At 39.4% G+C, this 123,480-nt stretch overlaps 4 protein-coding genes across 4 annotated transcripts; 1 reads left to right on the top strand and 3 right to left on the bottom strand.

The window, feature by feature from the left end:
- Positions 1 to 6,523: 6,523 nt before the first annotated feature.
- LOC115262431 (monocarboxylate transporter 10) lies at positions 6,524 to 63,638 on the bottom strand (the record flags this gene model as incomplete). The annotated part of the gene is given in 3 exon segments (XM_062851386.1): positions 6,524 to 7,657; positions 41,789 to 42,852; positions 62,593 to 63,638. Coding segments are annotated over 2 exon segments (1,423 nt in total), but the record flags the coding sequence as incomplete, so codon positions are not given.
- A 13,021-nt stretch (positions 63,639 to 76,659) lies between these two features.
- On the bottom strand, positions 76,660 to 87,207 carry LOC109407882 (E3 UFM1-protein ligase 1 homolog). Its single transcript, XM_062851385.1, has 5 exons — positions 86,979 to 87,207; positions 85,444 to 86,907; positions 77,878 to 78,339; positions 77,535 to 77,746; positions 76,660 to 76,915 (listed from the first exon to the last, which is right to left on the bottom strand). Exons 1-5 carry the CDS (start codon positions 87,053 to 87,055, stop codon positions 76,764 to 76,766), a joined length of 2,367 nt encoding a protein of 788 aa, XP_062707369.1. The 5' UTR covers positions 87,056 to 87,207; the 3' UTR covers positions 76,660 to 76,763.
- A 4,641-nt stretch (positions 87,208 to 91,848) lies between these two features.
- On the top strand, positions 91,849 to 92,972 carry LOC109412008 (ribonuclease H2 subunit A). Its single transcript, XM_019685653.3, has 2 exons — positions 91,849 to 92,086; positions 92,146 to 92,972. Exons 1-2 carry the CDS (start codon positions 91,867 to 91,869, stop codon positions 92,931 to 92,933), a joined length of 1,008 nt encoding a protein of 335 aa, XP_019541198.3. The 5' UTR covers positions 91,849 to 91,866; the 3' UTR covers positions 92,934 to 92,972.
- A 27,737-nt stretch (positions 92,973 to 120,709) lies between these two features.
- Positions 120,710 to 121,720, bottom strand: LOC109407908 (large ribosomal subunit protein P1). The gene is made up of 3 exons (XM_019681093.3): positions 121,480 to 121,720; positions 120,928 to 121,177; positions 120,710 to 120,856 (listed from the first exon to the last, which is right to left on the bottom strand). Exons 1-3 carry the CDS (start codon positions 121,552 to 121,554, stop codon positions 120,843 to 120,845), a joined length of 339 nt encoding a protein of 112 aa, XP_019536638.1. The 5' UTR covers positions 121,555 to 121,720; the 3' UTR covers positions 120,710 to 120,842.
- Between the last annotated feature and the right edge of the window lie 1,760 nt (positions 121,721 to 123,480).

Genomic DNA, 123,480 nt, shown 5'->3' with positions numbered 1-123,480 from the left:
GGTTAAAAATACAATGCTCATTTGTTAAATTAAGATTATTTTTAGTAATGTTAACTGCACTACTAGTTAAGATGACAGTGTTTTAGTAGAATTAACTTTTTTCAGGAATTCATCAGTGGAATACTCAAAAAAATTTCTTCAATGGAATTACTTCAGGTTTTTTTTTCTAGGGACGCATCAAGAGATTTCTTTGGAGATTGCAACACTCAAGGTATTTATTCGGAAACTGCTCTAGAACTTTCTACAGCAATTACTTACGAGATTTCTTTAGGAATCCTTGTAGGGCTTCGTCTTGTAAATCATCATCGGACAATCGGTTTATCTCACACTAATGACTCATATCTTATCCAAAAGGTCTTGGCGAAACAAGAAAAAGTATATATGCTGTGAAAATTCTATATACTGGGAATTAAAAGTTACAGTAAAAACGTTCTAGGATTTTCAGTGGTATTATCTATTTTCGAAAACTGTTCACATTAATAGTCCAATCATATAGGTATACGGAAAACGTGTTTTTTTTTCTCTCCCAGTATATGGAACTTTCATACCATATAGACTTTTTCTTGATCCACCGAGCCCTTTCAGATAATGTGAGTCATTTGTGTACATACATGGACCACGCTCCATACTTGCTCGCTCATTCTCTTTTCTTCAGGAATTCTTCCAGGGATTCCTCTAAAAACTTCACCTGAAATTTCACCACAGATTTCTGCAGTGACTTTTGAGAGGTTTCTCTAGAGATCCTTCCTCAGAGATACCTCCAAAGATTTTTCCAGGGATTTCTATAAGAATATATCCATTTCTTCGTAATGCTTATTCTTGTGATAAGTGAACAAGCGGCAGGAAATTTTTGAGGGCTGTTCGGGCACGTTTGGAAGTTGACCATCAATGTAAACTTATTTTCCAGATCAGCCTAGATAGCTGTTTAGTGCCGGTAATGGTTGTCTCACATGGCTAAGAATAACACTACGGATCGTCTGATCCAGTGGTAAGAGTCCACTAAACCGGTGACCCCTAATTCATGGTGTTATGCGGCTTTATGCTTACCGTGTCAAGGAATGAATGGTTAGGGGGGGGGTCTAACAAAAACCTAACCACAAACGGAGCCTGTGGAGAATTAGGGCGTCCTCTACAGTATTACGCCCTTACTGCGCAAACCGGAGCAATGGTGCAGTGGACCTTGCGCTTCTTCGAGATAATCAGTTTTTTTTTTTTATTCTTCTTCAACCACTTACTTAGCCTAATTTACAGCTCTTACACGTTGTACAGCGCCCAGAGTTGATGTACACGTGCTGTAGTCCCATGTACGGGAGCCACATTGCAAGTAAGCTCCCAGGAGCACAGTACATTTTGAGACTGTAAGTTGTGCGCCTCATTTTTCTCAAGATGTGTCTCATGAGCTTTGTCTCATGCGCTGATTAACCTTCATCCAGCCAACGTACATTTTCCACCTTCGGAAAAGCACAAAAATGGTCATAACTTTTTTGTTTTTCGATGGGTTTTGATGAAATTTTCACAACTTCCCGAAAAACTCTTCTAGTTTATTATGCCGGGGACATGGGTGCGTGGTCCACATGGTTCCGGAGTTATTCCGGATTGTCTTGGGGTACCAAAATTGGCCACATACTTTGCGCAACGTATATCTCAAGATCCCGATGAGGTAGAAGTATAGTGTCTTCGGCGAATTTGTTCAGCAGGTTAAGAACTAACTAGCAACGGCGACTTTGGTTCGCGATTCAGCCGCTAGGCGGCGCCAGTGTCAAAAATGTTCAAACCCTCATATCTCAGAAACCTGATAAGATAGAATGATGCTGTCTTCGGCTAAATTATTCAGCAAGCTCAGAACTATCTGATAGTAAAGTCTTTGGTTTGGGATTTATCCGCTAGGTGGCGCACTGTGTCTGAAAAATTCAAACACGTTTATCTCGATACCCTAACGAGGTACAAGCATGCCGTTTTCAGCAAAGTTGTTCAGCAGGCTAAGAACTATCTGGCAATGGCGTCTTTGGTTCGAGAATCGTCCGCTAGGTGGCGCCAGGGTAAAAAATCTTCAAACTTCTATATCTCAGAATTCTGATAAGATAGAATGATGCCGTCTTCATCAAAGTTCTTCAGCAAGCTAAAAACTGTCTGAAAGTTGAGTCTTTGATTCGTGATTTATTCGCTAGGTGGCAACTTGTATATAATATTTAAACACGTATATCTCGTTACTGTCATAAGCTAAAAGCATGGCGTTTTCTGTAAAATTGTTCGGCAGGTTGAGATCAATCCGCAATGGCGACGCTAGATGACACTAGCAATCAAAACATTCAAACAATTTTATCTCAAAAATCGGAAAACGTCCAGAAAATTGTTCCGAAAGTTAAAAGGAAGTTAAACGTATCTGGTGTCGATGGTTCTAATATTATTCGATAGATTCCGTCTAGTATTAGGAAAATATTTGTATGAAAACCCTAATGAACATGAAATATTCCATTTTCAGCATAGTTGTTCAGCAAGCTAAGAGCTATTTGGCAGGATAGTAGACGGTCGAGTACGGTGGTACAGTAAGAGGCAATACTTTAACACCGTCTTTGACCCCCGGCAGACAAATTTTTTCGCCCTTCAATATTGCTTCTTTTACTCCGTTTTTTCTTTCGGGTATGTCTCCGGGAAATTCTACAGGAACTCTTCCGGGAATTATTTTAATTTGTAATTTATTATTGAACGTTAACCTGTTAGTTACAAAACTTTTAACCAAGTCAAGTACTCCGGGTTTTCCACCGGGTATTTATCCATGAATTCCACTGGGAATTCCTCAAGAACTTCCTTCAGAAATTCTTCCTGGAATTCTTCTTTCTAGAACATCCTCCAGAAGTTCCTCCAGGAAATCCTCCGGGGATTTCTCCGGAAATTTCCCCAGGATTTCATTTAGGACTCCCATCAGGAACTCCTTCGGGAATTCCTTCAGCAATTTCTACGGAAGTTCTTCTGGGAATTTTTCCAGAAATTCCACCGGACTTTTTTCCAAGATTTTCTCCGGGAATTTCACTGACAATTTCCCCAGGAATTCGTCCATGAGTGCCTCCGGGAATTCCTCCATGAACTCCTCCGGGAATTTCTTCAGGAATTCTTCCAGGATGTTCTGTAGGAATTCCTCAAAACATTTCTCTAGGAATTTCTCCAGGATTTTTTCCAGGAGTTTCTCCAGGACTATATCCGGGAATTTTATAAGGAACTGTCTTTTTTTTTCAAGAAAATCCTCTGGTAATTTCTCCAGGAATCTCTTCAGGAAGTCTTTCGGGATCTGTTTTTCTCGCAAAACCTCGAGAATTTTTCCCGGAATTCCTCTAGGAATTCCTTTACGAATACCTCCGGGAATTTGTCCAATATTTTCTCCATGAATTCCTCCGAGAATGTCTCCGGGAATATCTCCAGGAAATCCTCCAGGAGTTGTTTTGGGAATTTCTTCTGGAAATCTTCCAAAAAATCCCCCGAAAATTATTTCAGGAATTCCTCCGGGAACTCTTCTGGAATTTCTCCGGGAATTTTTAAATGAAATCTTCGGGATTTGCTCAGGAAATCCTCTGGGAATTCCAACAATTCCTCTTGGACATTCTACAGGGAATCCTCCCTTCCTCAAAGGAAATTCCTGGAAGAATCTCTTGAGAAATGCCCTGAGGGAATGCCTGGAGGAATCCCCGGAAGAATTCCTGGAGAAATACCCGAAAAAATCCTGGAAATAATCCCGGTAAAAGTCCTGGAGAAATTACTGAAGGAATCACCGGAGGAATTGCTGATAGGAATCATAGATGAATTTCCGGAGAAATTCCTGGAGGGAATCGTAAAGAAATTCCTAGTAGAATTCCAGGAAAAAGTTTGGAAGTTTCCATAAGAAATTCTTAGTGGAATTTCTGGAGAAATTCCACGGAGAATTTCCAGACATTCCCGTAGGAATTCCCGGCGGAAATTCCTGGAGAAAACAAAGGAGGAATTCTTAGAGAAATTCCCAGAGGAATTCCTGGAGAAACTCTCAGAGGGTTTTCTGAAATAAAAAAGTCACGGAAGACTTCCTGGAGAAATTCCCAGTGGATTTTTTTTTTGAAAGAAAAACCAGAAATTCGTCTGAAGAAATTCCCGGCGGAATTTCTGGGGGAGTTCCCGGAGGAATACCAGGAAGAATTTCTGGAGGATTTCCCGGACAATTTCTTACAGATATTTCCGAAGCAATTCCTGGCGGATTTCCTGAAGAAATTCCCGAGGGAATCCCCGGAGACATTCCCGGAGATGTTCCTCGAGGAACTCCTAGATAAAATCTCGGAGAAATTCATCCTGGAGAAATTCTTGAACGAATTCCTGAGGAAAATCCCGGAGCAATTCATGGAGTAATTCACGGAGGAACTCATGGAAGTATTCCTGGGAAAATTCTCTGAGGAAACCCGGAGGAATTTTTGGAGAACTCATGGAGAAATTCACAGAAGAATTCCTGGGCAAATTACCGAAGGAATCTCCGCAGGTGTTCCGGATGTGGGTCTTAGAGGAAATTCTGGAAAAAAATCCGGAAGAATTCCCGGAAACATTTTCAGAGGAATTCCTATAGAAAGACGCCATTGCCAGATAGTTCTTAGCCTGCTGAACAACTTTGCTGAAAACGGCATGCTTGTACCTCATTAGGGTATCGAGATAAACATGTTTAAATTTTTCAGACACAGTGCGCCACCTAGCGGATAAATCCCAAACCAAAGACTTTACTATCAGATAGTTCTGAGCTTGCTGAATAATTTAGCCGAAGACAGCATCATTCTATCTTATCAGGTTTCTGAGATATGAGGGTTTGAACATTTTTGACACTGGCGCCGCCTAGCGGCCGAATCGCGAACCAAAGTCGCCGTTGCTAGTTAGTTCTTAACCTGTTGAACAAATTCGCCGAAGACACTATACTTCTACCTCATCGGGATCTTGAGATATACGTTGCGCAAAGTATGTGGCCAATTTTGGTACCCCAAGACAATCCGGAATAACTCCGGAACCATGTGGACCACGCACCCATGTTCTCGACATAATAAACTTGAAGAGTTTTTTGTAAAAATTTCATCAAAATCCATCGAAAAACAAAAAAGTTATGACCATTTTTGTGCTTTTCCGAAGGTGGAAAATGTACGTTGGCTGGATGAAGGTTAAATTAGAAAATTTCACGACAAAAACTTCCTAAACGAACGAGATTTGAAATCTTGACCTTTGCATTGAGAGTCCCTAGTCATAACGCATAGACCAACCAGACACTTGTGTTGTGTACGGAAAAAAGATGTTGAGGTTCTTCGTTACCAAGATGTTGTTTTTCACCTTAGATACCAACAGCTCACGCAGCGCATGAGACGAGCTCCCCGGGAGCTTTGCGCTACGCTCGCACCCACCAGATTTCCGTGAGCCTCCTAGCAGCGCAGCACACTGCGATTTTGAAGAGCTAGGAGACAATTTGGTGGGAGGCTCGCTGTCACACTTATGGTCCACTGCACGAATTTATGCTGGCCTGCTTACTCTCACACGAAATTTGACGTTTGAGAGGTGTCGGCACCGCTCAAACGTCAAATTTCGTGCGAGAGTAAGCAGGCCAGCATAAATTCGTGCAGTGGACCATGTACACATGAGCAATCGGAAACTCTGACAGCGCCTAAATGTATTCTATTGTAATTCCACTAATTCTAATTCGAATTTCGAACTGGTAGCCTTTGCGCTGCTGTCACTGTTCTACCCTGTTCTACCCTGTCTTGAGGCGCAGAATCGTTTCTGCAATGAAATGGATAAAAAAGCGTGGGTATTATGATTCCTTGCTTAATTTGATGATGTTTGAGCAAAACTTTGGGTAACTGTTTTGTTTACGTTGCAAGAAATGGAGAAAACAACAACAGGGTTTCCCAAAGTTTTGCTCAAACATCATCAAATTAAGCAAGGAATCATAATACCCACGCTTTTTAATCCATTTCATTGCAGAAACGGAGAATTAGCCTTTTCACCATACAAAAATTCAGCTCATTACTTCAATTCTAGTACTTCACCGATTGTATCCTATTACGGCGGCGGTCGTTTTCAGTTCCTCGAAAAACTACAGCTCTTCCTCTGAGGTTTACAACACCACTATATTGTAATAAGTGCTCCTTGGGACGCAGAATCCTAAAAACATTCAGACCGGACGTTTCAGACCCCCTCCCTCTATGTAAAGTTTTGTAAACGATTGCAAGCAGTACATATTACATATTGATATGCGATTTCTCGTTTATTTTCCCACGCATGATAAGCTGGAAATTTTCTTCTGAACTGCAAATGGCTCTAATGAGAAACACGAATTTAATGGCAAAAAATGCAAGAAACTTTTAAGTTTCTTGGGTTAATTCTTATCTGAATTGTAAAACACTTTGAACCGAGCTTCTAAATTTTATTCGAGAAACATTCAATATTTTAAGTGAGTCTTCCGAAAAAAAGAAACTTCCATAACATTATGCCTTGTAAAACAAATCCATTCTAGCAATGTTGCTCTCCAACTTACCGCAATCCCAAGCAGTCTGCGCCAGTGGTTGATGGGTCGAATCCTTCATCACTGCATCCGAACATGCTGTATCATCCTTCACACACCGGATGAGGAACATGGTGGAAGCACCAAACAATGGTGGAATGCCGGCAAGTATCAAAGGCAGTTTATACGATCCAGTGTGATCGTAGAGCATTCCAGCTACGGGTGGCCCAACGGTCAACGGCACAGAACACAAGCCCAACAGGAACCCGATGGCTTGCGTTGCACCCCGTGGTCCGCAGATGTCGTACGCGATCGGTCCCAGAAGAGAGATGAAGCATCCGTCGAAAAGACCCATAGCCAAGGCGATCACCAGCAACAAGGTGAAGGAACCCGTCGCAGGAAGACACATTGTCATCGTTCCGATGAAAACGAAGGCAATCTGCTGCAGTAGTACTCGATTCACTCGAGGAATATCCGCAATGAATCCAAAAAGAAGGCGACCCAGTCCGGATGTAATTCCTATACACATAACCGGAAGATTTTCACCCTCTCCAGGGAACGAATCCAACACGAACTTGCCCATGTGAACGTACGGAACAAAGTATCCGAACAGAGCAATCGGAATTGAAAGTGCCCAGATGATGTACTTCTTTTTCTTCCAGTTGTCGAAATTGATGAACGACCGCATCAAAGTGTTGAACTTCGACCTGCCCGGTTTCACACGTGGTGGCGGTGGCGGTGGCTGCAACGGTTTGTACAGAAGTGCACAGAATATCACAAAGCTAGATATCACAGATAGAACACGGAACGATGTCGCGAGACCCGTTTCCTGCACCAATTTGTTCAGCAGAATCGGCATGATGGCAGTGAATACACTGGACCCTGCCGTAACGATTCCGTTCACCAGACCGAGATATTTCTTAAAGTAGTGTCCCAGGATTGCCAGGGAGGGTGTGTACGCCAGCGCAGCACCCAGCCCGAACATGATACCGTAGGTGAAGTACAGGGCGGAAACATTGTGGGTGAAGAACGACGACAGGAACATGCCTCCGCATGTTAGAACCCCACCGATAAGGGTCGTTAACCGGAGACCGATTTTATCCGTCAGGATGCCGGATACTGGCGATAGCAGGAAAGTTGTGCCAATGGTGAGCGATCCCACGAGGGCTGAAAATGAATAAGAAAAAATGGAAAATTCTCAGTTACGGTTACAAAGTAAAACAGGTTAAATTGCGACTTCTGGACTTCTGCAGTAGTCCTTAACCAGTTAGTGAATTGCTATGCGCTACGTGTGAAGAAACGCCACTGATCTTCATGCAAAAAAGTATACCACAACTATGTACAATTTCTGGCCCTATTATTCACCTTGCGAGCTAACACAGTGCTTTTGTAGAACTGATGCACTCTATATTGATCAAGTAAGGATCCAATATCTTGACATTCTGCCTAATTTTTACTCAATAAAAATTATTGTGAAAAATTACACTCACAAACTTTTGCCGTTTTAGGTAAATAAAATAATGATATGGGTATCATCAAGTTGTAAATATATTAGTTTTGCAACATTTTACTAGAGAAACTGTGAACTATGTTTCACAGAAGTCGCACCGGAGTTAATGGCTTGTATTGCACTTTATCAAGAAGCTATTGAATTTGAAATGAATCATTTTTTGAAAATGTGTAGCTCCTGTACAATCAAGAACCTGCGAAGACACTGTTTTGTGACTTGTATGACGCATATGACTTACTTAAAAGTCGTATAATAAACATATCATTTTTCATTGAAATAAAAATCTAATCGTTAGAAGTGTTCACTTAGTTCTACAGACTTGAATGATAATCTTGTCATTCCATAGGGTTTTGTTCTATTTTGGTGCATCAAATACCATCCAACAAAGAAGTTGTTTACTGCTCTCGTTCACATTAGGTTAATGAGTGATATGCCAATCATTCCAGTGCACTTGGTTGATAAGCAGATGGCTATCTCAACGCCTCTCAAGTCTCTTCGAGTAATTCTTCAAACCTAAGCCCCATCACATCGACAGTGCAATCCACCCCGGTAACAGTTATCAGAACCAGACATGCATTCTTCCATCATGACCGGACAATAATAACAACTAACCGTCGTCGCCGAAAGCCGCCCCCAACGAGATAGATTAGGCAAACATCGTTAGAGTTCGAGTGTGTGAATAATCCGCTATCATCTAGGCTTTAGTGCATATTCAAATAGATCCCCGCCAACTGCATACCTGGATTAGGAATTATAATTATTTGCATGTCATTAAAATGATATCTTGTATTTGCATTGATGGAATAATGAAAACAGGTTAAAACTGTTTACGACGCCACTTTTGTTGCGTTGTCTGGTTGGCACGCTCGCTGAGAGAAGGTGTGAACGCAGCCTGGCTGGTAACAACGTTTACCACCTGAACTTACCGTCTTGGTGTCAGGGTGCAAACGAGCGTATCAAATTGCAAAACTAACCTTGGAAATCGTTCAAGGATATTAACAAGATTGCTTCTTCAGAGGGGGTTTGTGCTGTTTTCCTCGCCACTCAAGATAAGGTTGACAGTTTGGAAAGCTGGTCTTAGTGATGCAAAATCCCAGCCATTGTCATAGTCATTGAAAACAAAGGCTTATGGACCTGATGCCTTTGGAATGCACTTTACGATGAGAGAAAGCAGATCAAGATCGCTAGAAGAGACAACGATATCTCGAGAGAAACTTAAAACAACAAAGATAAAGTCATGTGATGTACGGAAAAGTACTCCAACACTCTTATATTTTGATTTCCCAGCTCTTCAATTTAACTTTTTAGTGTAATTTATTCCACTATTATTTAACAAAAACGATTTATGGATTATTACTGCCATTTATTTTTTTTAAAACACATTTTTCTCTTGTAACCAGTCTTGAACATCGGATTTGTAATATGCATGTCAATAAAAGATGTATTCTAAGGTAGCTACAAAAAAGAGGCTAGATGAACGTTTCAACAATCGATTCAAGTAATCAACATCCGAATAAACAGAACCCAGATAGGGGAATGCAACCCATCTTAGCATAGCGCTCCCTTTTTCATTCTCTCCAAAGCAGGGATGCCAGATGATTTTTCCAAAAATCTGTATCAGGATTTTAGAAAATCTGTATTTGTCTGTATTTTGAAACTGTGACTGAAAGTCAAAAACACTAAGTTTCCGTAAATCCAGTCAGACCCCGTATGAAATCTGTTTGTTGCACATGTAAATTTTTGTGTCCCGAATATTGCACGAACATTTCTATTTGCAGTAAGTTTTCTCTAAATGGTGTAAATAGCAGAACGTTATGATTTTGCATAGTAAAATAAATATGTATATTCTTAATAATTCTGAACTTTTACGTCGCCGATTTTTTGTGAAAATTTCTCCAGGGATTCTTCCAGGATTTTTCCCTAGGACTTTCCTGAGAGTTTTTCAAAAAATATCCTGAAACTGGTTCACGGGTTTCCACAGAAATTCCTTTCGAAAATCCTCATGGGGTTCTTTAAAGGATCAAAGAGAAAATTCCTTCAGGGATAGCTACATAAGTTATGCTTGTATTTCTTAAGGCCGGACGGGACGGTGGTTGAATCGTCCGCCATTGCTCAGTTGCTAGTAAGATGCAAATCTCAACTTCTACTTCGTATTATTGACTAGAAATTTGATCGTTCATTTGCTCACTTGTGGTGCACAATCGACTAAAGTTTCAGCTACGTCAGTGCAGTGGAAATTGATACATACATTTATTTGTTCAACATCATTAAGACAAGACATAATCAACAATAGTACGCCACAATACTCGGTTTGTGGCTGCCGCTCTCCATCCTCGGTCGCGTCCAATGCTCGCCAAGTCACGCTCCACCTGGTCCGCCCATCGTGCTCTCTGCGCTCCACGCCTTCTTGTGCCAACCGGATCCGTTGCAAACACCAGCTTTGCAGGGTTGTTGTCCGGCATTCTTGCAACATGCCCTGCCCACCGTATCCTTCCGGCTTTGGCCACCTTCTGGATGCTGGGTTCGCCGTAAAGTGGAAATTGATATTTGCTTCTTCAAAATCGCGAGGCAAATTGTTAGAAAGAGAGGGAAGATAGGAAAAAATACACGTCGTCCCGTGCGGCCTTAATATACTTTTTTTTTTCAATATTATTGGAGAAATTCCTACAAAGTTTTTTTTTTGGAAATCCCGCTAGAAATTCTCAAAAGATTTTTCTGGAAAGTTCCTACAGGAGTTTATCCAATTGCTGCAGAATTTCAACTAAGGCGGATACAAATTTAATTTTGACTTATTGTCTCCCCCCCCCCCTTTCAAAAATTTTTGGCAGGATTTTCATTTTGAGGGGGCAGATAAAAACATTTATCAATATATCGGGTCTAGCTAAAAAATTCGATGAGTTTTTATTATTTTTCAGATTAAATGCTTTATTATTTTTATTCCCCCCTTCGACCAGCCTAAGAGTGGTGGGACAAAAAGTGAAATAAATATTTGTAACGGCCTAATAAGCATTTTTCAAAGATTTTTTCTAGAAATGTTTCAAAGAGTATTTGTAGAGGGTTCTCCATTTTTTTAAATTTCTTTATTTGTTCTCTTAAGAGTTTTTCCAGGAAATCTCTTCGTAAACTGCACGAGATTTTTTTTTCGATCAATCTTTCAGAGGTACCTCCAGCAGTTCTTCCAAAGATCCCTTCAGAAAATCCTCCAGGGAATCATTAGAAATTCAATGAAAGATTTCTTTAAAAAATCCACAAGCACCTTTGTCTGCAATGTCTCCAATGTCTGCATTTTCAAGAGATTTCTCCAGAAAATCCTCCACGGACTTTCCAGGAATCACTGCAGAAATTTCTCAAGAATTCTTTCATTAATTTAGTTACTCCAGAAGTTTATCAAGATTTTTTTTCATTTTTTTCTAAAAAAACATGAAGAAGTTTCTGCAGGAATCACTGAATGAATTTCTCACAAAAATCTTGGAGAGCCCTGGGAAGAGTTCCCGAATAAATCCCTTTAGGATTTGTAAATAATTTTCTTGAAGAATTTCAGAATTTTTATTTTTTCAGGAAAACTCCATGAAGTAACTTCTCAATTTTGAAATTTTGAAGAAATCTCTGGAAATAAATATATCTTCACATACAAATTTCTGAAGAAATCTAAGCAGGAAATTCTGAAAGAAAAATTTAGAGGAAGTAAAGTTAGTGGTAAGTAAAAAGGAAATCGGGTTATGTACTGTTCCTTTTAATTCCACGAAGAATTTGCATCCTTTGACAGATACGTATTTCGACCTCAACTGTAAGGTCGTCCTCGGTATCTCGTACTTGACCCGACTACAGTCAAGTCCAGTCGAGTCAAGTACGAGACACTGAAGACGACCTTACAGTTGAGGTCGAAATACGTATCTGTCAAGGGATGCAAATTCTTAGTGGAATTGAAAGGAACAGTATTTAACCCGAATTCCTCTTTTTACATCCTAGAAGAAGTTTCTTAAGAACTTCCTGGGGAATATCTGGAGAAACATTTCGGGAAATTCTTGGTCGAACGCATTACAAAACATTTGCAAAGATCCCAGAAATAAATTCTTCAGATATTTCTTAAGGAATTTCCGTAGAAATTCTTTGGAAATATTTCTGAATGAATTTCTCAAAGAATCCGTAGAGAGAAGCTATCCGTCGACAAGAAATTTTCAATAATTTTTTGAACAAATCTCCAAAAAAGTATGTAAAGTTTTTTTTTGCTGGAGTATAAAAAGGAACCCATAGAAATCTATTCAAAAGAATTCAAATCATTCAAGGAATATCTTAAGAATGCCCTCTAGAAATTTCTTAAAAAATCTCTGCAAGAATTTCTTCAAAAAAAACCCTTCCCATTACCGGTGTTACATATACTAGGCGCCGCTCTACCTTTTACCTTCTCTGTGCTTCAACAAGCTAAGATGGCCGAAGTGATATTCACACCCAAAGGACCTGAGTTCAATTCGCGTTCGCAATTCTTTTTTTTATATGCAAGGTAACGCTGACAGTGCTCAAAAATTTCCATCCCATATGACGTGTTCCTTTTGCTACATTCGATGCATCATATTTTTGCAAGCTGTTTTGTACTCTGTAGTTTCCAAAAGCTCTATCGATTTTTAATCTTTAACACAATTTTATAGTTAGTAACTCAGTTGTTTGAAAGGGTGTGGCCAGTACACATTTCTTCTCAGGTTCGATTTGATATTATTATTTAAAAAAACTGCCATTATTTTCAATTTTTTAACGAAAACATTATTCGTAAGTTTTCTCATTATTTTCATTCTACATATAAGAATGAAAAACATAAAGAAAATCAGATCTTTTGCTTAGAAAAGTTTTCAACTTTTTTTTATATTTTTCATGTTTAGTACTTCAAGCTTAAATTTTCCTTACAACTTAATATTTCACTGGAAATTCGCGACTTTTGCAAATTGTCAAGCAAACAGCAATACACATGAAAAAAGCAGCAAAGATATAGTTTATTCGATTTTTTCATACTTATAACAACATAATCATTGAAAACTTGCTGAAAAACTTAATCTTGGGCGAAGGTTGAAAAGTTATATTTTACAAGATTAGAATTCAACATGATAAAAACGTAAAGAAGCCCTCCCTTAACGTATGCTTATTGCATATCTAGGACGTTTTATGTTTCGTTATATTATTTTTTTTATTAAATTCAATTCGAAAAAATGATTGAAAATTGCGTTCAAATGTGAAAAATATGAATAATTAAACGGGTTTGTACTCTCAATATTTTTTATTGCTTTTTTTCCATCTGGCGTGAATGTATGAGGAAAAAATATGTGGAGGAAAAATCTGTATCATGATCATGAAATCTGTATTTTTTCTGTACTCTGTATCCTGTCTGTATCAACTTCTAAAAATCTGTATAATACAGTAAAATCTGTATATCTGGCATCTTTGCTCCAAAGCGAAGCTAGTTAGCGCTATTTGTTTAAGTTTTTTTCTTTTGTATTTTTTGTTAGGAATGAACAAGCATGATAACAATAGGATCGAAAACCTTAGGTGTCCAAATCGTCTGTTTTTGAAGTAGGATGAACATAGGGACATATGATGAAGAAGGGTACTCATACAGTAGGACCTATTAAAAAGTTTAGCCAGTTTGAATTCATTGTTCAAAAATGACTATATGAAGAACAAATAGGGGAACTTACTTATTTTCGGCCGTTTTGTTCTCTTCGTCATGGGGAGCTTTTGAAACTTATTAAACTCAAAATTGCCCACAAATATATCCCAATTAAGATGAATTGTATGATCAAGTTTCAGGCAATTCGGCCGACAAAAACCCCTCATGACGCAAAGAACAAACCTGCCGATGATACTCTTTGTCACCCTACATACTATCATGCGTCTCCATAAGTTTTTTCCACAGTAAAGCTACTAATACGCGCTTTGCCAAGTGTGTAATTTGTTACATAAACCAATAGCCAAACACCTGCTTGAATTTCAACTGTTTTGTGAATGTTATGAATGATCGATGTTGGCGTGGTGGTTCATGTGCGTGGAAAAATTGGCACACTTTATAAAGCGTGTACTGATAGCTTAAGCAAACGTCTTTCATGGTAGGTATTTTTGAAATATTCATTGCACATGAAAATTAGAGAACTTTTTTGAAAACCTGCTCACCAGCAGGAAGAAAATTTCTTCTCTTTAAAGAGGTTATGCGCCGGAATTTGCCCCACTGGATAGGCCTGCTATATAGGGTTACGGTGGTGTCACTCGTAACTAATCCTGTGCTTCAAAATTCATCCTATACAAAAACAAACCGAGTAAGGCCGCACCGATTGATTCCGTTATTTTTGTAATCATCCGTCATCACATCCAATAAAAAAACATGAAAAAAGCATAACAACAAGCACTTCAATATTTCGTTATGATATGTTATGATAACAAACACTTAGTTGAAGAGAAGCAGGCCAAATTCCAATGCGCACGTAGAGCCAAAAAGAAGAAGAATAGTCACATCTAGGAAATTAATGAAAATACCAATAATGGTCAGCAAAAAACAGCATTTGAATTAAAAGGCAAATTAGATAGGGAACCGCGCCACTTGGGCGTTGGCTTCTATTTTCGTCTGTTTTCCGCTATAACTCAGTCAAATTTGAACCAATTGGTATAGTATTTGTATAGTATCTACCCGTGTACAACATTTCAAGTCAACTGGTTCAAAATTGACTGAGTTATATTGGAAAACAGACGAATATAGAAGCCACCGCCCCCAAGTGGCGCGATACCCTACCTATCCTCCATTATGCCAGTCGTCCAATAAGCCTAACGTACAGATCAGAAGGGCATAAGAAACACATTAGATACTCCTGATCTCCTGATCTCCATATCCATTGGTCCCGATGATGTCCTCGTTGCCACACTACTATATATATATATAGCATAGAAAACAACAAGTTTTGTTTTACTCTAGACAAGGCTTCATAATGTTTACATTGAATTAGTTGTGTAGTTGCGCCAACAGGTTCATCGTCACAGCTTCTAGCTGAAAGAGGGTTCTTTAAACACATACAACCAAGCGCTGCTGTTTTGTGTATTTGGCAACATTACAAAACGTACTGTGTAAAAGCAGCTGTTTTATTGGCTGGGGCTCTTATTCGATTTGCACATCTTCCGGCAAATCTTCCGGAGTTGGATTAAGGTGCAATAAAAGCAACCCAAAAAATTTCACAGCACAGAGATGGATAGCTGTAAAGTATTTGTGTACTAGCCATATATTCCGCTAAAAGTTTGTTTTGACAATAATGTTTACATCCCACAAGCCGTGTTGGTATACCAACAGTTTCTCTAACACAGCTTCTAGTTGTAATGATATCGCATAACGGCCTTCAAAGCGCTGCTGGTTTGTGGATTTGTCAGTATTACGAATTATACTATATCGTAGCAGCTGTTTTGTTAGTGGTGCCTCCTGTACGATTTGTTCAAGTTCTCACATCTTCCGGGAAATCTCCTGGAGCTGGAATAGAGTGCAGTGAAGGCAGCCCCTGTGACAAGTGATTGATTTCTGAAAACCAAATTTGGTTAGCGTATGGTTTATATTTAACTAGCTTCCTTTTTATTCAGCGTTGACTGCTGCAATTCGATGGTTACACAACAGAAAGCAAATGACTGAATCTTATAGCGCTGAAAATGGTAATATTTTATATCAAATACGATTTTTGAACCCATTTGTTTTGTTAAACTGCTTTGTTTTCTGGAGTGAAGAATCTCAGAAGTAGTGTCTTTTAGCTTGTTTTTTTTTTCAATTATCTTTGGAAAATGGCACGCTATGTCTGAACCAGCAGATTATGAAAATTGAATGTACATCGGGTTTCTTTCCATAAAACATCCGTATTCAAGCTATATTTTCATTTGCAGAAGGTTTCAAAATATTCTATCGGGGAAATTTTGATTTTTCCATCTTTTTGACCGTTTTTCATACAAATTTGCTTGAAATCCTCATTTTCGGTCAATTTCTCTCCCATACAAAATGTATGGAAAAATTTTCACCGATAGAATATTTTAAAACCATCTGCAAATGAAAATATAGCTTGAATACTGATGTTTTATGGAAAGAAATCCGATGTACATTCAATTTTTATAATCTGCTGGTTCAGACATAGCGTGTGGATGGTAAAGTTATTTTTTTGTTGGGTAAAGGTGGGGTTAGGTGTTCCCTGTTCCGCACTACAATTTGTTCTTTGACATCAAACTTCTAGTTTTTGTCGTTTTCTTGCAATCGCGCTTCTCATAATAAATTAACAATCGCAAATGTCGCAGAACGCTCGTTTTTACGAGCAGAACAATTTTGTGTTATGCAGAACTCCGTTTTCACCATTTATGAAGTTCGCACTCACGAACCTGACACCCAGTATTTGATGAAAAGAAGTTAGTATTATATCATAATTATAACAAAGTTAGTTACAATAAATTAAAATGCAGCCCGTATTATGCATTTGAGATGCTTGCTGCCCTACATATACAGTTCGAATGCATAACTGCCTTGAAATAACATAAGAATGTCTTTTTGAAAACAAGTTTTGGGTGTTCGACCTGAAGCACGGCATCGGCACAGCTGTGGCATCGTGGAGCAGTAGCAGCAGATTGAGAAGTAATTATATTTCAGTATCTTCGGATCCTTAGTTTGAACCTAGATCACTACTAAAACAAGCAAAAAGTACCTCCTATCACCACCTGGAGTGTGGAAGGATGAGGAAGCGGAGAAGCGGGCTGAGAGACCGAGAAGCAGACGTAAATCTATTTTGGTTTTGTTTTGTTCGTCTAGGCGTTACTGGCGTTACGCTTCTTTGACATTTTGTCACGACGTTCCTGAAGGGGTAGCCTTACACAGCCCGTTATTTTGCCAAAACCAGCTGTGAGCACTAAAGGCGTATATACGGCTAATTAGCATTAAACACCTTGTCGTAAAGACAACTTCGATTCCGTTGAATACTCCCCTCAGGGAACTTCAGGAACTCTTCCAAGGGTTTGTTCTGAAATAATCTCATATATTCTTCCAAGACTTACTCCAAAGTTTCCTTTAGAAATGCACCCCGTAATCCTCGAAGAAGTTGCCGAACTTCTTTGAGGATTGTTTCAGGAGCTCCTCAAAGGAATTTCTAAGGAATTCCTCCACGAACTCCATTAGGAATTTCTACAAGCATTCCTTTAAGAACTCCTCCAAGAATTCGTTCAGAAATCTCCAAGGGTTTCCTTGGAAATTTTTCCAAGTATTTCTTTGAACATTCCATCAGCAGGATTGCAGTAGCAATTCCTTCAAGTATTCCTTCAAAAACTCTTCAAAGGCTTCTCTCAAGAATTCCTACAAGGAGTTCAAGTTCCTTCTGAGGGTTTTCGCAGTAGCTCCTTTTTATCCTACCAGGAGTTTCTCCGGGAATTCTATAGAAATTCCTTTGGGAAATGCCACAAATAATTGCTACACAAGAATCTCTTGGGATATTTCTATGTAATCACTTGGAATTCCTCCAAAACGGCTGCTATTTGATTTTTTTTTCTGAAATTCCTCAGGAGCTCATTCTATTTCATGAGATTCCATGTTTTTCTGGTATTCCATCGGGAGTTACATTCTTACATTCATCGAAAACTTTCTTCTGAAATTCATCAATGAATTCGTTTTTGAATTCCTTAAAAAGTTTCCGCTGGATTCTCTCCAAAGTCGAATTAGGGTGTTCTTCAGAATTTCCTTCTGGGTATCCCAATTTTTTTTGTCAGGGATTTTTACAGGAATTCCTTCTGGAAACCCTTCGAGGGTTTCTTCTGGGAATCTTCCAGGAGTTCACTATGAAACCCCTCCAGGATGTCCCTGTGAAAATCCTCGAGAAGTTCCTTTTAAAAGTGCTCCGGAAGTTTCCTCTGGTAGTCCTCCAGCTGAGGTTGATTCAGGAAAACTACCGTGAGTTGTCAATAACTAAGTTGGTGATTTGTCTCCATTTTTTATACTGCAGGAATGAATATACTGCTAAATAGAACATCATTTTCATTGATAAACTTCCATCACAAATTTTATTAATTAAGTTTCAAGAGACAGAGCTTAATCAAATTCACAAGCAATATCTACTTATTTTTCTGTTCAGGTGACATCATTCCATATATTTTTTTGGGAATTATGAACATTTTAGATTCACTTTCACGATTTTTGAGAACATGGCCAATCAAATTCACCATATTTGAATCGTTATGTCTATTTCATTATTTCTATAGTGTCCACATTACCGCTAAACATAACATCGTTTCCAAGTTCCGAATAAGCGTCGCGCGAATCGTTATTTTGTTTTTCAAAGCTTTTTTTGCGTGAGCCTTTTGCTATGCATTGTAAAAATATTTTGAAGTACAGTAGGCGTTCGATAACTGCAACATGTTTGCGTTTCACTGAACGAATGAAATTCGATAACTGCAAAAACTGGCAGATGTCATAGAACTGTAAGTTGCTGCAGAATGCAGTCAATATGCATTTGAAAAACATTACATTGCAGCAAAAGTGCATGAGAAAAACATCGCATCGCTGTTGACATTTCATTATGACGGATAGCGGTGCGATAACTGCAAAATTGTTGTACTTAGCGGACTTGCAGTTAAAGCTTTTGCACTGAGCGAACGTCTACTGTAGTCGTTCTTCTTTAGCAAGATCAAAATTATATTTTGCCTTGATATAGTCAATTACTTTTGTTGCATTGACTATTTGAGATTTTTTTAGATTTAAAATAACACCACAGATAAACAGACGTCTTACTCTACGCAGTTCCCATCGTTTCTTTTTTTTAACGCGATTAGCATTGGACGATTATGTTTTCGTGATGATGATTTTTATCGCATTTTGTCCCAAGTGATATGTCTGTTTCTCTGTGGTAACACGATGCTCCTATGTTCCATCTTACCACAAACAATTATTTTCAGATTTGTTTGCGTTGAATTTACTACTGTGCTATATTCACGTGCTAGCGTTGAGGTTGAAAACGAACTTATAAATTGAAAATATTATTCTAATCTTTTAAGTACAAGTAGGTAGTTTTTAGTAAAATTAATATATAAGATGTGGCGTTTCTTTCCCTGTTGCTAAATATGTAATGAAAATATAAACAAAATTTTCGTGAACAAAGGAATTATTTCAGTCCAGATGGGTCGATACAGTTTATGTATGGAACGATAATTTTCGATCAGTTTTTACCCATTTTTAACATAAAAGTAATTAAGTGTGTAACATTTTTAAGACTTAATTTTACAATTAACAGTACCACCTTTGAAGCACTGTTTAATTTGTACGATTTTTTTTTGTATGTGCTCGTATAATCAATAATCATAGTTAACAAAAAATAATTAAAAAAATCAATTTTTCGGGCTTGGGCCAAAATGACGCTCATCCGCAGCTATCCGCAGCTGGATTCACGTTCCGCAGATACTATAGACCTCAAACTAAACTGTGGAGGCGGTCTCTTGAGACTGCTCGACCCTGCTTGTTAGATATAGACCAACTTAGGCAAAAAATGTTGTTTTTGTCAATAATTACTCATTTTTAACCAATTTCAATTAACCGTGTAACCCCAACAACACACCCATTTTAAAGTTCAGACAATAACATTTCCATCGGTGGATTCAAATCCAAAATTGAACCGTTTTTTCACTGAGAAAACTGCATTTGTTTAAAATCCATTTTTTCTACAATTTTCACTATTTTTCTAAGTCTGGTATCTGTGGCGCAATGAGTTTCCATCACAGAGGGCTGAAATTTTGGGAATCTAGGTTTGAACTATCTGGCTCTCAAATGGTATATAAGAACCGTCATTCAAAGCAAGTCAATTTTTCGATTTTTGGCCACCACTTTCCCCATAGTGATATGGAACGGTTGGAGACATCACAGAAGGGACATTAGTAGTAAAGCTACCCTAACACGAGAAACCTAGAAGAAAACGGAAAAATACATATAGCCCGTTTGTTCGGATGATTTGATTATCCAGTGAGAAGTTGATAATCGGATAATCGAGTCCAACCTGCTCTTGACTAGTTGCATAGCTTAATATGATAGATTAAGACTGGGCTATGATGTTGGATTTCAGGATTTCACCAACTGATAAAGCATAATACTCAATATATTTTTCTGCTGCTTTGAGATTAAAAAGCCTTAGATTTCATATAATACATCTAACCCGACTCAACTCAACATTGACTCGATAATATTTTGATCTCTAACCCGTCGTTGGTCCAACATTCGCCTCAATTTTACCCTACTCTGATCCTACAGCTGAAAGACATAACAGTTCGGGGTAATTTGCATAAACACTTTAGTAACATTTGTGTCGATTAACAAGACAAGAAAAAATTATTGATGAGTATTCAAATGAATAAGATGAGCTTTTATAACAATCAATCAAGAAATGTAAAAAAAAGTACGAAACAAGACCAAAACAACAGCAAGAAAGGAAAAAAGAAGAAGTGTTAAATATGTACAATAAATTAATAAAATTGACAAAAATGTCAAATTTCATTAGGAATCAAGAAAAAAATCAACAAGTAAACGCATTGTCAAGCAAGCAGCATTATATATGGCTTCACGTTACACTTATTCCGTCCGGCTTAACCGTGCCATTCCACGCACTGTTCCAGTCTTAATTGAATTCTCTTGAAAAGAAAACTCGAATGGTTACATGCAAAAAAACGCATGAAGCATAAAACCACATTCATATTCGTACACATGTCGTATCAGTGCGAAACAGATATCATGCAGCATGGACAAATGTCATAACGTTTTCTGGTCAATACTGTTTCATTTGAAGAAGTACATGCTTCGCACCACGAAGGGTTTCACCGTCTAGACCAGATCGCCAAAGAAGTCAGTTGGTAACAAAAATCCAAAAAATTAACGGCCAGTCTCGGTTGTCCACGAAGGCAACACCTCCTAACCGGCCGCCCGGCGGTCAATGGCTTGGGCATGGTTGGCCACACCAAGAGCTAGGTATGTATATTATGTTTCATCCAATTAGTACTGCAATCAATCTATCGATGATGGGATAGACCGCTCAGCACGATTCGGTAGAAATTGATCTCGGCTTGAACCCAGGACACCACCCCCGAAGGCAGCCAACCAACCAACCAGCGGTGGTGCTGTCCTATGCTGGTGGGATTGTGGAGTAATTAAGCTGCAATTGCGGTCGGAGTAAGCTTTCCGGCATCAGTCGGTGGCTAAATAATCAACACCATGTTCGCTGGCTGACGAACAACGGCGAGTCAGGCACGAAATTGTCACAACGCTTTTAGGATTAATGATTTATGTGAAAATGGGGAGCAGAGGTCTTCAGTATTTCTCCTTTGGATGCTTCTATCACTTTTTAATGTGACGTCCAAATCTGTATAAAGTCTACATTTGGAACGGAAAACCATTTTGAGATATACAGAACAGTCGTGAATATCAGCCAAAAATATAATAGTTTTGATTGCCCAGGCTAGAAAAAATACAAAAATGCTCAAACTATACTCCGTCTAAAGGCGGGGTCGGGTATTAGAGGGTTAACTCTATATTTCTTTTGTAATTTATCTCATTATATAACTTTTGAATTACTCGACGTAGAACATTTCAAAAGTTACATACACACTTAGGGTACGGCCAGAGTACGCGCGTCACGCGATGCGACGCGGTGCGGCGCGATTTTGACGCGATTTCCAACGCGACTTGATAGCCACAGTGAATGCGATGCAACGCGTCTGTGCGCAAAATGTTTCAATTTAGTTTCCATCACATTTTCAATATTGAATGATTTTCGGTACGGGACACAGAGTGAAATGCTTTCAGATAGTTTTGTGATGAAAATCAATCACAACAAACCCGCAAAGCAAGCAAAACACCGTTTATTAACTATGTCGATTCGAATTTAAAAACGGGATAATTTTCATTCAGAATAATGCAGGAAAATCATTCAGCTATGTAAACTCTGTACGGCCGGAGTTTTTGTTTAGTGTATGGCGAACCATTTTGATGTCTGGCGGTGCGATAATCGCAGATTTGTTGCATTTACCGGACTTGCAGTTGAAAACCATTAAGTTAAAACGTTTGCACCGACCAAACGTCTACTGTACTTTTAAACGTCTGATTTCTTTCCCCACATGTTTTGCATAACATGTTTAGTATTGTTATGTTTTCTTTCTGTCATAGATTAAATACCAAACCACAGAGAAACAGACGTAACACTTAGAACAAAGTAGGAAGTAAAGCGTGGTTCCCGAGATGAACTAGCCTAGGACTAAAAATCTTGTTAATACAGATAAAAAAAAGTGTTGAGTAACAGCACAGAGTCCTAACATTTTTAATTGTTGTAAGTTTTCTGATTGAGAGCAACACTTACTTCTTCGCTCGCCAGATTTGAGTCTCTGGAGTATGTGTTTAAATTGAAAAGTGACTTCTAATACTATTTAACCTAATAAAATAAGTTTGTTTTATATGCAATGTTCAAAATAGTTTCCTGTTGCCTTGTAATAATTTTCTAAAAGTAGATCAAGCATTTTTTTCTGAATTTAGAGCTATGTTAATCTTTATAAATCAGATTAAAGCTTTTAATATGTTTATTATTATTATAGTCAGTTTATTAAAGACACTTTAATTTAGAGTGGCATTCGTGTCGAAATATATTTATGAAAGAGAATTTTAAATTGTGCAGCACAATTTGTACTGCATATTTTTGATTATTTATTCCACTTTACTTATATCTGGAATATGAAATTATTACATTTATTTGGTTCCAAATTGCATTTATATTTGAATACTTTCGAAAAGCATATTTGTAAAATCAGTGCCTTCAATGGTAAAAACGGACAAAATCCACAAAAACAAAAAATCTGTAAAAAATATACACGCGAACCGCGCGATTATCGCATCAAAAACTGTGCATTAGGGTGGCCCACACTTATGAAAAACAAAAATTTTGAAAAATACCAAGTCTTACCTCCCAAATTAGTTGTTTTGGACTCCCAGAAGCTACGTTCAAAATTTGAGCAAGATCGGTTGAGCCTAAGGGGGCGCTCAAAACGCTTGAAGTTTGTATGGGAAAATTTAGCCAAATGTATGCAGAAAATTTAAGTTTTCGAATTTTGCCGCTAGGTGGCGCTGTAAGCGTTCAATAATCAAACCCTTTGGTATTATTGTAGGTGTCTATATGCCAAACAACTTTGTCGAAGACCGCGAAGTGATCTAACGTCTGTGAAAAAAGTTATACCCTAGGAAAAGTGTGGATAAGCTTTATTATTATTTTTCCAATACATGTAAAGGAATAATATCAATAATGAAATCTCAATACTTTGCCTCACTTTGCCTAGGGTATAACTTTTTTCACAGCCGCCGGATCACTTCGAGGTCTTCGACAAAGTTCTCTGGCATATAGTCACCTACAATAATACCAAAGGGTTTGATTATTGAACGCTTACAGCGCCACCTAGCGGCAAAATTCGAAAACTTAAATTTTCTGCATACATTTGGCCAAGTTTTCCCATACAAACTTCAAGCGTTTTGAGCGCCCCCTTAGGCTCAACCGATTTTGCTCAAATTTTGAACGTAGCTTCTGGGAGTCCAAAACAACTGATTTAGGAGGTAAGACTTGGCATTTTTCGAAATTTTTGTTTTTCATATAAGTGTGGGCCACCTTACTGTGCATGCACTGTTTTTTCGCACGTCGCGCGTCAAAATTCGCATCACATCGCGTCGCGCCGCGTTACGCGTCCACTCTGGCCGGCACCTTAAGGACAGACTTGTTAGAATCCCATAATGGCGGCCACAATGGCCGACTTTGGCACCTACTCACGATTTCGAAAGCACAAATCTCTTCGTAAACAAAACCAGCGCACCTGATCTTCTTATTTTAAGCTTATTACAAGTGAGTAAGAACAGAATAGTAAAATGCACTGTTGTTTGAAACTTGCTTCTTGAGATTTGTGTGTTTGAAATTCTGATGCACTGCTGAAGCGGGATTTCAAGACGTTTGTCCTTAATTTGGAATACCGTGCTCGGTAATTTTTTGACGAAAATAGAACTGCTGTATACACGGAGAAAACAAAGTACTCAAATATGAGTTTATTTCACCCAACTTCGGGGTTGCGTGCGGGAACCCACATTTGAGTTCGTAGAAGCGATGTTGAAGTAGGTTTTTTTTCATTTGATCCCGTGTGACAAAGTACCTACCGGCTAAGTTTTTTTCACCCACCTGCTAGTTCAAAATACTCAAATTTGAGTTCAATGCTGTTTACTTAATTTTGGTTTCCCGCACCGAACTGTCAAAGTTGGGTTGGTTTGCTCTTCGCTCTCTGACAACAACAAAGAGAGTGGATGAGAGAGGAGACAAAAAAGAACTCAAAAGTGAGTTTAAAAATACTCAAATTTAGGTACTTGAGTTTCTCCGTGTATTGTTTACCTTTTGCACCAGATTTTGACAGTTGGTGTACTGAGCCTCAGTAAAATCGAATACCGAAGCTACCGAAATAGTTCTGCTGTTCTATTTTCGTCAAAAAAGTGCTGAACAGGCAATTCAGGATTGAGTGTGTAATAGGATAAATTACAAGAGGAATCTAGAGTTAAACGGAATGATACTCAAGAAGATGCCAAGAAAATTTATGGTCTTCGACAAAGTCCTTCAAAACATCCTTGGCTATTATTTTACATCTTCGGTTGAAAAGTACCAGACAAACTTTTTCAACTTATGACAAAAATGCGAAAATGTAAGTTTTTTTTAAACAAAATCTCATACAAATTACAATTGCAATGCGCAAAGTGTAGATGCAACCGATCGTGCTCAAATTTTGCACAAATACTCAGGATCCGAAATGAAACCAAAGCTTTGATCTGAGAAATCGGTTCCGATGGCCCAAGCCTGTATCCGCAATAATCGGAACACAGAAAAACAGCTGTAACTCTGCAATATATACAATGAAATTCTTCAAATTTGGACTAATAGCACCTTAAGTTGTATTCATTTCACCTACAAAATTTCATATGCATCGGTGCAGTATTTTTTGCAAAATTTGGGCACGATCGGTTATGTCTACGTTTTGCGCATCGCGTTTGAAGTTTGTATGGGGTTTTACATGGGAAAACACACTTTTTTGCATTTCTCTCACAACAAGCTCGATTTTTTCTAAAACCGTGTAACCGATAAAGTAAAAACATAGCCTAGAGTGTCCTGAAAAACTTTGTCGAAGACCACGAAGTGATCGGATGCTTATGAAAAAAGTTATAGCGTTGGCATTGCTTGGCGAAACAGCATGATTTTGTTGCTATTGTTATTCCTTTACATGTTAAAATATTTACACATGCAAGCGGTTCGTTGGTTATAACTATTTTCACAAGCATCGGATCGCTTTGCGGTCTTCAACAAAGTTTCACCCAAAGAACACCCTAGAACACCCTATGCGCAAAGTGTAGACGCAACCGACCGTGCTCAAATTTTGCACAGACACTCAGGACCCGAAACGGAACCAAAAAAGCTTTGATCTAAGAAAACGGTTCCGATGACCCACACTAGTACATATATTTAAATGTTGTTGTGGAATATTTCGATTTTCCTAAAAATCAACAAGTTCCGCCATTTTTTTAAATTTTAGGGTCATGCTTAGGTTTGACTTTTGGATTGGTTGTCATTCGATGTTCTATTGAAACGCAGCTGTCAAAACTAAATTAATGTTTATGTTTTGATAAAAGAAATTCTGAGATGAAGCAGCATTCGTCTTGATGAAGCGGCACAAGATAAGCTATCATAAATGCTTTATTACCTTATTTGGGGGGCATTGATGTACTCTTCATAACCTTAACTAGAATGGGCAAACTAGGCATATTCTAATCTATAAGAGGTTGTGGTAGATGTTTTGAAGATGAAAATGCTTTGACTATGGTTTTATTTATATTGGCTTATAGCACTCTTGAAGCAATTCATAAAACTTGAAATGTTACTTGGGATGGGCGACTCATAGTTCGATAAAATAGCCTACCCTACTAACAAAATTTACTTCCTGAGACAATCGTTGAGATGCAAAGGTTCTCGGTCTCTATAACAACGTTGGTTTCTATAACCAACCCAGACAACCAGGAGTCGCATGAGGATGCACACAGACCATCGTATAAAGCTGTATAAAGTACTATTTCAAGGCCATATTGCAAATATGTAGGGCGGAGCCGGAGGGACAATTGTTATCGCATATGATAGTACCCAAGTAACCAGTAAGCATTTAAAATAGCATTCCTTCAGCATTATAGTAGCCTTTACGACAAGGCGTTTAATGCTAATTAGCTGTATATGCGCCCATAGTGCTACCTCACAGCAGGTTTTGGCAAAATAACGGGCTGTCTTAGTGCTATCCCTTCAGGAACGTCCTGACGAAATGTCAAAGAAGCGTAACGCCTCGTCGAGCAAAAAAAAAAAACAAAAATAGATTGACGTCTGCTTCTCGTTCTCTCAGCCTGCTTCCCCGCTTCATCGTCCTTCCATATTCCAGCCGGTGCTAGGTGGTACTTTTTTGCTGATTTTTGTAGTGATGTAGGTTTGAACTTACGATCCGGAGATTGATTAATCATATCTGCTTCGGATTCTGCTGCTCCTGATCCACGATGCTAAAGCTGTCCCGGTGGCGTGCGTTGATTTAATCGCCAATATAAAGAATGATTCGATAACAGCTTCAGATTCAACATCCAAAACTTCTTTTCATTGAGATATTTCATTGTGGTAGAGCATTACGATCCCTTCTTTTAAATATCTGTGGAATAAGATTGTTTCTTCCCTCTTTCAAACAATCCTATGATCCACCAAAGCATCCACCTATTTGGCCCATATTTTCCGACGAAATGATAAATAATTGGTGATTTTTTATGGACAAGTTCCCAATCCAATCCATCTGCAGTAATGTTTTCTTTGGTGCTTTTGGATGAGTAGGGAAAAATGAAGAAACTAATAAGATGCACAAATTTGTAAACAGAATCATAGGCTCTGTAAGAGAGAGACAAAATGTGTTGCCAAATGCGTAACATGTCTCCTTTTTGCTCTTAGCATTTAAAGAGCAGTTGAAAAGCATTCTGTATGCTCCCAAGTGAAATCACTTCAAGCAGTTGAAATGCTAATTAACAGCCGAAAGCTTTTGAGCAGCACAGCTTATGCTAACTCAAGGCAGCTATGCATTAGAACTGCTTATGTAGGGCAGCAAGCAGTTTAAATGCGTAATACGGGCTGATACACGGCTTATTCAAATGCTTAGTGGTTACCTGGGTATGTTTTGAACTTATTGCGATGTATTTGGTAAAGTCATCCAACAATGCAATTAAACTTTTATAAGGTATGACAGGTGGTTGCCATTTGTTAACGTGAATCACTGTGTAACTGCTCTTCCGAGCATATCTGTGCATATCATAAATCATATATTAATGGACTTTGTTTACATAATGAGTGAGGAGCGACCCTAAAAGTTGTGTGTCTCACTTCGTTCACACTCCACCAAACATCCACAAAATTCTCACACTATCTCCGGGGCGTCTCTGCAGTGCCAATTGATGAGCTACTTGACCTACTCCAAAGGTTCAAACTCACGCTGATCATCGCCAGCCGCCTAGATAGAGAGCTAGATGGGAACGTTATCAGTTCATACGCTATCCCATGTGGTTCATCGATCGATGGAATTCTCTTGACGACGATGGCGACGACGGTGACAAGTTGGTTTAAATTTAAGTCAACTTTACGGTTAATTGCTTCAACTGAACATCAGAGCGGCGAAAGGAAAAAAAAGGCACCATGCGTCTCCATTTATGCTCGCAGTGAAGCGTCTACGACTGTCTGGTCCGAACGATGCGCAAAATGGTTCGATTGATTGACACAGAACCAATCAACCCTCCCACTGGTCCAAATGGCGCCTCATCGGCTTACGCTATCTCTAATTCCCCTTAAAACAACAAGATCATATTGTGCCTTGCAAGATAAATCCGCGAAACGCGTTTGTCTTCTTCTTTTCCATCAAGTTGTCAAAATATGAGCGCACCATCAGGTCAGAAATTCGGCATGCGGCGCTCATATCAAATCCACATGAGGCTGCGGCGATATGGCCGCGAGGAGATGCACGCGATACAGACGCTATGTGGAAATGGAAAAGATGCCGCCGCATCCTCCTGCAGCATCACCAAATAACATCCCGAATCCCAATTATTAAACACAAAGCCGATGAGGTGATGCGTATGCGTATATAGTGAAACAATGTCGCGATAAATATTATTACGATTCCTGGCCACCTGAGTTGCCATTGTGCCAACTGTTGTTTTGATATGAACGGCCTGAAGGCTGCTGCGATGCTGCTGGCTGGGTGACAGTATCTGTTCGATTTTGACATTGCGTCTGTATCGCGGGTATCTCTTAGCGGCCATATCGCCGCCGCCCAATGTGGATTTATTATGAGCGCCGCAATACATACTTCTACTAACGCGTCCCACACATATCGCCGTTGACGGATCCGGCGCTGAGTCAAGTAGGAATTCTACGGGGGCAAAAATTTACGTTTTCTTCCCACATGTTTCAAGGAGGCCCGTCCGTCGGTCTAAAAATAAATTGGTTGAAACGCATTCGTTTAAAAATGAAAATACTAGATAAACATTATCGAAAACACGTAAGAAGACATTGTCGGTAAACTTTGTTGTGGGAAGCGTACAACGTGCGGGATGAAAAGTTGGGAAATTTTCTAGCTGTGTTGAACCACCATAATTGTTTGTGGCAGGGTTTCCCAATTTGCACAGGGTTTCCCAATTTTCAGGCGTTCGAGAATGAAAAGTTGTTAAGTATGAAAAGGGTAGCTAATTGGAAGTTGTCAAATGTTTTTCATTAAACGACATTTTTGGTTCGTTGCTTCTATGCAAGCCCTATACCAATGAATCTGGCGAACTTAATCCACATGCATATGCTGTGTGATCAGCTTCTATGCCACCTAGTCATAACTCTTTTCTCGGCTCCTATGTAACCACTAACTGAATAACATCTTGAGAAGGCGCTTTTTCAGCCTTTTCGCAGTTGTTAAATAATAGTTATACGGCATCCCCAAATTAAACGATTAAATATAATAAGGTTATGGATACCGTGACGCAATACATGTAGAACTGGAATTATCACTTTTAAAATTGAATAATTAAAGTACTTGCCGCTACGTGGAATCGAACTCCCGATCTTCGTATCCACTGGTCCCGATGATGTCCTCGCTGCCACACTGCTATATATAAATAACATAGAAAATAGCCCGTTTTGTTTTACTCCAGACAAGGCTTCATAATTGTGCCACAAGAAACCTTACCCAACTTCATCTTGCTGCAAAAGCTTGTGAAACGTCAAACGCAATAATGTTTACATTGAACAAGCTGTGTGGTTGCGCCAACAGATTCTTCTTCACAGCTTCTAGCTGAAAGAGTGTTCTTTAAACGGCAACGAAGCGCTGCTGTTTTGTGTTTTGGCAACATTACAAAACGTACTGTATAAAAGCAGCTGTTGTAGTGGCTGGGACTCTTACTCGATTTGCACATCTTCCGGAGAATCTTCCCGCATTGAATTAAAGTGCAATAAAAGCAACCCAAATAATTTCACAGCACAGAGATGGATAGCTGTAAAGAATTTGTGTAGTAGCTATATATCCCGCTTAAAGTTTGTTTTGACAATAATGTTTACATCCGACAAGCCGTGTTGGTAAACCAACAGTTTATTCATTACAGATTCTAGCCGTAATGAAATCGCATAACGGCCTTTAAAGCGCTGCTGGTTTGGGGATTTGTCAGTATAACGAATTATACTGTATAGTAGCAGCTGTTTTGTTAGTGGGGACTCCTATTCGATGTGTTCAAGTTTTCACATCTTCCGGGAAATCTCCCTGAGTTGGAATAGAGTGGAGTAAAGGCAGCCCCAGTGGCAAGCAATGGATTTCTGAAAACCGAGTTTGGTAGCTGTATGGTGCTTGTTTTGCAGTCGTGTATTAGCTTATGATTTATATTTGACAAGCTTTCCTTTTATTCAGCGTTGACTGCTTTTACTCGATGGTTACACAACAGAAAGCAAATGACTGAAGCTTATAGCGCTGAAAATGTTAGTTGGGAAATAATGGGTATCTTTCAATAGCGTGGTATGTCTGCCACACGATATGCACATGTACAATCGTTATTAGCAAAAGAAACTCTCAGCTAATAACTATGTAACTGCTTTGCTCATAGAACACTACTGAACTGGGAAGAATAATTTGTCCCAGCTAGAGCGATACGCTAAGAAAAATAAGTTAGAATCAATCACGATTTTAACTATCGTTCATTCACATTATGTTCTGGACCAAACAGAAAAGTCTCGCAACTTCTCCACCCACATGTTGAAGAACAACGCATGATCCATTCATGCAACAAGTGAGAGAAAGTTGAAACTACCTATAGGTAGGCATCAACAGTTTCTCAAACGATATGAATGACACAAATTAAGTGGCGTGCAGTGGTTTGTTTCCCGTCGCAATGTCGCATCCCGAAGAGAATGTCGACAGTGTTTGGTCGCAGATTAATCTATTTTTATTACGCATCTCGTTCCTTTGCATATACCTCGCAGCAGACAGTCTGGGTGCACAGTAGTGCTTGGGTTGCCAAGCGGGCGAGTATGAAGCTTCTCAAAGACGGGGACGGAGACACGCACTGCTTCTGTAGATGGCAACTGTAAATTGAACCATTTACGGGTTACCATGACCCTTCGATGGCCTTATGCCAATCAATTGATTTTGTAGCAATTTAGAGTTGTGAATGGACTTTGAAACTGGTTTTGAAACATTTCGAGAACTTTTTTTCAACTTAAAGGAAACACATTTATGCATTGTTTGTAGGGGCTTCATTTATTGAGAGCGACAAGTTGTGACTGTTTGCACAGTGATTCGGCAAATGATTACTCTCTATCTCTAATACCTACGTACGCAAAATAGGCAACAAATGAAACTGCCGACATCATAATACAGGGGATGGCCAAAATGTTTGGGATAGGCAACTTTTTTTCTCCCACAAAAAATTCAACATGCTGTAACTTTTCATAGAGCGCATCAAAAAATCTCAAATTTTGACTGTTTGTCAATCTATTATGTGTGCATCATTGGTACAAATTTGGGCTCGATTGATTCATTTTTCGCGAAGTTAGAACCGTTCGCGTAAAACACTATTTTTTAGACAACTCATTTTTGAGCTGTCATAACTCGGAAACCAGTGAACCAAATTGAATTATTTTTTTAACGTTTATCAACAATATATTGATACTCAATACGACGTTATAAAATGTAATATTTTCTCACGGCGAATTAAGTTATATCGGGTTGAAATTTTTACCCATATAGAGGAAAATAAGTAAAATTAACAATACCACACAAAAATTATTGAATGTGTTTTTCCGTCAATCTAAATAGGCTCTAATATATCTGATTAGAGATAATTTGAGAACAGAAGTGGAAAATCTTTGGATATCAACACTAAAATTTATTCACATTAATGTAAAAAAAAATACATTTTTTCGAGAAAAGTCCAAAAAGTGTCAATCCATGATAACTTTTTTCAACGTTTAAAAAGTATTTATGTTTTAATAGTTTGTGAAGCATTTACATATTGTTAGTGTACGTTCAAAATTTCATTCAATTCGGTTTACTGGTTTCCGAGATATGACAGCTCAAAAATGCGTTGTCTAAAAAAAGGTGTTTTACCCGAACGGTTCTAACTTTGCGAAATATTAATCAATCAAGCCCAAATTTGTACCAATGATGCACATATAATAGGTTGACAAACAGTCAAAATTTGAGATTTTTTGATGCGCTCTATGAAAAGTTATAGCATGCTGAACTTTTTTGTGAGAGAAAAAAAAGTTGCCTATCCCAAACATTTTGGCCATCCCCTGTATTAGCTGACAGTAGCAAACCGTTAGCAAACTGGCAAGACACTTTGCTTACAATGATAATTCAGTAGAATCCCCATGAATCGATGCAGCACATCGAGATTCCCGAAGTTTGACTGAAAGTTAACGATTAACAAATGTCTGTGGGTATTTTCGGCAGTTTTGTTTTCTTCGTCATGAGGATTTTTTATCAGCAAAATTTCCTCAAGCTTGACCAATTTTGAGATCAACGGGTTTTTAAAAATACCCCATGATGAAAAGAACAACACTGGTAAAAAGATCTCCGTATAAATTTCTAAAGAAAATCAAAAATTTGAGTTGCTTAGCAAATAACGCACTGCTACTTCTTCAAGATCAATCAAATAGCAGATTTTTCCTGAGTATAATACAAAACATTTTTTTTCCTATAATAGTCAAATAAAACATTCATTCATTTATTTAGTTAACATCAAATTCATGATAATACTGAATCAACAATTTGCCGCCATAATACTCGATTAACTTAATAAATGTTAACTAAATAAATGAATGAAATGAATGAAGTCAAATAAAACAGTTTTCATTTTAATTTATTTTTTTTAATAGCGAGAATGACGCTCCGAACCGAAGACGGCTAATAACAGACAGACATCTTCCCTCTTGCTCCATATACTTTGGGAGCTACAAGCACACTAGCGCCACGAACGACTTCAGGGAACAACATCATGAATGAGTGTGCATTAGGGTGTCCCAAAATAGAAAAAGTGTCAAAAAGTTAACTTGCTCACCCTTAGAATGATAGATTAGGGTTCTAGCAACAATAGTTCCATACATGAAAACTCAATCAAAAAATATTTAGAGGTTGCACGCATCGATTTTATGAAAAATGGACGATTTTTGGTATTTTTACCAAAAAAATGCTAATATGAGTTGAAAAATAAAAGAAATAAAAATCATCAATCTCAGTAAATCATAGTTCTGGGTCCCGCAACCAAAGTTTGGAGGGAGTTTAGGCCATCAAAGCTGATTTTATATATTTGGCAAAGGTTAAAATACCAATAAATCGCTATTTTTTTCTCCAACATTTTCAAAAATGCTCAATTTATAAGGATTTTGAAATTTTTCCTGCGATTCGCAATTCCCTTATTTTATAGCAAATTTTGTGTAGATTATTTCGGCTGAAGACAGTTTTGAGCTATCTCTTTCATGAGCTGAGATATCGGTATTACACGGTATTATTACGGTTGTCATAGAAACTAATGAACAAAACCAAATAACATAAGAAAATACGATTTTTTCCATCGATTGTGTTATCATTATAATACCGATATCTCAGCTCATGAAAGAGATAGCTCAAAACTGTCTTCAGTCGAAATAATCTACACAAAATTTGCTATAAAATAAGGGAATTGCGAATCGCAGGAAAAATTTCAAAATCCTTATAAATTGAGCATTTTTGAAAATGTTGGAGAAAAAAATCGCGATTTTTTGATATTTTAACCTTGGTCAAATATATAAAATCAGCTTTGATGACCTAAAATCCCTCCAAACTTTGTTTGCGGGACCCAGAACTATGATTCACTTTGATTGATGACTTTTATTTCTTTTATTTTTCAACTCATATTAGCATTTTCTTGGTAAAAATACCAAAAATCGTCCATTTTTCATAAATTCGATACGTGCAACCTCTAAATATTTTTTGATTGAGTTTTCATGTATGGAACTATTGTTGCTAGAACCCTAATCTATCATTCTAAGGGTGAGCAAGTTAACTTTTTGACACTTTTTCTATTTTGGGACACCCTAGTGTGCATGCGATGTTACCATTTCCGTGTACATATTTGCATGCACACGCACACAATCATGGTTTAATGTTCCAGTGAATCGTTGAAGGCGTTTCGACCATGTCGCCTGAAACAGGGTGGGAGCTGTCTGTCTTGTTATTAGCCGTCTTCGCCCGAACAAATATAAATAACTCATACAAATTTAAAAAGCATTTTAAATATAGACTGGTTCAGAAATTATAAATACACTTTGTTTTTCCAATAAAACGATGCGTTTTGATGATTTTAATCAATTGTTTTCACAATACAGTATATTGCATTCCACATTTTTACGCTCCATGTAAACTGTCATGATATTTTGAAAAATAATCGAGTTCTTCAATTATGTACTTCATGCTTGAAAATTTAATTTGCACAAGGGTGTTTTCAATATTATTTCTTACTAAACTTCAAAAATTATCTTACTCTTTATCACATTCGCTACCTCTAAGAAATGCCGTTATCAAAACCCGGAAAAAAAAAATCATGAGGCCATTTTCATAGAATTTTGATGAGATCAACTTTCTTTTTTTTTCAAGGTTTTTCTAAGCAATGTAAAGACTTCAATACAGTTTCTTAGCGTTTATAAACACATTTCATTACAACTATTTTTTTCCAGGTCATTCTATGCTTCAGATGGCAATGCCTGTCATACTATCAAAGCGATTTAAATAAACAGTTGTTGAGGTATTAGTTTGTTTTACGTTTGTTTCAGCTAGTGGTGTTCAAAATTTTGCTACTTTTTTCTTGCATAATGAAGGCTTTTATTTATGGTTCTTGACATTTTTTCCGGCCAAAATAGCTTTGGCTAAAAGAGAAACATCTTTTGTTATCGATACAGTTATTTCCATAATGTTTTTAAAGAAATGTTTCATTTATGAGTTTTTTTTATATTCCACTGTCTTATATTTCATGATCGTTTTGTGCAACTTCCATTTTTGAACCTTTGGTTTACAGATCTCGATTTTCTATCTTTTGCACGAAATGGTAACAAAGTTGGTATTATTTGCATCTTTACAGTGTTTACTACATGAACTATTAGAAAATTTCCTGCATATCACACTGAAATTAAAATGACAGTCAATCGTTAGTGTATTTATAATTTCTGAAACAGTCTATATAGTAAATTATATATAGACGTTTATATAATTTACTAAATTTACGTTTGATGTCTTTCATTTAACGTATTCAACGGTTTTTATACATAAAAATGTTATCTAAAGTTAACACATTTCACCACATTTAAAAAATAAGGCAATTTTACGTTAAGTTTTAGTATGTAAATTTGTGTGTAAATATGTGTGGTTCGAAGTTTATGCAGTTAGTACCATTATGTTTCAAATAAGCCAAGAAGAATTAAAATTGAATGAAAGATGACAAAGATATCAACAAATCACTTTTCCATGTTTTACGATAGTGACCCCAAACTTTTGGTCGTTGGCATCAAGAGTTAATTCACTTAATAACTATTTTTTTAGAATGTTTAGCTAAGTTCGGTAAAAAGCAGTTGAAATCTAATAGAAAATAGGTTATATTACCGCTCTCATCTTAAAATTTGGTCTACCCAATTTCCTGCGACACTACCGTAAGTTTAAATTCATTTTTTAGAAAATTTGGCAACTTTAGCTTAAGCTTACATACAAATGTTTTTGTAAAATTTTCATTTAAATCATGTTCTAATTTTCTTCAACTTATTTTCTTTTGAATGAGGTTTTGAAATCGGACGCAAATTGACGGAGATATGGGGCTAAAAATATGACATATTTTTGAAGGGGTGACCCCAAACTTTTGATCGGGAGTGTATGTAAACTCTCAGATGTTAACCCTCTAATAGCCATTTTTTTCATTTTTCGTCATCTGAAATCCATTTCAGCATGTTTTGGAAGATGATTATTTTTAAATAACGTTTTGTGAATTTTGGTTTTTGATTATTCTAATTTACATTTATGAACATTCCTACACTTTTCTATTTTTTCTGAAAGATTCTTGATATTTTATGATTATTGTTGAAATGTTTTTATTTTAAACTTGCTGTCCCGGCAAACGTCTGTGCTTTTTTCGGCATCTAGTTCCAAGAAGAATCTCCCTCACACGTCGGAGCTACGGCAGGCTGTGCGCGCGATCGGCTCCGTTTTCTAAATTGTTACGCGGTTTCTTTGCTCCGCGTTGTTTTGATCATAGCCGGTCGAAATGAGAAACGGCTGGTGTTGCAAATTTTGCCTAGGAAAGTGATTGTAAATTGATCTCTGGATAATTTGCGATTGTTATTAGAGTCTGCCTTATTCCCATTGGGTTGCCGAAATTCGTCTTCATTTTCACGTGATACGCCTGTATTTTTGGCGCAGCAGCAATATCTTTTTGCTATCCGGGAGACTCAAATGGAAGTCAACTATTTCGTCTAGAGGATTCGTATAATTAAGTGAATCTGTTCTTGTACATCATTGTGGTGCCGAAACGTTGACCAAACGTATCCTTCGGACTTAACCCTTTCACTAACAATACAATACCAAAAGTACCGCGACACCTCGGCCAGAGAGGACGTAGAGATCTCTGCATACCTTTCTTAGGTGTCCAACTAATCTTCTTTTCCATCAATCAGCTGTCGTAAGGACGTGGCCAGCACAGCTATCGGCTGTTGAAGGATTGCGTCAATTTTGTCTTAGAGTTAGTGAGTAGCCCCCAATCTATGTGCTTTGATAACGGACGGGAAGGAGGCAATTCTACCAAGTATTTGAGATTTTTGAAGCCCTAGACGCCAAATATGCATCCATAATTCTTCTTGAATTGGGGATTGGAAAAAAACTAATATCTTTTACCAGTCTGTTTTTTCCAGAATAGCTATTCAACTTTATACAGTATCAAAGTACCTGAATTTTTTGAAACTTGAAGCATAATTTTATTTGATCGCGTAAAGGGGTTTTATCTAATTATCATCTTGCTAAGCACTGACCAATAAAAGGATCGCGTATATTCTTGCACCTCACTCAATGCCTCATGGCTAGTTTGGTTTCAAAGATTAATTCATAAATTAGCTTTCATATAATCTAAAACATTTTGTAAAAAAACACTACCATTTCCTTTAAATAATAAGATTGAATAATTATCCCTCGGATTCTATTTTCATCTAGTCCACGTCTATTTTAGACACAACATGAATTTAATTCCCGTTACATCTCCTACGTGACACTACGGTACATAAGGATGGCCGAAAATTACGATTTGACCGTAGTCGGCTATCCAAAAATGCGGTCGAATTCTTCGTAATCCAAATCAAATCATGTGTTCAAAGTACTATTGATCAGATATTTTTAAAATTGAGAAAGATGTAGCTTTGCAAAAACGACCAAAATATTTCAGTTAATATGTTTGCTCACCAGATCATAAAACGCCCTCACAGTGCAAAGAATAAATCTTTCTCTATTGTTGTAAAATACGATGTTTCGTATGCAGAAAATTCACACACACATTTGCCTGCATCTTCCCTGAGATGAAAATAACTGTTTGTTTAAAAAGCAATTTATTTCAATAATTGAGCAACTTTTCATGCATTCTACAGCAGTGCAATCTGACATTGAAGTGCCAAAGAGGTTTGGTGGGGTGTGAATCGAAGGTCAGTTCAATAAGTGAATCTGGCGAAGTGAACATTTAACGGTGATGAAGAACAATTTGGCAAACTGCTGCTTTGGTGCGGTTGCCTTCGGCATACGCAAACTGAGAATAGTTATTTATGCAACAAGTTGCAAAATGATGATTTTTTCAGCACGAGTTGTACATTTATCCAACGAGGCTTGCCGAGTTGGATAAATACGACGAGTGCTGAAAAAATCGAGTTTTGAAACGCGTTGCATACACAATTTTTTGCAATTACGAAAAATACTCGCTCCGGATAATCTATATAGCTGCACATACATGAAATCAAGAGGTACCACGTGGGAGCATCCATGCGCACCGGCGCAGTTTTTTGTTCGATCAGGTAGGCTATGGTGTTGATGTTGTCACACATTTTCAAGCTCCGTCGTCGTAGTCAATCAGCAACATAAGAAGGAGCAAAAGTTGCTTCAGCTGCTGCTTCTGCACCTGATCGGCGATCCGATTCGAATCGTTAATAGTCCTGATTTGGATTCGAGCTGCTGATTGGATGTAGGAGCAACAGGTTTATCTACGGAAATCGCGGTAGTGAGCAAAATGTATGTGCTGACAAAAGTGCCGAAAAGTGCTACTTTTCAGCACTCTTAAGAGTGCCGAAAAGTAGTACTTTTCGGCACCTTTGTTTAAGTGGAGAAAAGTAGGCCGTTTTATCGTTGCAACCGTGAGTGAAAAGTAGGGTAATAAGCAACGTAATTGCAAAAAATAATTATACGACTTCAGTGAAGTGCAATTGAAACTGATGTAACCAACAAAATGGTTAAAATGGAAAGCAACACGGAAGACGGCAGTGATAATAAAACACGTCTTGTTCTGTTTACAGACACAACATTTCTCATCTATATTTCTCCTATTCGTATACAACACTACTCGAGAGGTAGCTCAGCTCTTGCCTTCGACAGTATCTCATTCTCTGGGATAACATATTCTTAAGATATTAGTACACAGCCACAACACCTCTTCCCTTAAGAGTAAAAATATAATTTGTTCTGAGTGCTAAATTTAACAGAATCGAATGTTTAGCTCCTATATCTGATATTCAAATTTTTGAACAGTAATTATATTTTAAACCAACAATTTAATTATCGATACAAACAAATAATTTGTTTAACAGTACATATAATTTAAAACTTTTTCAATCGCACAAAACGGCAAATCACGTAATCACCATTTAAACTGTTTTAATGTAAACATAAATCGATAACTACTATTGATAACTGGTCCGTATTCGGTACCACTACCCTATCTGCCTAGTCACAAATGTATGAATACTATTTAAATGGATCTATATTACACTCGCCGGTTAGCAACCTCACACCAAAACCCATCACGCAGGCATTTGCTCTTATTCCTCGATATATTCTCGTATCGGCGACAAGGTTTCTCCAGCTTGAATGTGGCTTGATGCCCCTTCGGCCCAACGAGACTCCATTAGATGCATCTGTCGGTTCGATTATGTGTATGTGCTGGATACGCTGATCATCTACTCTCTGTTCTTCTCACACACAATTCACGTCTCTCATCCATATGGAGTGCAATATTGCACTCAATAAAGCTCGCACTCAACAGCAAATCGCCCCGAAAAAAAAAGTTCACTTAAAGCTTATCGTCGATGATCAAATTAAACTGATGCGCTCACATACGGATCGGTGACGTTATTGTCATGTTGGTCCAGATATAAAAGTATGGTGCTCATGCTCACCATGAGCAAACAGAACTAACTAAAATAGAACAAAGACAGGCAAATTCCAGTCCAAAGAAAAATGTCTGGACAAAAAGAATCTTTAGTGATTCAAAATGGCCTGGTCTAAAAATGATGTGTTCTGCACAAAATTCCATTATTATAATGAAATTGTTACAAAAATGTGCATGTTAGCATCGCAAATGTGAAAGTGTCAGGGAAAAATAAAAATAAGTTTGAAATAAACCGCCTGACATTCCAAAAAAATAGGTAAAAACACACACAAAAGTACGCCTCCGTGAAAAATACGTTATTCCAAACATTATGATAAAAAAAACTAACAGTATACAAATCACGGGATAAAATAAAACGCACACAATTGGGAAAAAAATCAATTCAAATCACAAACATTTCATAAAAGTTTCACAAAAATAGGCTATTGTGTTTGTAAAAAAAATGCCACTGCACAAAGGTTACACAAAAAAATCAAACACAAATTCTCGCCAAACAAAGTTTAATTCACAAAACGGCACTTCACATCTAACTGCACTAAACAAAGCACGCTATTAAACGAATAAAACATATTTTAAACAAATTATTGGTGGCCAACCCATCTTGAAGATGGAAAATGTTCATCCTCGTACGCCAGTTGATGTAACCAACAAAATGGTTAAAATGGAAAGCAACACGGAAGACGGCAGTGATAATAAAACACGTCTTGTTCTGTTTACAGACACAACATTTCTCATCTATATTTCTCCTATTCGTATACAACACTACTCGAGAGGTAGCTCAGCTCTTGCCTTCGACAGTATCTCATTCTCTGGGATAACATATTCTTAAGATATTAGTACACAGCCACAACAGAAACATATTTTTTTGCGTAACTATTCAATTTCCACTGAAACAGGGGCTGGTTGTTGATAGTCTACATCTTTTTGCTTTCATCTAATGAGTCATTGGCAAAGGTTCTTTTATTATATTGGCTATTATCGATCTGATAAGACGAGAATTAGCGCATATGACGAAGCAAATTTCTACCCCCATCCGAAAATTTTACTAAATTTTCATCGTTAGTGTCCTTTCTATAGATTTTGTAAGCATTTTTTTTTTTTTTGAAATATTGTATGTGTTTATTTAGGACATGGTTGTTGCAATCCAAAAATGGCCGCATTGAGATGCATTCTATTGCTAAAGAGCACAAATCTGATTAACTTTCAGATCAGCTACACTGAAAATAGTACTTGTTGTTTGCTCGTTCGGAAAACAGATTGAGTAACAGTCGCTTCATTTGATGAAGCTCTCATGATTTGTGCTCGCAAAAACGTGAGGCGAAATGCATTAATCAGAAAGTGGACACAAGGGACCTTTACCTCAAACCATATTGGAAGTTTTGTAATTCCTGTGACTTCGTTTTATTTCTGTAGCTTTCAAGATTATGTATGTCAACATATCGTAAAATACATTTACAGCAGTTTCGACATTTGCTCTATTCCTAAGGATTGCTTGCCAATTACCATTATCCAATCTACTTAGAACTGCATGCAAAATTAGACTTACATATCATGTAATATGTAGGAAAGGCTGGATAGTGGATATATTTGATCCCTTTTTCTTAATTTGTATGTAACTTTAAGTAAAACACAAAACTATGTCCGTTTTTTTTGCAAAAAATGTCAGGTGAACATCTGTTGCAAGTTCATGCATAATACCAAGATTTCAAATTACCGTTCAAAATTTGAAAACTGTGGTTTTGGAGGCATGTGTAACGATGCATTTCACATAAATTGAAGACACTTGATTCCATTTTGAGCACCTGATTCATTTGAAATTATCTCATTAATTTTCTTTAAGATTTTTTGTATTTTTGATTACACAGCAGTGTTATTAAATTATTTTTTTTAAATATTTTCGGAAAATACCGTATTTTTATATTGTGAGACTTTCTCCCTATTTTCACGATATGAACTAAATTTATAATCATGTAGCACATCTTATCATTGAGTATACTGGAATTTCAAGTAATTGCAAACTTTCGTTCTATAAACAAAAAATAAATAAAATAAAATATATTTGATAAAGGACTATTTTCAGAAATAAGTTTGATTGTGTTTAATCGGCATTGGGGGTTTTTGTGGACCGAATATTCTGAAATTGGGGCATATAACTCAGCTTGGTTGGGAAGGATTTGAGGCCAACTCTGAGACCTACAGGTTTCAAAAAACGAAAAGAACAAAACTGCCGAAAAAACGTAAGTTCCCCTATATACTGTGAAAATTTGGGCCGGTTTGGCTAAATTTTCACAAGGTATTAAGATTTTTCGGAATGGCTCAAAAAAGTTTTTGATGGATTGGAAATAAACAATCAGCCTTTAAAAAATAATGCATTGCAAAATTTAAAGCACTTGCAGCTGAAACATAGCCCGTTGTTCAGAAAACTTTTTTTTTATATTCTAGAAGAAAATCATTTCAGATTCCGAGAAAACTTAAAGGGAACAAAGTCTCTCCAGTCTTCTTTAATACTGTAACAAACAGACTGGTAATATTGACTTGTTTTAAACGTGCCTTTATTATACCTATTCAGGTCCAATTAATATTCTAGCTATTAGGCCAACATACAAGAAGTGCTGCAGTTTTTGTAGAGTTATTTTGAAATCAGCATGAGATTTTGCATGAAACACTTTTTTCTATATTTTTATGTTGTAAACCTTTGAAGTAACCTAAATAAAAATGCGATAAAAGTGAAACTCACCTGCTTTGCTGGAAGCCTCGGTATCGCCCAGATCATGCAGTTGCTTCTGCAGGCTCAAGTAAATAACACTGTAGGTGTTAATCACACCAAACAGAACACCGTTGCACAGGAAAGCTCCCACCATGACCAACCAGGCCCGGGTACCGCCATCCGGTGGGTCGTGAACCTCTTCCACTGCCGGCGCTGATCCATTTTTCACCACTTTCGGCAGATGACCATTGATCGCCGATCCATTCACGATCGTACCCGCCTTGGTCTCCCCATTCACAATCTTCACCGTCTCGGCCATTGCTTATTTCGAGTCGTCGTACACCAGCTCCTTATACAATCTACCGTTTTCTAGCAGCCACTGTTCTGTGATTGATTTTCTGTTGTGGGAAAGAACACAATTTGCACTGATATCGCAGAAACACCGAATTGCACTCTGGAGATAAACGACAATTGATTAGCATTTATATGGGTATCATTTCAACTTCACTTAATTCTGTTCTTGAGGCGCGAAAAATCACTAACTGTGAAGTTAATGTCCGAAAACCACAAGATCGACAGCGCTCGCTCACAACAATGAACGAACCGCAATTAGAAGGCGATAACTCACTGTGCAAATATTACTCAATCGTTCCCGTTCGTGTAGTATACAGGTCACACAAGGTGCTGAACCTTCCTTATCACTATCGGACGTCAGTGAAAGGGCTGCATGCGTTCGAACTCATTCACCGATTGATCACCGCGCACTCACTGAATTGAAGCCTCCAGCCTTAGCAAGGCTTCGTCCTTAACTTTGATCTTCACTCTGAGGACACTATGGGGTGCACGCACAGTGGGATGACTTTCCCAGCAATTAGTTCTGATGGACTAACTGTGATGAAAGAAACGACCGACGACTGTCTCCCGAAGCAGCTGGCACAACGTCCGTCCTTCCGCGTCGGCTGTCTGTTGATATCTGCCCTCTGAAGACCTGCGGGGTGCGTTGTCCGTAGATCGGTCGTCTGCCCGCATACAAAGAACCCGCCGAGCTCGCTCGGAAGTCCTCTAGTCCACTGTGCTGCGGCACGTCCAAACAGCTTTAAATAGAAATCGAGACTGAGTTAGAGTTTTGTCGCACCACGCGTTAGGTAGTGTATAAAGAACCGCCACCGACCGACCGACTGAACACACAGCCGCAAATTGATGTTTGTTCGAGAGATGATAAAGTGGTGTTGTAGTTCTCGGTTGTGCTATTGCTGGTCAGTATGGGGTAAAGTTACTCACAGAAGCAGTGCTGCCTGGAGCAGCTTAAGAAAGTGGAAAATTGAACTCACTTCTAATGAGAAATTTGAAAAAGTCAACTTTTCAAATACTGCATAACACATCCACACTTTAACCCTTTCCTTCCCACGGCTTTGAACGACTATTTTTATAGTTTCCAAAAAAAGTGCTTGAACAAAAATTGTTCCAAATTGGTCATTTTTTTCGAAATCAACGAAAAAGTGTTTAGTTGTAAATCAATTGTACTTTGATTGTTTATCAGTAGTTCCACTATTGAAACAAGTAGGTAGTTGGCAGTTGGGTTTACCTTATTAGATTACAATCATATTCTGGAAACTATAGCATCATCCCAAGTAACAATGAATGCTGAACAGTGAGAGTATTAGCTGAACAATAGCTGGTTAATGGTGTCAATGGCTGAACACAATGACATCTGAATATTGGTCTGAAGTATGGCTTGTCCAACCTCTTTAATCAGCAATACATAGATGGCTGAATATCAAGTTGAATAGAATATTATTCATCTGGGTAACCAGCCTTAATTCATACACCAACATGCAGAATTAATCATCTGTTTTTCAACCTTTAATCAAATATTTTTAACAGCTGACCCAAGCATGGTTTTCGTCCATATCGCTTCTTCAGCCTCAATACAGACTTAGTTCAACTTATGTTCTTGAATATTCAGACACAACAAGTAATGTTCTTGTTTTCAAGGATATGTATGGTTGGTAAAACTAGGCTCACGAAAGTGTTTTTATTTTATTTTACACAATTAATAAATAAATATAATTGATTACTGATTAGGCGCATATTATGCCTTAAATCAGCTTTCCAATGAACCTCAAATCAGCTAAAGGTTGAATAAAAATTAGATGTTTAGGAGCTGAATGAAGGATGGTACCTCTTGTACTCAGCTTTTGTTCAAATGAAGGCTAATTTAAAATATTTGGAGAAACGTTTGTACAGCATCAAATTGTTACCTGGGATACTCATCTACTTAATTCCGTTTATCTCGAGTTCGTCGAAAAACGATGGTGCTCTGGAGCAACCATTAGAAGTAGAGGGTTAAAAGTGAAAAATATCGAGTTGGTGGACTGACCAACGCATTAATCAGTTTAGTGTTTCAGGCCACTAGATTGGCTCAAATTTACATGCTAGGATAGGATTTCAAGAAATGAAACTGATCATATTCCTCGAGGCACCTCCAGGATTATGCCTGCGGGTAAACAAAAATCTCTGAAAGCTTCCACTTTGTCAAACAGCTAAACTGAAATAAAACATTTGAATGATTGTTGTAGGAAATGTATTTTAGTGGCACTGAACGGAAAATTTAACGATTAAACGGTCTACTTTTTTCATTAAAACGAAAGTGCCGAAAAGTACTACTTTTCGATACTTGGGCTTACCTTGGAATACTTTGGAAGATTTCACCAGAAATTCCCACAGCAACTTCAAATTTCTCCAGAAATTCCACTAGGGAGTAGTGTGCGAAAGTTGTGTATGAGTTTCTGCAGACATTTTTTAGTTTCTATAGAAATTCTTAACCCTATTTTCAGGACTCTTCCGAAAAAGCCTTCAAAATTCCTTTAGCCATTCTCTCAAACGATCTTCTAAGGGTTTATTCCAAAACTTTCTTTAGAAATTCTATCAGGGACTCTTTTTTAATGTGAGATCCAGAGATTCCTATAGAAACTCCCCTACGGGTTCCTTCACAAATTTTTCGAGAGATTTATTTTTTAAGGAAATCTCCCATGGTTTTTATTATAAATTCGACTAATAGTTTCTTCAAAAATATCTCCAGGAATTTCTTCATAACTTTCTCCAATGATTACTTGAAAAAAAACACATCTACAGATTTTCGATAATTCTTTAATGTACTCTTGCTAAAATTCATCCTAGGATATATTTAATTTTTTTATCAAGATTTCCTAAAAATATCTCCCAGGATCATCAAGGAAATCCTAAAGAAATTCAGTTAAAAATCTTTCCCAAAAGCTTTTAGGGATTCCTCCAGACTTAAGAATGTCCTCCAGAAGATTTTCCAGAACTCCTTAAGAATGTCTGGCACGAATAGCGTCCAAAAACGTTGTATGGATTCCTTTTGAAAATACTTCAAGAATTTCTTTCAAAAAATCTTGCAAACACTGTTCCAGAAATCTACGATCTTCTTCAGATTTTTTTATAGAGACTTCTCCAGAAACTTTTCTAAGCATTCATCTAGAAAACCTGCCATGAACTTTCTCAAAAATACTCCATGGATTTTTTTAGAAAATGATTCACGAATATTGTATGTAACAATAGTAATCAGAAATTCAGACCTCCTTCAAAATTTTCTCAGAAGCCTTCTAAAGATTTTTCTCCAAATTCTACATCAGATTATAAGGGAAATTCCCATGATTTCCTCACATTCCTTTAGATATTCCTTCAAAACATTTCTCTTTCTGGAATTGGTCCAAAGATTTCTCAAGAAAGTCTTAGAAAATACTCCAAGGTTTCCTTCAGAAATTTTCTACCGATTCTTTCAGAGATTTTTATAAGAATTCTTGCGGGAAGGCTGGAAGACATTCTTGCAGAGATTCCTGCGGAAATTCACACAGAGATTTCATCAAAAATTCTGCCGGGCATTCCTCACTATGTATTTTCTTAGAAATTTCTCCAGGATTTCCTCCAAGCGTGCCTCTAGAAATTTCTCTATGGATTACTCCAGGAGTTCATTAGAATTGTTCATTAAAAATATCTCAAGAGTTTCAAATAACTCAACGTACATATGTACAGATGGGTAAAATATTGGTTAAATTGGGGAAAAATCCACAGCTCAGGTGAGATTTGAACTCACGACCCTTATTCGCTAGACAAGTGCTTTACCAACTAAGCTACCGAGCCAATTAATGACCCGGCAACTTAGTTGTCATAAGGGTGAATTCTAATCTCATCAATCTATATCATCTTCCCCTAAACCGCAAATATAACCATCTCTGTTGTACATATGTACGAAGAGCGAAAGCGATTTGTTTATTGTTTGAAACTGTTTGCCTATTGTACAGGCACCGCTTCCCCAACCACTTGTAGAGGAAGAACAATTGCTATCTGGAAGACCCGTCGTTCGCATTCTGTTTGATACGACGGATTTCAACCAAGAGCATAATACAGTCAGGTCTTTTATTACGCGGTTTTCATTTACGCGGCCGCGTAAATGGAAACTCCATACAAAAAAAAAATCATCGTCTTATTTTTGCGTGATTCGTCGAGAAATGGTGAGACTTTTTTTACGCGGTTTTTTGAATTTTGAACTGAGTTTTTTTAAGCGGTACGTATCCCCCGCGTAGAAAAAAAAACCTGACTGTATTCGACAAGAAGGTAATCTGGATCAATTCACGGAATACAGGGGTTATAATGGGTAACAGGGGAAAATGATTCGTGGAGATGTTTGGGAATTTGGAGCAGCTTGAGAAACCTGGTGTCTAAAAACATCTCAGAACTTTTCAATACCTAGGGAAGTGGTACCATCTCGGCAGGGGTCCTATTTTGGGCACTTTTCTGCTATAACTCAGTCAATTCTGAACCAATTGACACAATTTTTGGAACGCAAAATACCGGTCACTGCCCAAGTGGTTCGCTACCCTACATATATTTATTTTGATAATAACGGAGATTTTGAAATGAACAGTAATCTTCAAGAGTCCTATCATTGTTCATTTGAAATCATTACATTCGTAAAGTTTTGTACTCTCAAATAAAATTCCACCATGCTTTATTATTGTAGGTTTTAAACTGAGCGCTCACTTATGAAACATGCTGTAATCATTGGAACCGTTCATAAACCACGGAGACGAATTTTGGAGGGGGAGGATGATGTATGACTGAAGTCTATGCTCTAGATATTTTCATATTTTTTTGAACGAAAACTCCCAAGGGTCAATGGGGGGGGGGATAATCCAAATTTGGCCTACATTGTTTCATAACAGTCCCTTATGAAATCAGAAGAAAGTTTAAAACTTACTTTCTAAAAAAGATAATATTTGCGCTGTAAACCTAACATTTCTAGCAGCATAATGACATTTTGCCTAATCATCAAAACAATGTTTAAGTATTATATTATTTTATTTATCTGTTTAAGCTATCTGTCTGAATCTTTTTTCTGGTGTCCGGGCATACTGAATACATCAGTATTCGGAAAATATATGCAACACTTCAATATGAAATAAATAATGCAAAATAAATACAAAATCATAATTTGAAGAAACAAAACAATTGTGTGTTACGGTGTTACATTCTTACAAAAGAAGACGCACGCAAAAAATCGTAAGAATTTCATGGATAACACAAATTTTACATTGAAAATATGAATAATACTCAAAATTTTGGAAAATCACAAAATGTAGGGTTAGTTTTATGGAGTTTGCCCCGGGCCCATCGAAGCCTTAATCCGGCACTGCTGTTAAGTGGATCCCCCTAAGAAGTTTTATTTTCATTTTCTAGAAAAAAAAACAATTGGCAATATGCTAATTTGAATACTGCATTTTGTGAACAGGCAACACTGTATTTACTCTTCGCATTCTAATCATACAACGCATTTTGCGCATTAGTGGACAGAATCAAAATATGTTTGCTGAAATCAATTACTGATAACGAATCCTGTTGTAACACCGGTGAACAATTTTTGGAAAAAAAAAAATTGGATTTTTTGATAATACATAGGCAGCTATATAATCGCACAATTAAAAATTAGAAATTAGCAATAAGCTTGATCAAATTCGCCAAACACTTTGTATGGGCGTAGCAATAAAAAATCAGGTTTTTATTGAATTACTCGAAATTCAATGGAGATTTTTCAATAGTTTTTCGTGCAGATGATAAAAAGAAGGAGCATCTCTCTGTTATAAAAGAATTAGATAGTTTTCATCAATATTTTTGTAAGAAATTGGCTATCGCTAATTCTTGAAGTTTCAGTGCGCGTTAATATTTTAGTCTAATACATATGTGATGCGTAAGCCATCCACGAATCAAAATCGTAGCCTATTTTCCGCCATCATGAGATCATTCTGAACAATATGTAGGCGTGAATTTGTTTATTGATGTATGTCGAGGTATAAAGACAGCTGTATACTCTGAATCCACCTGGAAAACTAAGCCGAAAATATCAAGAGCTTGGTACCGAATCTTTGTGAACCAGTGTATCACGAAATAATACTGAGTACCATAAATATATTCTCACGAGAGCCGGCGAAATTTTATTGAACAAGCACGTGGAAGAAGAGAGTAGCGCTATAAGTAGCAAACATCGAATTATCTACCAATAGCTCAGCGCCACTACAAGCGTACCTTATAAGTGGTGGTGGATATGGGTATTTTCCTTGCGGAAAACGCGATCTTCATTCATCGGAAAGCACGTGGTGAAACTGAAAAAGCGTTAGTATTTTATACACAGGGCAGGAGAATTATTACTGTGTTTGGGCTTGCGTGTTTATATGGTGTATCTAGTCAGGTGCAACAAAAATAAGAATTTCTCTCCCAGCCAGGATAGCTGATGCAACAACGCTTACGTTCCGTGCAGATTATTAGGTCGATTTGTGACAGGATTGTTGCGGTGTGAACTGTACGATATGATAGTTGCGAAAATGTGCTCATATGCATTTTTTAGTAAACGTACTCTCATAAATACAAGAGAGAAGACAGAGAACATACAGTAATAGTACCGTTCAACAGGGTATATTTGAATGCAAATGATATGTGTAGCCATACATTACATAATACTAAATATAAATAATAGGGGTACTCACTTAACAAATTAAATTGCTGCGTAAGCCATGATTTTCTGCTTATTTGAAATGTTTCATGATTCTTCAAACGCCATCTTGGATATTCTGGTCACCATTTGTGGACTCACATACCTAATATACCCATATAGGGCACCGCACTGTTTTGATTTTGTATGGGATTTTGACGTTTCTTGGCCTTGTTGTTTACAAAATTTCTGTAAGAGTGAAAGAGAAGGAGATAATTTCATGCAGTGCCCTATTGAATGGTTTTGAGCCTAAAACTCCATTAGACAGCCGTCAATTTGGAGCCGCCATCTTGAATTTTAGACCGCCTCCTTGGATATTCTGGTCGTCATTTTTGGACTCCAGATATCTTTCCTATACCAAATATACCCATATTGTATGGTTTAGAGCCTTACACACCATTAAAAAGACGCCATTTTGAATTTGAAGCCGCCATCTTGGATTTTAGACCACCGTCTTGGATATTCTGATCGGCATTTTCGGACACTGGACCTACATTGAACAGCCACCATCCTAAATTTTAAAACGCCCATATTGGATATTATGGTCGCCATAAACCACATCTGCCACATACCAAAAATTACCCCATATTGCATGGTTTTAGAGCCTAAACTGTATTAAACAGTCACCATCTTGAATTTCGAATCGTTATTTTAAATAATTAGGCTGTCATCTTGAAATTTGGACTGACATCATGGAATTTCTGGTCTCCAGGTGTCAAGTCAGCATCCACAAAAATGTTGCGTTGGTTATTTTTTTTTTTCACCACTATTTAAACCCTCTTGACGAGGATATAAAAATAAATGTTCCTGCTGTCGTCCTCTGTTTGGCCTCTGCCCAGTTACGTTGCTTCTGCATCTAAAAATTGTTTCAATTTAAACTCAGATATTAAAACTGTAGAGGATTGGATGATTAGGAAGACCAACTATGATGTTCCCTTTAATGTGTTTAAATCAAGCCGCTATATTTGGGATTCTGGTGGGCCAAGCTTACGTCCAGATTCTATTGTGTTTTATACTGATACTCACCTTACCGGTCAGGCTAAGGCCGGGGTGGCCTCTGCTGTACATAGTAGCCGCCTCCATTCCACTCGGTCTATGGCTGTTTGTCTCCAGTTCCGCACTCTGCGTAGTGTCCGCAGATCGTCCTCCACTTGGTCGACCCACCTAGCTCGCTGCGCTCCACGTCTTCTTGTACCGGTCGGATGACTCTTTGGAACCATTTTAGTCGGGTTGCTATCCGACATCCTGGTGACGTGACCCGCCCACCGTAGCCTCCCGATTTTCGCGGTATGGACGATGGTTGGTTCTCCCAGCAGCTGATGCAGCTCGTGGTTCATTCGCCTTCTCCAAGTCCCGTCACCAATCTGCACTCCGCCGTAGATGGTACGCAACACCTTCCGTTCGAAAACTCCAAAGGCGCGTTGGTCCTCTGCACGTAGGGTCCATGTTTCGTGCCCATAGAGGACGACCGGTCTAATCAACGTTTTGTAGATGGTTAACTTCGTGTTACGGCGAACTTTATTCGATCGTAGAGTTCTGCGGAGTCCAAAGTAGGCACGATTTCCTGTCACAATGCGCCTCTGAATTTCTCTGCTGGTGTCGTTGTCGTCGGTCACCAGTGAGCCCAAGTACACGAATTCTTCAACCGCCTCGATTTCATCACCGTCGATATGAATTCGGGGTGGCGGGCGCGGTGATTCGTCCCTGGAGCCCTTTGCCATCATGTACTTTGTCTTCGACACATTGAAGACTAATCCGATTCGCCTGGCTTCACTCTTTAGTCGGATGTACGTTTCCGCCATCGTCTCAAATTTACGAGCAATAATATCAATATCATCGGCGAAACCAAGCAGCTGAACGGACTTCGTGAAAATCGTCCCACTCGGTGGGCGGGTCACGTCATCAGGATGTCGGATAGCAACCCGACTAAAATGGTTCTCGAGAGTCATCCGACCGGTACAAAAAGACGTGGAGCGCAGCGAGCTAGGTGGGTCGACCAAGTGGAGGACGATCTGCGGACACTACGCAGAGTGCGGAACTGGAGACAAACAGCCATAGACCGAGTGGAATGGAGGCGGCTACTATGTACAGCAGAGGCCACCCCGGCCTTAGCCTGACCGGTAAGTCGTGTTTATCCCCGCTCTTCTTATTACACCCTCCAAAGCAATGTTGAACAGCAAGCACGAAAGACCATCACCTTGCCGTAACCCTCAATCGATCGATTGTATCATACGCCGATTTGAAATCGATGAACAAGTGATGTGTGGGCAGGTTGTATTCGCGGCATTTTTGCAACACCTGGCGGATGGCGAACATCTGGTCCGTTGTAGCACGTTCACCCATAAATCCAGCCTGATATTGCCCCACGAACTCTCTTGCAATCGGTGATAGACGGCGGCATAAATTTTATACTGATGGGTCTTTTTTATATAGAAAGAAGAAATCTGCTTCTACAGATACCCGAGAGGTGGGCCCTCAGGTTATGTGGGGTCGACACTAAAACCTCTGTCTCTCTCTTCCTTACCTTCGCGGTACGCCCGTTAGGGATGACTTCAAGAAGGGGAATGACTTCGTACAATGAGTACACTCTAATGGTAAGCGTTCTACCTAGTGCTACCGCCTTAAGTTGTTCGCTCTTCCCCGGGGGCTCGGGCCCTGGCTAGTACATAGACTACCCGTTGGGCTCAAGCTCCCGGATGGGGAGGGGGAGCCGACTCAATTAGCTGTTGTTCGGCGCGCCATTTTCTCTGTAGTTCAAGGACGCTTCAAGATACCGTGGAAGAAACGGCATCCCACTTGTCCTCCCCCGTACACATCCTTTCAACAATGTTGTCGGGAGTGATATCTCTACCGCATATCTCCTGCATACTCGACCTTTGCTCCACGAAGCGTGGGCATTCAAAGAGCACATGCTCCTCGGTCTCGTCACAGTGTGCACACTCCGGACATGTAGGAGAACCTGTATGTCCGAATCTGTGCAGATACCACCTAAAGCACCCATGGCCTGACAGAAGTTATGTCAAGTGAAAATTCACCTCGCCATGGGGCCTGCTCGTCAACTTGGACACGCTCGGTATGAGCCTGTGTGTCCATATCTACCCTTGCTGGAGGATGACCAATCCCTCTGCCATTTCAACATCGACGATGTTCTGGCAATCCGTCTCGCGCCTCTTGTGCCGCGTCTCGCGAAGCACTCCTCGTCCTCTGATACCACATGTGCTATGAGCATCATACCCGCCAGCACGCATACCGCGTCCTTTGACACCGTACGGTATGCGCTGATGACCCTAAGGACCATCAACCTGTGTGTACTTTCGAGCCGCTCTACGTTTCGCATGACCTCTAGCGCGCTCGGCCATGTAACGGCACCATACCGTAGTATGGGGACCGCTACTGTCGCGAGAAGTCTACGCTTACTCGAGACTATTGCCGAGCTATTTGACATTATCTTCGATAGTGCCGTAATCGCCATGCTGCATATTCCACGTGGCTGCCAAAGTTCAGCTTATCATCGATCATGACTCCGAGTTGTTTCAGTGAGCGCTTGGAGTTGATCTCGAACCTGCCTGTGGTGACCACCGCATGTTGTTCAGACTTGCGGTTGTTCACCACCATCACTTCCGTCTTGTGGTGTGTGAGTGGCAGCTGACGAGACCTCATCTAGTCTTCGATTATGTCAATTGCATGCGCCGCTGTCAGTTCCACTTCCTCTATCGACTCGCCGCATACCGTGAGGGTAATGTCATCAGCAAAGCCGACCAGCTTTAAGCCCGGTAGAAGTGTGAGCCTCAATACGTCATCGTACGCCGCGTTTCATAGTACCGGACCCAGGATTGACCCTTGTGGTATTCCCGCGGTGATGCTGTACCTCTTTTTGCCCTCATACGTGTCATAGAGTAGCACCCTATCCTGGAAATAGCTCTCCGGTATCCGGCGTAAACTATCCGGGACTCCTAGGTCGTTTTGTGACTGCCCAACTGACGCTATTCTTCACATCCAACGTGACAGTAACGAATTCCTCTACGCTTATGCTGGGCGCTATCTCGGCCGTTTCCGTTACGGCCTTAATAGCGTCCACCGTCGATCGACCTTTCCGGAAGCCAAACTGGTTATCCGAGAGCCCAGAGTCATCTGGTTTCTCGGTATAGACAATTAGCATCGACAGAATGATTCGTTCCAACAGTTTCCTGGAGGTGTCCAGTAGGCAGATAGGTCTGTATGCCGACGGGTCACCGGGTGGCTTCCCGTGTTTAGGCAACAGAACCAATCTTTGCCTTTTCCACCTCTCCGTAAATTCGCCTATTCGGCCAGGGGGGATGGCAGTCCATGGTCTTATATTGTGGCGTGGGAACAACGTTTCCACGATCCTCTGAAGCATCACGGGTGAACGTTCCGGGGGCGCAGACGCTTTTTTCGTTTTGGCCATGACTACCCTGTAGGCATCGCCCCAGGGTGTCGTGTTGGCTGCCTGGCAGAGATTTTCGAAACACGCTCGTTTTCGTGTCTTAATCTCATTGCTCAGTGCCAGTTTAGCCGCCCTATAGGCCTCATCTCTTTCCACTCTACCCTCATCGGTACGAGCTCTTTGCATCCTCCTCCTCGCTCTTAGGCACGACGCTCTGAGCTCTGTGATTTCAGGACACCACCAGTATACCGGTTTCCGTTCATTTCTGGGTAGCGCACGCCTAGGCATCGCATGCACAGCTTAGAGATCCGACTATAGCTTCACTGGACAGATCGTCGGTGTTAGGCTCCATAAGCAACCTTTCGACGAATGACGCCTTATCGAAGCGCGAAGAAATACTGATGGGTCTAAGATGGGGGAAAACACTGGTGCCAGAGTTTTTGGCCCAGGTATAAGTAAAGCTATACCAATCAATGGCATGTAGTCCCAAGCCATATTAGAGTGTGCTAATACTTGCCTGAGCAGAAATTACAGATTTTCAAAAATCTGCATCTTCTCAGACAGTCAAGCTGCTCTAAATGCGCTAAGTGCATTCACGTGCCAGTGCAAGTTAGTGTGGGAATGCATTCTTTCTCTGAAACAGTTGGCCAGTAGGAACGAAGTAACATTATACTGGGTGCCCGGCCATTGTGGAATCCAGGGAAATGAAAACGCCGACAATCTAGCCAGACAGGGTGCAGCATCGAGCTTCGTAGGCCCTGAACCATTCTTTCGAGTTCCTGAGTGTACTCTTAGGACCAAATTAAAAATATGGGAAATGTCTATGGTAGAAACAATCAGAATGCCACGGATACATCCAAACAAGCAAAAAGATTTATAAGACCTAGTGCAGCAAAAGCCAGGACCATACTAAATTTAAACAAGAGAGACCTGAGGGTAATAACGGGCCTGATGACCGGTCACTGCCCCAGTAGGTACCGTACCATCTACACAAGATTGGAAAAATCCAATCATCTGAGTGTCGTTTTTGCCAAAGTGAAAACGAAACCGCTGAACATTTACTCTGCAGCTGTGGAGTTGTGTCGAATCAAAGTTTGTCAATATTTGGAAAAGGGTTATTAGAGCCCTTGGAAGTTTGGCAAAGTAATCCTAACAGGGTAATAGACTTTAAACGAGTTGTGCCTAGTTAGGATCGAGTGCTATATCAACCAATGTCCATCACAGCTCAATTTGTGACAGGATAATCGATTAGCACCAAATTAAATATGAGTCATACCACAATATTCCTAAATAATGGACGCAGTGGTTAAAAGGCTCTACAGATAAGGAAAAAATTCTAAAATTGATATATTGTTAAATACATGCTAACCAGCATATTAAACGATCAGATTTGAATAGAAGATTCGTTTTATGCTTTCTAATTGGGAATTGGACTTTTGTACTTCGAAAGAAATCAAGAAATACAGCGTAACGGGACACGCAAAAGATGAATTTTGACCGAACGCCAAGAAATTTGCTACTTTATAGAAGCAGTTTTCAAAGTTTCAGGTATTATTCGAAGAATATAAGTAATTATTTTCATTTTGGTGCACAAAGAATCAAAAACGACAGCAAGAGTCCAGAAATATCGTTCAATTAAGTTCAAAAACCGAGATGTAGAAGTGCGTGGAATATGTCATTTGGTACCCATTGATGAATAGTAGTGAGCAACCGAACCAGCTTGGTTGAACTCTAAGTAGACTCTTAGAGAACGCTCATAAACCATGCCCGAGTAGAGGAGAATATCAAATTAAAAACTACGAAATCACATAACCTGTTTTTATATCTTGTTTTGTTATTATTTAATTATCAAGGCATAGCTTTTTCATAACTAATTTTGTTGGACAATTTCATTTTGTTATATTCAAGCTATTGGTATACATTCACTCAATTACATTTCAATAACATGTTTTGTAGAAGTACAAGTTGTGTTATTGTTTTACTATTGATCAACTTATCAACAATAGCACAACAGTAACAAGTATTGAAATCAAAGCGACAATTCAATATTCGACAATATTTGAAAAAACATTTGGAAGTTCTGGAGGAACCCTTCGATACCCTGGAGAAGTCTCAGAACTCCTGGCACAATTTTCTTAGAAATCCCAAAGTAATACTTCTGAGCAATTATTAGAGTTCTTGGCAAAATCTTTTAAAAAACTCCAGGAGAATTCTTCGGAAAAAACTCCTGGTGAAATTCTCAAAGAAATTTTCAGAAAAATCTCAAGATGAAATTCGGGACAAATAATTACGGGGAATTCTGGAGAAATCCTTGAAGGGATTCTGTTCATAATTCTGAAGGAATTTCAGCAGAAGCCTAGTGGAAGAACTCTCGGAAAATTTCTGGAAGTAGTATTTTTCGATCATTTACACACTATTTTTATTCCGCTGGAAGCCAGCAAAATTTTGCTGGTTTTTTACATGCTGTGGATCCAGCAATCCATCCAGCAATAATTAGGGTATTTTAACCAATAGTGGACCCCTTAGTAGCTGTAATTTGTTCTGATCGTAAAAATATTATGATATCCTAATTTAATTGGCTTTACCGATGGTTGCACAACAAGTTCTATATCTTTCCTGCATATTGCACACAAAAACCGAGCGAAAACACATTATATTTCTCATAAAATAATTATTTGGAATCTCGACCCCGCGGGGTCCACTATTGGATTGTTGGGGTCCACTATTGGGTAGATCGTATTCTCTTGCCATGTTAAATCGGTGACAATAGTGGACCCCCTTAGATTTAACCTATAGTGGACCCCCAGACTTGTTTACATTTACAAATTTGTTCAAATAACCAAATTATCGCTTTTCAGACTAGTTTCATCACATGGAACTGCTGTCTAGGGATATGATCCATGGTCTCCCGGTGGAAGTTTACCGGTAGAAGTAGATTTGAGCGGGAAATTTGAGAATAATTGCCAAGGGTCCACTATAGGTTAAGGGTCCACTATTGGATAAAATACCCTACTTTGCTGACTATTCAGTAATGCGATTTTTTTGCTGGTTCACCAGTAATGTTGTCCGCGCTCGATTCCGGCCGGATTTTTTGTTTTATTCTTTTCGAAGAAAAAACAAAGTTCAATAATGAATATTAAACCCACCAAATTTAGCTCCAAAGTAGCGCTACAATGCTAGGAATGTCCATCGTGGACGTGGCGCATTACATTTGATGCTGCCAAGTACCTTTTTGGGTGGAATTTTCATTGATTCCTGTTAGCTCGCGTTGATGTGAGGAGACGTGCAAAAGTATTTTTGGAAAATTGTAAGTGTTTGACAAGTGTTTAACTGATTATCCAGCAATTTAAGTGTTTGCTGATTTTTCAATTACCATTACTGATTGTTCAGTAAAATTTAATTTGCTGGTATGGTTCCAGCAATACGTTTTGCTGGATGAGAAATTCAAAATTTGGTGTGTACAGTATTGTTACTCATGTTATTTGTGGGTTTGTGAGACAAAGTGAATAATTTTGTATAATAAGTATCATAATTTACTTAGTTACGATTTTGATATAATAACAAATTTTGCTTTCCGATCATTACCAATAACAAAATAATATTAAAATTTGTTATTGAAATATTTTCCAAATACATTGTTATTAAGTTGTTATTGAAACTAACAAAACAAGTTATTAAAATGGTTTTCCAAGAACATGTTTTTGTTATGATATTTGTTATTTTGCCGCTTATGACAGACAAGTTTATAACATAATCGGTTATGTTAATTACTTAAAAATAATCGATTATATTATTTAGTTATTTAATAAATGACAGCATAAGGACCTGTGTTATTTGGGTATAACACAGGTCCGTATGCTGTTGTTATTCCCTTCTGCTCGGGTGTAAACCAAATTTTAACATCTCATCATCGGTTCAAAATTTTTAAAATTTTCATACACCGTAGACTTTTGCCTGAAGAACACAGATTGATTCAGAACCCATCCTTATCCAAGGAGGAGAACTGTAAGTACAGTGTCGGACAAAACTGTTTCATTTTTTATGCTTACAAAGGCACATTGTCGATAGACTTTGACCCATTCTTACCCCCAACGACGGTACACGGTAGCAAAATGAATAGACCAACGTCAACAGTTTGGAGATCCTCATCGGGTCATATACCTACGTAGTTTTTTCCCTGCACTGTTTATTGATTACCACTACGACACTAACTCGCTGTCGAAAAATAAAAATAAAACATCGCACAGAGAGCTTCGCTAAGTGCTTGCTCAGCCCATCACAGGTGCACAGTATTGGATGTTTTTTGGAGACCCGAGCAGAGGAAAATATCAAAATAATAACAACGGAATCACAAAACCTGTTTTTATATCTCGGTTTGTTATTATTAACTTATTAAGTCATCACCGTTCCATAACATGTTCTGTTGGGCAATCTTATTTTGTTATGATCGTGCTCTTGGTATATTTTCTTTAAATTACATTTCAATAACATGTTTTGTTGTAGCACAAGTTCAGTTATTATTGTGTCATTGAGACTAGTACAAATATTTCATCATTAATATTACAACATAACTAGCTTTGCAATCAAAACTACACCATTCAAGATTTTCGTTGTTCACAGCATTCCGTGAGGAACTATAAGAGAAAATATTATTTTGTCATCAGTTCCTCTTCTTACTGACATTATGTTACAGTGCCAACTAATCAGCCTTTTGTTTTATAAGCACTTTGAAAAGTATACCGGTTTTTTTTTGTCCCAGTTTCAGTTAGGTATGAATACGAAAATAGACAGTGCAATAGAGTGTTAGCCATTTTATGAAACATTTTGGATCAACTGGTGGAATTCAACGACGAACAACACATTTTCGACAAAAATGTTAAAAACAATACCGTGGGTACACAGTCATGGATCACTTAGTAGTATTTTGACCTTCAAAATTCAATAAAAAATAAAAGAAAACAAATACTACGACTTTGAAAGCACTGTTGGCTATGTTTTGATTCGAACTTTTCATTCCCGATCAATTTGAAGTATAATCGCAAGTCATTTCCGCGTAAAAAAGGAATATTCCACTGTTTACAAAATGCCTTATTATGGATCAGCTCCACTGAGTCCCACACATTATGGATCAATTTTTGCCATATTATGGATCAGTGCAAAATTACTCAAAATTCCAACTCTGATAATAAATTTGCATTTGTAAGGCTAAACTACGCAGTGCATTGATTATTTTACTGATGGAGTACCCGATTTTACAACAGGAATAAAGAGAAAACATTAAAAAGTCCCGAATCCATTTACTTCGATAGAGGTGCGCCACTAGGTTTCAGTGATGCTCTCCATTTTAAGTGTTATTTTTACAACTCTGTGTTTCAAGACACCTGGTTTTCAAGGTTACATGTTTTTTAATGATACTTTTGATTCTTTAAGGTAAGATAATTGTATCAAGAGCGTTGAGTGGAGCAAAAATCTATATTTGTTCAAAGTGATCCATAATAGCGTCAAACGATCAGTTTTTGGGTCACATTATGGATCACTGTTGAAAGTCACATTATTTTAGTATTTGAGTCCCAGAATAAAACAAAACTTCTTCTAATAGATACATACAGGGGATGGCCAAAATGTTTGGGATAGGCAACTTTTTTTCTCTCACAAAAAAGTTCAACATGCTATAACTTTTCATAGAGCGCTTAAAAAAATCTCAAATTTTGACTGTTCGTCAACCTATTATATGTGCATCAAATTTGGGCCCCATTGATTAATATTTCGCAAAGTTAGAACCGTTCGGGTAAAACACGTTTTTTTAGACAACTCATTTTTGAGCTGTCATATCTCGGAAACCAGTGAACCGAATTCAATGAAATTTTGAACGTACACTAACAATATGTAAATTCTTCACAAACTATTAAAACATTGGTACTTTTTAAACGTTGAAAAAAGTTATCATGGGTTGACATTTTTTGGATTTTTCTCGAAAAAATTTAATTTTTTTACATCAATGTCAATTAATTTTAGTGTTGATATCCAAAGGTTATCCACTTCTGTTCTCAAATTTTCTCTAATCAGATGTATTAGAGCCTATTTAGATTGAAGGAAGAACACATTTCATAATTTTCGTGTGGTATTGTAAATTTTACTTATAGAGGAATATGGGTAAAAATTTCAACCCGGTATAACTTAATTCGCCGTGAGAAAATATTACATTTTTTAACGTCGTATTAAGTATCAATATATTGTTGATAAACGTTAAAAAATTCATTCAATTCGGATCACTGGTTTCCGAGATATGATAGTTCAAAAAATAGTGGTCTAAAAATAGTGTTTTACCCGAACGGCTCTAACTTCGCGAAAAATTAATCAATCAAGCCCAAATTTGTACCAATGATGCACATATAATAGGTTGACAAACAGTCAAAATTTGAGATTTTTTGATGCGCTCTATGAAAAGTTATAGCATGTTGAACTTTTTTGTGAGAGAAAAAAAAGTTGCCTATCCCAAACATTTTGGCCATCCCCTGTACATATCTTATCCAACGTGTACGAGCGATTTTTATATCAAAATTGATGGATTTCGACACTTTTAGAGCTTACCGCTGCAGGAGTAGATTCTTATGTAATTCGGCTGTTTACTGGCAGATATAAGAGGATAACACTATCGTTGCATTAAAATACATTTTATTTTTAGATTGAACTATTGTAAATGGTTTTTATCTCAGAAAACAAATAGGATCATGCTACAAAAATGATTTTCGTGCCGAAATATATGTTTTGAGCAAGATATTCGACTTTAAACATCAAATTGATCCATAACTGTGTAGGGACGGTAAGTCATCAAGAACTCCATTGATTATTTTTAGACATTTTATTTTTATTGATTTCACTGCATCGAGCCCACTTAGATTAACTAGGATAAATGTGTCAATCAATGAGGTAATAATGTAAATTAATCTTATAAACAATGAACCACCTAATAAAGGGATTCTATAACATTTACCCTAAAACCATTTACCCGAAAGACATTTACCCGAAAACCATTTACCCGAATGTAACATAAACCCGAATGCCAAATACCCGAATGCGACATTTACCCGAACGCGACACTTACCCGAATGCGACATTTACCCGAATAGTTTATTACTATGCACAAATTATGATTTTGTGAATAAAGTTCACTTATTTTGTTCTATTTAAAAAGTGCATGTATTATTTTGTATTGTGAATCAGAAAATTTTGATATTCCTCAAGAACCCATTTTAACAAATTTTCCCTGAAATGATCCGCGATAGGAATTCACAGAGCATATGCTTGAATAAAACTCATAACTGCAGCTTACATTTGTTATGTTAACGCTGTTAGCGTTCACTCTAGATATTTACCTTTCTTTGATTCATATGCTGTTCTTTTGATAAGCAAAGAACAGTTTATGATTTAAAGAAGGGGAAATCTCTGTTTGTAGGCCAAGGTGTCATTAGTTCGAAACGATTAGAAACAGCCCTCGGAAAATCAACTTATCATTAGAAAATAATATTTTACAGAAAAGTTTGCATATTGTTCACCAAACAGAACATCCCATTATTAAAAGAAGGAAAAAATCTTAGATGTAGACTTGGAATCCACCACTCAATCATGTAAGAGTGTAATTTAAAAGAACATCATATAATCGAAACAAGGACAAAACTTATATGCATCCCAACTAACAATAATGGTAGCTGAATAACAGCTTATTCAATTAAAATTTCAAAAGTTAAGCTTATGATTGACTTATTCTTCTATTGTACAGCAACAATGTTTGTTGTGTCGTTAGTAGTTCGAACGCCTACAAAATATGCAGCAGTGCAACTCGAAAGAACAGCCTTTGAAGAGAAGAAGGGAAAATCTCCGAAGGATAGGTAATAGTTTGGCCGCCAAACAACACAGTGATACTATGTCTGTTAAAGAAACTCTACCCCCATACCCCGAATGCCATCATAACCTCGAATAGGACATTATTCCAAAAGCCATTTCCCCGAATGGGTCATCATCCCGATAGATATGTATAATAGTTCCCTAAAGGATATAGATAGAAAGATGGATTCACGGGTCTGCTATGGAGTTAGTAGTTCGTCCGCAACAAACTAAATAACATTTCAACTTCAACTCGCAAAAGTAGCCTCTTATGGAAAGAATGAATACATTATATGGAGAAATTACCAGTTTAGCCAGTACCAGCCGACCAACTCATCAACAGTTTACAGGTGGACAATGCAAATTCGAAAGAACAGCCTATTTTGAAAAGAAGGCAAATCTTAGAAGAAGTGGATAATACTTGTTGTTTGGCTGCCAGTTTGTGATCGTGTATATAAGTAGCTAATTTTGCATTTTTTGGGCGACGGATTGGCGTTCGGGCTAATTGGATGGAGCCGTAAAAGAACAGCAAAATCCTTTGATTAAAATAGCATTGTGACAGCCAGTTAGTCCTGTACCAGAGTGCTTGATGATCACTCAGTCTGATGATTATTAGGTCTAACCAAAGCCTGCTATATGATACCGGGCCATAACATATTTATTATTGACAAGTCATATGGGGATCACGTACACATTTTTTCTATTTTTCGGGTAAGTGTCGCATTCGGGTAAATGTCGTATTCGGGTAAATGTCGCATTCGGGTAAATGTCGCATTCGGGTATTTGTCGCATTCGGGTATTTGTCGCATTCGGGTAAATGACGTTCGGGTAAATGTCATTCGGGTAAATGTCTTTCGGGTAAATTGTTTTCGGGTAAACGTTATAGAACCAATAAAGGGTTTCAAAACGACGGTAGTTTTTCATCGTAAGTTGTTTGGAAAATAAACGAGAACTATTGTTTGTCTTAGTTTTCGATAAGAAATTGCTTGCGACAACAATAGTGTCCCAATTATGAATTAAACATTTAACAATAGATCCTATTGTTGCGTATCCCATTGAATGCATATGGGACTTTGGAGGAGTTCCTATCCGCAACAGAAAAAAAGCAAATTTTGTTTTCAGATTGTTATCAATAACGTATTCATATCAAAATTTGTTATTGAAATATTTTCAAAATTCGCTGTTATTAAGTTGTTATTGAAACTAACAAAACATGTTATTAAACAGGTCTTCCAGGAACATTTTTTTGTTATAATATTTGTTATTTTGCCGCTTATGACAGACAAGTTTATAACAGGATATGTTATGTAAATAACATGAAAATAACTCTTTACGCTACTCAGTTATTTTTCCAAAATAACACATTTTTTTATGCTGTTGCTATTCCCTTCTGCTCGGGGAGTCTACGATGTTCCGGCATAATTCACATTGCCGCAATGTTTCACTTCACATTTTATGTCGTATTGTAAAAATACTCACCCAATTGTACGCCGATTTTCAGTAATCCAATTATGAAACACGTTCAACGAAACTTCCCATCAGTCGTAGATAGAATTTCATAGGAAGTAACCTAATATTCACGAATTCTTCACTGTTTTCTGTCCTCGCAATCATTTTCTTCATTCACTGTACCACCACACCGTCACACGTGTCTATTGAGCACTAAATTTAACTCCTAGGAATGTCCAAGTCTGCCACGCTCGTCGGTATCGATAGCACTTATCTATTATCTTATCAAGGCTGCAACAAAACTGCACACTTTACGCACAAACTTCGTAGGCTACCATTCAGTGTGGCGCCCAATTGGGCACTGTATCACCTAGGTGTCAGTAGTAGCTTTTCACTCAGGCTCTGGATGAGAGCCTCCCCCAACAAGGTAGCACGCGAAACAAATGGCGCTAGCAACGTGGACACTTAAATGTTTTGGTTCTACACGGCCGCACTGTTGTGCATATACCGCACATACCTACATGCGGTAACTATGCGAAGAGCGCCCTTTTAGCTTCATTTGCCACAATTTCCTCTGTAGACCACAACACCACCAACCACCCTCTACGGCGCGGCACTAGATAGAAAGATGTTGATTTTTGTTGGCGCGCAAAATCGTCACCGATGTCCACGAAGACAACCTGATGCAACACTTGCCGGCGATTTAGTCATCCTTCCAGGGTGCGCACAGTTTAATTGGCCGCAAACGAGGGTACCACGGATGATGATTTTAAATAGCCATCCCATCAGTCATTGCGAGGCGATTGGCGCTTGCTTGCTCTGGAACACGCGGGTCAAGTCATCGATCGGGAGGTCGATTCAGTTCAAATCTTTCAACCGAAATATCACACAACGCGGGATGCCGTACGAGAGGTGATCTGTCGCGTGAGCCAGTTGAACCGTAACTATAGATGGTTTCGATGACCGGGATGAAGCTATAGCTAGCCCAAGTACAAATCTTCAGGATTTCAATCCGCATGACAGGGCGTTCGTTCTCAGACACCGGTAGAAGTGATATCGCTTGCGCAAACGAAGTGATGTCGCTGAATGGCTGGCGCAGGGTATTGAATTCAGTCAAGTGGGGAGATAATTTGATCATAAAGCGTACAAATTTGCACTATTCTCATTGACATTATGTACTATTTACGAGCAGGTTGGTCTGCACACAGAAAAATCTTGTCTACATTATAGTAATTCATAAGGACTTGTATAAAGATGACTTGCTGAAATTCTTCAATTATATAAAAGAAAGCCAAGAGAAAGCCTGGAGCAGGATGTTGAAGAAATATTAATAGAGGGAGAGAATTTTCCCTTCGATCTTACGTCATTTGAATGGAAAGCCTTCCTTTGAGCACAATTTCAGACCACCTCTTTCACTTACCTGTAGCGCTTTTTGTGTAAAACCTCAAATTTTTTTGTAACAACAATGGGATTCAAGAAAAAGGATTACCTAACATTATTGATGGCGTTCAAGCAGTGGAACCACCAGTTCTGGATGAGGTTGAAAAGGCCCAAAAAAGATGCAAAATTGTAAGGAATGTTGATAAGGACGGTTGAACTTCTCTAGCGCGGAAGTATGCAAATTAATTACATAATCATATTCTCATAAAGAAAAGCGAGGATGAAGAATTACAGTCCAGCAGTTAAGATGGTTTTATATAGCTAAACAAACAAGATTCAAGAAAAACAGTAGTTAATCATAGATTGATAACTAATCATAGAGAGAAAGCTTTCTTCTTAAAAATTCAACGAGGTTTTGTCGGAAACACCTACGACTTCTCTAGAATTTCTTTCAGAAATTATTTCAGGAGTTTCTCTCGCAGTTTTCCAACGATTCATTTGACTGTGACACGATCTAAAGACGTTTCAAGCAGTTTAGTGACAATAAAATGGCATTCAGGATGCTTAAAAATCATAACAAATTGTACATTTGAAATGCTACATAACAGCTGAAGCTTTTTGAATTGCATTATTGAAGCTAGTTGCGGGCGTCTAAGCTGTTTAACTTCTACGCTATAGGACAGCAATCAGATTAAATGCAAATATAAGACTGATGTTGAACTGCTTATTCAAATGCCTATTGGTTAGCTGGGATATACTCTGAAGATATTCCTTTTGTGATTCCTCCTGAAATTCTCTTAGACATTTCTCCAGGTTTCAATTGTTCTTTTTCAACACAGTCGACGTGGATTTGTTTTAAAATCCTAATTGACCGCACGAGGTATACCAAAAATGTGCACTTTAAGTTGTAGTTGAAAATGTTCACAGCAGCTGAATTGATACTTAAGTAAGGCAGCATCCATTCATTACTTAATGCTAAAATTCGACATTTCTTTACTCACCTGTCCCCTCCGTAACGATTTTTTGTAAAAAAATTCTAAAGCACAATGTAGCTTACTTTTTCATTCGCAACGCTCTCGTCAGACTAAGGCCTGAGTGTCCTCTACTGTACCAACGTATCTAAATACCAAGGTAAGAGATTCCCGCAAATGTCAAAAATGAGACTCACCAACACATCTGCGTTAGTTATGAAAAGTTGGTGTTTTTACACTAAAATGTCATTATTTCAGCAAAGTTTGTGAAGTTTTATTAGTTTGGATGTTTCTAAATGCTGAAAAAACATGTTTAGAACCAATTAAAAAAATTTTGTCACCGATTTTCAAATGGCGATATTTCCTGTTTTATTGCATGGAAGTCACTTTTAATCCAGTGAGATGCAGTTAAATAATTGCTTCTAAGATGGGAGTGCTTAATTTCTTAAGAAAGTTTGCTAAATAGTGATGCGCCCGTACAAATAAGCGCAAACTTCATAACTATGTTTTGATTTTTTCCTTTTCTCACTAATCCGTGAATATTAGCGGGAGTCTCTTACCTTGGTATTTAGATACTTTGCTGCTGTGCTATGAGTCGTCTCCAGTCTATTCGGTCCATGGCTGTGTGTCTCCAGTTCCGCACTCTGCGAAGGATTCGCAAACCGTCCTCCACTTGATCGACCCACCTAGCTAGCTGCGCACCACGTCTTCTTGTACCTATCGGATGACTCTCGAGAACCATTTTTGTCGGGTTGCTATCCGACATCCTGATGACGTGACCCACCCACCACAGACAAACAGACGTAACACTCTGATGATTCCCTTCGCACACCGATTTGACGATCTCTTTAAACATTTGATAGTTGGCCAACTGGCCATCCATGGCACTCGCATCGTTTTTGTTCGAGTTTGACCTTTGCTCACTACCGCCACCTACTGGATGGTTGAAAAAACTCAGTTCTTTTAGCATTGGGCGAACATGTTTCCCTGACTATTATTTGAATCGAAAAATGTACTATGCTACGTCTATTTGTCTGTGCGCCCACCGTAGCCTACCGATTTCCGCGGTGTGGATGATGGTTGATTTTCTCAGCAGCTGATGCAGCTCGTGATTCATTCGCCTTCTCCAAGGCGCCGTCCACAAATTACGTAACGCTCTAGGGGGAGGGGGGGAGTACGGCCTAGCGTTACGGTCCATACAAAAATTTTAAGATTTTCATACAAAAAAGCGTTACGGAGGGGGGGAGGGGGGTCTTAAAATGTCGATTTTAGCGTTACGTAATAAATGGATGCTGCCCAAGTCCTGTCTTCTATCTGCACTCCGCCGCACATGGTACGCAACCCCTTCCGGTCGAAAACTCCAAGGGCGCGTTGATCCTCTGCACGTAGGGTCCATGATTCGTGCCCATAGAGGACTACCGGTCTAATCAGCGTTTTGTAGATAGTTAACTTCGTGTGACGGCGAACTTTGTTCGATCGTAGAGTTCTGCGGAATCCAAAATAGGCTCGATTTCCTGCCACAATGCGTCTCTGAATTTCTCCGCTGGTGTCGTTGTCGGCGGTCACTAGTGAGCCCAACTACACGAATTCTTCAACCGCCTCGATTTCATCACCGTCGATAGAAATTCGGGATGGCTGGCGTTGTGATTCCTCCCTGGAGCCCTTTGCCATCATGTACTTTGTCTTCGACACATTAATGACTAATCCGATTCGTCTGGCTTCATTCTTTAGTCGGATGTACGTTTCCACCATCGTCTCAAATTTACGAGCAATAATATTATTATTATTGACTTTTTATTATGGGAAAATTCAGCCCGAGGCTGGTTCATCCCCGGAGCAATAATATCAATATCATCAGCGAAACCAAGCAGCTGAACGGACTTCGTGAAAATCGTTCCACTAGTGTTCATCCTCGCTCTCCTTTCTTATTACACCTTCTAAGGCGATGTTAAACAGCAAGCACGAAAGACCATCACCTTGCCGTAACCCTCTGCGAAATTCGAAGGGACTCGAAAGTGTCCCTGATACTCGAACTACGCACATCACTCGATCCATTGTCGCTTTGGTCAATCGTATCAGTTTATCCATAAATCCGTAATCGTGCATAATCTGCCATAGCTATTTTCGATCGATTGTATCATACGCCAATTTGAAATCGATGAACAAGGGATATATGGACACGTCGTATTCACAGCATTTCTGCAACACCTGCCGGATGGCGAACATCTGGTTCGTTGTAGCGCGTTCACCCTTGAATCCGGCCTGATATTGCCCCACAAACTCTCTTGCAATCGGTGATAGTCGGCGGTATAGAATGTGAGAGACTATCTTTTAGGCAGCGCTCAGTAGTGTGATCGCGCGATCGCGCGAAATGGGACACACGATACCTTCCATCCATTTCTCGGAGTCGCCAAGCCTATTGCTGCAGCCGAGGTACTATCTATGGCAGATCGGATGTCCCTCCAGCCATCTTCAAGTGTGGCTGCGCCAAGCTGCTTTTCCGTTGGTAGGGCCACTGCTAACTGCTGCATGTAATTTTGAGCCATTTCTACGTTACGCAGCTGCTTGATGTTGAGCCGCGGCGTTCGACTTCGACGCGTGGTAAAAACCGTCGAAAGTTTTGAGCGCATGCATACAGCGACTAGGTAGTGATCCGAATCTATCGCACTGCGGTACCGTCGATTAGAACGTGGTCGATTTGGTTTTCTGTTTGATGGTGGCTTTATGGATGGATATCTTTGCGGGAGAAGAAAGTGCTTCAGACTACCATACCACGGGAGGCTGCAAAGTTTACGCATCGCTGGCCGTTATCATTCGATACGGCATGCAGGCTGTTTCGCCCGATTACCGGTCTGTACATTTCCTCCCTTCCTACCTGCGCGTTCACGTCGCCGACAACGATTTTCACATCACGCGGCGAGCAACCATCGTATGTTTGCTCTAACTGGGCGTATAACGCTTCTGTCTCGTCATCAGGTCTCCCTTCGTGTGGACAGTGCACGTTGATGATTCTGTAGTTGAAGAAGCGGCCCTTAACTCTCTACATGCACATCCTTGCGTTGATCGGCTGCTACCCGATCACTAGTTGTCGCATCTTGCCCAACACTTTAAATTCTGTTCCCAGTTCATTGATGGTGCCATAGCTTTGGTAGAAGGTAGCCGCTTGATGCTAGCTTTTCCACACTTTCTGTCCAGTCCAACAAAGTTCCTGCAACGCCACGATGTCGAAGTTGCGGGGATGTAGACCGTCGTAGATTATCCTGTCACATCCTGCAAAACCAAGTAACTTGCAAATCCATGTCCCAAGTCGTAGTCCTTTTTTCATCGCATGCGTCTTTGCTAATTGTATCGAGTCGTATTTTCTCCTATGTTTCGCAATGAGAATTTTTACTTACCTTACCGGTCAGGCTAAGGCCGGGGTGGCCTCTGCTGTACATAGTAGCCGCCTCCATTCCACTCGGTCCATGGATGTTTGTCTCCAGTTCCGCACTCTGCGTAGGGTCCGCAGATCGTCCTCCACTTGGTCGACCCACCTAGCTCGCTGCGCTTTACGTCTTCTTGTACCGATCGGATGACTCTCAAGAACCATTTTAGTCGGGTTGCTATCCGACATCCTGATGACGTGACCCGCCCACCGTAGCCTCCCGATTTTCGCGGTATGGACGATGGTTGGTTCTCCCAGCAGCTGATGCAGCTCGTGGTTCATTCGCCTTCTCCAAGTCCCGTCTTCCATGTGTACTCCGCCGTAGATGGTACGCAACACCTTCCGGTCGAAAACTTCAAGGGCGCGTTGATCCTCTACACGTAGGGTCCATGCTTCGTGCCCATAGAGGACTACCGGTCTAATCAGCGTTTTGTAGATAGTTAACTTCGTGTGACAGCGAACTTTATTCGATCGTAGAGCTCTGCGGAGTCCAAAGTAAGCACGATTTCCTGCCACAATGCGCCTCTGAATTTCTCTGCTGGTGTCGTTGTCGGCGGTCACCAGTGAGCCCAAGTACCGTAAGGGGGCGTCCATAAATGACGTAGCTTTTTTTAAGCGATTTTTAATACCCCCCTCCCCCCTCGTAGCATTTTATCACAAATTTTGATACCCCCCCTATAAATGACGTAGCATGTTAAACACCCCCCCCCCCCCCCCTCAAACAACAAAATTTTCATGTCAAAAAGCAAGTAACAAAAAAACTCGAAACTAAGTTCTGATTTCAATTTTAACTTGTTTGAAAATTATAAAAAAAATAACAATAGCTAGCACGTGACTATCACGCTGAGGACCTGGGATCTAATCCCACTCCCAACAAACTCGCAAAATGTGAGTTCTTCCTTCGGAAGGGAAGTAAAGCGTGTGTTCCGAGATGAAAAAGGGCTAAACATCTCGTTAATACAGACAGAAAAAAAAACATTTCCGACGGTCAGGTTCAGATCGCCAACATCAATGCCATAGGTACAACCAGAGGAGAATATCACCAAAGCTAATGACTCAATAAAACCACCCATCATTCTGCTTGATGCCGAAGAACAGTATGTAGATGCTCCCAATACAATGCAATACCTCCGAAGATATTAGTTTGCTCACTAATAAATCTGTTAAGAATATCAATTTGGTTTCATTTGAATAAAATTCACCACGACATTTGAAGGACCCTGAAGGAGTTTTTTCTAAAATTCTTTCAGCAGTTCATTCTGGAACTCCTCAAGGAGTTTCTTTTAGGACACCAATTTTTGAGAATTCCTCCCTTTTTAATTCCTCAAGTACTTCCTTCTGGGATTTCTCCAAGAATTTCCATTCAGATTCCATTTGAGATTTCCTCCTTTTTGTATTCCTTCAGGGGTTCTTTAGAGATCCCTTCCAGAACTTTTTCTGGAGTTCCTTCTTCGATTCCACTAAAATTTCCTTCTGGGAATTCTCCGGGAGTTTTTTTTTCTAAGGTTTTTCTAAAAGTTAATCCATGGTTTCCTTCGGGAGTTCTTCCAATGTTTTCTTCTCCTCTGTTTCACCAGCAGATTCTTCCGACATCTTTTCGGAAATTTCAAACGGATTTTTTTTTTGAAATTCCATCAGAAATTCTTTCTCGGTTACCTGAATAAGTCCTTTTCGGGGCTCCTGCAGGAGTTCCTGCAGGAGTTCCTTCTTGGTTTCCCTCAGGAATTCACTCAGATATTCATTCCGAGATCTCTGGAGGACTTCCTTCTAGGATTTATCCAGGATTTTTTCGGCATCCCTCCATTCACTCCTTTTAGAATTCCTTCAGGATTTTCTATCTAAGGTTTCACCAGGAGTTCTATCTGAATATCTTCCGGGATACCCTAAAAGTTATTTTCGGGATTCCTTCGGAAATTTCTTCCGGGATTCCTTCAATAATTTCGACCGTGATTTCTTTAGAAATTTAACCACGAGATTGTTCTGAGACTCCACAAATATTTCCTTCTGAAATTCTTCCATGAGTTTATTCAAGATTTCTTTAAAAGTTTCATCTAGAATTGCTCCAGGAACTCCTCACGGGATATCTTTTGGAATTTCTGCATGATTTCCTTTCAAAATTCCTCCAGGAGTTTCTTCTGAAATTCTTCTGGAAGTTCCTTGAGGGATTCCTTTTGAGATTCCTCCAAATCCTTTTGGGATGTTTTCAGAAGCTTTTTCTTGGATTCCCAGTAGGAGTTCCTGTGCAAATGTTATCCTTCTCCTGTTGAGAAAACCTATAAAGAACACCATGAGAAATTCCTTACAAAGCTGCTAGAGGAGCTCCTTAAGAAATTTATGGAGGAATTCTTCAATGAAGTTTTGTAGAAATTATATAAGGCACTCCTGGAATTATGTCATAATGCCAAAAACTTTTTCCTTTGTAGCCTTAGCAGCGTGCAGTGCCCTATAGCAAGCAGCAAACTATTGTTCGTTGAAAGCATTTGAGTGAAATTTATTTTCATACACATTATTATTTCATTATTCATTATTCTTTACGCAGGACTTCAAAACCATTTTCTCAGATACAGTTGTTGCGTCCAATAGCTGCACGTCTTTTGAAATGAAGCCGACATTTATGTCCATCCATTATTTGTTATTTATATTTGTGTGATGAAAAATTAAAACAGATCATGCAATATGTATATTTTTTTTTATTTAAGCTTAGTAGAAAGCTACGTAGAATATCATGAACCCCTACCCCCCTATCGTCACACTTCGTCACAAAATCACAAACACCCCCCTCCCCCCCAAAAAGCTACGTCATTTATGGACGACCCCTAAAATGGGGTAACTTTGATAGTTTTTCAGCGAATTTCCTCAAAATTTTTACATGTAACAGTATTTCCCCGAGTTTTATATTTTTAAAACAAGTACTGGGGTATCAGTTATCAATTGCAATTATAAGATTCGATAATTTGAAATATTTTGGATAACTTTTAGTTTTTCATATAACCGAAAATCAGATTTTCATTTTGGGGTAACTTTGATAATGCCATAAAAACACATCACATCTCAAAAAATAATCACAGATTGAAATCTTAGGAGTATGAACATGATCAGAGAAGCCTTGTGGAATATATAAGATAGATTTTTTATATCAAAACATTTATTTTTTTGCAAAATTCGACGTATAAAAATGAATTTGCGAAGTACTGAGTGAAAAACACAGTGAATTTAGCTATCAAAAATCATTATCTTTGTAATAATAAATGCTTAACTGTACATCAACATATGATTACATGCTAATGATGGTTAGTTTTATTTTTTGAGTAATTTTTTAATGTTTTAATAACAAATTTTGAACAACAAATATTTATCTACATGAAATTACAAGGGCATTGCATACTTTTAGGCGTTTATCAATGTATGGAGATTATTATCCCAATTTACAAAATTTCTTCCATTTTATAAAAAGAAGTGTGTGTTAAGAGATTCAAGGCCAGATTTGGAATCTACTATGATAAATCTATCGAGAATAAGAGTTCATTCATTGAAAAAATAGTTGTAACGAAGTCGTATAGCAGATTGTTTGAAGGGGTTGATAAATGACAAAAATATCAACAATTTTTATTTTTTGTCCAAAAAGTTGTATATAAACTAGATTTTAATGAAAATACGTCTAAGATGAACTTTCATATGTATAGAATTGATTTACGTTTACCTTTTTCTTAACTGGTTGGTTGAAGGAATCATAGTTATAAGATAAATTACACAATGCCTGCCGCACTATCAAAGTTACCCGCATTATCAAAGATATCCCGTTTTACGGTACACGAATTCTTCAACCGCCTCGATTTCATCACCGTCAACGGGGTGATTTCTCCCTGGAGCCCTTTGCCATCATGTACTTTGTCTTCGACACATTAATAATGACTAATCCGATTCGCCTGGCTTCATTCTTTAGTCGGATGTACGTTTTCACCATCGTCTCAAATTTACGAGCAATAATATCAATATCATCAGCGAAACCAAGCAGCTGAACGGACTTCGTGAAAATCGTTCCACTCGTGTTCATCCTCGCTCTCCTTATTACACCTTCTAAGGCGATGTTAAGGTGAAACGGGACGCCGTGTTATTTTTCCTATCTTGCCTCTCTTTCTAACAATTTGCCTCGCGATTTTGAAGATGGTAATCTCGAGTTCTATCGCACTGAAGATGCTGAAAAACAATCAGCATATGCACTGCGAGTGAGCATACACAGTGATAGGTTTTGGTTGCAAAATATGAAGTAGAATCTGAGATTACCATCTTAGTAGCAACAGAGCAATGGCGGATATTTCCCCGACCGTCCCGTCCGCCCTTAAACAGCAAGCACTAAAGACCATCACCTTGCCGTAACCCTCTGCGAAATTCGAAGGGACTCGAAAGTGTCCCTGATACTCGAACTACGCACATCACTCGATCCATCGTCGCTTTGGTCAATCGTATCAGTTTATCCGGAAATCCATATTCGTGCCTAATCTGCCATAGCTATTCTCGATCGATTGTATCATACGCCAATTTGAAATCGATGAACAAGTGACATATGGGCACGTCGTATTCGCGGCATTTCTGCAACACCTGCCGGATGGCGAAAATCTGGTTCGTTGTAGCGCGTTCACCCTTGAATCCGGCCTGATATTGCCCCACAAACTCTCTTGCAATCGGTGATAGTCGGCGGCATAGAATTTGATAGAGTATCTTTCAGGCAGCGCTTAGTAGTGTGATCGCGCGATCGCGCGAAATGGGACACACGATACCTTCCATCCATTTCTCCGGTAATAATTCCTCCTCCCAAATCTTGGTAATGACCCAGTGTATTTTAGAAGCTCGCTCGGTATTAGCTCCAGCGGCTTTGATGTTTTTCCTATCGTTTCCGAAAGGTACAACCGCGGTTTTCACCCCCTATTTACTTCATGCTTATGGGAAATAACATTGCGGCGTTTCCTACGGTGCGGCTGTTCCTTTCGAAAACGATAGACCGCGTGAACTTTTGTGCAAAGCCCCTTTTTGAAACATTTCAACGACCGCGCGGTGTTTACGTTTCAAGAAATCTGACAATAAAAGCCGTCGAAAGTTTTGAGCGCATGCATACAGCGACTAGGTAGTGATCCGAATCTATATTCGCACTGCGGTACCGTCGATTAGAACGTGGTCGATTTGGTTTTCTGTTTGATGGTCTCCAGGTGGCTTTATGGATGGATATCTTTGCGGGAGAAGAAAGTGCTTCAGACTACCATACCACGGGAGGCTGCAAAGTTTACGTATCGCTGGCCGTTATCATTCGATACGGCATGCAGGCTGTTTCGCCCGATTACCGGTCTGTACATTTCCTCCCTTCTTACCTGCGCGTTCACGTCGCCGACAACGATTTTCACGTCACGCGGCGAGCAACCATCGTATGTTTGCTCTAACTGGGCGTATAACGCTTCTGTCTCGTCATCAGGTCTCCCTTCGTGTGGACAGTGCACGTTGATGATTCTGTAGTTGAAGAACGGCCCTTAACTCTCTACATGCACATCCTTGCGTTGATCGGCTGCCACCCGATCACACGTTGTCGCATCTTGCCCAACACTATATTGTACGTGCAGTTGAAGCCCGGAATTTTCGACTAGCGAAGTTGGATTTTTCTCCAAATCCGTGCGTCGGACCTAACTTCGGAAGTGGTGCGCTGTATAGCAGACCAGGTTTGCTATACAGCGCACCACTTCCGAAGTTAGGTCCGACGCACGGATTTGGAGAAAAACCCAACTTCGCTAGTCGAAAACTCCGATTTTCAACTAAATTGAGAATAAATCCTGTTAAGTACGGTTCCTTTGAATTCCACTAAGAATTTGCATCCTTTGACAGATACGTATTTCGACCTCAACTGTAAGGTCGTCTTCAGTGTCTTGTACTTGACTCGACTACAAGACACTGAAGACGACCTTACAGTTGAGGTCGAAATACGTATCTGTCAAAGGATGCAAATTCTTAGTGGAATTCAAAGGAACCGTACTTAATCCGATTTTCTTTTATTTACAGATATTCCCCTAACAAGCCCAGGTTAATCATCACTATAAATCCTGTTCCCAGTTCATTGGTGGTGCCACAGCTTTGGTAGAAGGTAGCCGTTCGATGCCCGCTTTTCCACACTTTCTGTCCAGTCCAACAAAGTTCCTGCAACGCCACGATGTCGAAGTTGTGCGGGGATGTAGTCAGTCGTAGATTATCCTGTCACATACTGCAAAACCAAGTGACTCGCAAATTTGTGTCCCAAGTCGTAGTCCTTTTTTCATCGCATGGGCCTTTGCTAATTGTATCGAGTCGTATTTTCTCCTATGTTTCGCAATGAGGATTTTTACGGGTGGCTACGCCAACACTCATGTCTCGCCGGAGGGCCATCGTGCCAGTTCTGTTTAGCGTCCCAACCAACACTGAGACGATCACGCTGATGGAGCTGCCACCTTGTTTCTAGCTGGGCGTGATGCAGCATTTTTTATTCAGCCACTGGATGCCAGAACAGACGCTGTTTGAGCCGCACCTCTTTTGTGAACAGACGCTCGGGTCGTACCTCCTCAATCTAGCTGACGTCAGAAGCCCAAGTAACAATCCCAATTCTATTTGGTTTTATTTGTTTTTATGATAGTTTTATCGGAACATTGCATATTCTAGTTGATCTTATTAAAGTTTCAGCTGAGCACAACTATTCTTCGTCAATATGTGGTTTTAAAAACACCTTCAAGAATACTTGAAGTTCAGTTCATAAAACCATAAACACAACAAGAACTGTTGAACTTATTTTCAGTTTTATAAGGTTCTTGTAGTTATCTTCAATCATCCGTTCTTGATCAAGAGCAACTGTTCTCGCATGAGAACAGTTTGGTACCTACATGAAAAATACAAGAAAAAACTCAAGCATCAGATTTTGATTCTCATCGTTCCATTGCTGCCAATCAAGAACACCTACCCGGAAACCCAACCGCGACGTGGTACAGTGCCAAGTTCCTCCGGTTGCAGCATCCGAAATGAGGTAGGTATGGTCATCGTCGATTCCCGTGCAATCGGGGGTCCAATCATCGATCTTCAAAATCAACAACTACTTACCTGTTGGAAGTGCTGACCGGAGGAATGATGCACTGCGGCGCATCATGGCCGGTTATCGAAAAAGGTCTGCTGGTTGGCAACGGTACTGGGCTGATAATTAAATTCATCGGGCGAGATTCACAAAATCCACCGCGGTGCGATAATTAATTGTTTGTTTACAATTTGGCGTACATGATTTATGACGTTCTCGGCGGAGTTTGCATAAACCTACACCAAGAACGTTATAAGCCTGAGTACTCTTGAGTAATACTTCTTACCCTTGCATAAGATGAAATAAATTTAAGACGTTCTTGATGGAGGCCAACTAGGCTGCATTGATAACGTTAAAAATCCTAGTATTCTTGAGTTATGCTTTTAGCACAGAGAACAGACATCCAGGCTAGAACAAATTTCATTCGGAAAGGTGTGTAAGGATTTGAATCTTTACTTGAGTAAGGTTGCAAACCAATACACGATGACAACACTATCGCCACCGGACACCATATTGCCACAGTCAGTGGTGAGTTGAAACATTTCAAATGGTGAATTAAATTTGTATGGGAAATTAACCGATTGCAGCGCCACGCTATTGCCACTTGTGTTGCCGATTTCAAATGGCCGTTAAATTCCTTACACAGTTTCGAAACTGGACTTGGATGTCTGTTCTCTGTGCTTTTAGTTCTGGCATGAGTTGAAAGAAATTTGAGACGATCTTATGATGATGATGATGGAGAGCGGCAGCCACAAATCGAGTATTTTGACGTACTATTGTTTGATTACTTTAGTGTAATCCTAATTGTGATGTTGCGCCAAGAAATATATTACCAGTATACTAGTGCCGAATGAAGTCAAGGAATTTCCTTTATAGAAATTTCCTGAACCGACCGGGAATTGAACCCATCGCCCTCAGCACGGTCTTGTTAAATAACCGCGCGTCTGCCGCTTCGGCTATTTGGGCCCCAATGGGTACATTCTTGCAATATGCCCCGCTAACCGTATCCTTCCGGTTTTTACCACCTTCAGGATGTTGGGTTCGTCGTAGAATGCAAATCAGCGTTAAGAAACAGCGTGAAAGAAAGAGATGTCAACCGATGTATCGCGACCCCAATACGGATCTACCTCGTTTGACGTAATTCCATATGGCATATGCGATTTAGCACAATAAATTATTGAATAAAATTTGATAATCAAAAACCATCTCCATGGAATTTCTTTCATATCTAAGCACAAATGTTTAAGTCAGGCACAAAACAAGTTTTTATTAGAAAAAAAATCTAAAGCGTAAGCTTCAATCCGTAACAATTTCGTTCCTTATGCTACCACGATTAAGGGCGATTTTAACTTTATTCGGCACTGGTTACACCTGCTTTCTTGAAATTGGCTGCGATGCTTTTAACTGTGGGAGTTAACTCTTCCAATTGCTTGGTAATACCTTCCACGTCGGATTTGGCATCGGAGGATGCACCTTCGGCACTAAGAAGTTTCAGTACCAAGTCTGAAAATGGTCGATATGCGATAATTAATTTAAATTATCAATGATTTGTGAAGCTTCGTTTCTGTGGAATGTCTAATTAAGTCCCCGGCATAAGACCGTTTTGCATAACATTTTTGATTATTAGGTAAAATGGACCGAAAGGATCTGCAAACCTATAAAAATAGCGGACTCGGAACATATTGGCCTCCTAAAGTGAGGTTAAGTTTTGTGAAATCCCATTTCGTATTTTAGTTTTTGAGTCGTTTCAGATAAAATTTATTGTGGGATCGGGGTAGAAAAAATCATTTTATCGATCAATTTACCAAAAAATTAATGATTAAACTGATGGGGAACTGGTATTTCCCTTTCAAACTTCCAAATTTTCACGACACAACCTATACTTTTAATTGCCAATTGACCTTCGGCTTCGATACAGTTCAGCAGGAGATCAAAGGTAATCATAAATTATTGATTGATTATGGAATTTTCACTTATTTCAACATGTTTAATGTAGTCGGAATTAGGAACCGAAAAAAGTGATTGGAATTAGGTGATGTCACGGTATTTTCCATAACCCAAAACAGAAAGTGTCCACGTCCACACACCGATACTAATGTCTCTGTCCCTGTTTGATACTTACCGTGATAGGAAGTTAAAGTTTGCGCTTGTTCGGGACTCAGCTGTGGCTGTAAAAAGCTCAAAATGGACGAAACATGTCGACCGGAAGCGTGCAACATATTTTGAGTGCAAATGGTGAAAATTATTAGCACCGCCAAGTGCAGCACCAACGCCGGATCCGAACAGTTTGCCAATTGCTCGAGCAGGCCGTGCTTGTGGCATAGAATTAAATTTCTGAAAGAGACGAAAATAAATTGATTAGTACCAATTGATTTCCTCTGTTCAATTGATTACCCCCTCGCCGTAGGCAAGCGAGGAGCTTAAAATAAAACAGCGAGTTAACCGGCTTAATTGCCACTAATTACCTATCTTTCTTCTTGTCGATCTTCTTCAGAATCATACTGCACGCTTGAAGGGCGCTTTCGGCGACATCTAGGAAATCATCAATGGAAGCGCTGCTGGAGACTGCCTTGTTCAGCGCGAGCAGTGCCCCCTTGTACTCCTGGCTGCATTCCTGGGCAATTTTGTTCCGCTGCTCCACGGTTAAAGTGGTGCCATTGCTGTTCAGATTGCACTCGGCCGCAACGTAGAAGCATATTTCGTTGCAAAAGTCGGTGCCAAGAGATTTGAGCAAGTATTTTATTAGCTGAGGTTGTACGTCGGCCGGAAATAGTTTTATTCCTTTTTCGTACAACCGGATGTCGTTGTACAGATTGTTTAGCTTGTCCTGGAGACTTGCATGGGTCTGGCGGCGATTCTGGTTGCTCTGGTGCAATGATATCTCGTACAGTTGATGAGCTTTAGCCAATGCTAGCTTGCTGAATTGCCTGTAATAAGAAAAAATAGTTTTTAGGGGCTATTTTTATGAAACAAATAGATTAATGCGGAGCAAGAGGTAGATTGCGACGATTGCTTTTTTTCAGCGATTTCTTGCCTGAATTTTGCACGCATCGAGATGAGCCAAGAAATTGCTAGCGATCTACGTACTATCATAAGCAGTTAACAAATAAAAATAAACCAACATCTGATCGACCCATACTGCCCGAAACGGTTTCGTTTCTGCTGACTTTCCAGGCTTCTACTTTACTTATGAAAATTCTATAAGCTGCAAACATCCCATGTCGTATGTCTATGCCGTACACATGATATTGGAAGCAGCGACGCGTGTAACACAAAAGTACGGAAATCTCCGGAGGACTTCCCGGATAATTTGCTGTAGAAATCCCTAGTGGAGATCCTGAATTCAGGGTGTCCGTCCATTCAACTTCAGTTTTTCGATTCCCGTATTTTTTCCCGGGTATGGACAAACTTCCCGTATGACACAACTTAGGGGCCGTACACAAATTACGTCACGCTTTTAGGGGGGAGGGGGGGTTTTGCAGAACGTGACGACTCTTACAAAAAATATTAAGGTCCCATAGAAAAAGGGTGACATATGGGGGAGGGGGGGGGGGGTTGAAAAAGGTCGATTTTTGCGTGACATAATTTGTGTATCACCCCTTAGCGCATTTTTTTATACACAGATGGTCAATAATCAGATACGAGATTTGTTGACTTCAAAAATTATAATTAAACAACTAAATAACTCTACAATCGACAAAATTTAGCATGAAAGTCTTTGAATGAGTGTAATCAATGTTGTACCTTTTAATTTCGCCTATCTATATTAGAGGACAGAATTAAAAGGTACAATCTGAGAAGGTGAGAAAATCTAACGAATAACACATTCAGTTAATACTAATTGAATTACTGAAGAACAAAAACTGATGATTGAGATAAGAGATAAAACAGCAGAAATAATATCAAAATTTAGTATGGATAAGTGCTCAATAATAGCTCGTTAAGATATTACAAAATCAGAACAATATCAGACAACAGTTGCCAATTTTTTACCTTGAAAATAAAAAAAAAAATCCAACAGCCAGCATCGAACCTTCGACCTTAGGAGCCGCAGGCTTCTTCTTTTTCTTCTTTATGGCTCTACGTCCCCACTGGGACTTGGCCTGCTCTCTTCAACTTAGTGTTCTTTGAGCACTTCCACAGTTATTAATTGAAGGGCTTTCTTTGCCTGCGATTGCAAGAATTTGTATATTATGAGGCAAGGACAATGATACACTATGCCCAGGGAGTCGAGAATATTTTCCCGACTGGAACGGGAATCGAACCCGCCATTTCCGGATTGGCGATCCTTAGCCTAAACCACTAGGCTAACTGGAGCCGCAGGCGGCGATGCTTGTCTTTCATCTGCAGCTCACTATTGTTAAGATTACAGACTGTTCCAGAAATTACAAATCAAAATCACATAGAGACATGACATAAAAAAATGTTCGATTTGAGATCTGATTTAGATATTCTCGTCTACCTGGGAAAACAGATTACACTCATTCGAAGGAGGTATTATGCTTAGAGAGTTCAAAAAGTCGATAAAAGACGGAAGTCTGTAGAAAAGTTCCTTTCTATAACAAGGAAATGGAATCTATATGTAAATATTATTGAAATAATGTCACTGTACCTGATTCTTTCGCGGAGTTTTTGGCGAATGTCCTAAAAATTAGGTGGAAAATATATCGAAATATGTTTGGTGAACTATACCTGATCGTCAAAGAAAATCATGTATCAATCATTTGCTACATTTTGTGAACATCTTCATGTAAATTTTTGTTTTGCTTCCATCGTCATTTATTACAGTTTTAAAATGGATTCTGCTATTGTACTCAGGAAATCTGTTAAAAATGTCTTAGAAGATTCCATCAGAGTCTTACAGGAGTAGCTTTTTTTTGTTTGGAATATTCGCAATAATTTCCTGTGTTACTCACTCGCTCTTGAGATTTTTATTTGCATTTAGCTTTGATATTTTTACTTGACTTCTGCCAAAGGGCTCAAATTTAAGGTAGAAAATTTCCTGGTAGAGATTATATAGAGTTGAAACTAAGAATGTCACCAGAATTCCTCCAGGCAATGATGCAAATTATGACCTCACGAATGCTCAATCAACTTATCAATTGTATTTTTATCGCTTGCGATTGAACTGTACACTGCTCAGCGATGACCAGAGGCAAACAGGTGGCAAAACCAACATCACAGACAAACAGACGTAACACTCTGATAATTCCCATCGTACTTCGATTTAACGATCTTTTTCAAAATTTGATAGTTAGCCAACTACCCCCCTGTGGCGCTCGTTTGTTCGAGTTTGACGTTTGCTCACTACCGCCACCTAGTTGATGGTCGGCCAAACTTAGTCATTTTAGCATTGGGCGAATATGTTTCCGTGACTATGATTTGAATCGAAAAATGTTCGAAGCGTTACGTATGTTTGTCTGTGCCAACATGATGTAACTCACACACGATTTTGCACGCATCTATCAGTGCCGCCACATGCTCACCCGAACATCCGAACAACACCGAAGTTACGGCACGAACGCTCGACACGCACACAGAAGCAACATTCGCATGTACCGACACCACACCAATAACGTTCCCAGCCTACGATGCTTCGTGAAATTAGGTGATCGAAAAGCATCGAAAGCGATGAAAAGACAGGCTTGGCTGGAACGCAACAGCTCAACGGCGAAAAGGAGCAGGCAACAATGCTGATCAGCGTCGAGTCTGTTCGTGTGCTATTCGTAAGGGAGGTTGATTTGATAAAGCGAGGAAGGGTGAAAACGTATTCGTTTTCGAAAGCAAATCGCATCATTTCGCGAATGTATTCACCAAATATCAAGCTTGCCTCCAGAAGCTGATATTCTTTTTTTTCCAAAAGTAAAAATCTCCGGAAGTAACGTCTGCAGGTTTACCGAGTCCTCCAGGAATTCCTAGAGGGCCTTCATGAACTTCTTCGGTATTTTCGCTAGAATTTTGCTGTCAGGATTTTCCTAGAAAGTCTTAAAAAAATCTTCGGGAAATCTTCTATAAATCTAAAAAAAATCACCTTAGAAATACCTATATTCAGATTTCTTTTACATGAATTTATCGAGATTCAAAATCCAACAAAAACTATTGAAATATCTGAGAGACTGATTGTCTATAAAAATAGTCGGCAACTCTGCTGTTGTTGGCAATGTATTCAAGACTTGCTTGTCACTAATGCAGTACAGACAGACACCATAAAAAAAATTATACCGGTGCCTTTTACAATTTCCCGTGTTTTCCCCGTATTTTTGCCGATGATTTCGAATTCCGGGGTTTTCCCGTATGGATGAACGGATACCCTGTCTCTGGAAAAAATCCAGGAGGAAATCGAGGAGAAAATTCTAGGGAAATCTCTTGAGGAATTCCCGGTGTAATCTCTGTAAAAATTTCAGGATTCCCTGGAGGGATCTCTAGAGGAACACCTGGATAAATTTCTGAAAAAAAAATTCGGAACAATTTCTGGATAAACCCTAGAAAAACTTCGGATTAAATCCTTGGTGAAATTCCCCGAGAAAAATATGAAGGAATGTTCTGTTATTCTGTTCTGTTATTCTGTTATAATCAACGCACCCCCGGACCGTGGCCAATCTGCGTTGAATCGCTGGGCGATACGTCTACCAGTAGACTTGTATCTGCCCTATGCTAAACCGATTAGCATATCAAGTCCTTTCCACTGATGAGTAGGCTCGAATGTCCCGCCCCTCCCTATAACCCATAGGGGGAAATAAGGAGTTTCCAGTTTCAAGTATTGTATTGATTATGACACCAACTCTTTCTATTCCTTGGGAAAAAAATCACTAGACTTGGATTATCAGACTACTATTAATAATGAACATAATTAAGATACAAGTTTACATACACAATTGTAAAAGCAGTGTCAGATACTTTAAAGTGAATTGAAAAATGTGAATAAGATAAATTGTAAACTATTTCGCGGCGACACGAATGCTTCAATAGTGTCATAAATAAAGGCGCAAACAAACAAATAATTGATATTGAAGTATGCATATTGAAGTATTTATCTATTAGCAAAGTAGTAGAAAGAGTTGGGTGCCTGATTATAAAATTGTTGTACTTATCTTGTGTGTTTCGGACAAGTCCCGCTTGTGTTGGCCATTAGGACACTTCTTGCTTCAAAACGGTCGTTTCTGGAATGGAAAGAGAATAATTGGCCGCACAACTCCGCAAATGGGCGGCCCGCACATATTAGTATAATGTTGCAATGATTGAAAATAATAGAGTATAATTGTTAATCTATTTGAATACTGCTACTAGTTCAGGTTTCTCACCCTCCACGATTCTCTAGATACTGTTATAGCGTGTTTGTTGTAAATTTGTTAAAAAGTGAAGCCTCCAAAACAGTTACGTGAAGTTGTATCAAAATTCTACAGAGTGTTGGGGAAGGGGAGGGGAAATAAACATACTTCTTCCTACACCTAGCAGTTCGGATCTTCTGTTCACACTGTCATTCCAACCTTCTTTCAGTGTGAAACGTTTCTGGATCTGGAACGGGTGGTATCACTTTACGCTACTCTTCTATCATGAACATAGATAGCTACTTTTTAAAATAAAAGTTTTGTCCTACTACCTATTTTATACCTGAAAGATGTTAATTGGTCAAATGTTTCGTTCAGCAAGTCTATGTCCATATTGATGATACAACCTTTTATTAATGAGTAATAATGTTGCTCACAGTTGTGAGGCAATATAACATTCAACTCGTTGAGGGCAAGTTATGAACCTACAGAAAATTTCTTATTAGGCTGTTACCTCTAAAACTACTAAACACATATTGAAACGTGAAATTGTATTGTAATAATTGATCCTAATCTTAACCCTATCACTGGAACGCGTTTGAAGCAAATTGATATTGCTAATGATTTGGTTGGGCATTAAAAGTTTTTTTGGTTTCGACAATAGTCACATACTATGCCCTACGACATTGACGATTCTATTGTCTATGGCTCACCTATTTCGTGCCACCCAGCAGGGACTTGGTCTGGTACCCAATTCAGTATATCCGCTCCACTTAATATACCGCACCTCTTTTGATTTGTGATATATTACGCGGAACATTACTCTCTTCATTCGGATAGCGGCTATGTAACCCATTGGATTAAAAGACTCCATCAAACATGAAGCGATTAATCGGAGACTGAAGACTCTATACCAAATTTGGCTCAGAGACAGGTAATCAGTGAGGTCAGTTTTTCTCGTTTGTCAGAGACGATTGATACGTATTAAGACAAACTTTCCACTGCATCTGCCAGCAATAATCGGTGATCGATCAACATTCCGAGTACCCCAATTTACACAAGAATGCCAAGGATCACCGCTCATGCTTTACAATACAGTTGGAAAAACTAGAACAACACCTGGCCACAATGATGCATAAAGCACTAAAGCGGACCGGAAGTGTTGGTGAGCCAGCCCCCACCAAAAAAAAAAAAAAAAAAAAAAAAAAAAAAAAAAAAAAAAAAAAAAAAAAAAAAAAAAAAAAAAAAAAAAAAAAAAATATGAAGGAATGTTCAGGGAAATTCAAGTCTTTAGAGGAACTCCTGGGTAAACCCCTGGTGATGTTTCGGGGGAATCGCTCGTGGAATTCTTTTTTAGGAATTGTTGAGGAAATTTCTGGATAAATCTGGAGAGGATACATGAGAAAATGTCTGGTGGAATTACTTTTTTGAGCCCTAGAGAAATCCATAGAGAGATCTCTAGAGGAACCCTGACGAAATTACTGATAGAATTTTTGAATAAACCCCTACAGAAATGCTTATAGGAACACCTGTTCAAATCCCTAGGCAAGTTCCTGAATAAACGCCTTGTGGTTTTCCTGGAGGAATAGCTGTTGGAATTCCAAAGGAGATAACCTTGGATAAATCCTTGGTGGCATTTCTGGAAGAATCTCTGATGAAACTCCTGAAAGAATCCCCGGAAGAATAACTGGATAAATCTTTGGTAGTTTTAGATTTCTGGAGGAACCTCTGGTTGAGTTCTTTGTGAAACCTTTCAAGTAGTCTCTAGAGGTATTCCCAAAAAAATGCTTCGTGGAATTTCTAGACGAATCTTTGGTGGAATTCTTAGAACAGCCACTTGATAAATCCCTGAATAGAGTCCTAGACAAATCCCTGGATATATCTCTGGAGAAATTCTCGAGGAAATTCTTAGAGGAATCTTTGGATGAATTCATAGATTAACCTCTGGTAAAATTCCTGAAGCAATCCCACGAAAAAAGAAAAATGCATACTTAGGGCCGATTTCTTCACCCTGGCCTAAGCGTTAAACCAGGGTTGACTATATGGGTGCACCTGGGTTATTGGTTAAGTCGAGTTGAAGAATTCAGCCCTTAGATTCTGATGGTCCAGCTCAGGTTTAGTATTTTTTTTTCTATTTTTACTGAATTCTCAACAGCAGATTTTACTCGGTAAACTCGATAATCAATCGTTCATTAATAACGATATTCCATCAGTTCATCAGTAAGTTTTGACAGTTGAATGACATATCTTTTAGAAGTAGAGCTAAAATTGTTTTAGATACAGTGGCGTTTCGGTTTTATCACTAGTCGTTTTAATCACTACTCGCCCAAATTCACGGTTTTCTATTCGATTTTATCACGATTTCCGTTTCGTTTTTATCACACTTGTTCTAAAACATTCCCAAATCAAAATAAAATCAATACAGCATTGCCTAGTCCACCAAAACTGTTAAAAATGTGAACTACGACTCATATATTCTACAGCTGAACGATTTTGAATAAAAAAAAAATACATTTTTTCTCGTTTCACTAAATTCACGGTTTCGTTTATATCACGGTAAATTTTGTTTTGATCGTGATAAAACCGAAAAACCACTGTATTTATATTGTTTATACAGCAACTATTTTTTGTAGACCTGGGACCTCGAAAGTTCACATAAAATTCAAGAAATGTACATGTAATAACGGCTGTAACAAGAATTTAACGCTAAAGTACATGTACGCACATTCATAAAATTGCAATAGAAACCAAATTACAACTTACGGAAGATAGTGCTGCGCCAGCTGCTTAGAAAGATCCTCCAGCCCTTCAGGTTCCAATCCAGCTTGCAGCACCTTGGCAATTTCTTTCGCCGTAATCAGCTCAATGGACGCCTCCTTTCCACTTTTCTTGCCTGCTCCTCCCACACTGGAGCCAACGTCATCATCCGAATCGGAAACGTTGCCTCCCTTCTGACCGCGGGCGTGCTTTTTGGTGGACTTGGTTTTCGTTTCCCGTCCTTGGGTACCGCCGCCACCCTTTCCGCCGGCTGCCTTCTTACGACGTTCCTCGCGCTTATCGGCTTTGCTTTCCCCGCCAAACGAAGATTCTTTTTCCGTGGGATCCTGCTGGTGTTTCATGAGCTTCTCGGCCATGTACTGTTGATAGCTGCCGCTGTCAACGGATGTTTTCGCATGCTCCTCGGAAATACCGTAACAGGGTTTGATAATGTCATCCACGAATTTGGTCGTAAGGATTGTGCTGCCAAAGATGAGCGTTTGCTTTTGCATGGCCGGAGTGAGAACCATGGATAGCAGCTGATCGATGTCTTCGTCGGTCATGATCGTTGGCAAGATTGTTGAAACATCCAGGTAGGTATTGGATGACAAACATTCTTCCAGCGAAGCAACAACCTGGTCAACTAGTTTATCTCCCACACTGCACTTTTTAAGGTGAATGATTTTCGCCTCGGGTAGCTGATTTGTAATAAAGTTCTTTACATCAGTTACACCCAACCCAGCGACGGAATCATGCTCCAAATAGCCATTTTGACGGTAAAAATTCTGTACCCAATCTACCTGGGTTTTTCTATAAATGTGTGGAATGTACTGTGCTCCTGGTGATCTAGATGTCACAATTCCAAGCGTTGCCACTTCGTTAACCAACATATTGAACAGCCTATCCGGAATTCCACACTGGGCAAGAATGGCGGACACTGGAGTTGGCTTCGTAACGGCGGCCAGCACACCGCGGATTTTAGCCTTGCTTCTGGTGACGTACGACTGGGTGAAGAAAATGTTTGCATTCGATGCGTCCTGTTTTCCCATAATTATTTTGTTTAAATACTTGAGAATAATATTGCCCAAAATAAAATCAGCTGGCAAGTCGTACTGCATAGTCAGATCGGCCACATTTATCTCGCCAGCTTGAGCCAACTTCTCGTTGATCTCCATTGCAACCCGCTCAAAATACGACACATCCAGCAGCTGACCCAAAACGAACTTCACGCTCGAATCATCGGCCACCACCTGTTCCGCCACCCGCTGCAGCCGATCAAAGTCCACATTCAACGTTTTGGCCAAATCAACCAGATTGATCCGGCCACCTTGAACGAACAGCTCATCCTTCACCTCCTGTGCCAGATGCGACTGGGTGAGGTATTCCTTCCCGTCGGTGGTGAAGATAACCTCCAGCAAACCCTTCTCGATCAGCAGGCTAACCACCTCGACGCAATTCCGTTCCGATAATCTGAAATCGCAAATAGAAAGGGATTGGCGTTGAATGGAAATGCCACATCGATTCCTCAGACGAAAACATACCTTTGCAGACCGGTGGAAAGCTGTGCATTCTGGAAATCGGCCGCGAGCCGTTTGATTTCATCCCAATCAGAAGTCATTTCGCGGCGGTTTAGGAAACAGATATTCCGTATGAAAAACTTTCAAAAAACTCACAGATATGCTGAAATAGTACAGAAAAACTGAAAAATTGTGCAAATTTTACGGATGTGATTGTTGTTCCACATACGCAAGAAAATGTCAACAAAAAGAAACGTCATCCGGTCAAACGGCGTTCGAAAGTTCGGTCGAAGAGATATATTACCGACACCTTGAACGGTAGCGATTAGGGTTCATGCAAATATTACGTAAAAGTGTCATTTCGCTGTCGTTATGCCAAATTGTATTATATTTTCAGTTCAAAACCGAATTAGCGACATTTTTTCTTTTACTTTCGCTGTATTTGCCTTGTACACCTGGTACTCTATACAGCGCACCACTTCCGACATTGTGTTTAACGCGTTAAACCTGGGGTGTAAGTTGACTGTCAACTGGGAACAAATTTCGCCTATAATTGCTTTGTTTGGAGTGCGAAAATCAGCTAAAAATTGAAAACTCCCTGGGCGATTATTTTTCTCTAATGAGAGGATAATTTATCACTGTGATTCAAGAAATTTCGATAATAGGCTCCTAAAGTCCTATCGGGATTCTTGTTTTAAACCACAATATATGGTTCGAGAGTACATATTGTCGGGCCGCCACCAAACCGGACTTCGCACAATCAGGTCGCGACGCGACCCAACTCGCGACGTTTTTGAATCATGTCAAAAGTAGTGCGCATCCTTCCCGTTGTTGTCAGCAACACAGCGCACTAGATGCGAAACAGTTGCGACACTTGTGTACCAAGAAAATGGCAATTTTTGATTGAATGTCGGTCTTGATTCCAACCGGATAGACAATATTTACTCATTTTTTGACGTTTTTATTAACCGTAGTTGAAAATGTATAATTTTTATTTTTTTAGCCTTTTGTCTCGCCCCTAGCTTATAACACATACATACTTTGAATGATTTTTTTTCACCGTGTATGTCAGATAGGAACATTTTTGAAATCCCAGTGCGAAAAATGTCGAGCTAAGTCACACAAGGTTGACCTCAAATGTCAAAGTAGAACTATTTACCATTTTTCTTATTTCGAATTTTCTCATTATTCCTATGTTTTTCAAGTTCAAGTACAGCACAATTCCGATTAGAATACCATGCTTGATCGTATTATTCAATATAAGCGAGATTTCGTCTTTAATTTTAGGACCCTATTACCGAAAACACTGATCATAATCATCTAAATCGAGAGAAAAACGCTGATGTTTGTTCTACTACATATTGATGTTTATAAAACCATTAAACAAAAGATGTTAACAAATTAGAACCAACAGTAGATGGCGTGCAGGTGAGTATCTTTGGGTGGGCGTAGAGGGTAGGACCTTACACCCCTGGTTATGTTGAAAAATATATGATGGTAGTTAGTGGATGCCCGGACCGTCCGACCTAAACTTCTTGTAATTATTACTGTGGAAATCTCCACACGGAGAGACAAAACTACCCAAAAGTGAGTTCTTTCCACCCAACTTCGGGGTTGCGTGCGTCAAGCCAATTTTGAGTTGATGGAATCAATGTTTTTGTTGGGTTGTTCCCGCTTGCTTCCATGTGAAAAAAATACCTAATTTTAAGTTTTTTTCACTCAACCGAAATTTTGACTAGGTTATATTCACTCAAATTTGAGTACTGTGCTAGAAACTCAGTTTTGGCTTGACGCACGGAACTGCAAAAGTTGGGTTGTTTCTCTCTTCGCTCTCTGACAACAACAGAAAGAGCGCATGAAAAGGGAGATGAAAAAGAACTCAAAATTGAGTTTAAAAGTACCTAATTTTGAGTTTTTCAGTTTCTCCGTGCACCAGACGTAATCATTACAAGTGCCTTTCTAGGCAACCAAGGTGGACATCAACGATCCAAGAATGGAACAAATATTGTGGAAACCTCCACCAGAAATATTTGTCCCAGGACCCTTTGGAACACGAGTTTTTTTAGAGAGAAAAACTCTCTACAAAAACTGTTCTTTCTGAACGTTTATTTCACTTACCAAATGTAAGCTGGCATAACAGCGTGAGCGCCTGAATGGATTAATCATTCTGATCTGAAAACTGCATGAGCTATGCCCTGCCACTAAATGCATGGCGACCTAACTACTCTATCGATGCATAAGCCTGGTCGCACATCAGTGCATTTGTGTGCGTGAGCACTCCTAAGAGCACCTTTAACGGTGCGCTTCTAAACCTCGTTTGGCAGCCCTCCATCATTGCAGCAAACTTTACCGGTCGCTGCTGGATGCGCTCTCAAAATAGTAGCGCTATGGGTGGGTGACCAAATATAGTAGCGGGACAGTTGCGCTGCTAAAAATGCAATGGGAATATGACAGCCCTCCCGATACGAATCAGGGTGACTAATTTGATTGCTACCGGTGTGGAAAAGGGTGGTTAAGTCAAAATGGTAGCGCTGCGCGGGTTGCTCGAATAGTAGCCGCCGTTAAGGTTGCTCTAACACTCCCGCCACCTCTCTGACAGTTGGCTCTTTAACTCCGGTAAACAACCCGGGCCACGTGGCCACTGCCAGCATGGCACTGACAGCATTTCCCTACACTGAGAGTAAAACGGTTTTGAAATTAAGAAATGCTAATTTCAACAGGTTAGACCCCCTGGTGATTTTTTTGTCACACTTTTTGGGTGGTGCATGGAATAATCGGTTTGTTTACTTGCTACCTCCTTTGGTGTTTGATGTGTCCAAAATTTTTTAACCCTCGAGCAGTCGCGTCTTTGACTACCTACACACGGAGACAAATTTCGTTCGTTTGAAACAAAAATATTCATGTTTATTCAGTAAACTGATAAAATATTTAAAACTAAAATATTATTTTTTAAAACAAACTCAATTACATATTGATTTCTCCAATACCCATTGAAGAGCCCCCCGTTCCGCCGTCGAGAACATAAACAAAACTCTCAAGTTCCAGCTGCATCACCAAACAAGTTTTCCTCTTGCAAAAAAAGGCAAGTTTCACCAAAAGTTTCCACGAAATCCCATTGATTTCGGGAGCGTATGTTATCTACATGATGTTGGCATTGAAAGTGCCACGCGGGAAGTGGATTTTCCTAGAGAAGGAAATAATTTTGTAAATTTAATTGGAAAACAAATATTTCCGTAGGGCCGACCTGCCACAAAAAAAACAAAAATTTTTACATTTTTTTCTAACATAACCAGTCAGAAGATACATGTTTGTTTCAAAAATGGATTGAATTTGCTTCAAATGTGACGTTCGATTTGCTCCAAACAGTTTTATTTTTGTTGCCAGAACAAATTGACAATTTATTTGAGTTTACCTGGAATATTTTTGATTTTACCATGCTTTTTTCTGCGTGCAGCAACGCCGCGGTCACACTGTGTACCACATGCGTGCATTTTTTTATGGTGCGTGTACTCAGTACACAACGCGACCGCTCCCGGGTTATTACGATTGAACATTTGCTCGGTACAGTGACGATTCGTTCATTGAGAGCTCGTTAGATGGGCTGTCTCGATGGTTGAATGTTCACTGGTTGGGGCAAAACCCAACTAAAAAGCATTGTCAATGTCAAAATAGATGTCAAAACGAGTTTGACGTCTAACCGCCGTCGCATCACAGCTCCTGTATACAGAACGTTTACGCAAGTATGTGAGTGTTCCGTGACGTATTTCTCGTCACTTGCGTGTGTCTAGAGCATTTTGATCAGTTGTCAGTTGCCCCAACGAACGAACACTATTCGCTAATCGGGGCGCAGTCGTGACCCAACCAGTGAATCCGGACTGTATTCTAAAAAGCAAAGCAACAGCAAGATGCAATAGTTCGCCGAAGATATTTGCAACCAGTTACATTCACTCACTGGTAACTCGCTTCAGAAACATCGTAGCAAAAATCAATGCATGGAACATATTATTTTCATTTTTGTTTTTCCTGAAACTTTATAGGGAACGTTCAAAAATTACGTCCAACATTTGGGGGAGGGGAGGGGGTCTAGAAAAGTGTGACAGTACATGTATTGGGTATAGGGAAATCTCGAGGGAAATTGCGTGACAGAGGGGGGAGGGGGGTCTAGAAATCCCGAAAAACGATGGACGTAATTTTTGAATCTTCCCGTAGAACAATAGACTAACGTAGCATCAATAATTAAATCAACAGAAGGCAGCAAACGCAACTCTCCACTGCGTGAATGTAATTTGCACTCACGGCGTGGAGAGTTGCCTTCACAGCTCGCTCACGACTTTGATATGCGTGTGCGACCCTAATGTCATTCGGCAAACTTTCAGATAAAACTACAAGGTTAAATTCATCTATAGATACATTGTTTTTTGATAGCATGCTTCTGAACTGAGATAGTAGCAAATGAATGTACAACTAGCAAAAGGCTTCCAAATTTTTAGCATTCGAAATTACACGACAACGCGGAGACAGCAAATAAATCCATAAGAAATGATGTATGTAATGCTAATGCATAAATTTTCAGCCGAGTTTTCAGCACAAACAATTTTGAACGTGTTTTTGTTGTGAGCTACGGGGATTTAGCCTTTCGCTGCCCCCCCTAGGATGTACCGTTATATTTGAGTCCCGACTGTAGTCTACTGTGTTGTCGGTAATAAGAGATTCGACATTCACAAACGAATTCTCTACCGGCTTGGTTCATTCATGTGTTCATTTTTAAAAAACAACTCACGCAAACCAGCCATCAGCCAGCTAGAAAACCGCGCGCATTCGATGTGTACGTTGAATCCAGGAAACTAGAGTTTTTGATTTAATGAATATAAGTTTATCTAAACTATGAAAATTTTTCAGTATCAGTCAGACAATGGCATCTGCTTCACCTCCATTGAAACAAGAACCGAGCGTGGAAGAGGATGGACCGAATCCCAAGCGATCCCGCATCGATAGCCTGGACTCGCTCGGCCCGTACATTAGCAGCAAGGATAATGGCAAAAACTTTACTTACATTTCGGAAATTCCACAGAGCTGCCAGGACGAGCCGTGCGTTTTAGGCGTGGATGAAGCTGGTCGTGGGCCTGTTTTAGGTAAGGTTTTAAATTACTGAAAAAAAAATAGGTTATTTTGAATGTCGGATTTCCTGCAGGTCCTATGGTCTACGGAATTGCCTTCAGTCCAATCAGTAAAAAGGACGTCCTTAAAAAGTTGGGCTTTGCCGATTCCAAACAACTGACGGAGGAGAAAAGAGATCTTATTTTCGACGAAATGAATCAGAAAGATTATGCTACGGAAAGCATCGGCTGGGCCGTGGAAGTCATAGCACCCAACGACATCTGTATGAGTATGTTGCGCCGCACGAAGCGGTCTCTGAATGAGGTATCGATGGACTCGGCCATCGGTCTGGTACGCAAGGCCATCGAGGCTGGAGTTAACATTGCGGAAGTCTACGTCGATACGGTTGGACCACCGGAAAAGTACCAAGCCAAACTGAAGCAAATTTTTCCCAAGTTTAAAATTACCGTCGCCAAGAAGGCCGATAGCACCTATCCGATCGTTTCGGCTGCCAGTATTTGCGCGAAGGTCAGCAGAGACCATGCCCTGAAGGTTTGGACATTCCGCGAGGGAATGGAACCGGGTATCAAGTTTGGAAGCGGCTATCCAGGCGATCCGGTTACGAAAAATTTCCTGGGAACCTACGAGCTGGTGTTCGGTTACCCTCGACTGGTACGTTTTAGTTGGTCGACGGCCGGAAAGGCTTTGGAGAAGAAAGCGTACGACGTGGAGTTTGAGGACGACGACGACGAACAGGAAAAGCAAAAGATCACTTACGGGAGCGAGAAGCTTTCCAAATATTTTGCTGCGGATCGAAATGACCAACGGAAGCGACATGAGTACTTCCGGGAGCGGTGCCTAGAACATGTAGCTGATATTTAAAGGCAAAAATTATTAAATTGTACCTAACTAAAAGTGGAATTCCATACTTACTAATCAATACTAATCCGAAAAAAATGCCTGATTCAGTTGGCAACAATTGCATTGACGTGATCGAGACCCCATTAGTGGGATATACAAATGTAGGAAATAGCATTATTTTAAGACCCCCACATGTTTTCCCAAGTTGGAATTTCCATTCATTTTTGCAATATCGACTCAATAACCGTCAACCTATAGGTTTATAGTTTATACTTATAGGGTTGTTACGACAAGGGTCGAAAAAAATCCGCGCGAGCTAAATTTGAATCCGCGCGATACTGGAAATAAATTCGCGCCAAATCCGCGAGAGCGTGAAGGTTTTTTTTTTATTTTTCACGGTATTGAAGAAATCCATTAAACTGGAATGGACTAGTTGAGTGCTGGATGAAGAATAAACTTTTGATTCGTAAATCAACGCAACTCATGCTTTCTGAAAGTGAGTTTGAAGACATTTCGGCAAAACTCTCGACATTTTTTTCAAAAACATTTCTTAAAGATCCGTTGGGCGATTTTTGAAAAGAATTTTCTAGACAAAATCTCAGGAGAAACATCCCAAAAACTAGGTAGTGTATTCATGGGCAAAATATTATTACCAGTCCCAACAAGTGTCAGATACATTAAATAGATGGGGTAGAGGATATAGGAAGATGTGGGAATAGGATGGGAAGAGGCAGAAAATGAAGAGATAGTAGAGAGGTTTCGATTTTGCTGAATCGAGGAAAATAAAGAATGATAAAGAACATTAGCGATATGTTCATAGATTATGATTTGGTCGATAATTTCTCATCTATTTTGTTTCCATATCGTTGCATCGGTGATCATTTTCATCGCCTTTCCCGTTTTTGTTAGGGCCATCTCGCGTTTTTTCGTCATGTCCTCTTTGCCGGTTGGCGACGTTCGGGATGTAAGTAGAAAAACATGCATTTAATATGATTAGTACGACAGTAATTGTGATTGCTCAGTACTTCCAGCCCATTTGTCCGCAGTACATATCAGGCATCCCGTTTTAACAAGTCCTACACAGAATTAGAAACCCCGATCTTCCACAGACAGTCCTAACTAGTGTCAGATTTAAGTTCAATTGAGGATAGGAAGCGGCAAAATGAGAAGACAGTAGAGAAGGTTTGGTTCATTGGTAGCTGTGTTAATGTGATGTTTGTCTGACATTGAAAAACTATGTTCTGTAAGTGTTTGACTTTCCATCACAAATTTTATACCGGAAAAATATCTGATCAGATGTATAGTTTCGCAATTCTATGTCCACATTGAAATGCTTTTGTTAATACATCTTTTATCAAGAAGGAATAATGCTGTTTACTGTTGTAAAATAATTCAGCTAAAGGGCAGCTATTGTATTGTAATCCAGAATAAACCTACAGAAAATGTCTCAATAAAAAAGTTAACTCTAGTTCAACTAACTACACAAACTAAAAAAAGTGTTATTATATTTTGCCATACCCTAATCTTGACCCTAACATAGTTATACGCTTAGTGTATGTGGACGCCGCTTATGATTTTGATTGGACAATGATCAAAAATAGTGTTGTTTCGACAATAGTCACATACTATGCCCTACGACATTGACGATTCTATTGTCTATGGCTCACCTATTTAGCGCCACCCAGCAGGGACTTGGTCTGGTACCCAATTCAGTATATCCGCTCCACGTAATGTACCGCACCTCTTTTGATTTGTGATATATTACGCGGAACATTACTCTCTTCATTCGGATAGCGGCTATGTAACCCATTGGATTAAAAGCCTCCATCAAACATGAAGCGATTAATCGGACACTGAATACTCTATACCAAATTTGGCTCAGAGACAGGTAATCAGTGAGGTCAGTTTTTCTCGTTTGTCAGAGACGATTGATACGTATTAAGACAAACTTTCCACTGCATCTGCCACCAATAATCGGTGATCGATCAACATTCCGAGTACCCCAATTTACACAAGAATGCCAAGGATCACCGCTAATGCTTTACAATACAGTTGGAAAAACTAGAACAACACCTGGCCACAATGATGCATAAAGCACTAAAGCGGACCGGAAGTGTTGGTGAGCCAGCCCCCACCATTAAAAAAAAAAAAAAAAACTGGAGAAATAAGAAACTAAAAAAAATCTTTGAAATAAACAGAAAGGAACTTTCTTGGCTTTTTTAAGTATTGCTGAATATTTTTGGAGACAGTTACCCGAACATTTTTTTAAAGAATTTTTTAAACCAGTATGAATTTGAGAGGATACTCATGAAAAATTCTCATAAGATCACTTCGAACTTTTTTTGAGTAATGTTTTAGTAGTAGAGTAATGTCTTCAGTGAGGAAATTTCCAAGGAGAATACCTGGCAAAACCTGAGAAAACGTCCCTTAAAATGAGTAATCACTGGAAAAATCCTAGAAGGACAATGTTGACAATTTTCAAGATTTACTTGCTGGAGTTCTTTGAAATTCCTACAGGGTTTTACTGTACGTCAAAGTTTTTACTAGCAGTTTCCTATAGGATTCCCTTCAAGAGATTTTTTCCCGAAATAATCTAGGGATTTATCTAGAAATCTCTTTTCAAAATATATAGCTGGTGCCTTTCAAAATTGTACTAGTAATTCGGGCAGATTACTATTACCCTTTCGGCTTCCGATGAACGGATATCTTTCGGATATTACATCCAAAGGAACACCGCCTGCGGCGGCGGACGATACATTACGTCTGGGACGAATGTGAACTATTCAGTGGGCTCATACTTACGATAAAACGGAGCATAGTTAATTCCCAGAAGAAGGCACAATATAGTGACCGAAACGTCAGATGAAAGCTTAAGAATCCGTTTTTGAGTTATTCCTCGAAAGATTGAACGCCATACCTCCCAACATAACCAACAGTTGACATTCAAAGGAATTGTTAGAAACAAATTTGATTTTTTTTGAGAAACTTGAACTTGAGAGAGCTCGATAGTTGAATAAAGATGCAAATATTGAAGGAATCGTTGCACCAGTGGCGTCTCGTAACCCCACTTTTTACCTGTTCAACGACCCTAAAAGTTGCATTTGCGGAGAATTCAGGATCAGAATCAAATTGAAAATAGGCGGAAACGGCTATTATCGTCATTTTCTACAAATTACAAGTCAATTTATTTTGAGAAATCAAGAATTTGGATTTGTTGAACAGGTTGATTTGAGATTAGGGAATCGCCACTGCGTTGTACGATTTCTTCACACAAATATTTTGAAGAGCTGATGAAATTCGTAAACGATTGCCGTAAACCAAAACGAAAACTTGCTCCAAATTCTTCACTTGTAAGATGTTGGCGTCAATATGACCCAGTCAGGCACGCTGAACATACACTACGCTATCGTGATGTAAAATTCAAACATCTTAGGAGAGTTAAACAAATATTTACTTTTCATGATTTTAATTCAAGTGCAGTGACTCTAAATTCAACCATCGCGCAATAATAATGACAATGTTGCAACCTGTATTTGTTGCGACAATCCACCCAATGCGACATAAGTTTGTCCCAACTTGAAAATAAAAGAATAAACATCGTACATCACGAGTTTAGAGATTTTTAAGCCTTGCATTGCGATTTTCGAAGGGTAACTTCAAGTCGGTAAACACTGCAACTCTGCTGAAGATTTATCATCAAACAGATTCGACTTTGGGTTAGTAATAATTGATTATTCACTAGCGTGGGACACAAAAAGACATTTTACTCCTGTACACTTTTTGAGTTCCATTTTAGCCCCATATCAACTGTGAAAAATTTCAGCTCGATCGGAGAAACTATATTTTAGCGCCGGTCATTTTTAGTTTTCATACGATTTACTATGGGGAAAATCACTTTTTCAAAGAAAAATCGCCAAAGGATCACCATTAACCCCTAAAAATAAATCGATGAATGATTTCTGTGGGAAATTTTATGAGGAATAAACCCTCTGAAGACCACAAAGCGATCTTAGGCTGTGCACATAGTGGGTAAGGTGAGATGCGATCGGATGCGATAAGTTATGAGATGAGAAGAGGGATGTTTGATAGGCCATAGTGCATGAGGTTTTCAATGAGGGTGCGCATGTTGTTTTCACATCCTTTTTCGCCTATTTCGTGTGCATCAACGACTCGCGTGATTTGATCGATGAAGTCGCTTGTATGTTGAAGCGCTTCTTTGGATGTGGGTAGTGAAATGATCGTTTCATCTATAAGAGCGGAAAGATAAAATGCACCCGCTTTTTGTTTTGCGCGAGCCGTATTTTTTTTTTTGCTATTGTCGGGCCGCCACCAAACCGGACTTCGCACAATCAAGTCGCGACGCGACCCAACTTGCGACGTTTTTATAATCATGTCAAATGTAGTGCGCATCCTTCCCGTTGTTGTCAGCAACACAGCGCACTAGATGCGAAACAGTTGCGACACTTGTGGACCAAGAAAATTGCAATTTTTGATTGAATGTCGGTCTTGATTCCAACCGGATAGACAATATTGTCTATCCGGTTGGAATCAAGACCGACATTCAATCAAAAATTGCAATTTTCTTGGTCCACAAGTGTCGCAACTGTTTCGCATCTAGTGCGCTGTGTTGCTGACAACAACGGGAAGGATGCGCACTACATTTGACATGATTATAAAAACGTCGCAAGTTGGGTCGCGTCGCGACTTGATTGTGCGAAGTCCGGTTTGGTGGCGGCCCGACAATATAACTTAGTCAGTTCTGATCCTGTTGCAATAGCAAAAACCGACCAGTTCAAAAAACAAATCTGGTGTAACTGTACAAGATTAATTATTTGAGAAAAGAATGTATAAAATGTAATTATATCCGCGTGAGCGATGTCTTTATGTATACTTACTTTCCGGACTGAGCTGTCTGAGTGTTGATTTCAATTTAAATCAATACGAGACTGTTATACTGATTTTCGGCATTAAAACATTACTTGATTGTGCTGACCTCGGTAAAAAGAAATAAAAATTCGGTAAGTATGTATTATTTAAGGGTATAGGTTATTTTTATTACAAAATTTTCGGCGATATCTACGAGAAAAGATGTCTCTAATAAGCAGGCTTGTCCGCACTGAGCGCATGAAAATTCTGCTCTTTGGATTTACACCATCAAGCACATCATAAATTAGAAATCTTTTCATCTTATCAGATAGAAGGATGTTGAAATAGGGGAAATTACCTATTCTCGGCCGTTTTGTTCTCTTCGTCTTAGGGGTTTTTTTGAAACCTATTGAACTCAGAGTTGGTCTCAAATCCTTCCCAACTAAGCTGAATTATATGGCCAAGTTTCAGGCAATTCGGCTGACAAAAACCCCCCATGACGAAGAGAACAAACCTGCCGATAATACCCATTGTCACCCTATTGTAAATGTCATTTCGAACTGTCAAAAAACCGCACCGCAGAGCCACACGGAGCGCGCAGAGATTTTCACCCGGGTGAAAACACTCTAGTGAATTTCACTTTGAACGGCCCGTGCGGCGCTGCGGTGCGGTTTTTTTGACAGTTCGAAATGACATTCACAATATTTCAACATCTCTGCAGGGTGGCCACCCAGTCGGGAATTTCGGGAAAACCGGGAAAAGCTCGGGAATTCGATACCACCGGGAAAAAGTCGGGAAAACCTCGGGAATTGTTGCTAGCCACCGGGAATTTCCAAAATTCTTAAATTTATACAGTCTCCACAAGCATAAGTACGAGAATCTGTGAAAAATGCAGCCAACAACTGTTAAACTATATAACATAGTAGATGAACTGGCGTAAAAACCATTCTTGGAAATTAATATCTTGTCGTCGTGTTGTTACCTAACATCACAATTTGAACCATTTAAAAGATATTCTAAAGAAAATTCTGGTGGAAAGACTGGTTGAGACACATTCAAATATTTATAGATTCATATGTCACTTATGCATTTCAGGATGTACATGTTCCAGAAAACATCAAGCGTCCTATGAAAGTTTTATAAAACATAACAAAAATTATAACTTCTTTCTAAAAAAATATCCTTGTACAATCTCTAGGAGAATATTTGATATAAGCTTTGTCCTTTGAGCAAAAAGTCTTTGAGAAATTCGGATAGGATGCTGATGTTGTGGTGATTTTTCTGTGAATCTGGCAACACTGAAGGAATCTAAAGGTAGATGTGAATAGTGGAATCAATAGATCAGTTGAGACGAAAAGGTTGTCGGGAATGGTGGCAGAATACTAGAGTGTAAGTTAACTTTAAGATTTATAGGTATAAGTAAAGTGAATTCTAAGTAAATACATATTAATTTACAGCATTGAAGCTGACCAAACTAAAGGCTGCTTTCAATACCAGTATTGAACCATTCCGAAGATGACCCGCCACAACAGCTGATAAAATTTTGAATGAATGAATGAATTGCCCCAAGATTAAATTTAAATTAAACATTATAAAATTCTGGATTAGTAACTCTGGTGAATTTTTTTTTACAATTTAAAAATAGTTAGTGAAAAACAATTGAAAGAATATTTGAAGGGATTTTTAGTATCTGATGGAATTCCTCAAAGCACGCCTTTTGTAGCTCATAAAAGTATTTCTAATATTTTGTTTAAAAGATTTGTGTTGTTTTTCATGAAGTTTTTGGGTGTACTCATTTGTTGTACTTGTGATTATAAATGTTTGGAGAAAATCGGAGTAAGGTATCGGGAAAATCCGTTTTTGGCGAAGCTTTAGCAGAAGTCCCTGGTAAAACTCCTGGTTCAGCAAATTCTCGAGAATTTTGAGTATTCGCGAGAGTTCCAGTTCAAAAGCATCTGGAGCAATATAGTTGTATGATTTATGTAAAAAAAAATAATCCGCAAATAATGATTCTGCCTCTACATTTTGGGGAAAAACTTACTCAAAAACTAATCTTTCAGAAATTCCTGGAGAAATTCTGGACATATCTGAAAATGTGATCAGAAATTAAATCTCTGAGAGGTTCATATTGCATTCGCTGATGAACTAACTGAATGACTGAATGCTAGACGAGTATCAGACAAAATCTAAGGTTTCTTTGATCTTTCAAATTTCTCCTAGAATTTACGATTTCAGCCTGAGTAACCTGCCTGACTTGCTGCAGTAGCCATTAAGCGGGAGCCACAATGCTGCGTCGACTTCGACTTCGACTTCAACTTTAACTGACAGCTCAGTTTGAAGCAATGAGTTTCAGTGCAGCAAGCCACAATGATGCGTTGCGTGACGTACGTCATTGTACTAAAAACGCTGAAGTCGTTCTAAACTTTGAAAATTTTCAAAGTTGACGCACTGCAACGCAGCGTCCGGCATCGAAGCTGGTGTTGGGCGGCAATGTTTACATGTTTATTTATATCGAAACGCTCATAAAAACCTATTCGATTGGATTTTAAAAGTGCAACGAAAATGTTCTGAGTGTTTGAATACGTTTGTCTTTTCCCCGGATTTTATTCGGGATTTATGAATACATTCATCGAAGCGGCATTCCTCCAGGAGATCTTTTTTTCTAATCAGGATTCCTCCAGTAGGAACTCCTGAGATTTCTTCGACAGGAATATCCTTTGGCATTCTTCCAGCAGGAATTCTTTATGGGATTCATTAACGGGTTTGTTTGAGAATCCCTCCAGGGATTCCCTGTAGTTGGTTTGTGCTGAAATATTCCTTTCATTCAACAGGAATTCCGCTTAAATTTATTTGAGCGGAGTTAGCTTCCAGAATTGCTCCAACAAAGATTGTCCCATGAATTCCTATTGTTGATATTCCGTCTGAAATTTATTTAGGGCATCTTCTAAGGATTTCATTAGAGATTTCTCCAGATTTTTTGTTCAATTTTACTAGCTGGAAATATTTCTGGGAATCCGGGAACAGAAATCCATTCTGGAATTCCTCAAGCAGGAATTTCTTCTAGGATTATTTCTACAGAAATTCATTCCGGCATTCAGGCAAAAGCAATCCCATCTGGGATTTCGAAAACAAAAAAATCTTTCAGTTATTCTATTAGTAACGATTTCTTCCAAGACTTCGGCAATAATAATTATTCCTGAGATTCCTTTAGCATGAATTTCTTTTCTAATTTCCCTTAAAGGAAGATGTTTGGTGACTTTCTAAGAAAACCATTTGAGACAACTCCAGGAGTTTCTTCAGAAATTCCTCAAGCAGATCGTTCGGGAGTTGCGCCAAAAAAACTTTCAGGTGTTCTTTCGAGCATTCATCTGGATTTTTCTCAAGGAATTCTTGCAGAATTCCCTAAGGAGTAGCATTTAAAATTCCTTCACAACTTCCTCCAGGAGCGCCTTCCAGAAATCCTCCATGTGTTGTTCCGCGAGTTTCTCCTAGATTTTCATCGACAACTATTTTTTCAGTTCTGTCGGAAATTTCTCCAGTACTTTCTCCATAAATTACTCCAGGAGTCTTTATGGAATTCATTAGGATATGCCTCCAACATTTCGGAAATTTACTTTGAAATTTCTATCAATTCCCTTCAAGATATCCTCAAGTAGTTCCTTGGAGATTCCCTCAAGGAGTTCCTTGGGTAATTTCTTAAGGAATGTCTTGTTGAATAATTCGAGGAACTTCTTGGGATACTCCTTTGGGATTTGCTTCGGGAATTCCTCAACGATTTTCATCGGATATTCTTTCAGGAATTTCTCCGAAAATTTATGCAGAACTGCCTCCAATTCCATTGCTAATTCAGCCAGGAGTTGCTCCAGGAATTCCTCAAAGAATTTCTCCAGGAGTTCTTTTAGAGTTTTTCCCTGGAGTTCTTTTGGAAATTTCTCCAGGAATTCATTCGAGACTTCTTCAAAAATTTATTTAAGATCTCCCGAGAGATCTTCTTAATAAATTCCAGGATGAATTCTTAATCCTGGAATTCATTAGGGAGATCCCTCGGAAATTTCTCCAAGATTACTTTCGGGAATTCCTTTAGGACTACCTTCTTGTAAGAGGTATTTCTGGCATTCATATTTGGCTCCTACGAGGAAATTTCTCCAGGTATATCTTCGGGAATTAGGAGTTCTTTTTGGAATTCCTCCAGAAGTTCCTTCGAGAATTCCTTGAGGAGTTTCATTAGGGATTTTTCAAAAAAGTTCATTCAAAAATAACACCTGATGTTCCTTTGAGAATTTCTCCCGGTGTTCTTTTGGGAGTTCCTTATAGAGGTCCATCGAGTTCTCCTTAACAAGTTCCTTCGGAAATTTCTCTAAGTTCCTTCGGGAATTACTCCAGGAATTTCTTCGGGAATTCTTCCAAGAATTCCTCTATGAATTCCCTCAAGAATACACCAGGTGTTCCATCCAAATTTCTTTCTAGAGTTCCATTAGTAATTCCTCCAAGAATTCTTTCAGAAATTTTGCCAGATATTTTTTCGGGAATTACTTCAGGAGTCCCTTCGGAAAAAGCTTCAAAAGCTCCATAGTAAATTCTTCCAGGTTTTCCTAAACCTAAAGTTCTTCAAAAAATGATTCGTGTGTTTCTTCGAAAATGCCTACATCGTGAGTTCCTCTAGGAGTTCCTTCTGAATTTTCTTTAGGTGCTCCATCGAGATTACCTTAAGGAATTTTTTAAGTTGCTTCAGGTTTTCCTTCGGGAATTTATCTAGGTATTCCATCACGGATTACTCCAGTAATTCCATTAAAAATTCCTTTAGGAGTTCCATTCGGAGTTCCTTCGGAAATTCCTGTAGGTGTTCCTTCGGAAATAACTTCAGCAACTCCATTGGTTTTCGATGAGTGTTTCGAGAATTGCTAGTGGTGTACTTTCGAGCATTCCTCCAGGAATGCCACCAAGAAATACTCCTCGGGAATTTCAAGGGAGGTTCTTCCAAAAATTCCTCCGGAGATTCTTCCAGGAATTCCACCGGGAATTCCTCCGAAAATTCCCGTATAAATTCCTCCAGGGATTCCTTCAGCAAATTCACCGGAGATTTTTCAAGGAAATCCTCCGGGGATTCCAAGGGAGATTCCTCCAGAAATTCCACCGAAGAATCCTCAAGGAATTCCTTCGAGGATTCCTCCGAAAATTTCGGCACAAATTCCTCCGGGGATCCCTCCAGGAAATCCTCCGGAGCTTTCACAAATCTTCCGGGGATTCCTCCATAAATTCCTTCGTAGATTCCTCGAGGGAATCCAAATCCTCCGGGGATACCTCAAAAAATCCTCCGAAGATTCCTCAAGGAATTCTCCGGGGATTCCTTCAGAAATTTCCCCGGTTAATCCTCCAGAAATTCCTGCAAAAATTCCCGGGGTTTTCTCCGAGAATGCCTCCGGAGATTACACCAGAAATTCCTCCCGGGATTCCTCCGAAAATTCCTCCAGGAATTTCTTCTGTAATACTTCAAGGAATTCCTCCAGAAATAAATCCTGGAATATTTCCACAAATTCCTCCGGAAATCCTTCCAGGAATTTCTGCAGAAATTCTACCAGGAATTCTTCCAAGATATCTTCCGGGAATCCCTCCAGAAATGCCCAAAGGAATTCATCCATATATGCTGTCGTAAATTCCTTCAAAAATACTTCTAGATATTCCTTCAGGAACTCCTCCAGAGATTGCTCAAAAAATTCCTAAAAAGTTCTCTCTAGGAATTTTTCCCCAGATTCCTCCAAAAATTCTTTTGGAAATTCCTCCAGGAAATCCCACGGGGATTCCTGCAGGAAATCCTCCAGAAATTTCTCCACAAATTCCCTCGCAGTTTCTCCAGAGATTCCATTGAAAATTCCTCAAGAAATATTTTCAGATAGTCCTCCAGAGATTGCTAAAAGGAGTTGCCTCCAGGAACTCTTTCGGAGATTCCTCCAGAAATTCCTTTTGGAATTCGTCCAGAAAATCCTCCGGGGATTCCTTCAGGAAGTCTTCCTTCAGGGAGATTCCTTCAGGGGATTTTTTCAGGGATTTCTTCAAGGAATCTTTCAAGATTTCCTCCGAAGATTCAGAAAGTTCTCCGTGAATAGCTCCGGGGATTCCTTCAGTAAGTTTTCCGCGAAATCCTCCTGGGATTTCTTCTAGGAGTGCTCTACCCAAGTAACCACGGTGTTGAAGCCTTATTGCATGCAGATATACGGTGTACTTAGAGCAATCATTACTTTACATGCAAACTTAAAGTTGATTTAAAGTGGAAATGGGCAATTATGCGACTGCTTCAAGATTATACCAGTATAATCCTAATTTGATTCTATAATTGCCCACTTCCACTTTAAATCAACCTTAAGTTTGCATGTAAAGTAATGATTGCACTAAATACACCGTATATCTGCATGCAATAAGGCTTCAGCACTGTGGTTACTTGGGTAGGAATTCCTCCTGGGATTTCTTCAGAAATTCGTCCAGGATATCCGCCAGGAAGTCTTTCAGGAATTCCTCCAGAAACTTCAAGGTTTTCTCCAGAAACTCCTCCAGTATTCAGCCGGGATTCCTCCAGGAGTTCTTCCAGTAATTATTTAAAAAAAAATCCTCCGGACATCCCTTCAGAAATACCTCCGGAGATTACTCCAGGAATTCCTTCAGGAATGCCTTTGGTAATACTTCCTAGAGATATTGTTCCTGGAATTCTTAAAAAAAATCCTTCCAAGATTTTTTCCAGGAGTCCCTCCGAGAATTCTTCCAGGAATTTTCCAGATATTCTTCCTGGAACTTCTCTGATGAATCTTTCAGGAAGTCCTTCGCGAACTTCTCCGGGGATTCTTCCAGGAATTCCTCCAGTGAAGTTATCTTCAAGGATTCCTCCAGGAAAGCTTTCGCAGATTTCTTCAGAAATTGCTCCAAGATTTTCTCCAGCAATTCCTCTGGGAATTCCTTCAGTGAGTTTTCCACGAATTCTTTCGTGGATTTCTCCAGGAATTCTTGCAAGGATTATCCAGGAATTCCTCCGGAAATTTCTCCGGGAATTTCTTGAGAAATTCTTTCAGTAATACTTCCAGAAATTCCTCCAGGAATTGTTTCTTGAATTCTTCCTGGAATTCTTCCACAAAATTTTGCAAAAATTCCTGCAGGACTTTTTCCAGGAATTTCTCCAGATATTTTGTCCAGATATTCTTCCAGGATTTTTTTCGGGAATTCTTCCAGGATATCCTCCAGTAACTCTTCCATAAAATCCTCCAGAAACTCTTCCAGAAATTTATCTATAAATTCCTCCAGGAATTCCTGTGGAGATTCCTCCGCGAACTCCTTCGGGAATTCTTTCGGGGATTCTGGAAATTTCAAAGATATTCTTCCAGGAATTCTTTCAGAAATTCTTCCAGGAAATCCTGCGTGAACTCCTCTGGGGATTTCTCCAGAATTTTTTGAAGAGTCTACTTCAGGGATCTCTCCAAGAATTACTTCGAAGATTCCTTAAGAAAGTTTTCCACAAATTCCTCCGGGGATTTGTCCAGGAATTCCTTCAGGGATTATTCTAGGAATTCCTCCAGAAATTCTTTCAAGATTTTCCCCAGAAACTCCTCCAGGAATTCCTCCGGGATTTTTTTTAGGAATTATTCCAAGGATTCCGCCGTGAATTCTTTCAGGAATACTTCAAGAAATTCTTCCAAGAAATTCCACTAGTGATTCCTCAAAAACTTCCTCTTCCTCGAGGAAGTTCTTCAGAGATTCCTCCGGTAATTCCTTCGGAGATTCCTCCGGAGATTTCTCCGGGAATTCTTTCGGGGACGTCTTTTGGAAGCTTCCTGCGAATTCCTCCGTGGATTTCTCCAGGAATTCCTCCGGAAATTCTTCCAGGTGTTCCTTCAGTTGTACTTTCAGGAATTCCTGCAGGAATTGCGCCTGGAATTTTTCCTGGAGTTCTTTCAAAATAATCCCTCCGAGAATTCTTCCAGGAGTTTTTCCGAAGATTCCTTAAGAAAATCTGCCATGAACCCCTACGGGGATTTCTCCAACATTTTCTCCTGATATTCCTACAGTAATTCCTCCAGTAATTCTTCTGGGGATTCCTCCAGGGATTCCTCCAGAAATTCCTCTGGGGATTCCTTTAGGAATTCCTACAGGTATTTCTCCAGAGGTCACTTCAAAGATTCCTCCAGGAATTCCTCCGAAGATTCCTTTAGACGTGCTCCAAGAATTCCTCTGTTGTTTATTTAAATAAGTTTTCCGCGAATTCCTCCTGGGATTCTTTCAGAAATTCCTCCAGGAATTCCTTCGACATCGACTTTCAGGAATTCCTCCAGGAATTGTTCCTAGAATTCTTCCTGAAATTCTACCGGAAATTCCTACAAGAATTCTTCCATGATTTTTTCCAGAAATTCCTCCGGAATTTTTTCCAGAAATTCCTCCGGAAATTTTTCCAGAAATTCCTCCGGGAATTCTTCCAAGAATACCTCCAGGAATTTTTCTAGATATTTTTCTAGGAATTCCTCTAGAAATTTCTCCGAGAATTTCTTCAGGAAGTTTTCCGAGAACTAATCCGGGGATACCTCCAGAATTTTCGCCTGGGACTCCACCATGATTTTTTTCAGGGATTCTGACAAGGATTCCTCCAGAAATTTCTCTTGGGATTCCTCCAGAATAACCTCCGGGAATTCCTCCAGGAATTCCCTTTGAAAGATTCCTTTAGAAAAAGCTGCTAGAATTCCTCATGCATTTTTTTTCCTGAAATTCTACCAGAAATTCTTCCGAGAATTCTTCCAGGATTCCTCCAGGAATTTTTCCAGATATTTTTCAAGGAATTTCTCCGAGGATTTCTTCAGGAAGTCCTCTGCGAACTCCTCCGGGGACTCCTCCAGAACTTCTACCGGGGATTCCTCGAGGAATTTCTTCGGGGATTTCACCATGAATTCCTCAGGAGAATACTTCAAAGATTCCTTCAGAAATTTCTTTCGAAGATTACTTAAAAAGTGCTCCATGTATTCTACCAGGAACTCCTCTGAGGATTTCTTCAGAAATTCCTTAAAGTCCTGGAGGAATTCTTGGAAAAAGTCCTGGAAAAATTGCTGTAAAACGCCTGGAGGAATTCCTGGTTACTGGAAAAATACCTGGAGGAATTTCTGAAAGAGTTCGTGGATAAATTCCTGAGAGAAATTCGAAGGCATCACTGGGAAAATGCATTTTTGGGAAAATCCTCGTATAAATTTCTGGAGGTATTTTCTGAGGAATTTCTGGAGATATGCCCGGACCAATTTCTGGAGGAATTTCTGCATGAACCCTAGGAGGAATTTCTGGACGAATACCCGTAGAAAATCCTGGAGGAATCATCAGAGTAATTCCTGGAAAAATCCCAGAAAGAATTGCTGAAGGAATCTCTGGAGGAATTCCTGGCAGAATTCCTAGAAGAAATTCTGGCGGAATTCCTGGAAGAAATCGTGAAGGAATTCCTGGATGAATTCCTGATGTTATTTTTGGAGGAATCCCTGGAAGAAATCCTGGAAGAATTAATGGAGGTAATCCTGGAAAATTCCTAATGGAATTCCTGGAAGAGTTTCCAAAGGAATTCCTAAGAGAATTCCTACAGGAATTCGTTAATTATTTCCTGAAGAAATCCCCTGAGGATATCCTAGAAGAATCTCCAGAGAATATCCTGTAGAAATCCCGGAGGGATTCCTGGAGATATCCAGGGAAGATTTCCTGGATTAACCTCTGAAGTCTACCTTGGAGAAATTTCTGAAGGAAATCCCAGAAGGAAAAATCCTTGAAGAAATTCTTGGAAGAATCCCTGGAGGAATTCCTGAATAAAACCCTGGAGGAATCCCTCCCAAGTAACACACTTGTCACCTAAGAGTCACGGCGGCGCAGGATTTTGTTGCGCAGAAGTCACTGTGACTTACTGTTTATTTGTTAGAAGTAAGTCACGGTGACTTCTGCGCAACAAAAACCTGCGCCACCGTGACGCTACCGTGACAAGTGTGTTACTTGGGCTGGAGGAATTCCTGGAGGAATTCCTGGAGAATTTTTGAGGAAATTCTTGGAATGATTCCTGAAAAATTCCTGGAGGAATTCTTGGAGAAAATCCTGGAGGAAACTCTGAAGAAATTCGTGGAGGAATTCATGAAGGAATTCCTGGAGGAAATCCTGAAGGAAATCCTGTAAAACATTCCTGGGAAAATTCCTGAAAAATGGTCCTGGAGGAATCTCTGGAAGAATTGGGTTGTTTAGTGAATAAAATATTGCTATTCTTTATAGCCTAATCGAAAGAGCTCATTTTTCTGAATGAAACGTGATTTTATTGGATTCCAATACCTTTGTTTTGATGGTTTAATCAACAAAACAGTTTTAATTTTCGTGGATAGAATGACAGTTCAATCGATAAAGTGACAGTTCGACCCGAACAAAAAAATTTCCCCATACAAACTTTAAATGCATTTTAAAAATAGTTCCCGGACTCCAAAAATTATGAAATTTTGGATTTCGACTAATTTTTGGGCGGAGAATCCGATTATGGAATAATCCGGATACCCCTAAAGAACCCAATTCCTGAAGCAATTCCTGGAGAAAATGCCACAAGAATTCCTGGAGGAATTCCTGGGAGAAATCCTGGAGGAATTCTCTAACAAAATCCCTGAGGAATACCTGAAGGAATTCTGGGGGAAATCCTGCAGGAATTCCTAGAGGAACTCCTGATAAAAAAAAATCCTGGAGGAACTCCTAAAAAAAATCCTGGGCAAATCTGAAAGAATTCCTGGAGAAATTCGTGTAGGAATTCTTGGAGGAAAAAATCCTGGAGGAATCTTTGGAAGAATACCTGGAAAAATTCGTGAAAGAATTCCTGGAGGAATTTTTCGAAGAATTCCCGGAGGAATCTCTGGAGAAATTCCTAGAGGAATCCCTGGAGGAATCTCTGGAAAAAAATCCTGGAGGAATCTCTGGAAGAATTCCTGGAAAAATCCTGATGAAATCCCAGGAGGAGTTCGTGAAGGAATTCCTTGAGGTATTCGTGAAGGGATTCCTGGAGGAATCTTTGGAAGAATTCCCGGAGGAATCTCTGGAGGAATCCCTAGAGGAATCCCTGGAAGAATCCCTGGAGGAATTCCTGGAAGAATCCCTTGAGGAAATCCTGTAAGAATCTCTGGAGAAATTTCTGGAAGAATCCCTGGAGGAATTCCTGGAAGAATCCCTGGAGGAATTCCTGGAAGAATCCCTGGAGGAATTCCTGGAAGAATCCCTGGAGGAATTCCTGGAAGAATCCCTGGAGGAATTCCTGGAAGAATTCCTGAAGGAATTCCTGGAAGAATCCCTGGAGGAATTCCTGGAAGAATCCCTGGAGAAATTCCTGGAAGAATCCCTGGAGGAATTCCTGGAAGAATCCCTGGAGGAATTCCTGGAAGAATCCCTGGAGGAATTCCTGGAAGAATCCCTGGAGGAATTCCTGGAAGAATCCCTGGAGGAATTCCTGGAAGAATCCCTGGAGGAATTTCTGTAAGTATCCCTGAAGAAATTACTGGAAGAATCCCTGGAAGAATCCCTGGAATAATTCCTGGAAGAATCCCTGGAGGAACTCCTGGAAGAATCCCTGGAGGAATTCCTGGAAGAATCCCTGGAGGAATTCCTGGAAGAATCCCTGGAGGAATTCCTGGAAGAATCCCTGGAGGAATTCCTGGAAGAATCCCTGGAGGAATTCCTGGAAGAATCCCTGGAGGAATTCCTGGAAGAATCCCTGGAGGAATTCCTGGAAGAATCCCTGGAGGAATTCCTGTAAGAATCCCTGAAGAAATTACTGGAAGAATCCCTGGAAAAATCCCTGGAAGAATCCCTGGAGGAATTCCTGGAAGAATCTCTGGAGAAATTTCTGGAAGAATCCCTGGAGAAATTCCTGGAAGAATCCCTGGAGGAATTCCTGGAAGAATCCCTGGAGGAATTCCTGAAAAAAAATCCTTGAAGATTCTCTGGAAGAATTCCTGGAAAAATTCGTGAAAGAATTCCTGGAGGAATCTTTCGAAGAATTCCTGGAGGAATCTCTGGAGGAATCCCTGGAGGAATCCCTGGAGAAAATCCTGGAAGAATCTCTGGAAAAAAACCCTGGAGGAATCTCTGGAAGAATTCCTGGAAAAATCCTGATAAAATTTCAGGAGGAGTTCGTGAAGGAATTCCTAGAGGTATTCTCGAAGGAATTCCTGGAGGAATCTTTGGAAAAATTCCCGGAGGAATCTCTGGAGGAATCTCTGGAGGAATCGCTAGAGGAATCTCTGGAGGAATCCCTGGAAGAATCCCTGCAGGAATTCCTGGAAGAATCCCTGGAGGAATTCCTGGAAGAATCCCAGGAGGAATTCCTGGAAGAATTCCTGGAGGAATTCCTGGAGATTTTTTTGAGGAAATTCTTGGAATGATTCCTGAAAAATTCCTGGAGAAATTCTTGGAGAAAATCCTGGAGGAAACTCTGGAGAAATTCGTGGAGGAATTCCTGAAGGAATTCCTGGAGGAAATCCTGAAGGAATTCCTGGAGGAAATCCTGAAGGAATTCCTGGAAAATTCCTGAAAATGATCCTGGAGGAATCTCTGGAAGAATTCCTGGAGAAAATGCCACAAGAATTCCTGGAGGAATTCCTGGGAGAAATCCTGGAGGAATTCTCTAACAAAATACTGGAGGAATTCCTGAAGGAATTCTGGGGGAAATCCTGCAGGAATTCCTAGAGGAACTCCTGATAAAAAATCCTGGAGAATTCCTGTGCAAATCTGAAAGAATTCCTGGAGAAATTCGTGTCGGAATTCTTGGAGGAAAAAATCCTGGAGGAATCTTTGGAAGAATACCTGGAGGGATCTCCGGAAGAATTCCTGGAGGAATCTCTGGAGGAATTCCTGAAAAAAAATCTTAAAAGAATCTATGGAGAAATTCCTGAAATAATCTCTGGAAAAATCCCTAGAGGGAAATCTGGAAAAATTCCTGAAGGAATCTTTGGAAGAATTTGTGCAGGAATTCCTGAAAAAAACTGGATGAATTCCTGGAGAAAATCCTAGATGAATCTCTTGAGAAATTCCTGGAGAAAATCCTGGAGGAATTCCTGGAGGAATCTCTGGAAAAAAATCCTGGAGGAATCTCTGGAAGAATTCCAAGAAAATTCCTGATGAAATTCCAGGAGGAGTTCGTGAAGGAATTCCTGGAGGTATTCGTGAAGGAATTCCTGGAGGAATCTTTGTAAGAATTCCCAGAGGAATCTCTGGAGGAATCCCTAGAGGAATCCCTGGAGAAAGCCCTGGAGAAATTCCTGGAGCAATCTCTGGAAAAATTCCTGGAGGAATCTCTGGAAGAATCCCTGAAAGATTCTCTGGATGAATTTCTGGAGAAATCCCTGTGAAAATGTCTGGAAGAATCCCAGAGAAATTCCTGGAAAAATCCTTGAAAAAAATTGAGGAAAAATCCCTGGAAGAATTCTCGAAAAAAAACCTGGAGAAATTCTTGAAGAAATTCCTGGAAAAAATCGTGAAGAAATTCCTGGAGGAATTTGTGAAGGCATTCCTGGAGGTATTCCTGGAAGAATCCCTGGAGAAATTCCTGGAAGAATCACTGGAGGAATTCCTGGAAGAATCCCTGGAGGAATTCCTGGAAGAATCCCTGGAGGAATTCCTGGAAGAATCCTAGAAGAATTCCTAGAGGTATTCTCGAAGGAATTCCTGGAGGAATCTTTGGAAAAATTCCCGGAGGAATCTCTGGAGGAATCTCTGGAGGAATCGCTAGAGGAATCTCTGGAGGAATCCCTAGAGGAATCCCTGGAAGAATCCCTGCAGGAATCCCTGGAGGAATTCCTGGAAGAATCCCTGGAGGAATTCCTGGAAGAATCCCTGGAGGAATTCCTGGAAGAATCCCTGGAGGAATCCCTGGAAGAATCCCTGGAGGAATTCCTGGAAGAATCCCTGGAGGAATTCCTGGAAGAATCCCTGAAGGAATTCCTGGAAAAGTCCCTGGAGGAATTCCTGTAAGAATCCCTGAAAGAATCTCTGGAGGAATCCCTGAAAGAATCTCTGGAGGAATCCCTGGAAGAATTCCTGGAAGAATCCCTGAAGGAATTCCTGGAAGAATCCCTGGAGGAATTCCTGGAAGAATCCTTGGAGGAATTCTTGGAAGAATCCCTGGAGGAATTCCTGGAAGAATCCCTGGAGGAATTCCTGGAAGAATCCTTGGAGGAATTCTTGGAAGAATCCCTGGAGGAATTCCTGGAAGAATCCCTGGAGGAATTCTTGGAAGAATCCCAGGAGATATTCCTAGTGGGACTCCTGGAAGATTCCTTGAGTAATTCCCGGGGAATTCCTGGAGGGATCCTCGGAGGAATTCCTGGAGGAATTAACGATGGAATGCCCGGTAGTGGATTAGTGGACCTCCTAATATATATCCTAGGAATGAATTAACTACATCGGCTGTTTTCCTACTCTCCGCATCGACCAATGTGGCGCTAGCTTCTATGCGCGAAAAATCGCTAAAAGTAAATCGCAAAAATATTGTATGGCGAATACCATCTAAAGGCAAATTCTGCAAAGTGGAACACATTATTCGAAAACATATTTGGTAGTGGTTGTGCACAATGGTGACCACTATTAAGCCTACCAAATATTTTTTCGGGAAAAGCTGTGTATTTCAAGTAATTCAAGTTTAGATGCATTTCGCCATACAAAATTAAATTGATTTACTCCTGCTGATCAACTGTGGCTGCGCGCAAAGCGGGTAGTCCATTGCTGGACGGGTCCCCGAAAAAGCTCCTGCAGGAATTGATAGAATTCCTGGAGGAATTTCCGGTGGAACACTTGCAGGATTTCCAATGAAACTCCAAGATAAATTGCCAATGGAACTCTTGCAGTGGATTTCTCGGAGAAATCTCCGATAGAACACTTCTGGGGGATATTACAAGCAAATTCTGGAGTAATTGTTAAAGCTACTACTGGAGAAACTTCCGAAGAAACTTTTGAAACAGACTCGGAAAAAGAAAACTCTCAAAAGCTTCACGAAACTTCTAAAGAACTGTTGGAAAAATTCCCGAACAAATTCATTGAAGAATTCCTGAAGGAATTGCTGGAGGAACCCCGGCTGGAACTCCCATTACTACTGGAGTAATTTCCAATGGAACCCCTGAAGGAATTAGCGATGCAACTTTGGGAGGAATTCATTATGAAACTCTGGGAAAAAATCACAATGAATCTTTTGCATGAATTACCGAAGGATTTCCTAGAGTAATTCTCTATTAAACTTCTGGAGAATATAACGATGAAAACCATGGGGGAATTTTTAAGAACCCTTCGAATTAATTATTGAAGGAACTACGGGATACATTCCCGGAAAACCTTTGAAAAACTCCTGAATGAGCTCAAGGAAAAAGTTTTGAGGGAACTGCTCATTAAATTTACATATGAAGTATTGGAGAAATTCTAAAAAAAACTTCTGATCCTGAACCTGGAGGATCTCCTTGAGTTCCGGGAATGTCTGCAAAAAAAAAACTAAGAATTTAAAATGCAACTCATTGACCACGGTCTCAAAACTCTTGTTATTCGAAGCGTCTTCCGGAGGAGTTCTAAATGGAATTTATGGAGAAATCACCTAATTCAAAACAGGGAATCCCTACAGGGAATCTCAGAAGGGTTTCCCGTTATGAAAAGCCCATGAAATGTTTCTGCCGGAAGAATTCCAGAACGAGTTCCTTCCTACAATCACTGCCATTGCCACAGAAAAGTTCACGAATAACCACACAAATAGTGATCGGTTTCCGGATGAAATTTCACAGTTTCCGCAAATAATCCATGTTTTTAGTAAGCACACCAGCAGTCGCTGCGAATTCCGATATTAAATTCCAAATTCCTGCAATGATTTATGCAGTCTGGCTGCTGAAATCGGATTCAAATATTGATTTCGATTGAGATTCCTTATCCGCGATCAAATTCCATCACCAATGTAAACAAACGCACAACGCAACGCAGCATTGTGGGCAGTGTTTGCGTCAACGCATCTGTCTGCGTTTTTAGTACATTGACGGATCCGTTAACGCTGAAGTCGAAGTCGAAGTCGACGCAGCATTGTGGCTCCCGCTTAAAGTTCTCCACTGGCTTTCTATTAAAATATCTTGAAAATGACCATCAAAATTACTAAACTGAAGATTTCCCTAGAAATCGTTTCCAAAATTCTTTCACGAGTAATCTTTCCAGATATTCCACAAAAAGTTCATCCAGAAGTTTTTTTTGTTGGCATTCTGCTATTTCCTATTAGTTTCCCAAACGAACTTACCAAGAATTTTTCAGAAGAGATTTTTGGAACATTACTAAGAAATCCACTAATAATAAGTTCGTAAATCCTATAATCGTACTGAGAATTTCGACCCCCTCAGGATTACCTTTTTTTATTTTTATTTGCTTAAACAAATGCATAATTTGTACTAGTTGGTCATCTATGATTTTAAGGAATGTTTAATGAAGATGTCGTTACTTCAATGCCCATCATTGGATACGAGACAAACAACGCATAGCTTATTTTCAAGTTCATATGAATACTATGTTAAATCCAAGGATTTAAAAATATTCAATATCAATTCTCTTATTTATTTTCTTAGTAAGTTACGTTTAATTTTCATTGTAAATCATTCTATTTTAGAATCGGGAAAATTTTCAAAAACCTATCGGGAAAACCGGGAAAAACTCGGGAATTTTATTTGCCACTCTGAGTGGCCACCCTGTATCTGATAAGATAAAAAGATTTCTAATTTATTAAGTGCTTGATGGTGTAAATCCAAAGAGCAGAATTTTCATGCACTCAGTGCGGACAAGCCTGCATAAGTACAGTGACCTCACACCGATGAATCACCTTAATTTTGTACACTATTTATGAATCACCGTGTTAATCAAATGAGTGATCCAAAATCTGTGGTCATTTTTGCCGATTCATAAATTGTGGGGTCACTGTACACAATATTCATCATATATTAGGTAAAAGAGTATCAATCGAAATCGATATCACACCCTTTTCGTTAAGGGATCTAGTTTTGCCTGACAAAGAAAAAAGCTGAACCTTTCAATCAGAATCCTTTTAGCAATTAAGGTGAATACCATAAAACCTTAAACTTTCTAACTTGCACATGAATAACATGCACTGAACAAACGGCCATATCAAACATTGATCACTGGATTTAAATCCCGAACAGAGAAAACTAAAATGTTTTCTTATACAAACAAAACAATGCTGTAAAAAAAACAAACAAAATTATGCTGCAAAAAAACTTAAACGATTTGATGGAATACTATTTTATATGCAAGTCAAGTGAAAAAGCATTGAGTTATATTTAAAAACAACAATATATCAACGCATTTTATATTACCTACTAGCATTCCCATCACATTAAATCCGCATTGCTTTACATACACAACGAGCGCAATCATAAAATCCATACCCGACAAGCGTTCTCTTGCGTTCACATGCGTCGAAGCAGCTCCATCGCATCTCCGCACTCATCGCAACTCATCTACTATGTACGGTTTATGCGTTCTGCATATAGTTTCCACAGAGTGTGCTTCGACGCTTATCCGATCTCTTTTCTCTTTGCATCGCACCTTACCCACTATGTGCTCAACGTTAGGCATGTGGAAAAAGTTATTGACTGAAAACCGAATGACAAGCCAACGCTGTTTAACATGTAAGGAATAACAATAAATAATAAAATCTCGTTATTTTATCGATCGGGTAAGGCTTAATAACTTTTTCCACGAATGTCGCATCGCTTTGCGGTCTTGAGAGGTCTGATTCCTCGTAAAGTTGTCTACAGAAATCATTCAACGACTTATTTTTAGGGACCGATGGGTGACCTCAAGCGATTTTTCTTTGAAGAAGTAAATTTTCCCCATAGTAAATCGTATGAAAAACTAAGAATGGCGGGCGCTAAAATATAGTTTTTCCGATCGATCTGAAATTTTGCACAGTTGATATGGGACCAAAATGGTACTCAAAAAGTATACAGGAGTTGGAGTTTTCTCATTTTTTATATTTTCCCATACAAACCGTGTACCAGGTATTCACGAGTTGAAAAGTACGCAACAAATTCAGCTTCCGTTTTGTCTGCAACAAAAAAATTTCAAGATCATGTCATTAGTCCTGTTCAACGACGTAGGTTAAACTTGCTTGAACTTGCTCCATCCCGTTTGTTGACAAATTGGTCACTGAAAGCAGCTTTATAGCACAGAACAGATGTGTATCTTCGAACAAATTTGAAGTTTCGAGGTGGAAGTCGTGAAATTGTCACTTGGAGAACTAGATTGGAATGAATTTCCATAGGAAAATAAAAAATCATCAAAGCGTGCTACGTCGTCTCCCTATGCTCGCTGTAGGAAAAAGCTTGACTTCCACCACCAGGTTCGCTAGTGTTGAGCTATCAAACGAGCAGTGCTTTTCGTGACGAAGATACACCCCCGTGTTTATAGTGAAAATGACTAAAATGGGGTTGCAATTAACAGACTCGCACCAACGATTCTCAACCGAAGTGACTTCATGTTTATTATATTGTGGATTTACCGGCTACTTGTATTCTACCGGTTACTTGAGTAGCTGTTACAAAGTAGCCGTTTTGATATAAAAATTAACTTGATTGTCAAAAAATGAATGTCGCTGAATAGCTAGTGGCAACGACGAATAGCGCATACAATAAAAATGTTTAAAAACATTTTCAAGTTACTCTTTTTATAAAACGGCTATTGTGCGTTTAGCACTAAATTGAATTCCGAAAAAACTCCATTGACTTCCGCTGCCTTTCCGTTGCGTTAAACGTAACGTCGGATGTAATGCGCTGTACAGTAAATCTGGTTTTCTATACAGCGCACTACTTCCGACGTAATGTTTAACGCATAGGAAAGGCAGCGGAAGTCAATGAAGTTTTTTCGGAAATCAATTTAGTGCTAACGCCACAATACTTTGGAGCCCATGCTGAAGCGACCGGTACACTCTGAAAAATTTTCACGTCCGATTTACGTGAAAAGATTGGTAGTTCTCGTCCACCATATTTTTCACGTAACACTCACCGGAATGTCAGGTAGCTAGATAAATTTGAGATTCGCTAAGGCCAGTAGTACACAGGGTCAAATATTTGACAAGGAAAGAACTCAAGAAACAACATCAGTTTGACACTAATGAAAATTCGATCGAGTCAAACAAGATGTTTGAGCATTGGTTTCTTTTTGGACAAATATTTGACCCTGTGTACTAGCAGCTTAATCGACGTGATAAGTCAGGTAAACTTGACATACATTCTACGTACCGTTTACGTGAAATGTGGGTGAGTGCTGCTGGAATTTTAGGTAACTTTTACGTGAAAACATGAATAGTTCTACGTGAATTTCACGTAATATATACATAATTTCTGAATGAAAATAAAGCAGCCGCACCAGCTTGCAACGTATTTGAAGAGGCAAGAGATTTCAAATCCTTACAAAATGCAATGAAAAAGCATAGATTCTACCCTATCGTAAAATAAAAATATCATTGCATTTCAAAGGGTTAAAAAACTCTTGCCTCCTCAAATACGCTACAAACTGGTACCGAAATGTAACATTCAAAGACAAATCTTTATCAGTCTTTTATGTTTGAGTAATTAAAAAATCTACACATAAAAATATGTATACATGATTAATACATTCATAAGTTCAGAACCTCTAACATTGGATAATTTAAAACGAACCTCAGGATTTCAACCCACAAGATTTGTAGTCCAGCCGTTTCAAACACTCGTTGAATTGGACTAAATGACATCCATTCTAGCTTCTGAAATTAATGAAAAGATCAAGCACTTGTAATTAATAACTATCAATCGTCTTAAACAATTAAATTACCTCAATACTTGCAGCAACTTACACGGAAATTTTATCAACAAGCAGTTCTTGCACCAACCTGCTTCTCGACGCCATATTGAATTGTTTTTGCACACCGGAAAATCACGTAACTTTCGTTCCGTGAAAACTTCCAAGTCGGAAGTACACTAACACAAACGCGTTGAAACGAGTTACGTGAAAATAAGGTGGCTTTCACCAAACAGGGCGGTGCATACAACGTGGTTATCGAGTGAAAGTTGCTAACATCAGGTAACTTTTGAGGTTTTGAGAATAAGGGTGAGCTACGTGATATTTCACGTAAATCGAACGTGAACATTCTTTAGAGTGTAGAATACAAGTAGCCGGTAAATCCACAATAAGAAGAATAATAGTATTTTTTACTATTATTCTGAGTACCTGGTAAGGTTGTTGTCTCTGCTACTATGCTTCAGTTGAATGTGCAATGCAAAGTAGTTATTTTTACTATTTCGGATTTACTGCAGGGTGGTAGTATTTTTTTGTAGTATTGGATTGTAGTTTGAAATTAAATTTATTTATTCGAAATCCAAGATGAAATTATTTTATTTAATTTTTATAAACACTTACAAATATCATGAAACATGTACCAATAAACGTATTAAAACAAATATTCAGATTTAAATCGTACAGTCCTTGCACGATTAGCAAATGACAGCAAAAATACGCTTGATGATACTTTGCACAATCATCCGAGGTAAGAGCTAATTGCAGCAGTCTCCGGTTTTCTTCTCTGGAGATCTCTGAAATGCTCATGAGCATCAATACTGAAAATAACACGACCACTAGTGAGTAACTGAAATCAGCTTTGTTTGTAGACTAATGCAAACTTACCGAAATCCTCTCAATCAGCTAGGAAAATCATCCAATTGAGGCCGTCATAGTCCTAGAGCTTTCCCAGTCAGCATCTGAAACAGCAAATCACCATAAGGGTAACATAAAATTATATTGATTTGAAATCTTGACCTACCTCCAATAATCGATTTGCCAGTAGATGATTTTATGTTTTGAACAATTGTTTTTATCACTAAAAAGCTGCGAAAAAAAGTTTTTAAAATTAAAACCATTCCTTTCGAGAACAAAACAAGTATTTGTCTGTCAACAAACACCTGACTACATTAACATTAAAATTAACCAAAAAATAACTTCGGTTGCATTTTGTTGGTATAATATATTGAATTCTACTATAAGCGTGGTACTATTGAGAGTATAACATCACTGGACTACCACTATTCATTAAATTTACCACGAGGATAGTAGTTTATACTATCAAAAGTGCTCATGCTAAATAGGAATTTTAGAAACACCGTGTAGTTAATTTTGCCATATAATCACGATGAAAAACAGGTTCAAAACAACCATTTTCCAGTCAATTTCACGGATTTTATGGTACATTTAACCAAGTTTTGTGCTTGTTAATTCAACGACGCGTTTGTCGTTTAAATTACAATGAAATTGATTTCAGGGTAAGAGTAGGATGCAGCAACTTCGAGCAAGTTCAACCTACGTTGTTGAACAGGACTATTATCTGTTACCAGTAGGGATAAAGAGTAATCGTCACGCCTTCTTTGTTGCATGTTGTGTGCCTCTTTTGTCTGACAATTCTCTTCACTGTTCAAGTGTCGATAATCATTCAAATATTTCGCTGTACACACTACAAAAATCATTTCCGCGCCAAATCCGCGCGAGGGTCAAATTCCATGGGTAAATCCGCACCAAATCCGCGCTGTTGTAACAACCCTGAGGTTTATACTTAGCTAAATCATGTTTTCTTTAGTGTTTGATCTGCATCTCATAGTCATACATAATAGAATTTTGTATGGAGGGGCTGACGACTGACTAGAGCACTGTAGAAGTTTTTTTGCTCTAGCTAGTCATTAAAAGCATTAGAATAACTAGCCACAGAATTCCAATGGTGCGACTGTTCATGTGACTAACATCTAGTTTGCCACGTCCTTACAGCATTAGTAGCGGCCAAAACAAAAGATCCTCTACAAGATGAACACTTATAAACAATTAATTATTGCCATTTGAATTTATTAAAAGAAAAATACCTAATTAGAGAAAGCGCCATTGGAGTTCTACCTAGTGTATGTATTTCTATTTTAAAAGCTTATGTTATTTAGATACGGTACGGTACCAGGTCATTGCGGCATAGTGGGCAATAAGCGGATTTACTAGCAGAACGTGTGTGCCGAAGTCGCCTGAACCATACTGTCGCGTGCAGTATAGTTGTCCCATGCTCTATAGGAATCCCCATTGATATGGGACAGTTATGCTGCTTACGGCTTTGTATTTCAACCAAAAAATCTTTGGAAAATTTAATACACATTCTGCGATAACACAAAGAGAGGATCGATGAAGAGAACTCGAAAATGTCCAAGGCCCAAATGAAAAATCAGTGTTGAATTCTCCGGAGACGAACTGTGAGGAGCGCAGACAGCAATGAGTAGACCAGGTGAAACATTTCGGTCCAGTCTAATGTGACAGGTACAAGATACTATGACAAGCCAGGAACAATGACAAAAGTATCTGAACCGAACGCAGGCATGTTCAACATGGCTTTATCCGCAAACTACGAAGAGGAGCTGGACAAGATCCTAAACGAATGCCGTTCCCATGTGGTATTCACATTCGCACCTATGCAACATAACAAATTGAAGCCAACTTCTTGCAAGCCGAAAACTGATATCTATACTTCCAAGCTTCACATTCACAGCTTGTCCACATCAATTTCGGCACCCGCGTCTCGTCAAATAAAAGAAAACAGTCCACCACAATTGTTACCAACGCGACGAGTGAAGTACATTAATTTCTAATAACTAGAGCACACTAATTCCAATCATTTCCTACATCTAGCATTAAGCAAATCGCTTATAATAATCTAACGTAAAAGCTTGTATAATTGTAAAGGTTGCAAGCTTCCAAAACCTGAAAACACTACAGCATCAACCAAATCTTCAATTGCACTACTTCCGGAGCAACTTTGCCCGTTGAGGGACATTTCGGATTACCCAAATGTAGACGGGCAAAACATCAGGCTCAACTTCCGACTTCAGTCTCGTTGGAACTTAGTTTTTATTTGTACAATTGTACATTAAAACTGTACGAATAAAAATGCCACCGCGGGGAAAACGAACAGGATATAAGCCTGCACTTCCCCGTTGCAGCATCCCGATGAGAACGAAGAATCTAACCGAACAGACCTGTAAACAGAGAAATGGAGAACAACGATTAGTCCTTGACCTTAGCCTGAAACTGATCGCGCAAAACTTACCGAATCCCATGTCGTCATCGGATTCCTCGGGTTCTTCCTCCTTCTTCTCTTCCTTCTTTTCGGCGGCGGCCGGGGCAGCTCCAGCGGCAGCAGCAGCCGGGGCGGCAGCACCACCGGCACCAACTCCGGATCCGATGTTGGTGATCAGATCCTTAACGTTGATACCCTCCAGGGCCTTGGCGAACAGACCGGGCCAGTATGGCTCGATGTCGACGTTGGCGGCCTTCAGGATGGTCGAGATTTTCTCATCCTGGAATAAAAGAAACAATCGTGGAGTTATATTAGTCATACAAGCATGTTCCCAACACAACATAAATAAACATAACCTAAAGATACGAAAAGCTGGTTGGGTTTTTTTGGAAGCCGAAACATTTGCAGATATAAGGGCACATTTTATACAAGATCTTTAGAGACAACTGCGTTGCAATGGAAGAATGCATTCTTCAATAACTTAGGATCAAAATACAAGACTCTCCAAGTGTGTTCATGCACCAACCCAAAACACTCAGTTTTTTCGTGTCGCTTTTTTATCGAATTTCACCAAATACTTACGGTAACAGCGACATCGTCGTCGACGAGGATGAGCGCTGAGTACACACAGGCTAATTCAGCTTTGTTGAGAGCCATTTTACTGACGAAAAACCGTGCAAGTCGTCAAAAACTTGACCTTAGCTCGGAGGGAGAACACTGCACAGTACGGAATCTACTATCCAAAAGAGACAGAGCCGAACGCCACCGACGACAGGTCGCTGTGGCGGAAGTGGATGGAAGCCGTTTGGTGCGTTTCGCTGTGACAGCTGTCAAAGGTTGCGTTCTCGCTTTGGAAACGATGAGGTGTCTTTCATTTAGGTCAACTAGAAGTAATTGTGAAAAATGTCTTGCTTTTGTACTCGCACACTAAGATAAGCTCGGTATCCACTTATTCGCGAGCGGTGATGGCGGCGGAGGGCACAAAGAACCGATTCGAATTTTGACGTTTCTTGGGGATCGCAATCGGTTGGCGCCACCAAACGGTAGGTGAAGAGGTGAGGAGGAGAATGAAATTGTTTTGACTTTCCCCCAAGAAATGCCAAAATCCGAACCGGTTGGATATGCCCGCCGCCGCCAGGGAGCGGGACATTTGGCATAAAGTCATTTGGCATAAGGTCATTTGGCATAAGGTCACTTGGCATAAAGTCATTTGGCATAACGGTCATTTGGCATAATGGACATTTGGCATAATCGAAATGCACCCTTCTTTATTATGCCAAGTGTCCATTATGCCAAATGACCGTTATGCCAAATGGCTTTATGCCAAGTGACCTTATGCCAAACGGCCTTATGCCAAATGACTTTATGCCAAATGACACAGACCCCCGCCGCCATTACCGCTCGCGGATAAGTGGATACCGCATTTAGTTCACCACTGGACTGCGAACTGCGACTTCATAAGTGCGAAAACGTAAATAAAAGTGCGCGATTGCATCAAATCAGGTTGATGTCTTCGGCGCACTATTTCTTCAATCTATGGTGAACAAGTGCTCTGAACGAGGCTCTGAAGACACCGAGTTGATTTGATGCAATCGCGCACTTTTATTAGCATTTTCGCACTCGTTAAAACTAGTGCGATAGTCCAGTGGTGAACTAGGGTTCATTCACAAAAGTCATAACGCAAAAATTTGCCTTTTTTGACACCCACCCACCCCTTCGTAACATTGTTTATATGGGAAGAAAATTTTTTTGTTCGAGCTGTAACACCATGAAGTACACCCACCCACCCCCTACAGCGTTATGAAATTTGTGAACAAGCCCTAAATGCGCTACCGTCTTACCCCTCTGGTTCGACACGTTTTAATACGACACTTTTTAATTCGTACCCCGCTTATACGACACATGTCTGATTAAAAAGTGTTCAAATGTCACAGCGATGTACACTGCAAATGCAAAACAGTTTGATATTGCGCTTATACTCGCACCCGCAGCAAGTTAACTCCTCTTATGCAGCTGCAAATTTCGGAAGTTCTGAGTTGGTGCTATTCAACACCCAAACCGTCTGGAGACCAACCGGAATGAACTGAGGATGGCAACAATCGTAGAAAGAACGAGCTTTTCATTTGCGCCACCGCAATATTTGATAAAATTATGTTTCATAACAAATCCGGAAATCAAAACAACAACAAAAATAGAGTTGCCAAATTTCAATGAGCATGGTGGTGTAGAGTGACCAGTTTGTCGAATTAAAAGTTTACCCCGGTTATACGACAACAGTCGGTGTCGTATTAGCGGGGTAATACGGTATATTTTTCCTTGATTTTTCCCATCTTTTTATTTACTGAGTTCTCAACAGCAGATTTAACTCGGTACGCTCGGTTGTTTCTTTTGCGGATATCCTATGAATGAGTTACCGAGCTCAGATAATAAACTGTCAAAAATTACTGATGCACGGTAAAAATCGTAACTGGTGAACGGTAAATACGATTACCGAGTGTACCGAGATAAGGGAACGTTCAAAAATTACGTCCAACATTTAGGGGGGGGGGTCTAGAAAAGTGTGACAGTACGTGTATTGGGTAT

The sequence above is a fragment of the Aedes albopictus genome, chromosome 2 (genome assembly GCF_035046485.1).
Source record: "Aedes albopictus strain Foshan chromosome 2, AalbF5, whole genome shotgun sequence".
Classification (NCBI taxonomy): Eukaryota; Metazoa; Arthropoda; class Insecta; order Diptera; family Culicidae; genus Aedes; species Aedes albopictus.
Note: the sequence above shows the minus strand (reverse complement) of the source record. Positions and strands in the feature narration are given on the sequence as shown.

Excerpts from the sequence above, each read along its gene's own strand:
- LOC109407882 (XM_062851385.1), bottom strand. The coding sequence starts at position 87,055 with ATGACTTCTGATTGGGATGAAATCAAACGGCTCGCGGCCGATTTCCAG. Across the intron at positions 77,747-77,877 it reads ATCGACAAGAAGAAAGATAG|AAATTTAATTCTATGCCACA; the intron begins GTAATTAGTGGC and ends CGTCTCTTTCAG. Across the intron at positions 76,916-77,534 it reads AACTTTAACTTCCTATCACG|ACTTGGTACTGAAACTTCTT; the intron begins GTAAGTATCAAA and ends GACCATTTTCAG.
- LOC109412008 (XM_019685653.3), top strand. The coding sequence starts at position 91,867 with ATGGCATCTGCTTCACCTCCATTGAAACAAGAACCGAGCGTGGAAGAG. Across the intron at positions 92,087-92,145 it reads TGGTCGTGGGCCTGTTTTAG|GTCCTATGGTCTACGGAATT; the intron begins GTAAGGTTTTAA and ends GATTTCCTGCAG.
- LOC109407908 (XM_019681093.3), bottom strand. The coding sequence starts at position 121,554 with ATGGCTCTCAACAAAGCTGAATTAGCCTGTGTGTACTCAGCGCTCATC. Across the intron at positions 121,178-121,479 it reads ACGACGATGTCGCTGTTACC|GATGAGAAAATCTCGACCAT; the intron begins GTAAGTATTTGG and ends CTTTTATTCCAG.